Source organism: Coregonus clupeaformis, chromosome 34, assembly GCF_020615455.1.
Source record: "Coregonus clupeaformis isolate EN_2021a chromosome 34, ASM2061545v1, whole genome shotgun sequence".
In the NCBI taxonomy this organism is placed as follows: Eukaryota; Metazoa; Chordata; class Actinopteri; order Salmoniformes; family Salmonidae; genus Coregonus; species Coregonus clupeaformis.
In genome coordinates, this window is record NC_059225.1 from 4,089,326 (window position 1) to 4,233,504 (window position 144,179).

The following is a 144,179-nucleotide window of genomic DNA, read 5'->3' on the forward strand; positions in this document are numbered from 1 at the left end:
GGAATCTGGACTTCACCAAAGAAATCGGAAATACAGACATTGTCATCCTACAAGAAACATGGTATAGAGGAGACGGACCCACTGGTTGCCCTCTAGGTTACAGAGAGCTGGTAGTCCCATCCACCAAACTACCAGGTGTGAAACAGGGAAGGGACTCAGGGGGTATGCTAATTTGGTATAGAGCAGACCTAACTCACTCTATTAAATTAATCAAAACAGGAACATTTTACATTTGGTTAGAAATTCAAAAGGAAATTATCTCAACTGAGAAAAATGTCCTCCTGTGTGCTACCTATATCCCCCCACTAGAATCCCCATACTTTAATGAAGACAGTTTCTCCATCCTGGAGGGGGAAATCAATCATTTCCAGACCCAGGGACATGTACTAGTCTGTGGTGACCTAAATGCCAGAACTGGACAAGAACCTGACACCCTCAGCACACAGGGGGACAAACACCTACCTGGAGGTGACAGCATTCCCTCCCCCATATGCCCCCCTAGGCACAACTACGACAACATAACCAACAAAAACGGGTCACGACTCCTGCAGCTCTGTCGCACACTGGGTATGTACATAGTCAATGGTAGGCTTCGAGGGGACTCCTATGGTAGGTACACCTATATCTCATCTCTTGGCAGTAGTACTGTAGACTACTTCATCACTGACCTCAACCCAGAGTCTCTCAGAGCGTTCACAGTCAGCCCACTGACACCCCTATCAGACCACAGCAAAATCACAGTCTACTTGAACAGAGCAATACTCAATCATGAGGCATCAAAGCCAAAGGAACTGAATAATATTAAGAAATGCTATAGATGGAAGGAAAGTAGTGTTGAAACCTACCAAAAAACAATTAGGAAACAACAAATTCAATCCATTCTAGACAACTTCCTGGACAAAACGTTCCACTGTAATAGTGAAGGTGTAAACTTGGCAGTAGAAAACCTAAACAGTATATTTGACCTTTCAGCTTCCCTATCAAATCTAAAAATCTCTAACAGAAAACCAAAGAAAAGTAGTAACAGTGATAAATGGTTTGATGAAGAATGCAAAAACCTAAGAAAGAAATTGAGAAACCTATCCAACCAAAAACATAGAGACCCAGAAAACCTGAGCCTACGCCTTCACTATGGTGAATCACTAAAACAATACAGAAATACACTACGGAAAAAGAAGGAACAGCATGTCAGAAATCAGCTCAATGTAATTGAAGAATCCATAGACTCTAACCACTTCTGGGAAAATTAGAAAACACTAAACAAACAACAACACGAAGAGCTATCTATCCAAAACGGAGATGTATGGGTAAACCACTTCTCCAATCTTTTTGGCCCTATAACAGAGAACAAACAGCAAAAAAATATACATGATCAAATGCAAATCTTAGAATCAACTATTAAAGACTACCAGAACCCACTGGATTCTCCAATTACATTGAATGAACTACAGGACAAAATACAAAACCTCCAACCCAAAAAGTCCTGTGGTGTTGATGGTATCCTCCGTGAAATGATAAAATATACAGACCACAAATTTCAATTAGCTATACTTAAACTCTTTAACATCATCCTTAGCTCTGGCATCTTCCCCAATATTTGGAACCAAGGACTGATCACCCCAATCCACAAAAGTGGAGACAAATTTGACCCCAATAACTACCGTGGGATATGCGTCAACAGCAACCTTGGGAAAATCCTCTGCATTATCATTAACAGCAGACTAATTCATTTCCTCAGTGAAAACAATGTACTGAGCAAATGTCAAATTGGCTTTTTACCAAATTACCGTACGACAGACCACGTATTCACCCTGCACACCCTAATTGACAAACAAACAAACCAAAACAAAGGCAAAGTCTTCTCATGCTTTGTTGATTTCAAAAAAGCTTTTGACTCAATTTGGCATGAGGGTCTGCTATACAAATTGATGGAAAGTGGGGTTGGGGGAAAAACATACGACATTATAAAATCCATGTACACAAACAACAAGTGTGCGGTTAAAATTGGCAAAAAACACACACATTTCTTTCCACAGAGCCGTGGGGTGAGACAGGGATGCAGTTTAAGCCCCACCCTCTTCAACATATGTATCAACGAATTGGCGAGGGCACTAGAACAGTCTGCAGCACCCGGCCTCACCCTACTAGAATCTAAAGTCAAATGTCTTCTGTTTGCTGATGATCTGGTGCTTCTGTCACCAACCAAGGAGGGCCTACAGCAGCACCTAGATATTCTGCACAGATTCTGTCAGACCTGGGCCCTGACAGTAAATCTCAGTAAGACAAAAATAATGGTGTTCCAAAAAAGGTCCAGTTGCCAGGACCACAAATACAAATTCCATCTAGACACCGTTGCCCTAGAGCACACAAAAAACTATACATACCTCGGCCTAAACATCAGCGCCACAGGTAACTTCCACAAAGCTGTGAACGATCTGAGAGACAAGGCAAGAAGGGCCTTCTATGCCATCAAAAGGAACATAACATTTGACATACCAATTAGGATCTGGCTAAAAATACTTGAATCAGTTATAGAACCCATTGTCCTTTATGGTTCTGAGGTCTGGGGTCTGCTCACCAACCAAGAATTCACAAAATGGGACAAACACCAAATTGAGACTCCGCATGCAGAATTCTGCAAAAACATCCTCTGTGTACAACGTAAAACACCAAATAATGCATGCAGAGCAGAATTAGGCCAATACCCGCTAATTATCAAAATCCAGAAAAGAGCCATTAAATTCTATAACCACTTAAAAGGAAGCGATTCCCAAACCTTCCATAACAAAGCCATCACCTACAGAGAGATGAACTTGGAGAAGAGTCCCCTAAGTAAGCTTGTCCTGGGGTTCTGTTCACAAACACAAACAGACCCCACACAGCCCCAGGACAACAACAACAACAACAATACAATTAGACCCAACCAAATCATGAGAAAACAAAAAGAGAATTACTTGACACATTGGAAAGAACAAACAAAAAAACAGAGCAAACTAGAATGCTATTTGTCCCTAAACAGAGAGTACACAGTGGCAGAATACCTGTCCACTGTGACTGACCCAAACTTAAGGAAAGCTTTGACTATGTACAGACTCAGTGAGCATAGCCTTGCTATTGAGAAAGGCCGCCGTAGGCAGACCTGGCTCTCAAGAGAAGACAGGCTATGTGCACACTGCCCACAAAATGAGGTGGAAACTGAGCTGCACTTCCTAACCTCCTGCCAAATGTATGACCATATTAGAGACACATACAGTGGGGAAAAAAAGTATTTAGTCAGCCACCAATTGTGCAAGTTCTCCCACTTAAAAAGATGAGAGAGGCCTGTAATTTTCATCATAGGTACACGTCAACTATGACAGACAAAATTAGAAAAAAAAATCCAGAAAATCACATTGTAGGATTTTTAATGAATTTATTGGCATATGATGGTGGAAAATAAGTATTTGGTCAATAACAAAAGTTTCTCAATACTTTGTTATATACCCTTTGTTGGCAATGACACAGGTCAAACGTTTTCTGTAAGTCTTCACAAGGTTTTCACACACTGTTGCTGGTATTTTGGCCCATTCCTCCATGCAGATCTCCTCTAGAGCAGTGATGTTTTGGGGCTGTCGCTGGGCAACACAGACTTTCAACTCCCTCCAAAGATTTTCTATGGGGTTGAGATCTGGAGACTGGCTAGGCCACTCCAGGACCTTGAAATGCTTCTTACGAAGCCACTCCTTCGTTGCCCGGGCGGTGTGTTTGGGATCATTGTCATGCTGAAAGACCCAGCCACGTTTCATCTTCAATGCCCTTGCTGATGGAAGGAGGGTTTCACTCAAAATCTCACGATACATGGCCCCATTCATTCTTTCCTTTACACGGATCAGTCGTCCTGGTCCCTTTGCAGAAAAACAGCCCCAAAGCATGATGTTTCCAACCCCATGCTTCACAGTAGGTATGGTGTTCTTTGGATGCAACTCAGCATTCTTTGTCCTCCAAACATGACGAGTTGAGTTTTTACCAAAAAGTAATATTTTGGTTTCATCTGACCATATGACATTCTCCCAATCCTCTTCTGGATCATCCAAATGCACTTCAGACGGGCCTGGACATGTACTGGCTTAAGCAGGGGGACACGTCTCGCACTGCAGGATTTGAGTCCCTGGCGGCGTAGTGTGTTACTGATGGTTGGCTTTGTTACTTTGGTCCCAGCTCTCAGCAGGTCATTCACTAGGTCCCCCCGTGTGGTTCTGGGATTTTTGCTCACCGTTCTTGTGATCATTTTGACCCCACGGGGTGAGATCTTGCATGGAGCCCCAGATCGAGGGAGATTATCAGTGGTCTTGTATGTCTTCCATTTCCTAATAATTGCTCCCACAGTTGATTTCTTCAAACCAAGCTGCTTACCTGTTGCAGATTCAGTCTTCCCAGCCTGGTGCAGGTCTACAATTTTGTTTTTGGTGTCCTTTGACAGCTCTTTGGTCTTGGCCATTGTGAAGTTTGGAGTGTGACTGTTTGAGGTTGTGGACAGGTGTCTTTTATACTGATAACAAGTTCAAACAGGTGCCATTAATATAGGTAACGAGTGGAGGACAGAGGAGCCTCTTAAAGAAGAAGTTACAGGTCTGTGAGAGCCAGAAATCTTGCTTGTTTGTAGGTGACCAAATACTTATTTTCCACCATAATTTGCAAATAAATTCATTAAAATCCTACAATGGGATTTTCTGGATTTTTTTCTCAATTTGTCTGTCATAGTTGACGTGTACCTATGATGAAAATTACAGGCCTCTCTCATCTTTTTAAGTGGGAGAACTTGCACAATTGGTGGCTGACTAAATACTTTTTTGCCCCACTGTATTTCCCTCAGATTACAGCGATCCACAAAGAATTCGAAAACAAACCCAATTTTGATGAACTCCCTTATCTACTGGGTGAAAAACCACAGTGTGCCATCACAGCTGCAAGATTTTTGACCTGTTTCCACAAGAAAAGGTCAACCAGTGAAGAACAAACACCATTGTAAATACAACCCATATTTATGTTTATTTATTTTCCTATTTGTACTTTAACTATTTGCACATTGTTACAACACTGTATATATACATAATATGACATTTTAAATGTCTTTATTCTTTTGAAACTTCTGAGTGTAATGTTTACTGTTAATATTTATTGTTGATTTCACTTTTGTTTACTATCTACTTCACTTGCTTTGGCAATGTTAACACATGTTTCCCATGCCAATAAAGCCCTTAAATTGAATTGAATTGAATTGAATTGAATTGAATTGAGAGAGAGAGAGAGAGAGAGAGAGAGAGAGAGAGAGAGAGAGAGAGAGAGAGAGAGAGAGAGAGAGAGAGAGAGAGAGAGAGAGAGAGAGAGAGAGAGAGAGAGAGAGAGAGAGAGAGAGAGAGAGAGAGAGAGAGAGAGAGAGAGAGAGAGAGAGAGAGAGAGAGAGAGAGAGGATGAGAGAGAGAGAGAGAGAGAGAGAGAGAGAGAGAGAGAGAGAGAGAGAGAGAGAGAGAGAGAGAGAGAGAGAGAGAGAGAGACTATTATCAGCTGGCCTTAACTTCTATTGGAGGCCCAGGATACACAAAGCATAATATTATCTGACCTACTTCACAGCACTTAAAAAAGTTAATTGTTTCTATTTTTGATAGGTCTAGTTTTAAGAATAAGACAAAGGAGGTAAAAGTGGCCTAAAAAAAGGGAGATTCGTATTCCAGTAAGCAGAACAAGTCAGTTGTACAGGGCTAAGCTATAAATATTAATGAACTCATTTCACCACTGTTTAAAGATGCACTATGCAAAAATTGCTCCGCCATTTCCTGGTTGCTAAAATTCTAATAGTTCGCCTAATTTCAGTTTATGTGACTAAACAACAAGCAAGTATATTGTAGAGAACCATTGTATAATCTTAACCGCTGTGAAATATATTTTCCGTAACCAAAAACATTGGATTTTCAGCTGTTTGAAGCTGGTGTACAAAACCAAAAGTAAAAGAATCAAAAGCAAAACTTATGAACAGGAAGCATAGAAATAGCGCACATAGAACATATCTACTGCTTCATAGACTTGCTTTCATTGAGAATAACAGATCTATAACACACATTTCTATGTGAATTTGGTTGGGTCGCCCAAAAAGTTACCTATTGCAGCTTTAAGTCTATGTGGGTAGACACACCTGGGTCATATTCATCAGGCCAAATGTAATAATTCAGACTTTGTCCAATAAGAAACACTCATTTTTGTTTTCCGTTGCAAAACTTTTTGCTACGGTGCGCCCTAATTAATATGACACTGGCATTAGTAAACCAGAAACCAGTTATTCTACTTTGTGGGGTTCTTTAAGCACCTTCAGGTGGATAATATTAAGGAGATCATGTTTGGACCAGAGCAAGGCCAGTGTAATTTACAGGATCGTGAGAAAAGTCTTAATCACAGATCCTTGGACCTCAATCCCCTCAGGAGTCTGGCTCGTTACCCCTCTCTCTCCTTCTCTTCATCTCCGTCCATCTGCCACTCCTGCAGTCTCAGTGTCCACACACTCTCACGCACACACACACACACACACACACACACACACAATTCAAGCCTGACTTCTGTGCTCTAGAGCGAGATCCTAAACCTGCTGGTATTAAACTGCACTGTCATTACCATCAACTCTAAAGACCTGCTGTAATCAGCTCACTAATAATACAGTACTGATTCCATCATGGTCGAACATCCCCACCTGCTGGCTTCTACAGGTAGAACCAAGAGTGTCCTGCTCTCTGCTGAAGGAGATATACCATCGAAGGAATCACCAACAGTTTCCCTCACATCTGTTCTGACCGAGCAGAGATAGAGTTAGTACTCAGTCTCCGTATCCAGTGTTTTCTGAGCAGGAAGGACTGAGATGAGGAGAGGACGTTATATTGAGACTATTGAGAGCCCCAATGGGGTTAGCTATAGCGTTGCCAAGCTTGGACAACCCTGGATTAAAGACAATGGTTAAGTCATTTTACAGCATATTTTTTTGCTTGGTATATGAAGGGGCACCGAGGAAGTGAGAGAGAAGGTTTTTATCACCAAGAAGTTTGTAGGCATACATTGTCCAAGCCAGAACGGAACTCCTACTGTGCAATAAACTAGAGGACAGTTCATACCTTGCGAGGCCAAACTATAGCAGAGCATGGATGGGCTAATTGCTAACATGGCATGTTGTTTGGAGGGGGAATTCACTCCGACACCGTGGCAGACTGGGGCTGCTAATTACAGCCTAGGGTTTGCCAACGCACCTGCTCCACACAGCATCAGCACAGGTTTGCATGGGGAGGAGAAACAATGCAACGTCACACATGCACGCGTGTGCATACACACAGCATAGAAGTGCACAAGGACACAAACTTTCACATGCACGCAGGTATGAAAGACACACACACACACACAGCAGAGACTAGCACATCTCGATTGAAATAAACGCCACTCAGTCACACTGTGTCAAAACCGCCCACGCCGCCACTCGCTCCCACCACTTCCTGCTCTGGGAGATTGGAAATCCTGTGGAGGTCGTGGGCAGCAACTAGTAGTCTCTGTATCAATTTTATGATTGCTCTCAGCATGGAAAGCCACCAGATAAAGTGTCCCTGCGTCAGTAGCACTCAGTTAGCGCCTTTTGATGAGTTTCAGGTGACTCGCTGCACTGTGAAAAGTAGAGAGTTCATTTTATGTTTAATGCACACGTCCCGAAAATTGCTTGATAGAGCACTTCCACTGGGTACAGACATTCATTTTATTTTCATTTTAGTCATTTAGCAGACGCTCTTATCCAGAGCAACTTACAGTTAGTAAGTGCATCCATTTTTTATACATTATTATTAATTTTTTTATACTGGCCCCCAGTGGGAAACGAACACACAACCCTGGCGTTGCAAGCACCATGCTCTACCAATCGAGCTACAGGAGGCCTGTAGCCTGTTAGTTTTGGTTGAGTTGTCTACTAATTGTGAATTCAACTTGAAATCAATAACAAATGTCACCATGTAATTGGATTTAGGTTAAAAAGTGGGTGAAAAAAATACGAAATGCCCTTACGTTGATGACTTTTTGCAAATCCAATCAGTTTTCCACGTTGAAATGGCGTAGAAAAAACATTGATTCAACCAGTTTTTGCCCAGTGGGCTGTGAGCTACAAAATCTGGTCTAATATGAATAAGAATGCCTCCAAACAGGGCAGTGAGATACATTGCACTTTGAGGCAGTGCAAACAGTAGGCCTACACGAATTGAATATACCCTTTTTCATACCTTAGTTCTTGGCACTATGCCGGAAAGGACAATGTGAAATGGAAACAACCGAGCCAGCACAGTACGTTTTGGATCTGCCCTATACTGTGAATCAAGTATTACTCTCAATAGCCTATTTACTATGATAAAACATTCCATTCAAATTCTAAACACCAGTAGCAATACCTTTGAATATTCTTATATTCTCCCAAAAAGCCATGTGAGGGTATGAACTTTCTCATGTAACTGAACAAAAATATAAATGCAACATGCAACAATTTAAAACATTTTACTGAGTTACAGTTCATAAAAGGAAATCAATTTAAATGAATTCATTAGGCCCTAATCTATGGATTTCACATGATTGGGAAAACAGATATGCATCTGTTGGTCACAGATGCCTTAAAGAAAAGGTAGGGGCGTGGATCAGAAAACCAGTGAGTATCTGGTGTGACCACCATTTGCCTCATGCAGCGCATCTCCTTCGAATAGAGTTGATCAGGCAGTTGATTTTGGCCTGTGGAATGTTGTCCTACTCCTCTTCGATGGCTGTGCGAAGTTGCTGGATATTGGACTTTGTCATACACTGGAACACTTTGTCATACACTTCGATCCAGAGCATCTCAAACATGCTCAATGGGTGACATGTCTGGTGAGTATGCAGGCCATGGAAGAACTGGGACATTTTCAGCATCCAGGAATTGTGTACAGATCCTTGTGACATGGGGCCGTGCAGTATCATGCTGAAACATGAGGTGATGGCGGCGGATGAATGGCACGACAATCGGCCTCAGGATCTCGTCACGGTATCTCTGTGCATTGAAATTGCAATTGATAAAATGCAATTGTGGTTGTTGTCCATAGCTTATGCCTGCCCATACCATAACCCCACCGCCACCATGGGGCACTCTGTTCACAACGTTGACATCAGCAAACCGCTCACCCACACGACGCCATACACACTATCTGCCATCTGCCCGGTACAGTCATCAGAGTGCGCAGCTGAACATTGTATGCTGGAAAACACTTGGTTTGTTATTTTTGATTAAAACAAAAACGCTATTCATAAATATGAACACAGAACTTGTATTTGCGTGGATTCAACGATGCGGTTAGCTTTTAACAGCTAGGACCGCTATTTCTTGTCCCGGAATCCCGCTTAAGAGACAGGTTGAAGCCTGCTTGACAGAGACGCTAAGCTGCTAGCCATCAAACTAACGAAGTTGGTACCAGATGAGTTTAGCAATGGAGCCCTCTTTGTCTGGAGAACTAAATGAACGGTTCCAGCGTTGTAGAAGCTGTATCTATTACGCTTTGTTTCGGGACAAACCGGATCACTAAGAGTTCAAATGTGGCAATTGTTTACTTGCCGAGGATTATAGGCTTGAGGTGGCTTCCTTGATCACGCAGGTCGCCAGCCTACGAAAGAAACTGGGGAAAACGCAGAGTGGAATGTTTAAATTTTCTACACCAGTGGCTGGATGGCGTTCGCGCTTGTTGGATGCATCGCCGCCTTGTCGTTTGTCATTATCCGACTGGCTGGTGTTGCCAGGAGATCCCCATCTGATAGCGCCGTTGAAGGAGCACAGCATGAGGAGAAAGGCAATCAACGATGGTCGCATGTCACGAGTCGTGGATGCCGAAGACAGCGACCTCCCGCAAAGCAGTCTACACTCCCAACTTTCATGGCAGAAAGTTCATTTATCTGGTTCATCTCAGTATGAATGTTGTTGTATAAGATACAGGAACACATGGATCTCTGTTTTATTGTATGTATGTATGTATGTATGTATATCTATCTTTACAGTTAAGTTTTGGCGTTCTGGAGCCTGATCTACCTGCACCTTAGTCGCTAGGGGTACCTGTGTCTGCGGCCGCAGTGCCTACTACCACGATTTCGAAGTCGACGTCAGCAACCTACCATCCCTGCTCTGGATCGAGCCGGGCTTCTCCATCTGTCGGAGGCCTGCACTAGGCGCCGGGAACAACAGGCTCAAGTTATCCTGCCTCTCGCCCATCCATAAAAGGTTCTCCGAATCCTGTGAAGCGGAGGAGTGGGCGGACTTCCTCGTCCTTCTAGCCAGCCGTGGTCCTCTGTAGCTCAATTGGTAGAGCATGGCGCTTGTAACGCCAGGGTAGTGGGTTCGTTCCCCGGGACCACCCATAAGTAAAAATGTATGCACACATGACTGTAAGTCGCTTTGGATAAAAGCGTCTGCTAAATGGCATATTATATTATTATTATATTATTATATTATTATTATATATTATATTTTGGGCAGCTCCATTGAAAGAAATGTGAATGTTTCTGGTGCAAAAACAATGTCCTATCCCGGAGCTCGAGTAAATTACATTACTAAGCTGCTCCCGAATGTACTATGTCAGGACATGGAAATCGATTCTATCGTAGTCCATGTAGGTTTTAATAACATTATGAAGGGCAGCTCTGAACAGTTGGAACTGGATTTTAAAGAGCTGATTGACTCTCTGCTAGACACTAACAAAAAACCCATCATATCTGGCCCTGTGCCCTCTCTGAATCGTGGCATTGATAGCTTTAGCAGGATTCTTGTTCTTCACAACTGGCTAAGTGATTATTGCAGCTAAATAGGTGTAACTTCTGTTGACAATTTTGATAGCTTTTGGAAACAAAACGTTTTTTATAAGGAGGATAGGATCCACCCAAATCATTTGGGTTCCTGGATCCTTTCACAGCATTATAAGGCTACGTTGAGACAATGACTTATCAATGACCCAAGCCCGGCTCAGCTAATCCCTACCATTGTGACGCAGAGTTGTCACAATGCTTCAGCAAATGTACATTACACCAGGGGCATCGGTAGACACAATATAAGTAACCTAATTTATGTCCCTCTCACTGCCCTGAATGCTTATGCTGATCCTACAGCTATTGTATGCAGTAATCATGTGCTTAAGAACCATATTTATACTGTTAGCACTAAGCCAGTGTGCCCTAGGAGGAAGTCCACTGTGTGCAGCTCACCCTGCACTAACATAAAGAACATGAGCACATCTACTGCTGCTAAGCTTCCCAGTAAAGCAATAAAAACAAGTAAGCATCCCAGAAGAAAAGTGCTCAAAATAGCCCACGTTAACATATATAGCTTAAGAAACAAGGTTCATGAAATCAATAATTTGCTAGTAACATTTACATTTACATTTTAGTCATTTAGCAGACGCTCTTATCCAGAGCGACTTACAGTTAGCGAGTGCATACATTTTCATACTGGCCCCCCGTGGGTAACGAACCCACAACCCTGGCGTTGCAAACGCAATGCTCTACCAACTGAGCTACACGGGACCGAAGCTACACAGTAACAGATGACATTCATATTCTGACTATCTCTGAAACTCTCTTAGATAATACCTTTGATGATACAGTGGTACCAATACAAGGTTATAACATTTACAGAAAATATAGAAATGCCAATGGTGGTGGTGTTGCTGTTTATATTCAGAACCACATTCCCGTGAAAATTAGAGAGGATCTCATGTTAAATCCTGTTGAAGTAATAGGGCTACAGGTTCATCTGCCTCACCTAAAGCCCATTTTGGTGGGAAGCTGCTATAGACCACCAAGTGCTAAAAGTCAGTATCTGGATAACATGTGTGAAATCCTTGATAATGTATGTGATATCAATAGAGAGGTATGCTTTCTGGGTGATTTAAATATTGACTGGCTTTCATCAGGCTGCCCACTCAAGAGAAAGCTTCCAACTGTAACCAGTGCCTGCAACCTGGTTCAGGCATTCAGTCAACCTACCAAGGTAGTTACAAACAGTACAGGAATTAAATCATCAACATGTATTGATCATATCTTTACTAATGCTGCAGAGATTTGTTTGAAAGCAGTATCCAAATCCATTGGATGTAGTGATCACAATATAGTAGCCATATCTAGGAAAAACAAAGTTCCAAAGGCTGGGCCTAATATTGTGTATAAGAGGTCATACAATAAGTTTTGTAGTGATTCCTATGTTGTTGATGTGAAGAATATATGTTGTTCTGTGGTGTGTAATGAGGAGCAAACAGACACTGCACTTGACACATTTATGAAATTGCTTATTCCAGTTACTAATAAGCATGCACACATTAAGAAAATGACTGTAAAAACTGTTAAATCCCCATGGATCGATGAGGAATAGAAAAATTGTATGGTTGAGATGGATGATGCAATAGGAATGGCAAATAAGTCTGGCTGCACAACCGATTGGCAAACGCATTTCAATTTGAGCAATCATGTGACTAAACTGAATAAAAAGAAGAAACCACACTATGAAACAAAGATAAATGACATAAATAATTATATTAAAAAGGCAAACTCAGCTCCATCACTCATTGAATCAGATGGCTCATTCATCACAAAACCAAATGCAAACTACTTTCATAATTTTTTAATTGGCAAGATTAGCAAATTTAGGCATGACATGCCAGCAAACAATTGCTGACACTATACATCCAAGTACATCTGACAAAATTATGAAAGACAAGCGCTGTAATTTTGAATTCCGTAAAGTGAGTGTGGAAGAGGTGAAACAAGTATTGTTGTCTATCAACAACGACAAGCCACCGGGGTCTGACAACTTGGATGGAAAATTACTGAGGATAATAGTGGACGATATTTCCACTCCTGTTTGCCATATTTTCAATTTAAGCCTACTAGAATGTGTGTGCCCCCAGGTTTGGAGGGAAACAAAAGTAATTCCGCTACCTAAGAATATTAAAGCCCCCTTTACTGGCTCAAACAACCGACCAATTAGCCTGTTACCAACCCTTAGTAAACTATTGGAAAAAATGGTGTTTGACCAGATACAATGCTATTTTACAGTTTAAAAAAAGGACAACATACTTTCAGCATGCTTATAGAGAAGGACATTCAACAAGCACAGCATTAACACAAATGACTGATGATTGGCTGAGAGAAATTGAAGATAAAAAGATTGTGAGGGCTGTTTTGTTAGACTTCAGTGCAGCTTTTGACATTATCGATCATAGTCTGCTGCTGGAAAAACGTATGTGTTATGGCTTTACTACACCTGCTATATTGTGGATAAAGAGTTACCTCTCCAACATAATCCAGGTAGAATCAGGAGTTCCCCAGGGCAGCTGTCTAGGCCCGTTACTTTTTTCAATCTTTAGTAATGACATGCCACTGGCTTTGAGTAAAGCCAGAGTGTCTATGTATGCGGATGACTCAACACTATACATGTCAGCTACTACAGCGACTGAAATGACTGCAACACTTAACAAAGAGTTGCAGATAGTTTCAGAGTGGGTGGCAAGGAATAAGTTAGTCCTAAATATTTCTAAAACTAAAAGCATTGTATTTAGGACAAATCATTCACTAAACCCTAAACCTCAACTAAATCTTGTTGAGGTGACTAAACTGCTTGGATTAACCCTGGATTGTAAACTGTCATGGTCAAAACATATTGATACAACAGTAGCTAAGATGGGGAAAAGTATGTCCATAATAAAGCGCTGCTCTACCTTCTTAACAGCACTATCAACAAAGCAGGTCTTACAGGCCCTAGTTTTGCCACACCTGGACTACTGTTTAGTCATGTTGTCAGGTGCCACAAAAAATTACTTAGGAAAGTTGCAATTGGCTCAGAACAGGGCAGCACGGCTGTCCCTTGGATGTACACAGAGAGCTAATATTAATAATATGCATGTCAATCTCTCCTGGCTCAAAGTGGAGGAGAGATTGACTTCATCACTACTTGTATTTATGAGAAGTATTGACATGTTGAATGCACCGAGCTGTCTGTTTGAACTACTGGTGTACAGCTCGGACACCCATGCATACCCCACAAGACATGCCACCAGAGGTCTCTTCACAGTCCCCAAGTTCAGAACAGACTATGGGAGGCGCACAGTACTACATAGAGCCATGACTACATGGAACTCTATTCCACATCAAGTAACTGATGCAAAATTAGATTTTAAAAAAATATTTAAAAAACACCTTATGGAACAGCGGGGACTGTGAAGCAACACAAACATAGGCACAGACACATGCATACACACACACGATAACATTTGCACTATACACACACGTACACATGGATTTTGTACTGTAGATATGTGGTAGTGGTGGAGTAGGGGCCTGAGGGCACACACACAGTGTTGTGAAATCTGTGAATGTATTGTAATGTTTTAAAAATTGTATGAACTGCCTTAATGTTGCTGGACCCCAGGAAGAGTAGCTGCTGCCTTGGCATCAGCTAATGGGGATCCATAATAAATATAAATACAAATACAGTTGAAGCCGGGATTAATCTGTGAAGAGCACACTTCTCCAGCGTGCCAGTGGCAATCGAAGGTGAGCATTTGCCCACTGAAGTCAGATACGACGCCGAACTGCAGTCAGGTCAAGATCCTGGTGTGTACAACGAGCACGCAGATGAGCTTCCCTGAGATGCCTTCTGACAGTTTGTGCAGAAATTATTTGGTTGTACAAACCCAGTTTCATCAGCTGTCCGGGTGGCTGGTCCCCAGCACAAGGTGCACCTGTGTAATGATCATGCTGTTTAATCAGCTTCTTGATATGCCACACCTGTCAGGTGGATGGATTATCTTGGCAAAGGAGAAATGCTCACTAACAGGGACGTAAGCAAATGTGTATCCATCCCCTGTGAAAAGACTGGAGAGGTTCAAGCAAGTTCCCAGTATCAATGCAGATGAAGGAGAGAACACGAGGAGAGGACACCGCTTTATATTATTGAGATGCAGCTCGTCTGTGTGGTAAACTGGATGATGATGAGTGAGTGATGGGGGCTAGGCTAGTCATTAGCGGTGTGGTACTACTGTGTATCTGATATATCCGCTTGGTCCATTTGGCCGGCGGGCGGCAGTGGATGAGTGGTAATGTCCTGAAGTCAGCTAAGAGATAATAATAATAATATGAACAATACAGCGACCAATAGCGCTTCTCTGTAACCCAATGAGCCATTACACTGCCGATACATGTGCTTTGCTTTTCCTGTGGTCCAATTGAAATGTTCAATGCAATTAGTAATGACTACTATCAGGAAACGCATTATTCAGTCTGGGTCCCTATTTACGATTAGCGTACTTACCCGTAAAAGCCTGATAAACTGATTGAGTTAGAGGGAGAGGCCCCTCGTAGGACATGACAAGATCCCCCGACTCGGATGTCATCGATCTGGGGCTGAAACCTCATCTCTCTGATCCGTCAACCTCAGGGTCGTATTCATTATGGAATGCAGAGGAAATGTTTTGCAACGGAAGACAGATATTAGGGTTTGTTATTGGACAAGCACAAGTTGTCCATCGCTATTTCAGTCGGTTTTGTTCCGTTTCATGCCTAATGAATACGACCCAGCCGTAGTAGGGACTGGTTCTTCATTATGCTAACCGCTAAATCAGGAGATGCTTCGATTTTGTTAACTTGTAAATTATCCTCATATCAGACCAGACCAGAGTGGAAGAAAGCCAGACAACATAATTTTAATAGAACATGTATCATTAGATACAGGATAAATAAGAAATGATGTACTGTATGTTCATGTCAAAATCATTTAATGACTATGCAAATCATTCAGAGAGATGTGTCAATAGGGTATTGATAAATTGACAGTGGAAGTTTAATACTGTTAATACTGACTATTACTCTGCATAGCAACACACATCAATAGAGAAAAAAACACTGAACATTCAATGGAGTTTCAGTAAGAAAACAAATCCTTGATTTAAAACCGATTTTTGGCACAGGAAATACACTTTCCAATTAGTGTATATTTAATTGTTTTATAACTATGTAAAAATATATATATATATAACATATGTAACCCATATTAAAACAGTCCCTCAACCAGTCGCTCCACAGAGCCATAATGGACGTTCCATCCAGGGTTGTGTTCATTAGACACCAACGGATGTAAACTGACTGAAACAGAGAGGCACTATGTGAATTTGTCCAATAACAAACCCTCATTTTCGTTTCCGCTACAAAACATTTTCTGTTGCGTGCTCTAAGCCTAAGGAATATGAAACAGGCTCTTTGTTTTCCAGCTCCTTCTTCTTCTCCTGGAGGTTGAGTAGGTGGTCGTCCGGGGCGATACCCTACTCTTTTAGCTCCGCCATGAACTTCTCTAGCTTCACCGTGGTGCGGGCACTGCCCACCTTCCTGCCCGTGAGGTACAGGGTGAACTCCTTAAAGTCCTTGTTGCACAGGTTGGGAAGGCTCGGAGTTGTCCACTCCACCTTGGGGAAGAAGGTCAGGCCCGACATGTTCTGCATGCTCGGATAGGTTCGCCTGGAAGTCTGTTAGTGTGCGCTTGAAGCCGATTGGCCGGTTGGGTACGATGAATGGTCCGAGGGCCAAGGTTTCTGATGCCGATTGGTTGTTCGCAAAATTGCCCGATGCCGATTGGTCCTTCCTGACGAGGATGACTTTGAAGAAGTGGGTGGGCACGGCCACGTCGTCTTTGCCTATGAACTGCACAAATAACCACACATTGCATTAAATCATGTTAAAACGCGCATTTTTCCATTTAGCATATTTTAGTCTACACGTGCTACAATAAATCGTAGACTAGGCTGTTCCGAGGCATGACAGTGTGTTAGTTTACGGAGGCCTCGTAAAATAACAGATACACTCGATGCCTTCAGTGTCCTGAGAACTCAAGGACAGGTGCACCGTGATTTATCGTCAAAGTTGTTAGCTCTAGATTAAAGTAGTCTCTAATCGCTGCGTGAAATAATCCAAAACCAAAGACCAGGAGCCAGCCAGTTATCGTTCAGTGAAGTAACAATTATTTCTGAAAAAATCGTAGAATTACAGTAGTAGGCATGTTTTCATTTATTATATTTTTTATTAATTCTTTATATGATCGTTTGGGATAGGACACTCTCATAAATCCTTAGGGTTTCTGCACAATTATGTTTCACTTCACTACTCATGTTTGTCTTTTATTGCTCCCTCTGATTTTACATGCAAAATAATTTTAAATAAATGGCTAGACCATAGAGCCTAGACTATAAAACAGGCTGGTATTGAGGAAACACAGTAATGTACACATTGGACGACTTGTTGTGAGATGGTATACGACAGTCTTGATGCCACGGACAGTCACTCTGACAGTCACTCTGACAGTGACAGGTGTGTGTGGGTTCCTTCCTTTGAAGATGGACCTCACCCACTGTGCAATAACAACACAGAGCTCTGTTAGAGGGGCAATAACCATTCAGTCACCACACTAACCCAGTGCCCGGGGCTCCGACTAAGGCCTTGACAACTACAGAGACCTCTCAGTGGGTTACATTACTCTAACTAAGGGGAGTACAGACTGTACACTAAGATTACATTTCCCTTCTTAAGGTCATAAAATGAAACTGGGGTTGTGAAACTGGGGTTGTGAAGGAAAGTACAGAAAAGAAAAGATGTATAGGCTTAGACATAGTATTGTTTGTAAGACATGTCAGCAACACAGTGAACTGGACAGGGACGAGCAATGTTGGAGATTTCTTATTGACAACCAGACTGACAAACCAGGTCTGGTTAAAACAATACAGTCTTCCACTAACTCTCTCCTACAGTAATTCCCCATAAGGTAGGTCTACTACACAGAGCTTTCACTCTTCTGTCTCTCTACGCTCCATCCCTTCCTCTCTCTCTCTCCCTCTTTCTCTCCCTTCTTCCTCTCTAGGTGGGAGTCCTGTTCTTGTTGATGGGAGGACAGTGTGTTGGCCCCTGATAAACAACAGGGAGGCCCCACTCCAGAGGGGATCATCTGGGATGAAGACACTGCACTCCAGGCCTCTCCCATGCTCTCCTGCGGCTGTTAGAGGCTGGCAGTGCCAACCTAAGGTGGGCAGTCCCCTCTAAATCCCAATCCCACACAGGAAACAAGGACCGCCTGGCACTACCCAGAGGACACTGTCATGGCAACTAGAGAGGTAGCAAAAGGGAATCATAAACTGTGTGTGTGTGTGTGTGTGTGTGTGTGTGTGTGTGTGTGTGTGTGTGTGTGTGTGTGTGTGCGTGTGTGTGTGTGTGTAATCCCCACTGCTGCAACTCAGGCCCCAGGTGGGATTGGGGATTCAATGGGTGGAACACGGCCCCTGTCGTGGTTGATCTGTGTGTCAAGGTAACAGCCCCAAGGGCATCCGTCTGTCTGTTTACACTCTGGGACTCACTGGGGGATGCAAAAACAGTCATAGAACTCCTCCTGTGATAGACCAGCCAGAGGGGGGCAAAGCTAGGATGCCAATCCAACGCACATCAAAACACACTGTAACCTGATGGCAGGATGACGCAGCATCATGATGGACTGTTTTTAGTTTTTCTTTCAGATGTTAAAACTACTGAACAACCACTGGCAGAATCTAGCAAGTGTAATATTACGAATGAGCAAGCCTCTTTTATGAGTGACAATAGGGGTGGTGTTCAAGATTGTCCTTGAAAAAATAACAACTTAGTACTTGTGTTTTCTGAGGGTAGGAAGTCATAGCCGCAGGAAGTAGGGGTGCTGAGGGTGCAGCAGCACCCCTATAAAAACCGGGATGAAAATAAAATATAAATACATTTAAAAAATTTAGAAAAAAAAAACATATTTCACAAAAGTAGTGCACTGGGCATTTACTAGTCCTGTATTAGCGGACTGATAGCACCCCCCACCCCAAAAAATCTTCCAACGGCTATGGTTGGAAGCCTTTCAAAAGATATTGGGCAACATCCACGAGGGATTCTTTGTTCAACATTGCCATCTAGTGGCCATGAGGCTGCACTGACATTTCCAGAAAAGAACCATCACACTGCCTCCTCCCTCTTCTCACACATCATACTATATAGATTGTATAGTATAGATTATACCAATTATATAAATACCAGTACAATTATTTTTGGAGCTCTCATACAAACTAGGACCAGTGACATTATATGGACACTACCAGGAAGGCCAAAAAGATAATCAAGGACATCAACCACCCGAGCCACTGCCTGTTCACCCCGCTATCATCCAGAAGGCGAGGTCAGTACAGGTGCATCAAAGCTGGGACCGAGAGAATGAAAAACAGCTTCTATCTCAAGGCCATCTAACTGTTAAATAGCCATCACTAGCACATTAGAGGCTTCTGCTGCCTATTGAAATCACAGGCCACTTTAAGAAATGGAACACTAGTCACTTTAATAATGTTTACATAACTTGCACTACTCATCTCATATGTATATTCTGTATTCTATAATATTCCACTGTATCTTAGTCCATGCCGCTCTGTCATTGCTTGTCCATATATGTATATATTCTTAAATTCCATTCCTTACTAGTTTTGTGTGTATGTTGTGAAATTGTTAGATATTACTTGTTCGATATTACCGCACTGTCGGAGCTAGAAGCACAAGCATTTCGCTACACCCGCAATAACATCTGCTAAACACGTGTATGTGACAAGTACAATTTTATTTTGTTTTGATTTGTAGGTAGAAGTTGCCCCTTCACACTGATCTTGGGTCAGTTTTTACATTTCCCCTACTAATGGTAAACGGGGAAGCTGATCCTAGATCTGTACGTAGGGGAAACGTCACCCTGGACTGTACAGTGTGGTCCGCCTAACAGCTTGAGTTACCTGGTAGAACACTGTCTTTTTCCCATCAGCCCCCTCTTCAGGAAGAACCAGAGGTCCTGATATGAGCCACATGTCGTCAAAGCGCTTGGCCAGCTCCCTGCAGTACATCTCCAGTCTGGAATAGAAAACAGTCTCTATTAATCTGGAGCCACACAGGTTTGAGAGACTTGAAAGTAAAGTAAGCCTTCAGGTAGATTAGATTGAGAGAGTTTCATTTCAGCATATGTCATTCCATTTATATACAGTATTAGGACCAAGTAGTATCACCTAACTTGTGGAATAATAGCTGGCGTTGTTTTCATAGTTGTGGGGCACAATGTTGGACAGCTAGAAGGTCTCGGCCATTGACTGCTGTTGACAGGGACAGAATCATAGACCATTCTGTGAGAGTGATTCATATCACATACCTTCAAAACAAAGGGACTAAAGTCACTGGTGTAAACGCCATCGACTGATGACGAGACAATACAACAAGATCAGCTTACTGTTCTAAACCAAAAGATGACTTTCCTGATCAAACATCATGTGAACTGTAAACAGAATTAATGTAAACCGTAACGAGGACCTAGAATGACACCAACGTGTTGGACATGTGTGTTGGTAGGGTAGGGCAGTGGTTCCCAAACTGTGGGGCGCGCGAGGAAGGAACTCAGTCCGGCTTTAAACTTACTCTTGAAGGTTGTAATAGTAGAATGCACAAGGTGCAATTTCGAAATTGGGTAGTGTATCATCAGTTCCTCTTGTCATGTCAGTCATTGCATACCCTAGAGAGCTATTTATAACTTGTCAGAAAAGTCCAGTTCATTAGCCCATGTCAGCTAAAGTTATTTTTATTTATTTTTTTATCATAGATATTGTTGTAATTTTTTTGTCACTCAAATATCACATGAATACACATTAGACATGGCACAATGTATAGCTTTAAACTGCAGCATTTTCTTTGCATCCCATGACAAAAATGTGTAGAATTGCAGGAAATAAGCTTTAAACCTGCCGAATTCTCTCCACCAACAGGAGGAGGATGAACAGTTTGTGTCATGAACAGTGCTTGTGATCATAGAAATAGACATGGTGCGTGCAGGGGGGGTGCGGGATGTTCCCCAATGCTGGAAGGGGGAACCCCTGGGGTAGGGTACCTCCGAGGACTTGTTGTCTCCTGCGGGGGCCATGTGGCCTCTGGACCAGCCACGGCCCAGGTAGTCTGCATTGTGTGCAGTGAAGGGTTCTGGGATACTGGGGTATAGCTTGAACGTAGTGCTTTCTGTCGGCTTTCCCTGCGGCAGCAAGAAGAAGAGTCACATCTAGGATCTCGCTCTAACTGTATCTCTCATTGTTATTACCAAATTAGTACATTAACATTAGCCTATTACTCAATTATTACCTAATAGTTTCTCGTGTGACAGGTGCTCTGCGACCCATCTCAGTGCTTTTCCTGGCTTGGTCGTAGGACAATGTGTGGTTGGCGTAGCATCGCATCTCAGCTCCTGTCAAGGGGAAGTCATACCACCCTATGTCCTGCTGGACTTGAGGAACTGTAACAAAGCATTGGTGTTATTCAGACAGACAACAATAGGGCAAGATTCTACCAATCTAGTTAGCTATTTGACAGTGAAATGAAAATACAGCCACATTTAGCTGGTGGCTGTATTTGTGGCTACTTTTTCATATGATTAATTGTGTATTTGGGTACCTAGTAACAACACAACACAATGCCACAGTTGTCTCATGTTTTGAGGGAGCGTGCAATTGGAATGTCCACCAGAGATGTTGCCAGATAATATAATGTTCATTTCTCTACCATAAGCCGCCTCCAATGCCGTTTTAGAGAATTTGTCAGCACGTCCAACCGGCATCACAACCGCAGGCCATGTGTATGGCGACGTGTGGAGGAGCTTTTAGCTGATGTCAACGTTGTGAAGAGTGCCCCATGGTGATGGTGGGGTTATGGTTTGGGCAGGCATAAGCTACGGACAACGAACCAATTGCATTTTATCCATGGCAATTTGAATGCACAGAGATACCGTGACGAGATCCCGAGGCCCATCCTCTGTAGCTCAATTGGTAGAGCATGGCGCTTGTAACGCCAGGGTAGTGGGTTCGATCCCCGGGACCACCCATATGTAAAAATGTATGCGCGCATGACTGTAAGTCGCTTTGGATAAAAGCTTCTGCTAAATGGCATATTATTATTATATTGTCGTGCCATTCATCTGCCGCCATCATAATGCACGGTTCCATGTCGCAAGGATCTGTACACAATTCCTGGAAGCGGAAAATGTCCCAGCTCTTCCATGGCCTGCATACTCACCAGACATGTCACCCATTGAGCATGTTTTGGATGCTCTGGATCGACGTGTACAACAGTGTTCCAGTTCCCGCCAATATCCATCAACTTGGCACAGCCTTTGAAGAAGAGTGGGACAACATTCCACAGGCCACAATCAACATCCTGATCAACTCTATGCGAAGGAGACGTATCGCGCTGCATGAGGCAAATGGTGGTCACACCAGGTAGTGACTGGTTTTCTGATCTACATCCCTAACATTTTTTTAAAGGTATCTGTGACCAACAGATGCATATCTGTATTCCCAGTCATATGAAATTCATAGATTAGGGCTGAATTAATTTATTTCAATTGACTGATTTCCTTATATGAACTGTAACGCAGTAAAATCTTGTTGTTGCATGTTGGGTTTATATTTTTGTTCAGTATTTTTTCCTAACAGAAGACTTCACAGAAGCCTGTAAAAATAGCCCATCCGATTACAATGTCTGGCTATGCGAGCCCATGTTCTCACATACTACAGTTAGCACAAATAGATGAACAGGCTACACCTCAAGCATGAACAAAAATGTAAAGAATTACAAATGAATCACTCTAGTTCTGCTGTGCTGTATGTTTCTGTAGGACTGAGGAGCCTTGGTGAGTTCAGATGTGCAGTAATCTTGTGTAAGTATGAGTAGTAGAGGCATTTAGCCCACTGCTGTACGTGTTTGTTCACTGCAGGTGGAGCATTTCACAGTTGAAGCAACATAGCATTCCAGAGAAGCAACATTCAGTCAGCTCCATTCAAGGCCACTGTGCCTACACAGAATACACTCAACATTATCACATAAAAACGTTATATTTTTTATTATGCTGCGGTGATCAACATACTAGCACACTAGAAAACGCATGAACACACATACTGTAAATAAACATACATATAATTCTGATTAACAAGGTCGGTGTAGCTTGGTTGGTCGAGCATGGCGCTTGCAACACCAGGGTTGTGGGTTCCATTCCCACGGGGGACCAGTAAGAAAAAAAGTATGAAAATGTATACACTCACTACAGGAAGTTGCTCTGGATAACTGGGTCTGCCAAACCACAACATATGTAAAATAACAACTGTCGTCATGGACAATGTAGGCACATAAAGAACGTAGACGCGGCAATCAAATGCTTTAACAGTATTTTATTGTTTACTTTCATATACAAAAAGATCAAAATGAAATAATCCTTTCTAGTATTTTTTCTCTAACAGTCAGGGTGTAGTTGTTTCACACTGGACAAATACTACATTCATACTGGTTTATTCTGGCACCAAGTGCAGAGTCGAAACAGCCACACCTCAACAAGGCAAATCTATTTCAAACTCTGGATACTGAGTTCTAAAATTACCACAGTAAAAAGGAACAATGAACCACTGCAAATTAAAAAACTATGTTACAATGATCATTCAAAAAAAGTCCTCGTCGTTACGGCATAACAATGGATGTTGGATTTTTTTCTGGCCATTTCACACACACACACACACACACACACACACACATATATATATATATACACACATATACATATATATATACATATATACACATATACATATATATACACATATACAGTGGGGGAAAAAAGTATTTAGTCAGCCACCAATTGTGCAAGTTCTCCCACTTAAAAAGATGAGAGAGGCCTGTCATTTTCATCATAGGTACACGTCAACTATGACAGACAAATTGAGAATATTTTTTCCAGAAAAACACATTGTAGGATTTTTTATGAATTTATTTGCTAATTATGGTGGAAAATAAGTATTTGGTCACCTACAAACAAGCAAGATTTCTGGCTCTCACAGACCTGTAACTTCTTTAAGAGGCTCCTCTGTCCTCCACTCGTTACCTGTATTAATGGCACCTGTTTGAACTTGTTATCAGTATAAAAGACACCTGTCCACAACCTCAAACAGTCACACTCCAAACTCCACTATGGCCAAGACCAAAGAGCTGTCAAAGGACACCAGAAACAAAATTGTAGACCTGCACCAGGCTGGGAAGACTGAATCTGCAATAGGTAAGCGGCTTGGTTTGAAGAAATCAACTGTGGGAGCAATTATTAGGAAATGGAAGACATACAAGACCACTGATACTCTCCCTCGATCTGGGGCTCCACGCAAGATCTCACCCCGTGGGGTCAAAATGATCACAAGAACGGTGAGCAAAAATCCCAGAACCACACGGGGGACCTAGTGAATGACCTGCAGAGAGCTGGGACCAAAGTAACAAAGCCTACCATCAGTAACACACTATGCCGCCAGGGACTCAAATCCTGCAGTGCTAGACGTGTCCCCCCTGCTTAAGCCAGTACATGTCCAGGCCCGTCTGAAGTTTGCTAGAGTGCATTTGGATGATCCAGAAGAGGATTGGGAGAATGTCATATGGTCAGATGAAACCAAAATAGAACTTTTTGGTAAAAACTCAACTCGTCGTGTTTGGAGGACAAAGAATGCTGAGTTGCATCCAAAGAACACCATACCTACTGTGAAGCATGGGGGTGGAAACATCATGCTTTGGGGCTGTTTTTCTGCAAAGGGACCAGGACGACTGATCCGTGTAAAGGAAAGAATGAATGGGGCCATGTATCGTGAGATTTTGAGTGAAAACCTCCTTCCATCAGCAAGGGCATTGAAGATGAAATGTGGCTGGGTCTTTCAGCATGACAATGATCCCAAACACACCGCCCGGGCAACGAAGGATTGGCTTCGTAAGAAGCATTTCAAGGTCCTGGAGTGGCCTAGCCAGTCTCCAGATCTCAACCCCATAGAAAATCTTTGGAGGGAGTTGAAAGTCCGTGTTGCCCAGCGACAGCCCCAAAACATCACTGCTCTAGAGGAGATCTGCATGGAGGAATGGGCCAAAATACCAGCAACAGTGTGTGAAAGCCTTGTGAAGACTTACAGAAAACGTTTGCCAACAAAGGGTATATAACAAAGTATTGAGAAACTTTTGTTATTGACCAAATACTTATTTTCCACCATAATTTGCAAATAAATTCATTAAAAATCCTACAATGTGATTTTCTGGAGAAAAAAAATCTCATTTTGTCTGTCATAGTTGACGTGTACCTATGATGAAAATTACAGGCCTCTCTCATCTTTTTAAGTGGGAGAACTTGCACAATTGGTGGCTGACTAAATACTTTTTTCCCCCACTGTATGTGTGTGTGTGTGTTTATATATATTTATATATATATATATATATATATATATATATATATATATATATATATATATATATATATATATATATATACATACACACACACACATATATACACACACACACACACACACATACATACATACATACATATATATATATATATATATAAAACTTTTAAACATATTATTCAATCCAAAAGAGGGGTTACAGCAACAAGCTCAACTCTCTGTATACATTTAGTCTTATACAGATAATTTTACTATATTTATGTTAAAATCAGTAGTACAAGCCATCTCTGTTCTACAATTTAGCTACAATAGTGAAACATAACCTACAACATTTACATTTCACGTATCCTGGTATAGAAACAACACTTTTAAATAAGACCCCTTGACAAAACAAGAAAGAACCCCCCCTCCCCCTTGACCCGTTTGCCGAATCCTGCACCCTTGTTTTGGTGGGTCTTGGAAGAAAGACATTGTGAATTAGTCCTTGCAGTGGAATTGTTTTTCGGTTTTGTTTGGTTGAACACTTCCAAACAATGCAAGGAGCCACTGGCAAGCTCTTAGGAGGAAAAAACGAACATTCACCATTGACATTGTCTACCAACAGCAAATCCCACCTCTTTTTAAAGGAGCGAAAGAAACTGGCACTGTATGGAATAATGGCTTTTTAAAGCATAGAGTAGCAAGCTATTCTAACCCAGAGGCTAAAAAGAAGTTGTGGACGTTTTTAGCAATTGGCAGAATCAATAGTTCTCCGCCGCTGGGAAAGGTCTTAATACTTTAAGAGGATAAGTCAATTGGCCGGGCTCACAGCTCGCTGCTGCTGATTGACACAAGACCTGAACACTGATCTCTGGGAAAACATGAGGTAATGTTCACATGGCCTGAGCCACTGTCTGCGCATAGTAAATACACAAAGTAATAACAGTTAGAGATGCTCATAGAGAGTTGGGTAAAGTAAAAATAAGAAGAATCCAAGTGGGATTGATAACCAAATCTTAGGGTACAATGGTAATTAGTGTTGTTATGGGGGCTTTTTTTGCGAGCTAGACAGGGCTAGAATGAAATCTCAGCCAACTGAATGTTTTAACAGTCTGAAAAAATCCTCAGTCAGTAGCAATCACCAGAACCATTTTGTTTCAGTTCTGCCTGATGACAGAGTGAGCTGTTAAACCGCTATACACTAACAATTTCAGTTGGGGAAAGTAGCAGACGAAGCACTTGAAAACGGTTTTCCATACAATACAATTTCTTTGCTGTTGAAAAATAAAAAGAGGTGAGATGCTGAGAAGGGACAAGGGTTTTCACATTGTCAAGGGGTGCATGATACATGTTACACTAGTACAAACGAGGTAACCTGTTGTCATGACGAAAGTGTACACCATTATTCTGTAGTGTCGACGACTATCCAGCTAACAACACTGTTTCACGTGAGGTCTGAGGTAATTGGTTCCTGAACAACCTGGATCTAAGACTGCATCCAGAATTACAGCTGGTCACTTTAAGAGTTTTATATTAGAGTATATATATATATATATATATATATATATATATATATATATATATATATAGCATTTCTTTGTCAGGTACTAATAAGAAATAAACAAACAGGGGCACCGCAGCAGTAGCTTCAGCAACGACCATGAGGAAAATAAAGGCACAACATCAGAACACCTCAGAATTTCCGTCCGACACTCCCGGATAGCAATGTTGCTGATATTTCATGCTGTTTATATTCCAAAACTTCACCTTTGTCATCATGAACCACAATGTGAGTATTGGTAAGAATAGATCACAGATTTGACCCTATGTCCAATGCATAGGAGGCTGGTGGGAGGAGATATAGGAGGACAGGCTCATTGTAATGGCTGGAATGGAATGGCACCAAACACAAACACATTGAAACAACGCGTTTGAGGCTCCGTTCCATTTATTCCATTCCAATGAGCCAATCCTCCTATAGCTCCTCCCACCAGCCTCCTCTGGTCCAATGCACTAAAGCTCAAATATTCTTTTGGAAAGACCTATGTTAAATCCAGCTCCCATTCCATCTCATCCTGGCCCTAAGCTCTCAGATGAAAGACTCAACTAGAGAGACGGTAGAATCCTTAAAATGGCACCAGAGTAAAAATCCAGACAATGATGAAAGACTAGAGTAACACTTGCCTTTCCCATCGTGGCTAAAACTTTAAAACCTCAGATTGGTATTGTAGAACTCATCATAACACTGACCAACAAAATAGAAAGAAGTGCATCGAGACCACTATTTGGAAAGAAACCTTTGAGATTTAAATTTTGAATTCTAACAACTCACTTTTCAGACCTTACCCCCTGCACTGGCTCTCCCTCATCAAAAGCATCCACTTAACTCCTGAAAAAGGTGGTAAAAAGGTCATAGCAGGTGAAATAAAGGCCAAAACGTCAGATTACTTTCTCTAGCTTCTCAAATCATCAAAGTCAAAGGGTCAAACTGGCAGATAAAGGTTTTGTCTCCACTGTTACAAATGTTAACAGCAAAGTGAGACAACCTGGTCTCAGAGCATTTCGTATTATTCGGTACATAAAACCGAGACATCCATTTAGTATGATGTTTGGTATGTAACCATACCAAACGTAACATATCATACTGATTTGAGTGTCCCGGATTTACATTTACTATGTCACATCTAGTCAATGAGACCAGGCTGAGTGAGAGAATTACCCCCCAAAAAATAGAAAAACAGAAAGACTTTGGTTCCCTCTTGCAGACTTAGGTGCAAGGGATTTGGCTACATGTTTAAAGGTCTGACTGAATAAAAGGTGAAGGCCTATCATAACTCAACGAGCACTATGACCAAGACAATGACTTGGGATCGATAAACCAACCTTCGTCTTGACAACAACAAAGCACATTTTCAACAAGACGTTGAGGTTGGTCGCTAGTTCAAGGGCCTATTACAGTACTTATGAGGTCAGAAAGAATATGTAGAACTATTGCTGTAGATATTGCTTGCTACATTTTACATCCAAACTGGCAATTTCTTGATCCCGTTACATTTATAGCAGAAGTACAGTAAAAAATACTTCTACATCAAACACTAACCTGATCATTTGACAAACATAACCTTGATTTGCTAACAAGGCATCGAAGTCAAACCAATAATACCTCTGTCCTGGTTACTGATAAAATGGTGGGAAGTCAATCCAGAGAAACTACAAAGAGCTGAATGAGTGTGCTTCCTTGTCAGAATAAGGACTTGCTGTTTTCTTGCCCTCTAACACAGGGAAAGAGGGGCTCCTTGAAAAGTAGTGTCTTTACAGACCGAAATACTTGTTCAAGTTTCCTAACCACAAAAGCTTAAATAAAGCTAGCTATGGTTTCACTTACTCCAAGCAACCCGATCGCAGCGATCCGCGGGCCCACGTCAAACACTGGGGTTTCATGATGACAAGAGATTGTAGTTATGAGGCTCTCCATGCTCTCGCTTCTCCATGGGTATAACTAAAACCCTCTGAATCCCTCTGCGCACATGGTTCCACTTACACATGTGGAACGCTGCTGACAGATCTAGAACCTTAAAAACGCATGGCAGAGCGAACAATAACTTATAACAATAACTCTCCTCTGTAGGGTGTAGGGTTTTTAAGAAGCTGAGGCCGCTGCAGTGCCTCGTCAGTCAATGTGAAAGGAGAATCCGGGGACAATAACCTATAATCTCTTGGTATTCATTTAGTATTTTCCGTATAAACGCTTTCTTTTTTATCACGGAATGGGATAAGTCATTAAATACATTTTAAAAGCAATGACAAACCCAAGATACACTATAAATACAAAAGTATGTGGACACCCCTTCAAATTAGTGAATTCGGCTATTTCAGCAGCATCCGTTGCTGACAGGTATAGAAAATCGAGCGCACAGCCATGTACTCTCCATAGACAAACACTGGCAGTAGAATAGCCTTACTGAAGAGCTCAGTGACTTTCAACGTGTCACCGTCATAGGATGCCACCTTCCCAACAAGTCAGTTCATCAAATTTCTGCCCTGCTAATGTGAAGTGGAAACATCTCAGAGCAACAACGGCTCAACCGTGAAGTGGTAGGCCACACAAGTTCACAGAACGGGACCGCCGAGTGCTGAAGCGCGTAGCATGTAAAAATCGTCTGTCCATGGTTGCAACACTCACTACCAAGTTCCAAACTGCCTCTGGAAGCAACGTCAGCACAATAACTGTCGTCGGGAGCATCATGAAATGGGTTTCCATGGCCGAGCAGCCGCACACAAGCCTAAGATCACCATGCGAGAAATGCCAAGTGTCGGCTGGAGTGGAGTTAAGCTCGGCGTCATTGGACTCTGGAGCAGTGGAAATGCGTTTTTTGAAGTGATGAATCACGCTTCACCATCTGGCAGTCTGACTGACAAATCTGGGTTTGGCGGATGCCAGGAGAACGCTACCTGCTCCAATGCATAGCGCCAACTATAAAGTTTGGTGAAGGAGGAATAATGGTCTGGGGCTGTTTTTCATGGTTCAGGCCGCTTAGTTCCACTGAAGGGAATTCTTAACGCTACAGCACACATTCTAGACGATTCTGTGCTTCCAACTTTGTGGCAACAGTTTGGGGAAGGTCCTTTCCTGTTTCAGCATGACAATGCCCCCATGCACAACGCGAGGTCCATACAGAAATGGTTTATCGAGATCGGTGTGGAAGAACTTGACTGGCCTGCAAAGAGCCCTGACCTCAACCCCATCGAACACCTTTGGGATGAATTGGAACGCCGAATGCGAGCCAGGTCTAATCGACCAACATCAGTGCCCGACCTCACTAACGCTTGTGGCTGAATGGAAGCAAGTCCCCGCATCAATGTTCCAACATCTAGTGGAAAGCCTTCCCAGAAGAGTGGAGGCTGTTATAGCAGCAAAGGGGGGACCAATCCATATTAATGCCCATGATTTTGGAATGAGATGTTTGACGAGCATGTGTCCACATACTTTTGGCCATGTAGTGTATATCGTAGGGTATGCAAAAATATTACTGGTCAGACACGGTGGTGGATGGATATTTGTTTTTTGGGAGGAAAAACCAAATACAGGTTCAATGTCCTTTTAGGTAACGGAGAGGAAAAGATGAGTTGAGGAAAAAGCCTGCACAAATTATGAATAATGCTCAGGCGTCATACTGTATATAGGTAGAATTCTACAACTGTATACAGCCATTTACAAGATGTTCTTTCATTTATACAACATGACACGGTAGCACTTCTTTAAAAGATTTTGGACATTGTATCTTCCAAAATTCCCTAATCATAAAAGCCAAATAAACTCATACCTACTACAAGTCAACACAACTAACAAAATATAGAACAGAACTCATACACATAGAAAAATCTGAGGTATTTCTGGTTTGAGGTGGTCTGTGGTTCATGAACAATATATATATTTTTTAGTGTTTTCGTTTATGTTCTATATCTACTAGATTTTATTGTTTGTGTTCTTCTCTTTCACATCGGAAGCCTTGTCATCTCTACCAACATACTTTTGCTCTTGTATGCACGTTTAGTTAAATCTACTGAGATTTGTATGTGTGTGTAATGCACTGAAAAAAAAGGAACACACAGAAATATATTCATCTTTGAGCTGAAACAGCAGCATTGTGGACATTCACTGTTACATTACGACATAGGGAAATGTGGTTTCTTGCGTGTGACTTTTAAGACAAAAAAAAGGTTCATTGTTTGTTATTTTTTGTTATTTTGATCTTCTAATGATCGAGAACGTGTAACCAATCTGAATGAAGTGAAGTTTAAATAGGTTGTTACGCTTGGTGCCCTGTCGAAAACCTTTCTACAATGCAGGACCTACCCGGTCAAAACTCAAAGTTTGGTCCCTGTGAGAAAGAGGTAAATAATGACGGGACCAGGCAGTGACGCTTCAACTGTACTCCGCCCTCCCTCCCTCCCGACACTAGTGAAGGATATAGGCTTTTGCTGAGCCCTAAGATGGACCTCTGTGGATAGAGTCTAGGGCCTTAGCTGCCAATGTCCAATACACTCACTGAAATAAAAGATAAGAAATAACAGAACAAAAAGACAATACAAAATAAAAGGGAAACATTTAACTCATCTTCAGCTATTTCCTGCTGAACCTTTTTTTCCATGGTCTTAATCTCCTCCCTCTCCACTATGCACTCATACACTCTCACAGCAAAAATAGTCACACGCAAACACACAACACGCATTCATTCTCACACCCGAAATGCATACATATCTTCACCATGGTCTTGCACCTATTGTGGTTTTCATAGTTTAGTGTTTTTGTAGTTGTTTGGGCACCGTCCATGTTTAGACCGTTTTGATCTCAGCTAAAAAGGTTTGAACCATGTCAGAAAAGCCCCTCCCACCAAAGTTTTCCCCGCCCTACCCATCAAAGGCGGTGGTTGTGGCTCTCGCCCTACTTTACGGGACGCATTGCGATATCACCTTAAATCATAATCTCCTGACCCCTTGAGACTGGTTACCTGAGAAGTAGCTCCGTACCAAACAAAATGCACTATCCAGATGATGTGGGAAGAAAGCCATTTTTTCTTTTGAACTTTTCAACATCCACTCATTAATATGCTTTAGTCAACCCCATTCAGAGTCACCAGTATGAACATAGCAAAAACCAAAAAGAAATAAGTCCAGTTGCCTTCCACTTTTCCCTGTGTTCTAGAGACACCCGTTAGTTCCGAAGGTTTGTATAGCACACTGTCGGAAAGGAGAGGTTTTCTGAAAACATAAATCCCTTGAGGAAGGTTAGTTGTGTGTAAGTCTTAATGTTCCTACAAGGTTTTTGCAGCATTGTTGTATTGTCCAACATGGTAGATGGTTGCTTAGTTGGTTGGTTTTGTCACAGGCAATCCTGACCAGAAGACAGAAAGAGGAACAAACTAAACCCAAAGAAACGGCTGAGAGCTGAAAACGGTTGAGGTACCTGCGCCATGTCAGCATTCATAAGTCGGCACCTGAATGCACTTTTGAATTTCACTTTTTATTTTTTCTTTCTTGTCCTCTCTTGATAAAAACACAGAAGAGAAGAAGTAATATTGATCCGATTGGAAAGAAAATAACAATAATAATAAATGTTTTTTAAAAAATGTCCGGATAAAACAGCAGCTGCATTCATGTGTTTTTTTTTCTTTTCTGAGATCCGCTGAGGCTGAAGAAGAAGAAAAGGCTGTTTTGTTTGCTTGCTTGTTGTCGCTCTGCGTTGGGTGGGTGGGTGTTGGTAGGGTGAGGTTGGGACTCAGATACTGGACTCTTTGGGTGGCAAGTCCACGTTGGTGACAGAGGTCACCATTGAGACCAGGCAGTCTGAGGTAGGGGGGCTGGTCAGCCGGCGGATCTGCGAGATGCGCTCCTCCACGCAGCCGGCCGAAAGGCGCGCCTCCGCGTCATGGTCCCAGCACTCCTCTATAGTCTCACACATTGACTCCAGGCCCTGGGAGACACATCAGTTAGGACATGAACATCTCAGCACTTAACTAAACATGTTTATGCGTTGAAGTCACGCCTGGGTGACATATTGTGGGAAATGTGAATCAAACTGTACTGCTGTAAGGACATCCCAGTATTGACCTACGGCTTTCTTAGTTGGAGACAGAGCTGGCATACTCACAGCGTGTTTGAGCCAGCAGTCCTTGAAGACCGGCCTCATCTTTTTGTGGACCACCACGTCCTGTAAGTCCTCCAGGGACGGGTGCTGGCCGATCTCCTCCTCAAACGGCAGCATGTACTCATCCACTGGGCCTGACCATACAACACAATAGCAACGTCTTAGCATGGAACCCCAATAGGCTATGCTATGTTGTTACCCACAAGCTATCAACATTCTTGTGTTCTCATTTGTCAATTACACTGCATTAAAAGTTCTCAGCCTGATTCCAATGTGGTATGATTGACGATAAATCGGCAAGTATGATCCTGTGTGTGTGTGTGTGTGTGTGTTAGTGTGTGACTCACCATCGGCCGCCTTGCAGCGTGACACCAGCTCCCACAGCACCAGGCCCATGGAGTACATGTCTATCCTGAGGAAGGCATCCCGCTGGAAGTTAATGGCCCCTTCCAGGACCTCCGGCGCCATGTAGCGCCTGGTACCCACCTGGATGGACAAAACGCTGTCAGACAAGGTCCCCTACACACACAAGCGGATGCACATGCACTCACACACTTCATTTTCCTTGTCATGTGAGTACATGAGCTAGCTTTAAAGCAGTGTCTCCATGATGTTCTTTGTTCACAGTTAGTATGATCGATTTACTTGTCTGAAATAGGTCCCTGATTCTTGTTCACTGGTCAAAAGTAGTCAACTCTATGGGGAATGGGGCGCCATTTGGGACGGACTGATGGTGACCCACTCACCTGGCCGTGAGTGTCCCCTGGGGGCTTGCCCGGCTCAAACCGCACCGCCAGCCCAAAGTCTCCGATGATGGCCGTCAGGTCCGTCCGCAGCATCACGTTCTTACTCTTGAAGTCCCTGGAGGGGAGAAGGAAGAGAGGATGGGGGTTCAGTGATGGTGTGTAGCAGGGCTACTGAACTACATGGCAGCAGGGCTACTGAACTACGCGGCAGCAGGGCTACTGAACTACACCAGCAGCAGGGCTAATGAACTACACCAGCAGCAGGGCTAATGAACTACACGGCAGCAGGGCTACTGAACTACACAGCATCAGGGCTACTGAACTACACGGCAGCAGGGCTACTGAACTACACGGCAGCAGGGCTAATGAACTACACGGCAGCAGGGCTATTGAACTACACGGCAGCAGGGCTAATGAACTACACGGCAGCAGGGCTACTGAACTACACGGCAGCAGGGCTAATGAACTACACGGCAGCAGGGCTACTGAACTAATCGGCAGCAGGGCTACTGAACTAATCGGCAGCAGGGCTACTGAACTACACGGCAGCAGGGCTACTGAACTACACGGCAGCAGGGCTACTGAACTACACGGCATCAGGGCTATTGAACTACACGGCATCAGGGCTATTTAACTACACGGCAGCAGGGCTAATGAACTACACGGCAGCAGGGCTATTGAACTACACGGCAGCAGGGCTATTGAACTACACGGCAGCAGGGCTATTGAACTACACGGCAGCAGGGCTACTGAACTACACGGCAGCAGGGCTATTGAACTACACGGCAGCAGGGCTACTGAACTACACGGCAGCAGGGCTATTTAACTACACGGCAGCAGGGCTATTTAACTACACGGCAGCAGGGCTATTGAACTACACGGCAGCAGGGCTATTGAACTACACGGCAGCAGGGCTATTGAACTACACGGCAGCAGGGCTAATGAACTACACGGCAGCAGGGCTAATGAACTACACAGCAGCAGGGCTATTTAACTACACGGCAGCAGGGCTATTTAACTACACGGCAGCAGGGCTATTTAACTACACGGCAGCAGGGCTATTTAACTACACGGCAGCAGGGCTACCGAACTAATCGGCAGCAGGGCTACTGAACTATTCGGCAGCAGGGCTACTGAACTACACGGCAGAAGGGTTATAGAACTACACGGCAGCAGGGTTATAGAACTACACGGCAGCAGGGCTATTTAACTACACGTCAGCATGGCTATTGAACTACACGGCACAACGTAGCAAAAATATTTGCGGCAGAAAACAGAAACGCGTTTTCTTATTGGACAAGTTCAGGTAGTACCTCCCCCATTTCAAAACGTTTTCTGCGTACTGAACCAGACCGTGTTTTTTGTTTGTTTTTTTACCCCTTTTACTCCCCAATTTCATGATATCCAATTAGTAGTTACAGACTTTTCCCATTGCTGCAACTCCCGTACGGACTCGGGAGAGGCAAAGGTCGAGAGCCATGTGTCCTCCGAAACATGACCCCGCCAAGCCGCACTGCTTCTTGACACACTGCTCGCTTAACCCAGGAGCCAGCCGCACCAATGTGTCGGAGGAAACAATACAATCTGGATGACCCTGGGCCAATTGTGCGCCGCCTCATGGGTCTCCCGGTCACGGCCGGCTGTGACACAGCCTGGGATCGAACCCGGGTCTGTAGTGACGCCTCAAGCACTGCGATGCAGACCGCTGCGCCACTCGGGAGGCCGGTTTTCTTTTCTACCAGATCAATTAACATCAGTGATTGGCCTGAGAGTTTCCTTCCCTGTTGTCCCAGGTCTGAAAAGGACCATATATAATTTAGTTGGCCCCACAACTGATTTGGGATCAGTTTGCCCTTTCGTCAAGATAGGTCTTATCCTGAACTACACACGAATAAAGAAGAAAGACCTGCTGCCAACAGAGAAAGGTTATGTCTAGATGTATGACACAGTTTAATCATAACTGAATTGAAGTGTTTTCCCAATGGCATAAACTGTAAACAATTTCATTTCCTGCAATCAAATAAAATTGCAGTCCAGAGGTTTGAGTGCTGTTAAAAGAACAGACTCCCTCAGGGATAGATGCCTCCGGATTGCAGAATGACGACACAGGTGCCCGCAGAGAGAACAAAAATTCAGCATAATCATTGCTAAGGTATAGGATTACCTTATCTTAACTTACCAGATAGGTCATCGAGAAAACAGAAACACTGCTCGAACCAGGTCCCAAATCGAATGCCTCTCTTTGTCTCTCACACACAGCAGTGCTGTCCTCGTGTGCTCTTACCTGTGAGCGATGGCCGGTTTGGGTCCCTCTCCTTTGTAGCGAGGCACGTCCTCATGCAGGTAGGCCAGCCCGCAGGCCATGGTCTCAGCGATGTGACACAGCTCAGTCCAGCTGATCGCGTTCCCTTTCAGATAGTCTGTCAGGGAACCCTGGAGTAGACACACAGGCAGGCACACACATATACAGAACGAGAGAGACAGAGACAGCAAAAGAGCGAAAGAGAGAGAGAGAGAAAAAGCGAGAGAAAGAAAGAAAGAGAGAGAAAGAGAAGTGGAGCTGTTAACAACAAGATAAAGTAAGACATCCTGAGAGCACACTAAAAAGCATTTCAATGATTGAACTGGGAAAAATATAAGTGTATTCGACTGCAGAGACAGGGTCGCTATCATTCATACATAGTTTATTGTCCGAGATCAATGAACGCCAGCCACTGCGGTCTGTCAAATCGAGTGCTATTAAACTGTAGCAAAACAACTTTTGCGGTATTGAAAATTCAACAGCGAGGAAAATGAAAAGGAAATACATCTCGGATAGGGATGGGCCCAGTTATTTGAATATCCAAACAAGTTTATATTTATTCATATATACACATACAGTGGGGGAAAAAAGTATTTAGTCAGCCACCAAAAAAGTATTTAGTCAGCCACCAATTGACCAAAAAATCCAGAAAATAACATTGTAGGATTTTTAATGAATTTATTTGCAAATTATGGTGGAAAATAAGTATTTGGTCAATAACAAAAGTTTCTCAATACTTTGTTATATACCCTTTGTTGGCAATGACACAGGTCAAACGTTTTCTGTAAGTCTTCACAAGGTTTTCACACACTGTTGCTGGTATTTTGGCCCATTCCTCTATGCAGATCTCCTCTAGAGCAGTGATGTTTTGGGGCTGTCGCTGGGCAACACAGACTTTCAACTCCCTCCAAAGATTTTCTATGGGGTTGAGATCTGGAGACTGGCTAGGCCACTCCAGGACATTGAAATGCTTCTTACGAAGCCACTCCTTCGTTGCCCGGGCGGTGTGTTTGGGATCATTGTCATGCTGAAAGACCCAGCCACGTTTCATCTTCAATGCCCTTGCTGATGGAAGGAGGTTTTCACTCAAAATCTCACGATACATGGCCCCATTCATTCTTTCCTTTACACGGATCAGTCGTCCTGGTCCCTTTGCAGAAAAACAGCCCCAAAGCATGATGTTTCCACCCCCATGCTTCACAGTAGGTATGGTGTTCTTTGGATGCAACTCAGCATTCTTTCTATTTTGGTTTCATCTGACCATATGACATTCTCCCAATCCTCTTCTGGATCATCCAAATGCACTCTAGCAAACTTCAGACGGGCCTGGACATGTACTGGCTTAAGCAGGGGGACACGTCTGGCACTGCAGGATTTGAGTCCCTGGCGGCGTAGTGTGTTACTGATGGTAGGCTTTGTTACTTTGGTCCCAGCTCTCTGCAGGTCATTCACTAGGTCCCCCCGTGTGGTTTTGGGATTTTTGCTCACCGTTCTTGTGATCATTTTGACCCCACGGGGTGAGATCTAGCGTGGAGCCCCAGATCGAGGGAGATTATCAGTGGTCTTGTATGTCTTCCATTTCCTAATAATTGCTCCCACAGTTGATTTCTTCAAACCAAGCTGCTTACCTATTGCAGATTCAGTCTTCCCAGCCTGGTGCAGGTCTACAATTTTGTTTCTGGTGTCCTTTGACAGCTCTTTGGTCTTGGCCATAGTGGAGTTTGGAGTGTGACAGTTTGAGGTTGTGGACAGGTGTATTTTATACTGATAACAAGTTCAAACAGGTGCCATTAATACAGGTAATGAGTGGAGGACAGAGGAGCCTCTTAAAGAAGAAGTTACAGGTCTGTGAGAGCCAGAAATCTTGCTTGTTTGTAGGTGACCAAATACTTATTTTCCACCATAATTTGCAAATAAATTCATTAAAAAAATCCTACAATGTGATTTTCTGGAGAAAAAAATTGTCCATTTGTCTGTCATAGTTGACGTGTACTTATGATGAAAATTACAGGCCTCTCTCATCTTTTTAAGTGGGAGAACTTGCACAATTGGTGGCTGACTAAATACTTTTTTTCCCCACTGTATAGACTGATCATGTCTTTGTCAGTGGGAAAACGTACAAAATCAGCAGGGGATCAAATACTTTTTTCCCCATCACTGTATATATATATATAGTTGAAGTCGGAATTTACGTACACATTAGCCAAATACATTTAAAAACTTAGTTTTTCACAATTCCTGACATTTAATCCTAGTAAAAATTCCCTGTCTTAGGTCAGTTATTTTAAGAATGTGAAATGTCAGAATAATAGTAGAGAGAATGATTTCTTTCAGCTTTTATTTATTTCATCACATTCCCAGTGGGACAGAAGTTTACATACACTCAAGTAGTATTTGGTAGCATTGCCTTTAAATTGCTTAACTTGGGTCAAACGTTTCGGGTAGCCTTCCACAAGCTTCCCACAATAAGTTAGGTGAATTTTGGCCCATTCCTCCTGACAGAGCTGGTGTAACTGAGTCAGGTTTGTATGCCTCCTAGCTCGCACATGCTTTTTTCTGCCCACAAATGTTCTATAGGCTTGAGGTCAGGGCTTTGTGATGGCCACTCCAATACCTTGACTTTGTTGTCCTTAAGCCATTTTGCCACAACTTTGGAAGTCTTGGGGTCATTGTCCATTCGAAAGACCCATTTGCGACCAAGCTTTAACTTCCTGACTGATGTCTTGAGATGTTGCTTCAATATATCCACATCATTTTCCTTCCTCATGATGCCATTCATTTTGTGAAGTGCACCAGTCCCTCCTGCACCAAAGCAACCACGCATGATGCTGCCACCCCCGTGCTTCACGGTTGGGATGGTGTTCTTCAGCTTGAAAGCATCCCCCTTTTTCCTCCAAACATAACGATGGTCATTATGGCCAAACAGTTCTATTTTTGTTTCATCAGACCAGAGGACATTTCTCCAAAAAGTAAGATCTTTGTCCCCATGTGCAGTTGCAAACCATAGTCTGGCTTTTTTTATGGCGGTTTTGGAGCAGTGGCTTCTTCCTTGCTGAGCGGCCATTCAGGTTATGTCGATATAGCACTAGTTTTACTGTGGATATAGATACTTTTGTACCCGTTTCCTCCAGCATCTTCACAAAGTACTTTGCTGTTGTTCTGGGATTGCTTTGCACTTTTTCGCACCAAAGTACGTTAATCTCTAGGAGACAGAACGCATCTCCTTTCTGAGCGGTATGATGGCTGCGTGATCCCATGGTGTTTATACTTGCATACTATTGTTTGTACCTTCAGGCGTTTGGAAATTGCTCCCAAGGATGAACCAGACTTGTGGAGGTCTAAAATGTTTTTCTGAGGTTTTGGCTGATTTATTTTGATTTTCCCATGATGTCAAGCAAAGAGGCACTGAGTTTGATGTCAATTAGCCTATCAGAAGCTTCTAAAGTCATGACATCATTTTCTGGAATTTTCCAAGCTGTTTAAAGGCAAAGTCAACTTAGTGTATGTAAACGTCTGACCCACTGGAATTGTGATACAGTTAATTATAAGTGAAATAATCTGTCTGTAAACAATTGTTGTAAAAATTACTTGTGTCATGCACAACGTAGATGTCCTAACCGACTTGCCAAAACTATAGTTTGTTAACAAGAAATTTGTGGAATGGTTGAAAAACGAGTTTTAATGACTCCAACCTAAGTGTATGTAAACTTCCGACTTCAACTGTGTATATGTGTATATATATATATAGGTCTATTTTAATGAAAAGGCTTTGTCTAAAATATGACATTGCTACATACAAGGACTGACCATGACATTCGACATTTTTATAAAACAGTTTTATGACCGTTTTTATGAGTGCGCCACATAAAAAAGACCCGGTAGCCTACACACTTTTCATGCGTTTAGCTTGTTATTGTCGGTCAATCACAGCGGCGCTACAGTCAGAGGTTCCATGCGTAGCAAGTGAAGTGAGAGAATTACAATAACATAATTAAATCGGCTAAATGAGAAGGAGTAGGCTACAATGATCATCCAACAGGTAGGCTGTTGTTTAATATGAATAGAGTTGTTGTAGACAAGGTCGGGGACCCGCTATGCCCTCTGACGAACCATCAAACAGGCAAAGAGTCAATACTGGACTAAGATGTAATCGTACTACACCCGCTTTGACACTTGTCGGATGTGGCAGGGCTTGAAAACTATTACAGACTACAAAAGGAAGCACAGCCGCGAGCAGCCCAGTGACACAAGCCTACCAGACGAGCTAAATCACTTCTATGCTCGCTTCGAGGCAAGCAACACTGAAGCATGCTGAGAGCACCAGCTGTTCCGGATGACTATGTGATCACGCTCTCCGTAGCCGATGTGAATAAGACTTTTAAGCAGGTCAACATTCACAAGGCCGCAGGGCCAGACGGATTACCAGGACGTGTACGCCGAGCATGTGCTGACCAACTGGCAAGTGTCTTCACTGACATTTTCAACATGTCCCTGACTGAGTCTGTAATACCAACATGTTTCAAGCAGACCACCATAGTCCCTGTGCCGAAGGACACTAAGATAACCTGCCTAAGTGACTACCGACCCATAGCACTGACGTCTGTAGCCATGAAGTGCTTTGAAAGGCTGGTCATGTCTCACATCAACACCATTATCCCAGAAACCCTAGACCCACTCCAATGTGCATACCGCCCCAACAGATCCACAGATGATGCAATCTCTATTGCACTCCACACTGCCCTTTCCCACCTGGACAAGAGGAACACCTACGTGAGAATGCTGTTCATAAACTACAGCTCAGCGTTCAACACCATAGTGCCCTCAAAGCTCATCACTAAGCTAAGCATCCTGGGACTAAACACCTCCCTCTGCAACTGGATCCTGGACTTCCTGACGGGCCGCCCCCAGGTTGTAAGGGTAGGTAACAACACATCTGCCACGCTGATCCTCAACACGGGGGCCCCTCAGGGGTGCATGCTCAGTCCCCTCCTGTTCACCCATGACTGCATGGCCAGGCACGACTCCAACACCATCATTAAGTTTGCTGACGACACAACAGTGGTAGGCCTGATCACCGACAACGATGAGACAGCCTATAGGGAGGAGGTCAGAGACCTGGCCGTGTGGTGCCAGGATAACAACCTCTCCCTCAACGTGATCAAGACAAAAGAGATGATTGTGGACTACAGGAAGAAAAAGAGGACTGAGTACGCCCCCATTTTCATCGACGGGGCTGTAGTGGAACAGGTTGAGAGCTTCAAGTTCCTTGGTGTCCACATCACCAACAAACTATTATGGTCCAAACACACCAAAACAGTCGTGAAGAGGGCACGACAAAGCCTATTCCCCCTCAGGAGACTGAAAAGATTTGGCATGGGTCCTCAGATCCTCAAAAAGTTATACAGCTGCACCATCGAGAGCATCCTGACTGGTTGCATCACCACCTGGTAAGGCAACTGCTCGGCCTCCGACCGCAAGGCACTACAGAGGGTAGTGTGTACGGCTCAGTACATCACTGGGGCCAAGCTTCCTGACATCCAGGACCTCTATACCAGGCGGTGTCAGAGGAAGGCCCTCAAAATTGTCAAAAACTCCAGCCACTCTAGTCATAGACTGTTCTCTCTGCTACCGCATGGCAAGCGGTACCGGAGCGCCAAGTCTAGGTCCAAAAGGCTTCTCAACAGATTCTACCCCCAAGCCATAAGACTCCTGAACAGCAAATCATTGCTACCCGGACTATTTGCACTGCCCCCCCCCACCCCCACCCCCCTCTTTTACGCTGCTGCTACTCTGTTTATTATTTATGCATAGTCACTTTAACTCTACCCACATGTACATATTACCTCAATTACCTCGACTAGCCGGTGCCCCCGCACATTGACTCTGCACCGGTACCCCCTTGTATATAGCCTCCCTACTGTTATTTTACTGCTGCTCTTTAGTTATTTGCTTTAATTTTTTTTACTTAACACTTTAAAAAATATATATCTTTAAAAAATGCATTGTTGGTTAAGCGCTTGTAAGTAAGCATTTCACTGTAATGTCTACACCTGTTGTATTCGGCGCATGTGGCAAATACAATTTGATTTGATTTGAGTGCAGCAAAATAGCCTCAACTAGCCTAGCTACTTTAGCTAGCAAGCTGGCCAACTTAGCTGGCTAGTGTAGCTAGCTTCTTGACATCGACATGATGCAATCAAAGACAGACACTACCAGATGAGAAGGTAGATAACCTATCGCAGCGACAAGTTTGTCTAACTTGTGCGAGTAGGTTGGCTACTTTCTCTGTCTCCCACCGTGTCACAACGGCCCCTGCTCCACCCTTCTGTGCTGAAACAACTACCAGAGTGCACCGCCTCTCCTGAGTTGCGCGAGAAAGTTGTCATTGAAGTAAAAAAAATATATATATATATATATATATATATATATATATACACACACACACACATATACATACAGTGGGGAGAACAAGTATTTGATACACTGCCGATTTTGCAGGTTTTCCTACTTACAAAGCATGTAGAGGTCTGTCATTTTTATCATAGGTACACTTCAACTGTGAGAGACGGAATCTAAAATAAAAATCCAGAAAATCACATTGTATGATTTTTAAGTAATTAATTTGCATTTTATTGTATGACATAAGTATTTGATACATCAGAAAAGCAGAACTTAATATTTGGTACAGAAACCGTTGTTTGCAATTACAGAGATCATACGTTTCCTGTAGGTCTTGACCAGTTTTGCACACACTGCAGCAGGGGATTTTGGCCCACTCCTCCATACCGACCTTCTCCTGATCCTTCAGGTTTCGGGGCTGTCGCTGGGCAATACGGACTTTCAGCTCCCTCCAAAGATTTTCTATTGGGTTCAGGTCTGGAGACTGGCTAGGCCACTCCAGGACCTTGAGATGCTTCTTACGGAGCCACTCCTTAGTTGCCCTGGCTGTGTGTTTCGGGTCGTTGTCATGCTGGAAGACCCAGCCACGACCCATCTTCAATGCTCTTACTGAGGGAAGGAGGTTGTTGGCCAAGATCTCGCGATACATGGCCCCATCCATCCTCCCCTCAATACGGTGCAGTCGTCCTGTCCCCTTTGCAGAAAATTATGTTTCCACCTCCATGCTTCACTGTTGGGATGGTGCTCTTGGGGTTGTACTCATCCTTCTTCTTTCTCCAAACACGGCGAGTGGAGTTTAGACCAAAAAGCTCAATTTTTGTCTCATCAGACCACATGACCTTCTCCCATTCCTCCTCTGGATCATCCAGATGGTCATTGGCAAACTTCAGACGGGCCTGGACATGCGCTGGCTTGAGTAGGGGGACCTTGCGTGCGCTGCAGGATTTTAATCCATGAAGGCGTAATGTGTTACTAATGGTTTTCTTTGAGACTGTGGTCCCAGCTCTCTTCAGGTCATTGACCAGGTCCTGCCGTGTAGTTCTGGGCTGATCCCTTACTTTCCTCATGATCATTGATGCCCCACGAGGTGAGATCTTGCATTGAGCCCCAGACCGAGGGTGATTGACCGTCATCTTGAACTTCTTCCATTTTCTAATAATTGCGCCTTCTCACCAAGCTGCTTGCCTATTGTCCTGTAGCCCATCCCAGCCTTGTGCAGGTCTACAATTTTATCCCTGATGTCCTTACACAACTCTCTGGTCTTGGCCATTGTGGAGAGGTTGGAGTCTGTTTGATTGAGTGTGTGGACAGGTGTCTTTTATACAGGTAATGAGTTCAAACAGGTGCAGTTAATACAGGTAATGAGTGGAGAACAGGAGGGCTTCTTAAAGAAAAACGAACAGGTCTGTGAGAGCCGGAATTCTTACTGGTTGGTAAGTGATCAAATACTTATGTCATGCAATAAAATGCAAATTAATTACTTAAAAATCATACAATGTGATTTTCTGGATTTTTGTTTTAGATTCCGTCTCTCACAGTTGAAGTGTACCTATGATAAAAATTACAGACCTCTACATGCTTTGTAAGTAGGAAGACCTGCAAAATCGGCAGTGTATCAAATACTTGTTCTCCCCACTGTACATACATACACACAGTACCAGTCAAGTTTGGACAAACCTACTCATTCCAGGGTTTCTTTATTTTTACTATTTTCTACATTGTAGAATAATAGTGAAGACATCAAAACTATGAAATAACACATATGGAATCATGTAGTAACCAAAAAAGTGTTAAACAAATCCAAATATATTTTATATTTGAGTTTCTTCAAAGTAGCCACCCTTTGCCTTAATGACAGCTTTGCACACTCTTGGCATTCTCTCAACCAGCTTCATGAGGTAGTCACCTGGAATGCATTTCAATTAACAGGTGTTGCTTGTTAAAAGTTAATTTGTGGAATTTCTTTCCTTCTTAATGCGGTTGAGCCAATCAGTTGTGTTGTGAGAAGGTAGGGGTGGTATACAGAAGATAGAGGAGGAGGTGTGATGGTGTGGGGGTGCTTTGCTGGTGAAACTGTCTGTGATTTATTTAGAATTTATACAACGGGTGGGTCTAATCTTGAATGCTGATTGGTTAAAACCGCATTCCAGCCTGTGTCTATTCCACAAGTTATCACCAGCTAAATCTATGACGTTAAAATGCCTATTTACACTGTTCAATCTGACTGCGCAATCCACTGTTTCATCAACCCAGTCAGGCACTTTATAAACTTGATCTCCACTATAAAAGCATCTAGACATTATCTATTATGTGGTCCTCTGTAGCTCAATTGGTAGAGCATGGCGCTTGTAATGCCAGGGTAGTGGGTTCGATCCCCGGGACCACCCATACGTAAAAATGTATGCGCACATGACTGTAAGTCACTTTGGATAAAAGCGTCTGCTAAATGGCATATTATTATTATTATTATCTCACATTTGTTTTAGACTAACATTTAGTTTTCAACAGTGGAGATTTGTATAAACCTTGCTGTCTGTCTCTCCGACATTTGCAACATTGTTTCAATATTCAAAATTCGATCTCCTGCTGTCCCATAGTATTGAACGTGTCGGGAGTCGGGACGAGACAGAATGACAGAAAGCGTTTCTCAGCCGGTCGAAATCATGAATCAGCTGGCATCATTTTTATGTATATACACAAAAAGAATGTCCATTGAAAAAAGGTAAAATGAAACGCAGCTAATTTGCAGTCTTTCCAGCTTCAGTTTGAAGTGACTGTGTTACTGTAGCTGTGTTGTTGGCCAGCTCCTCTGAACAACAGTGTCCTGACAAGTGAGCACATTCTCTATGCCAGGCGAAATCGCGCCTCATTAGCTAATTTCTATGGATGTATCCAAATAAATGTCACTAGGAAACAGCTTAAACAAACGCAAATGCAGCTACTTTGCTGTTATTCTGTTATTCTGGCGGAACTTTTTGATGTGACTGTAAGTTAGCCGTAGTTGGCTAGCTAGCAAGCACGGGATAAGAACGTTGCCAGCCAGTATGGCAATGGAACATTTAGAACGAACGACTGGGTCGCGTCCATAGATACATGACAAAAAGAACGAACGACTGAGTCACGTCTCTAGCAACCCTAGATTTGGGTGGCAGGTAGCTTAGTGGTTAAGAGCGTTGTGCCAGTAACCGAAAGGTCGCTGGTTCTAATCCCCGAGCCGACTTGGTGAAAAATCTGTCGATGTGCCCTTGAGCAAGGCACTTAACCCTAATTGCTCATGTAAGTCACTCTGGATAAGAGCGTCTGCTAAATGACTAAAATGTAAATGTAAAATGTAGATTTGTGTCGGAACTATATCTTGTGGAAGGACTAAATAGTATGAATAAATTAATCAAAATAACGTTAATGAAAATATGTTGGTAACCCGTGGTATAAAAGTGATAATGCCCTCAAAGCCGGTGTTTGTTGGATATATTGGCATTGTTTGTCGGCCCTCGTCTTCGTCTCGGGCCTAACAACACCTGTGTCAATATATCCAACAAACACCGTCTTCTCAGTCATTATCACTTAATCAAGGCACACTTAACCAGCAAGGCTACCTCAGCATTCTGCAGCGATATGCCATCCCATCTGGTTTGCGCTTAGTGGGACTATCATTTGTTTTTCAACAGGACAATGACCCAACACACCTCCAGGCTGTGTAAGGGCTATTTGACCAAGAAGGAGATTGATGGAGTGCTGCATCTGATGACCTGGCCTCCACAATTCCCCGACCTCAACCCAATTGAGATGGTTTGGGATGAGATGGACGGCAGAGTGAAGAAAAAGCAGCCAACAAGTGCTCAGCATATGTGGGAACTCCTTCAAGACTGTTGGAAAAGCATTCCTCATGAAGCTGGTTGAGAGAATGCAAAGCTGTCATCAAGGCAAAGGGTGGCTACTATTTTAATTTGTTTAACACTTTTTTGGTTACTGCATGATTCCATATGTGTTATTTCATAGTTTTGATGTCTTCACTATTATTCTACAATGTAGAAAATAGCAAAAATAAAGAAAAATCATTGAATGAGTAAGTGTGTCCAAACTTTTGACTGGTACTTTATATATATATATATATATATATATATATATATATATATATAAAAATCTTAAATATTTATTTCGACTATCTGGATATTGTAAAAATAATAATAAATACAAATATATTTTTTATAGTGAAATAATTTCAAACTCCAATTCCTACTCTTGGAGCAACAAAACAAAGCCTTCTAAGTGTCAATAAGTAAATAGTGGGTCTCTGTAGCAAGCATGATATAGAAGGCTAGAGAACATTGCTAAAGCTCAATGGAGGGACCTTGTGGAGGCTAATTGATGTAAACTAATGACCCAGACTTGAAACAGCTAGTTGTACACTTATTTGCTGAGAGATACCACAAACTGGATGTAATAATGTCATCAATTTAACTCCTCCCACCCTAACCTCCCTGCACCTTAACACCTCTCCCTCCACCCCAGTCTCCCTCCTCACCCTCTCGTGGAACTCAGAGATGAGCCACAGCTCCATCTCCAGGTTGGTCCCGCGCTTCTCTGCGGCGATGTAGCGCAGCAGGTTCTCGTGCTTCATCCCCGGCGTGAGGAACACGTCCCGCTCATTCATCCACGACTGCTTATCCTGTAGGAGGACACACACAAACAGAGTGAATGTTACATCAACGCTTCAGAGGGTACACACAAACACAGGGATCGTTACATCAACGCTTCAGCCACTTGCCTGAATGGGGAAGACCTTGACAGCCACGTATTCGTTCATCATCTGGGCCTTCCACACGCAACCGAAGCGCCCCCTTGCCTTGATCTCCAGCAACTGCAGGGGTTTGAGCCCCACCAGGGGGGAGGGAGGGGGAACTAGGCCAGGATCCTGGTAGATAAGAGGTCAGAGGTCAGTACAGGGAAACACTGGGTCATTACATTCAACAAGCCTATGAGGATCAATTGCCACTCACAACATACTTACGACTTCTATAATAACTGGAGCTTTGATATCAAATGAAAAACATGAATTCTAAAACTCTGTTGCAAAACAGTTTAACTTCAAGAAAAACAAATAAGCCCTTCTACACAATAGCTAGGGTACTGTAGATCTACACATGCAAAAAACTGACAGTAGTATACTAACAATGGTCCTATAGGAGGGACCTATATCACAGTGCAGTGGCAGCCGACTACCTCTAGATGGAGCTGATCATTAATAGAGGCTTTGCATGGCCTACTTGGCAGCTTAGGGGCTGCTAACAAGATGGCCTCCGAAGAAGAAGGGATGAAAAGGGCAAGAGAGCGAGTTAGAGAATACAGGAGTGAGAGAATAGGGGTGAGAAACCACAAACAGGAAAGAGGTAGCACCACATAAGATATTTCAAAAGCTACATTATCTCTACAAACAAAGAGAGCCAATACCACAGACAGACAGACAGGAGGACCACAATGTACATAAGTGTTGACTTTATTGTGTTTTTAATCATCAATGATTTTTTTCTGTGTGTATCGTTGTACTCGGCTGAGGGAAGTCTGCACGCATTTTAAATGTGTCAAATAAATTCATTCATTCAAAGATGAGTACAGAAGAGTGACGGGAAGCAAAAGTGAAAGAGACAGAGCTAGGGAGATGGGAGGGAGACGGTCAGGGGAAACGGGCCGACCTCGTTGATGTCCACGTGGCCATAGGGCGGCTTGCGGTGGCGGTACATCCAGAAGGCCAGCAGCAGGGCCATGGAGAGCATGGTGATAGGCAGCAGTGAGTAGACCAGCACATTGACTAGGGTGGGCGTGGGGGGAGGCGGCTTGATCACTGGAGGGAGAGAGAGAGAGAACACAGTGTTACCGAGAGAGAGAGAGAGAGAGAGAACACAGTGTTACCGAGAGAGAAAGAAGCAAGGAGCGAGAGAGAGAGAGAGAGAGAGAGAGAGAGAGAGAGAGAGAGAGAGAGAGAGAGAGAGAGAGAGAGAGAGAGAGAGAGAGAGAGAGAGAGAGAGAGAACAGTGTTACCGAGAGAGAGAGAGAAGCAAGGAGAGAGAGAGAGAGAGAGAGAGAGAGAGAGAGAGAGAGAGAGAGAGAGAGAGAGAGAGAGAGAGAACAGTGTTACCGAGAGAGAGAGAGAAGCAAGGAGAGAGAGAGAGAGAGAGAAGCAAGGAGAGAGAGAGAGAGAGAGAGAGAACACAGTGTTACCGAGAGAGTGAGAGAGAAGGGATGGGGGAAAGAAAAAGGGAGGGAGAAGGGGAGGAGAGGTAGAGGAATAGGTAGGTATAGGAATAGGTAGGTATAGGAATATGTATGTACAGGTAGGTATAGGAATAGGTAGGTATAGGAATAGGTAGGTATAGGAATAGGTATGTACAGGTAGGTATAGGAATAGGTAGGTATAGGAATAGGTAGGTATAGGAATAGGTATGTACAGGTAGGTATAGGAATAGGTATGTACAGGTAGGTATAGTAATAGGTAGGTATAGGAATAGGTATGTACAGGTAGGTATAGGAATAGGTAGGTATAGGAATAGGTAGGTATAGGAATATGTATGTACAGGTAGGTATAGGAATAGGTAGGTATAGGAATAGGTAGGTATAGGAATAGGTATGTACAGGTAGGTATAGGAATAGGTAGGTATAGGAATAGGTAGGTATAGGAATAGGTACAGTGAGGGAAAAAAGTATTTGATCCCCTGCTGATGTTGTACGTTTGCCCACTGACAAAGAAATTATCAGTCTATAATTTTAATGGTAGGTTTATTTGAACAGTGAGAGACAGAATAACAACAAAAAAATCCAGAAAAACGCATGTCAAAAATGTTATAAATTGTGTATAAATTAATGAGGGAAATAAGTATTTGACCCCCTCTCAATGAGAACGATTTCTGGCTCCCATGTGTCTTTTATACAGGTAACGAGCTGAGATTAGGAGCACACTCTTAAAGGGTGTGCTCCTAATCTCAGTTTGTACCTGTATAAAAGACACCTGTCCACAGAAGCAATCAATCAATCAGATTCCAAACTCTCCACCATCGCCAAGACCAAAGAGCTCTCCAAGGATGTCAGGGACAAGATTGTAGACCTACACAAGGCTGGAATGGGCTACAAGACCATCGCCAAGCAGCTTGGTGAGAAGGTGACAACAGTTGGTGCGATTATTCACAAATGGAAGAAACACAAAATAACTGTCAATCTCCTTCGGCCTGGGGCTCCATGCAAGATCTCACTTCGTGGAGTTGCAATGATCATGAGAACGGTGAGGAATCAGCCCAGAACTACAAGGGAGGATCTTGTCAATGATCTCAAGGCAGCTGGGACCATAGTCACCAAGAAAACAATTGGTAACACACTATGCCGTAAAGGAATGAAATCCTGCAGCGCCCGCAAAGTTCCCCTGCTCAAGAAAGCACATATACATGCCCGTCTGAAGTTTGCCAATGAACATCTGAATGATTCAGAGGAGAACTGGGTGAAAGTGTTGTGGTCAGATGAGACCAAAATCGAGCTCTTTGGCATCAACTCAACTCGCAGTGTTTGGAGGAGGAGGAATGCTGCCTATTACCCCAAGAACACCATCCCCACCGTCAAACATGGAGGTGGAAACATTATGCTTTGGGGGTGTTTTTCTGCTAAGGGGACAGGACAACTTCACCGCATCAAAGGGACGATGGACAGGGCCATATACCGGGTGAGAACCTCCTTCCCTCAGCCAAGGCATTGAAAATGGGTCGTGGATGGGTATTCCAGCATGACAATGACCCAAAACACACCGCCAACGCAACAAAGGAGTGGCTCAAGAAGAAGCACATTAAGGTCCTGGAGTGGCCTAGCCAGTCTCCAGACCTTAATCCCATAGAAAATCTGTAGAGGGAGCTGAAGGTTCGAGTTGCCAAACATCAGCCTCGAAACCTTAATGACTTGGAGAAGATCTGCAAAGAGGAGTGGGACAAAATCCCTCCTGAGATGTGTGCAAACCTGATGGTCAACTACAAGAAACGTCTGACCTCTGTGATTGCCAACAAGGGTTTTGCCACCAAATACTAAGTCATGTTTTGCAGAGGGGTCAAATAATTATTTCCCTCATTAAAATGCAAATCAATTTATAACATTTTTGACATGCGTTTTTCTGGATTTTTTTGTTGTTATTCTGTCTCTCACTGTTCAAATAAACCTACCATTAAAATTATAGACTGATCATTTCTTTGTCAGTGGGCAAACGTACAAAATCAGCAGGGGATCAAATACTTTTTTCCCTCACTGTATGTACAGGTAGGTATAGGAATAGGTAGGTATAGGAATAGGTATGTATAGGAATAGGTAGGTATAGGAATAGGTAGGTACAGGAATAGGTAGGTACACGAATAGGTAGGTACAGGTAGGTATAGTAATAGGTAGGTATAGGAATAGGTATGTACAGGTAGGTATAGGAATAGGTATGTACAGGTAGGTATAGGAATAGGTAGGTATAGGAATAGGTATGTACAGGTAGGTATAGGAATAGGTAGGTATAGGAATAGGTATGTACAGGTAGGTATAGGTAGGTATAGGAATAGGTAGGTATAGGAATAGGTATGTACAGGTAGGTATAGGTAGGTATAGGAATAGGTAGGTACAGGAATAGGTAGGTACAGGTAGGTATAGGAATAGGTATGTACAGGTAGGTATAGGAATAGGTAGGTATAGGAATAGGTAGGTATAGGAATAGGTAGGTACAGGAATAGGTAGGTACAGGTAGGTATAGGAATAGGTAGGTACAGGAATAGGTAGTAACAGGCATAGGTAGGTATAGGAATAGGTAGGTACAGGAATAGGTAGGTACACGAATAGGTAGGTACAGGAATAGGTAGGTACAGGAATAGGTAGGTACAGGAATAGGTAGGTACAGGAATAGGTAGGTACAGGAATAGGTAGGTACAGGAATAGGTAGGTACAGGAATAGGTAGGTACAGGAATAGGTACAGGAATAGGTAGGTATAGGAATAGGTACAGGAATAGGTAGGTATAGAAATAGGTAGGTACAGGAACAGGTAGGTATAGGAATAGGTAGGTACAGGAATAGGTAGGTACAGGAATAGATAGGTATAGGAATAGGTAGGTACAGGAATAGATAGGTATAGGAATAGGTAGGAATAGGTAGGTATAGTAATAGGTACAGTGAGGGAAAAAAGTATTTGATCCCCTGCTGATTTTGTATGTTTGCCCATTGACAAAGAAATGTGGTCCTCTGTAGCGGTAGAGCACGGCGCTTGTAACACCAGGGTAGTGGGTTCGATCCCCGGGACCACCCATACACAAAAAATGTATGCACGCATTACTGTAAGTCGCTTTGGATAAAAGCGTTTGCTAAATGGCATATTATTATTATTATTTATTATTAAATGATCAGTCTATAATTTTAATGGTAGTTTATTTGAACAGTGAGAGACAGAATAACAACAAAAATCCAGAAGAACGCATTTCAAAAATGTTATAAATTGATTTGCATTTTAATGAGGGAAATAAGTATTTGACCCCCTCTCAATCAGACATAACTGTCAAACTCCCTCGGCCTGGGGCTCCATGCAAGATCTCACTTCGTGGAGTTGCAATGATCATGAGAACGGTGAGGAATCAGCCCAGAACTACAAGGGAGGATCTTGTCAATGATCTCAAGGCAGCTGGGACCATAGTCACCAAGAAAACAATTGGTAACACATTACCCCGTGAAGGACTGAAATCCTGCAGCGTCCGCAAGGTCCCCCTGCTCAAGAAAGCACATACACAGGGCCGTCTGAAGTTTGCCAATGAACATCTGAATGATTCAGAGGAGAACTGGGTGAAAGTGTTGTGGTCAGATGAGACCAAAATGGAGCTCTTTGGCATCAACTCAACTCGCCGTGTTTGGAGGAGGAGGAATGCTGCCTATGACCCCAAGAACACCATCCCCACCGTCAAACATGGAGGTGGAAACATTATGCTTTGGGGGTGTTTTTCTGCTAAGGGGACAGGACAACTTCACCGCATCAAAGGGACGATGGACGGGGCCATGTACCGTCAAATCTTGGGTGAGAACCTCCTTCCCTCAGCCAGGGCATTGAAAATAGGTCGTGGATGGGTATTCCAGCATGACAATGACCCAAAACACACGGCCAAGGCAACAAAGGAGTGGCTCAAAAAGAAGCACATTAAGGTCCTGGAGTGGCCTAGCCAGTCTCCAGACCTTAATCCCATAGAAAATCTGTGGAGGGAGCTGAAGGTTCGAGTTGCCAAACGTCAGCCTCGAAACCTTAATGACTTGGAGAAGATCTGCAAAGAGGAGTGGAACAAAATCCCTCCTGAGATGTGTGCAAACCTGGTGGCCAACTACAAGAGACGTCTGACCTCTGTGATTGCCAACAAGGGTTTTGCCACCAAGTACTAAGTAATGTTTTGCAGAGGGGTCAAATACTTATTTCCCTCATTAAAATGCAAATCAATTCATAAAATTTTTTGACATGCGTTTGTCTGGATTTTTTTGTTGTTATTCTGTCTCTCACTGTTCAAATAAACCTACCATTCTTTGTCAGTGGGCAAACGTACAAAATCAGCAGGGGATCAAATACTTTTTCCCCCTCACTGTAGTTATAGGAATAGGTAGATATAGGAATAGGTAGGTACAGGAATAGGTAGGCAGGGACACAGTATTGTTTTCTCCTTCTAATCCTTTAACACACAAAGAGGTTTGCTGCCTGGATGTCTGTGTGCTCAGTAATACCATTTTTGTGCTATTCTCCTGGGCAGAATTGCCCCTACCTTTTCAAGACTTGCAGTCTGCAAACAAGGGTTGTAATTCAATACTCGTGTGGCCTCTTGCACATTTCAGTCCATCATGTTTAAGATCCTACAATTTCCCACTGGGAAGACCGTTTGGGGAACAAAGTTAATACTTAACCCTGAGCTTCCAACTCAACCTATATAAACTTCCAGCTGGTATAGGTTTTACACAGATGTCAAAAATAATATCAACCTACTGAGTTTCACTTCACACCAGCCAGGGGTTGGAATACCAAGATAACATACCAAGATATCACAATAGTATGATACCATAGCAAAGCATATGATATTTGCTCTGAAACAAAATGGAGCGAGCAGTGATTGGGAAAATACTCCAAAATGATGACAAAAGCCAATTCAGATATAGGTCAATATAAACTCTACATCTGACTAGCCCTTGAAATCTGACGGCAGACAGGAGTATGGGAGTGAACATTGCAATTGAGGTGTAGCCTAGCCATAGAAATATAATTATTAGAACAGACCTTACTATTCAAGTCCATGTTCTGTGTTGGGTGGACCGGCTGCCATATATATTTTATATTTCTATGGATGTAACACAGATTAAAGAGATAGCGTCCTATAGGTCCACTTACTTGGTCCATTGACATCGGGCAGGTGGGTGAACCTCTCATTGCAGAAGTTCCCCTCGCAGCAGCAGAAGAAGACCTGAGGATTCTCCTCTGTCGCCACACACTCTTGCCTGAGAAAAAGACAGACAACATTTTAGCGACCGTCAAAGGGAAATGCTTTAGTCTAGAGTAGTGAAGGGACCGCCTCAGCTTTCTATTGACTTCAGTACTTCAGAGGGCTTGTGGTTATACCCTATGCCGGGTCGTGTTCAGAAGGGAGATTACGTTATGAAAAGCAGTGAAACAGGATGGTTCTACCTGAAACTGTCGAATAAGAAACTCTGTTTTTATATAGTTTTCCGTTGCAAGACGTTTTATAAAGCTTTGCTACTGTGTGCCCTACTGAACACGACCCGGAGACAGAATTAGGGCCTATGACCTGCTCAGACACTTAACTAACTCTTAGCTAACCACCTCCCTCCGTTCCCTTCCCTCGCCATGCAACGCTCACACTATTTACTTATTGACCTATGTGGAGGATAGGAGGGGGAGGAGGGAGAGGACTGGCGGTGTCGCCATGATTCTGTTGATGGGGCACATCGGCAGTGTTGGGCCGTGTCAGCGATGTGTCGGCCTGGCGGGTCATTGGGCAGTGTACTCTCCCCTCAAAGAGCCCGAGCCAATGGCGAGAACAGCCAGTCGCCCCTGACAACACTGGAAGGGGGCCCAGATTAAGGCTGCTTGGCCTTGTGGGGGGCGAAGGAGTCTCCTCAAGCTGTCCCGATATGAACACCAATGTCTAGAGTAGAGGGATCACACTGATAACTGTGGCCTCCAGGATCAACTTAAATCCTTTACTATTTCAAAGCATTTACATCAATGCAGTCAAGGAACCTGGATCTTCATTCCCGCAGGGTAATATGTTGCACAATTCATTCAGAGCAGGTCGGACCACCTCACCGGTGCCGGCAAGATAACATATCTTTACCCAAGTCTAATCTACAACAGTCTTGAGCATTTCAAAAAAGCTTTTCGACTTAAGCTTGTCACTCAACACACTTCGATGTTTGGTATTTCAAACATGCACCAGAGGCTCTGCTCGTCTGCTATTTTAAGAAGTGGTGACCTCTAGTTTAAGCAACCTGGGATTGCTGGCATTGCGTTTCAAGATCAGTCATTGTTGCTGGCCCACTTTCGCACTGGCAGTCTCGATGATGGATCGGGAATCGTTTCATATATAGCCTTTTCATGGTGAGAAGCTAACGCAGCTTTAGAATTGAGCTTGTAGAAAACCTCTGGTTAAATACCCCAAAACAAAAGCCCTTTAGGCATCGTTACCTTGGCTCTTCTCATTGAACACTATAAAACACAACAACGTTCATTCTTTTTGAGTTGTACACATCCACACAACATTTGTCTGACTCTGTAAACAACTATGCAGTGGATTGGTTTTAGCCAAAACCTTTTTCCTCCTCTATAACGTGTTTCCAGGGAGACTATATTCAAGTTTCCCATCCGGATCCATCTATTCAACCATTTATCTGGGTCTCGGGAGCAAGGCCGGAAATAGATCGCAATGGCAACCGGTTGAAAAATCTACCTCACCACTCCGCCTGACTTTTCCGGCGACGGCGAAGCCTTGGTTATCGAGCACCTACAGGGCGCCCCCGGGCGCGGGGTAATTGAATATTCCAGTTCGACAGAGAGACATTTAATATGGAGTCCATGCTTCTACATCTGCATTGCTTGCTGTTTGGGGATTTAGGCTGGGTTTCTGTATTGTGACCTCTGCTGATGTGAAAAGGCCTTTAGAAATACACTTGATTTGATCAATAGCACTTCCAACAGATGAAATGAAAACAACAAATGTCAATACCGCAAGCGAAACGTTGGAGACAAGTTCTTGTCCGGTTACACACACACATACCAGCGGTGAAGTCAATAGGCAGTAATGCTTGAGTGACAAATCCAACTGTGATTATTAAAGTTGTATATATGGTCATATTTGATGATTAGATTAACATAGTCATTATCGATCAGTGACGTATGGGGACCCCATTGTGCTTCATTAAAACATTGAGTAGATATTCAAACCCGCCTATACAATCATAGGGGACACACTGACTCTACCTCTTTGCCACACAAGGGCCCCCATTCATAAAGAGTCTAAGAGTAGGAGTGCTGATATAGGATCCGATTTTTGCCTTCAGACCTGATGTTAGCTCAGCACTCCTACGGAGACTCTTTGTGAATACATCCCAGGAATCCAATCTTTAAGGCAGAGGAAGGCAGAGTTGATCTAATCTACAATTCAACAGTATTATTATATAGGACCTTGCTCAGGGGCACAACGGTAGGAGATTCTACCTGTCATAGCAGTTGAAGTCGTCCAGCCAGCAGCCCTTCTTCACCAGCTGGATGGTACCCGAGTTGTTGCGCCATGACGCGTAGCAGTGCAACCGCTTGTCCTTCTCACCCTCGCAGTGCTCTACCCCACTCTGGTTAGTCTTCTCGATCTCATAGTTGACGTTATAGAACAAGCACTCCCGTGTGTCCACCTCTCCATGGCTTGGTCCTGTCACAGAGAGAAAGACGAGGATCGTTAGAAGAATACCATTAGCCCAGATTAAATACACACTATAACCTATAACTTATGCATTCAAAACCCAGAGCTGTGTTTGGTACAAGCGTCGTCTCAGAAGTATCCACACCTAGACATAAACAATCAAAAAGATGCTCTTCCTTTAAATACAACCAAAAATGCAAGTCAGGATTGAGATATTAATTAAAGATCAGGACCAATCAAGAATCACAGATGATGTATAAAATCCCTCAACCCCTGTGTGTCAATGGGTTTGAGAAAATAACAGTTTGCTAGTGAAGCACAACCGAAAGGAGGGGATTCTCCTGTATCGCGTAGTGTGGTACAGTAGTGGTGATTGCTGTGGTGAGTGGCATCGTGTTTGATGAGGACATGGCACACGGCACCGCACCACAAATAGAAGCACAGAGACACCTCCCTGCGGCGCACAGAAACTCGGCTCGCTTTCCTCTCTTGTCAAAACAGCACTTGAGACGTTACTCATGCCTTATTTTGATGATGAAAGCGGAGTACGTGCCGAAAGAGGGAAAGAGAGAAGTAGAGTATTTAGAGGAGAGAGGGAGTGAGAGAAAACGAGAGAGAGTGAGTGAGAGGGAGTGAGAGAGCGAAATGGAGAGAAGGGAATAGAGAGGGGAAAATAGGAGGATCTTGTAAGGTAAGGATTGAACACAGTAGGCTGCTACAGACTGAAGGCATGTCGACTGCAGCGTTTGCCAGTACACAAAGAAGGGCCAGCACACCTCCGAGCAGAGGTAGGATTTCATCGTCATATAAAGCAAGGACTGTGATCAACAATGAGCATGGAGGGGGAGGGTGATGGGGAATGTGGACATTGTGTCAGGAGAGATAATGGATCCCAGATTTGACCTCTGACCCTTTCTGGGTAGCAGAGAATGAGGTCATTTGGAAACCTAATTGACACAGAAACACAGAGAGACCTTGGAAAAGGAAAACTGAACAGTTATCCATTTATAGAAGAAAGACTTGCAGGAGGAAGAACACATTAAAAACCTGTGGCAAACCAAATTAGCTTAAGGGAAAAAGCTACCTTTCTCAGCACCCAAAAGTCATTTTACCAACCTTTTCAGCTCAAAGGTTTAACAGCTAGTGGGAGTCCATAGCAACAAGACCCAGAGCCATAGAGGCCTTAGGCTATCTCTGCATTTCCTGGAATATTACAATGGCCGCTTGACAAGGGCAGCATATCCTTGCTGTGGCAGAGGAGTGAAAGGTCATCAGGGAGATAACCTCGGTGGTGTGTGTGAATAGAGAGAAAAGAGAGAGAAAACACTGCTCCTTCCAAAAGAAAACAGGCCAAAATAACAGCATGAAGAAGAGCTCCTTTTCCCCCTCCCTGCTGGAGCAACGGAGAGAGAGAGAGAGAGAGAGAGAGAGAGAGAGAGAGAGAGAGAGAGAGAGAGAGAGAGAGAGAGAGAGAGAGAGAGAGAGAGAGAGAGAGAGAGAGAGAGAGAGAGAGAGAGAGAGAGAGAGAGAGAGAGAGAGAGAGAGAGAGAGAGAGAGAGAGAGAGAGAGAGAGAGAGAGAGAGAGAGAGAGAGAGAGAGAGTGAGAGAGAGAGAGAGAGAGAGAGAGACTGAGCGAGTGATGGAGAGAGAGTGGGAGAGAGAGTGAGTGACAGTGAGGGAGGAAGAGTGAGGGAAAGAGTGTGAGGGTGAGCGAGAGCGAGAGACGGGGTGAGTGAGGGACTGAGAGAGAATTAGAGGGTGAGCGAAAGAGCGAGAGAGAAGCTGTGCGAGGAAGTGATAGAGGAGTGTGAAAGAGAAGGAGCATGAGAGAGAATGAGGGTGAGCGAGGGAGTAAGAGGATGAGCGAGTGAGGGAGAGCGAGTGAGGGAGAGTGAGCAAGGGAGAGAGAGAGGGTAAACAAGGGAGTGATATAGGATGAACGAGAGAGAGAGGGTAAGCGAGGGAGTGAGAGATTGGGTGAGCGAAGGTGTGAGAGGGTGCGTGAGGGAGAGAGGGTGAGCAAGAGACAGTGAGGGTGAGCGAGATAGGGGGTGAGTGAAGGAATGAGAGAGTGGGGGTGAGTGAGAGTGAGAGAAAGCGAGAGGGTGAGCGAGGGTGTGAGAGGGTGAGTGAGGGAGTGAGAGAGAGAGAAAGAGGGGGTGAGGAGAGAGGGGCTGAGCGAGAAGGCGGGGGTAGATCGAGAAAGTGAGGGTGAGCGAGTTTGGTTGTGAGTGAGGGAGAGAGGGTGAGCGAGGGAGAGAGAGGGTGAGCAAGGGAGACAGATAGGGTGAGGGAGTGAGATAGTGAGAGGAGGGGTGAAAGAGAGACATTTAGCGAGGGAGTGACAGAGGGCGAGATAGCGAGATGAGAGGGTGAGTGAAATAGGGTGAGTGAGAGAGGGTGAACAAGAGTGAGAGAATGAACGAGAGAGAGAGAGAGAGGGTGCATGAGGGAGTGTGAGGGGTGAGTCAGTGAGTAAGAGAGGGTGAACACAAATTTGACAGCGCCGACCACGGCCAATCTGTGCATTAACCGTCGCTAGGCAACGGAAAATGTGGGAGTATAGGCCTTCGCCCCGCTCTCCCAGACAAAGCCTTGTATAACTAACCTTGTGGGGGGACACAATTCAGTCCCATTCAAAATCCTATTTTCGTTAACCCCTAAACCTAACCCATACCTTAACCCCAAAACCTAACCCTCGCTCCTAACCCTAGCTCCTAACCCGAACACTAATTTTAACCCTAAACTCCCTAGAAATAGCATTTGACCTTGTGGGGACAAACAAAATGTCCCCAGTTGGTAAAATGTTTGTTTGCTTACTATTCTTGTGGGGACTTCTGGTCCCCACAAGTATAGTTAAACACGTCCAGACACACACGGTGTACATAAACACTCCAGCAGGAACACATGCACACACACACACTCCAGCAGCAGTGTGAGACTGGAAAGAGGGAGCTTGATGCCAATGTCCTGTTCGTGTTGCTGCACGACAGGTTGAATACTAAAAAACCCTGCTGCCTCAGCAATGGACGCTTATCAACATCCAGGAGCTGAATTTACAGGGTTCCATGGGGATATTAAGGCTAATGGCGATAGCGGATGTCAGGAACAAACAAAAGGAATTATGCGCGCAAAACGCTGCATGTTACAACCACTGGTCCCCCCCCTTTACATTACTTGGGCAATTTAATTTTACTGTTACCAGAGTTTTAATGGACCACATACAGTAGGGCTGGCAACAGCGACTTGAACGGGCTAATTCACAACGACAGACGTACGACATAACCAACCCCTCTACGTAAAAAAAATGACGGTTAGCGTGCTTATGATCATTGGTGGTTTTAAAAAAAAGCCATAAAAGCCAAGTAAACCAGGTCCAGGCCTCACTAGAGAGATGCCAGAGAGAGGCCTGCTGCTTCCTGGTCGATGGATCATCATAGCCATTCAAACAGCTTTATCCTACTTCAGGCACAAGAGAAAAAAGAGAAACCATCTGTTTCTAGCACTCAGGAGCAAGCAGACCTTCGGCACTTCATACAGCACATCTTGTTCAGTACTGACTGCCTCAAGACTGTGGAATGGCCTAGCAATTTTATTTTATTTTTTTACCTTTCTCAGGAAGAGGATTTTTATCCACAGCTGTTGGCGAGCTCTGGTGCTAAATAGTGGTTAGAGAGCAACTACTCAAATCAGCAACCAATTAACACTCCACGGAGGAAAATTCCCTTCACATTCCACACCTTCATCAAGCCAAAGTCCTTTCTCAGTTACAAGGACTTATTTCCCTCTTTTGTTGTCCACATAACACACTATGAATCAAGACTTGTTGAAACGGTTAACCTCTAAAAGTAAGCCTTTGTCCTTTATCCTAAGCTTACATATGGAATTGTTTTATGATAGTCATACCATGGATCATTAGGCTGTTTGATTTGACTTTTAGGACCCCTGTATGTATAAAAAGGAAAATATTTATAGAAAAAGATATATATATATATATATATATATATATATATATATATACACACACAGTGGGGAAAAAAAGTATTTAGTCAGCCACCAATTGTGCAAGTTCTCCCACTTAAAAAGATGAGAGAGGCCTGTAATTTTCATCATAGGTACACGTCAACTATGACAGACAAAATGAGAAAATCACATTGTAGGATATTTTATGAATTTATTTCCAAATTATGGTGGAAAATAAGTATTTGGTCAATAACAAAAGTTTCTCAATACTTTGTTATATACCCTTTGTTGGCAATGACACAGGTCAAACGTTTTCTGTAAGTCTTCACAAGGTTTTCACACACTGTTGCTGGTATTTTGGCAATTTCCTCCATGCAGATCTCCTCTAGAGCAGTGATGTTTTGGGGCTGTCGCTGGGCAACACGGACTTTCAACTCCCTCCAAAGATTTTCTATGGGGTTGAGATCTGGAGACTGGCTAGGCCACTCCAGGACCTTGAAATGCTTCTTACGAAGCCACTCCTTCGTTGCCCTGGCGGTGTGTCTGGGATCATTGTCATGCTGAAAGACCCAGCCACGTTTCATCTTCAATGCCCTTGCTGATGGAAGGAGGTTTTCACTCAAAATCTCACGATACATGGCCCCATTCATTCTTTCCTTTACACGGATCAGTCGTCCTGGTCCCTTTGCAGAAAAACAGCCCCAAAGCATGATGTTTCCACCCCCATGCTTCACAGTAGGTATGGTGTCTTTGGATGCAACTCAGCATTCTTTGTCCTCCAAACACGACGAGTTGAGTTTTTACCAAAAAGTTCTATTTTGGTTTCATCTGACCATATGACATTCTCCCAATCCTCTTCTTGATCATCCAAATGCACTCTAGCAAACTTCAGACGGGCCTGGACATGTACTGGCTTAAGCAGGGGGACACGTCTGGCACTGCAGGATTTGAGTCCCTGGCGGCGTAGTGTGTTACTGATGGTAGGCTTTGTTACTTTGGTCCCAGCTCTCTGCAGGTCATTCACTAGGTTCCCCCGTGTGGTTCTGGGATTTTTGCTCACCGTTCTTGTGATCATTTTGACCCCACGAGGTGAGATCTTGCGTGGAGCCCCAGATCGAGGGAGATTATCAGTGGTCTTGTATGTCTTCCATTTCCTAATAACTGCTCCCACAGTTGATTTCTTCAAACCAAGCTGCTTACCTATTGCAGATTCACTCTTCCCAGCCTGGTGCAGGTCTACAATTTTGTTTCTGGTGTCCTTTGACAGCTCTTTGGTCTTGGCCATAGTGGAGTTTGGAGTGTGACTGTTTGAGGTTGTGGACAGGTGTCTTTTATACTGATAACAAGTTCAAACAGGTGCCATTAATACAGGTAACGAGTGGAGGACAGAGGAGCCTCTTAAAGAAGAAGTTACAGGTCTGTGAGAGCCAGAAATCTTGCTTGTTTGTAGGTGACCAAATACTTATTTTCCACCATAATTTGCAAATAAATTCATTAAAAATCCTACAATGTGATTTTCTGGATTTTTTTTCTCTCAATTTGTCTGTCATAGTTGACGTGTACCTATGATGAAAATTACAGGCCTCTCTCATCTTTTTAAGTGGGAGAACTTGCACAATTGGTGGCTGACTAAATACTTTTTTCCCCACTGTATGTCATGCAATAAAATGCAAATTAATTACTTAAAAATCATGCAATGTGATTTCGTCTCTCACAGTTGAAGTGTACCTATGATAAAAATTACAGACCTCTACATGTTTTGTAAGTAGGAAAACCTGCAAAATCGGCAGTGCATCAAATACTTGTTCTCCCCAATGTATATATACACATACATACACACCACCAGTAAAAAGTTTGGACACCTACTCATTCAAGGGTTTTTCTTTATTTTTACATTGTAGAATACTAGTGAAGACATCAAAACTATGAAATAACACATATGGAATCATGTAGTAACCAAAAAAGTGTTAAACAATTCAAAATATATTTTATATTTGTGATTCTTCAAATAGCCACCCTTTGCATTGATGACAGCTTTGCACAGCTCCAACTAAGACGTTTTCACAGCTATAGGCCTATTCCCAGGAACCCTAAAACTGAGCTCCAACTAAGACATTTTCACAGCTATAGGCCTATTCCCATGAACCCTGAAACTGACCTCCAACTAAGATGTTTTCACAGCACCATGGCAACGATTCAAAGGAGAGGAAAAAGCAGTGGACTCTGAAGCGGACTCTTCCGTAACGATGGAGAAAAAATAAAAAGTAAAGTCTGGAACTAATTTCATAAACGGCATCCGTCTGCACAACTGCACACACACGGGGCCACAGGAACAGACCGAGGCACAACTGTGAGCGGGTGCTCCCGCATTCGTTCCAAGCACCCCAGTCTGTAATTAAAAGCACAACTTGGCCTACCGCAAGAACACAGCGGCAAGTCGCTTTATCACACAAAACAAATTGAGGTCTTCTCGACTCGCCTCCGAGGCTTGTTTAGTGTATAAACAACAAAGGAATGTGTATATTTTGTTGGGGACATCTGTAACCCTGGAATGACTTGAATGTGGACATTTTTGGGGCCTTTCCGTGGCTGGGTACTCAAATCGTTCACCCTAACAGGATAGGCTACATGAGTATCACAAGACTATACAGTGAGGGAAAAAAGTATTTGAACCCCTGCTGATTTTGTACGTTTGCCCACTGACAAAGAAATGATCAGTCTATAATTTTAATGGTAGGTTTATTTGAACAGTGAGAGACAGAATAACAACAAAAAAATCCAGAAAAAACGCATGTCAAAAATGTTATAAATTGAGTTGCATTTTAAATGAGGGAAATAAGTATTTGACCCCCTCTATATCAGACATATTTCTGGCTCCCAGGTGTCTTTTATATAGGTAACGAGCTGAGATTAGGAGCACACTCTTAAAGGGAGTGCTCCTAATCTCAGCTTGTTACCTGTATAAAAGACACCTGTCCACAGAAGCAATCAATCAATCAGATTCCAAACTCTCCACCATGGTCAAGACCAAAGAGCTCTCCAAGGATGTCAGGGACAAGATTGTAGACCTACACAAGGCTGGAATGGGCTACAAGACCATCGCCAAGCAGCTTGGCGAGAAGGTGACAACAGTTGGTGCGATTATTCGCAAATGGAAGAAACACAAAAGACCTGTCAATCTCCCTCGGCCTGGGGCTCCATGCAAGATCTCACCTCGTGGAGTTGCAATGATCATGAGAACGGTGAGGAATCAGCCCAGAACTACACAGGAGGATCTTGTCAATGATCTCAAGGCAGCTGGGACCATAGTCACCAAGAAAACAATTGGTAACACACTACTCCGTGAAGGACTGATATCCTGCAGCGCCCGCAAGGTCCCCCTGCTCAAGAAAGCACATATACAGGGCCGTCTGAAGTTTGCCAATGAACATCTGAATGATTCAGAGGAGAACTGGGTGAAAGTGTTGTGGTCAGATGAGACCAAAATCAAGCTCTTTGGCATCAACTCAACTCGCCGTGTTTGGAGAAGGAGGAATGCTGCCTATGACCCCAAGAACACCATCCCCACCGTCAAACATGGAGGTGGAAACATTATGCTTTGGGGGTGTTTTTCTGCTAAGGGGACAGAACAACTTCACCGCATCAAAGGGACGATGGACAGGGCCACGTACCGTCAAATCTTGGGTGAGAACCTCCTTCCCTCAGCCAGGGCATTGAAAATGGGAGGTGGATGGGTATTCCAGCATGACAATGACCCAAAACACACGGCCAAGGCAATAAAGGAGTGGCTCAAGAAGAAGCACATTAAGGTCCTGGAGTGGCCTAGCCAGTCTCCAGACCTTAATCCCATAGAAAATCTGTGGAGGGAGCTGAAGGTTCGAGTTTCCAAACGTCAGCCTCGAAACCTTAATGACTTGGAGAAGATCTGCAAAGAGGAGTGGAACAAAATCCCTCCTGAGATGTGTGCAAACCTGGTGGCCAACTACAAGAAACGTCTGACCTCTGTGATTGCCAACAAGGGTTTTGCCACCAAGTACTAAGTCATGTTTTGCAGAGGGGTCAAATACTTATTTCCCTCATTAAAATGTAAATCAATTTATAAGATTTTTGACATGCGTTTTTCTGGATTTTTGGTTGTTATTCTGTCTCTTACTGTTCAAGTAAACATACCATTAAAATTATAGACTGATCATGTCTTTGTCAGTGGGCAAACGTACAAAATCAGCAGGGGATCAAATACTTTTTTCCCCTCACTGTATGTGAGAAAGGGAGCTTAGGCCTACATTTCTGAACAAAACTGTTCATTTTGACAATAGGCCTACAAAACAAATATCACATGGTATGAAAAACATACAACACAACCAATACAAAGAAGACACTGAATCATGCTTCCAGTGGAATGTCTCAAGAATTGTATAAATAAAATCAGAACACACATCATTAGTTGAAGTCGGTAGTATGCTTCGAACTTCATTCTTAATTAAAATGTCAATCTCATTCATCAAGCAAATGTGTGACAGTTGGACAACAAACACAGGGGAAAAGGCAACTGTGCTTTGCATGAAATTATTTTATCAAGACCATAAATTCCTGCAAAGATGAGGTCATTACCTGCCTCTACACCAACTGGTGTGCCAACTCCAGCACGTGGAAGTGTTGACCCAGTGTTCACCCGTCTTGGAATACCTGATGGTCAAATCCCGGCCTTTCTACCTCCCGAGGGAGTTTTCAGATGTTATCTGTGACATTCCACCTCAGAACAAGAAACATAACAAGCTGGCACTTAAACTGTACAAGGCTATAAACAATCAAGAAAAGCAGCCTCTGGGTGTAGGTTTTCTGGTTGCGGGCGATTTTAATTATGCGTAACTAAGACACGTGATGCCCAACTTCCATTAACACGTCTCCAACGCCAGGGCAATAAAAGTCCTAGACCACTGTTATTCTACCCACAAGCAAGAATACAAGGCCCTCCCCTCACCGACCCAGAGGATTGGGTGATCTCACTCTCCGAGGCCGACGTGAGTAAGGTCTTTAAATCAGGTCAACACCCGCAAGGCCGCGGGGCCCAACGGTATTCCAGGGCGCATATCCATGGTAATTTTCAACCTCTCCTTGTTCCAGTCTGTAATACCCACATTTTAAGATGACCACCATCATTCCTGTCCCCAAGAACTCTAAGGCTTCATGCCACAATGACTACTGCCCTGTATCACTCACTTCTGTAATCATGAAGTGCTTTGAGAGGCTGGTTATGGCACACATTAACTCCACCATTCCAGACACCAATAGACTCACTCCAATTTGCATACCGCCCCAACAGATCCATATATGACGCAATCTCAATTGCTCTCCACACTGCCTTCACCCACCTAGATAAGAGGAATACCTATGTGAGAATGCTGTTCATTGACTAGACTACAGCTCAGCGTTCTGCCTGATACGGCAATAGCATCGCACTCGATTGCATGGCACTACTGCGGATGGTGCAGACAGTCCAGTACATCACTGGGGCCGAGCTCCCTGCCATCCAGGACATATTTATCAAGCGGTGTGGAAGGGCATACTTGTACATGTGACATTAAAACCTGATTGTGCTCATTGTCTAGCCTTGGGCCTTGTAAGCAGGTCTAATCTTTACGCCAGAGCGAGAGAGAGCGAGAGAGAGCGAGAGATGATGTTGAATACACAATCTGTCATCACTTCTCTTCCTCTGGCTTGGGGTTTGGCATAGAGGGCGGGACCACATGAAAAGCCTGTGGTTCAGCCACTATGGTTGAGACTCACGTCTGTCTGGGTTCATTTCCAGGCCTTGAGCCCAGGCTCGTGGCAAGAGCATTTTCCTTTCTAACCAGCGGAACGCAAACTTTCCGCAGCTTCACTGACATAACATTACAATACACTTAACACTGTACAAGAGCCAAGGACAATAAATGCATGCAATAGCCTATTCCAAAGCTAGAATAGGAACAGGGTCCTGGGTATTGTGCAGATGAATAATATTTATGCCTAAATGTACCCTAATAGTCCAAAACCTTCCTCTACATTTTTAAATTTTTAGTCATTTAGCAGACGCTCTTATCCAGAGCGACTTACCGTTAGTGAGTGCATACATTTTCATACTGGCCCCCCGTGGGAAAGGAACCCACAACCCTGGCGTTGTAAGCGCCATGCTCTACCAACTGCGCTACAGGGGACTCTACACAATGGGCTTTAAATATACAAATATGAGGCATCTTTATTGATCTTATTTCATTTTGGCAGCAGTGACGAGTACGGAATGTGCTTCCCAGGTCCATAAGATTCCAACTAAAGTTGAGTACAGTGGGACTCCACAGGAATGCCTGGGGCAGGTTTATCACCACTGAGAACGCACATATTTCACAATAATAATGAGACATTAACAAACCAAGGTGCCAAGTGCGGGCACATCCATATATTCTCACACATTCCTAGCTATTCCAACAGGTTGCTTAGAACCGAGCTGTGAAGCCTTAACAAAACCCAGGCAAAAATATATATTCTACAGTATAAAATAATAAATAATAATATGCATCACTCATCTGCTATTTGGTAATGCACAGGTTAGGGTACATCCACAGCCCTTTTCTGAAATATGTACACAATGTAATGTTAACCTGGCCTAAACTTGTAGGCCCTATAAACTGAAGCCCCTACCCAACCATTAACGATAGCGTGGCTGAGGCCTCAATACCTGGGTGACATTCAGTAGGGCACACTGTAGCAAAACATTTTGTAACTGAAAAATAAATTAGGCCGATGTGTTGTTATTGGACAAGCTCAATAGGGCTAGGAATTGCCAGGGACCTCACGATACAATATTATCACGATACTTAGGTGCTGATACGATATGTATTGCGATTCTATATGTATCACGATTTATCATGATTCGATATATTGCGATTCGATACTGCGATTTAATTGCGTTTGCGATGTTCCAGAGATATTGCTCACTGTATGTCTGCTGCAGAGGGACAAGAGAGAACCATGAAAAAACGAGTTTTGATCAGTCATGGAATAAAAGTGCTGAAAACATGTTGGATTACCATTTAAAAAGATTGAGGCCAAGCTATAGAAGGACAAATACTGGAGTTTTGGCACGGGTACAGCAGTCTAGACCTACCCAACGTTAACTACCCAAAGAATGTATCTTCAAGAGTCATCCATTACCTCAAGAGGTCACATTACTACCGAGGTAAAACCGTAGAGTATCGAGTCCAGAGAGTTTTAGCCCAAAAACATCAATGCAAGCCATGCTAATAATTCAGCTGGCTCGCTAACTGGCCATCTAAACATTAACAGCCTGATACTGCCACAACTCCGTGGATCCGGACATAGTGCCGGAAAATGGCGTCAGGTGGCTCAGGATGAGAGATGGGCTGCCATAAGGAAGAGAGGGGGCCCCTACTGTGAGTTCCGCCCACCGCTGCAAACCAGCGCCGTGAAATGGCTGCAGGTCACATATTGACAAGCCTGAGATCAGCATTTATTATTTTCAGGCAAAAGAGGGTATTCCAAGCGTTTGCTTCCTGGGGCCAGACCTTTGAAGAGCTTGACGAAGTGGGTCCATCACGTAAGCGCTAGGGTCAAGTAGGTCAGTGCTCTATCCTTATATAACCAATGTGAAATTGCCTAGATATGTCCAGAATGGTGATAGCTTATAGTGAGGCTATTATAGAAATAAAGCACATATCGTTTGTGCTTTTATAAAGTCATACAATGTGCACTATCTCAGTCCTGTAAATTCTAATTTCCATCACAATGTTATTGTAAAGCAGGGGGTAGGAGGAGCAAAACCACAAATCAGTTTGGTCATGGAATCTGGCGGTGCCGCAGGGTCATATTTTATAGGTCTAGGAGGAGAAGCACAGGGCACCATTACAGATAATGGCTTTTCTCCAGGTGAGTTTGCAGAAGGTGGGTCTTTCTGCTCCAGTTAGTGGGTCCTGCAGGGCGTAAGGGGGAGATCCTCCGCTCTCTCTCTCTTTCTTCCCTCCGGCAGTGTAAATAAAGCACTCCATAAACTCCTGGCCTGCCCTGGCACTCCCACTCAACTCAGCTGCATCACTGGCCCAGGACACAATCGCACGCCCAGGACACACTCCTTTGTTGTGTTAAGCCTTGGCCAACTTATCCTGGCCAAGTTCACACATACACTCCCTCACTCACTCACACACATACACACACCTCCACAGTCCCTCACCCACACAAACACACCCACCTTCCTGGCACGGGGACTCTTGCTCGGCCCTGTCCGATCTACTGGAGAGACCCAGCGTTGTTATTGGCAGATGCAGCTACCTGAGCAGGGAACACTTCCTCCTCTGAGCCCCACACTGAGCCAGTCGCTTCCTGCAGAGGAAACTGGGCCACTAGATGAAGTCAAAGGGCATTCACTTGAGTCACACCAGCGTGTGTTCACTTCTGAACATCTGTGTACCTAGCTAATAAAACAGTTGCCTAAGGCAACCATTGCAAGAACAGAAAACAATGTTGCAAATTGCATCACGCCATGTATGACATCAAAAGACAAATATCATACCGTCTAGTCCAGGGGTATCCACCTCTGACCCTACGAGGTCCGGAGCCCGCTGGTTTTCTATTCTACCTGATAATTAAATTGCACCCATTTGGTGTCCCAGGTCTAAATCTGTCCCTGATTAGGGGGCAACGATGAAACAATTCAATGGAATTGGCTTCAAGGTCCAGAGTTGAGTTTGAGGGGTTTAGACTATATGGAAATCAGTATGGCTTCATTTCATTTTGCCAAAGAAGCAATGCTTTGGTTAATTTCATTTTAGTCAATTTTAGTTGATTTGATCCTTTAACATGCCATGACTATATAATATATATAATATATGTATATGTCTGTCACAATTTATTTCACATCTAGGGGAGGATTGCATTAGGTAACAGTTACTACACAGTTATAGGACAATGTATTGTCAAGTTAACAGCTAAAATAAAATGTAAGTCTACCTGAAAACGAATGAAACAGACATGGAAATCAGATACCATACCATGCTCACTCTAAAATCAACAGGCTTTGAATGAACCACCTCAGAGCAGAAAGCAAATGACAACCTACTTGAATAAGACTTTTGAAAAACATTGACAGTTCCAGCTCCAGTCTTACTACAATGCCTTAACGGCACACAGTGAATCCATTCATCAGCACAGCTGTCCATTCTCCACCAACGAAGAAGAAGTTCATTACAAACATCTGGCCTTTGAGGGCTTCTTAGAGGGACGACACGGAGCAGGGGATGCAGAAAGGTCGGACATACGAGAGGAGTTGGTGTGCACACTGGACTGTATTGTCAGCTCTGCAGAAGAAGGGATGCCACTGTTGCCTGGCCACTGTTGCCTGGCCACTGGGCACACAGTCCAGTTACTGTTGCAGAGAGCTGGTGCTGTTGTGGTGCCTTCCACAAAATATGCTGAGACAATCACTGATTTCAAACTTGATTCTTGAATTTGCTTTCAACACTTGGTTGTGGGCCAAGGTTTCATAGAGTACCCTTGTGCACTATAGGCTATGTATAAGGAACCATATGCATCTGCGGTAGGAACCTTAGGTCCTGTGTATAATCAATCAAGGACTACCACTTGGGAGAACATTGTTCATATACTAAGGAAGATATAAATGACTCCCTAGAAGATGCTATTGTTTATCCAACCTAGAAACTGAATCACTGAAACAATTTCATTCACTTGCAGCATAGATCATGAACACTCAGACCTTTGGCTGAGTGCATGGCAAAAATGTTAGTAAAACTTCATATTTAGTTGCTCTACACCTGTTTTGTATGCCTGTTTACTAGACTGCTATTCAAGCAACACTAAAGTGTTAAACTGTTTTACTTTAAGATAGGAGCCAAAGTGAGACTCATTGCATAGTCAAGCTAGGCCGGTCAGTCATTGTGGATGACTACCAATACGTCACCATTACAGCCAAGGAGCTCCACCGTACCAAAAAAAACAATACTCAAAATTGACTGGTTCTCAGAAGCAAGGAAGGGAGAGTTTAAGGTCTTCAAAAACACAGCACAAAGAAAACGAGGACGCGTTTCATTCAAGTATGTGCTTCAGTCCAAAAGCAACAAGCACACTGTGAATGCAGAGTTACTATAAAAGTATTTGAGGCCACTGCCAGGAAATATCAATTTATATCACTAAAAAGCTTAATATGCTGGGTTTCACAGGTCAATATCATTGAATTCATAAATACTTGCTTTGACTCTAAAGCTGCAGGAAGTTGGGGGTACTTAACAATAAGTAGAGTAGTAGGTCATTCACCAACAGAGAGCTAGAAAACTGTATACAGTATTCATTTAAAATCTTTGAACTGATTCAATATCCAAAGAAATGACACAGGCTACTCTTCTATCCAGGTGTTAACAAGCGCTAGAGTGGATCTTACAAACTCATACAACCCAAACCAAGCTATAGCTGAGGGGGTGACAGTTTTACAAAGCATTTCAAAATGGTATTAAAGACCATAATAAATAATAATAATAATAATAATAATAATAATAATAATATGCCATTTAGCAGACGCTTTTATCCAAAGCGACTTACAGTCATGTGTGCATACATTTTTGTGTATGGGTGGTCCCGGGGATCGAACCCACTACCCTGGCGTTACAAGCGCCGTGCTCTACCAGCTGAGCTACAGAGGACTACATAACCTGGAGAGAAGTAACAAGAAACTATCTCAAAAAGCTACTGAGAAGTAAGACTGGTCATTTGAGCAAGTTACCAGACACTGCAGAGCTAACTAGTTAATTTAAATGACCAGCATTTATAATGTTCCAGAATCTTTTGACACTCCTGTGAAGTTACAAAAGTAGGGTAAAGAAAACACAAGATTGATGGAAGAGCAGCAACGTTCTGTCCGAAGCACCCTCTGTAGAATAAGAGACTGTACACAGAATGTATGTCAATATTTCCATGTAATGCAAGGTATAAGAGTTTTTAATGACGCAGGTTGGCATTTGTGTCATTAGAAATGAAAAGCTTGAAGTAGGCCTAGTCTATGACGTAGGCCCAGCAACTGTGCATTAATGTCAAGGCTAGAGCGCAACCTTTCCATGAGCTCCATACAAATAGTGTAGAGTGAATAAGCAAGAAACTACTTTCTAGTGGTTTCTATACATCGATGTCAGCAAAGGAAAAAGGCCAAGGAAAAAGAAAAGGGAATAGGACTTTTTGAACCGTCTGTTTGCGGTGCTTAGAGAGTGCAGGTTTATACTGACAAAGTACAAATGGAACTTTGGAATACTGACACAGGGCTTTTTCGGACCCATTCTAGTCAGGGAAAGCAGGTGACCAAAACAACACAGGGGCAATTCCACGGTCACAGAGTGATGCTGAGATTCAGATTTTTCACTTTAAAATGCATGCCAAACAAAAACCAATGTTTGCAAAGTTAAACAAACCATACAACTCTACGAACAAGGACTACTTTTAACAATTTCCACTGAACATTTTACAAAAACACATTTACTTGAAGAACAGTGCAGATGCAAAGTTTGGTAACAGAAAGACAGTGTTTTAACTTCATCCGTTGTAACATTTCTTCTGAACATTAGCAAGAGCTCCAAACACCCATGTTCAACCAAACCATATCCTTACCTTAACATTATATTTTCAGAAAGATATTATGCACGTTTTGTATAGGTGAAATAAAGGGTTGTTCTGCTGGGAAAAACGGAATCAATCCGATTGTGAGGTTGGAAAATAGCAACATTGTGGTTCATTTATGAAATGGCTGATTTAAGCTCCACTCACAAAAGCCCTTTTCTGTTTTTCAATATCTTCTAAGACAGAAGGCCTCTCTAATCACTATGGAGACAGGCTTACATTCTTTAAAATACTCCATGTCCCTGAATGGAGGCTTGACTATACCCCAGGATGGAAGCCTATAGCTGGTGAGGGGGGGCAAGGTCATCTTTCTCACACAGTGAATAAGCAGTGGTGACCAGTGGCGGCTCCTGAAAAAATTCTCAGGGGGGGCAATTTTTCTGATGATTTAGGTGACCTACACACATTTTAAAAAAGATATGTCCAGCAACAACATGAAGACAGGGGCAGCATATAAGTCAATACCAGAAGCATTTATTGACTGATCTCAAAAGTGTTGGCTTACCAGGGTTGGTGGAGCCCTCAGTTTCATCTTTGCCTCGCAAAGCTAACTCAAACACTCCGCAAAACTTCACACACTGGATTAGCCGGCTGAGGATGTGGCGGTTCTTGCTAATGTCGTAGTAAATATATTTGTTATAGTGAATATGGAATATGATATGTTGAGTAAAATGTTGTGCTAAGATCTATTTAGGTCAGGAGCTGGTTATAAGTTCTGTTCCTATCCAATAACAATGGACAAAAGGGTCCTATCTTGTCAGCCTTGTCAGCAGGTGGCCAAGGACAACACCCACGCCATAGGCCTCTCAGTTCTTCCAACTCACGAGTTCTTGCTCTGAGGACACACACACACACACACACACAAACACACACACACACACATCATCACTGTTAAACACACACACACACACACACACACACACATCATCACTGTTAAACACACACACACACACACACACACACACAAAAATCCCTCTCTTAGGCTGAACATTTGAAGACAGAGAACCCGACTCAGAGCCAATGCAACAGTGACACTAGCCTGGAGGGGACCTCGCCCAACTCATCAGGACCAATCAGAAGATCAGAACTACTAGATTCAACCTACTTCATTTATTGCATAAAATGTCTGCACACAATGTTTCGGGGCTCTCTTCAGATAATAATAATAATAATAATAATAATAATAATAATAATGCCATTTAGCAGACGCTTTTATCCAAAGCGACTTACAGTCATGCGTGCATACATTTTTGTGTATGGGTGGTCCCGGGGATCGAACCCACTACCTTGGCGTTACAAGCGCAGTGCTCTACCAGCTGAGCTACAGAAAGTGGATACTCATGGATGCGCATCGCAATTGTAAAATGTCAACACAATTGGAGACACCACGTCATTTTTGGAGACATGTTATTGACAGTAAACTATTGTAGATGCGACTGCTAACTAAATAAAACATTTTAGCTGGCTAGCTAATCATCTTAGCTAAATGTGGGGCAAACAATTCAGTTATTTACCGTTAATTTGAGGGATTAGGGTGAAAGAAATCGAGTTACATAGTGATACTTTACGATATACTGTATTGACAATATCGCAATATTTTAGCGCTAGTTGGCTGTACCTGCACCAAAACACCATTATTGTTCCTTCATAGCTTGTTCTCAATCTTTTCACATTGGGAGCCAATTTGTTTTCAGCACTTTTATTTCCATGACTGATCAAAACTCGTTCTCATGGCTTTCTGATCCCTCTGCAACAGACATATGGTGCGCAATAAAATCACAGTATCGAATCGCAATACGTATAGAATCATGAGACTCGCAATGCATATATCTTATCGTGAGGTTCCTGGCAATTCCCAGCCCAAGTTCATTTGCCACAACAAATCTCTTCGCTAGCAAACGCGATGTCTTCTCCAAAACGGCAATGTGTCTCCAGCAATGTTTACTTTTTTGACGTTCTATGGCATCTCCACTTTCCAAGCATATATGACCACATGTAATATTTTGGTAAGTGATGCAAATAGTGAACTATGTAGGGCCAGGATGTAAAATATATGTAGCTGCAGCAATTTCTCTTATCTGATATGGTAAGTAATGGTGCTTAATGTATAGCTCCCTAAGAGTTTGACGAACGGGTCCGTGCACGCGATTCCAGATATCTTTACCTCTGAATAAACTGCCTTTATTATACCATATCCACCCTGTCCAAAGTCTCTACTTGGTCTCAGTTCTCCAGTAAACGTGTGATTATCAACACTAACCTCATCGTTGTGGCGGCGGACAGCTAGCCTGTATCCCTCATCCAGTTGAGTGGCAATGTCTTTTTTCGTTCGTACCAATTTTTGGAAAATCCTCGGGTGTAGGACTTTCCGCCTTTAGTAGAAACCTGTTGAATTATTAAATTTGGTCTGGGAGGTCCTAATTGTTTCGTTGCCAATTTATCTTCATTTGTTCGCCGACAAAAAGGAACTTCTTTCAAAGACACAATCGAGTTGCACTGAACGCTATAGCCATCTTGATAGTAGTACGTGAATTGATTGATGAGGCTACCCGCTCTTTTCTTAGTTACGTTCATGGTTACGTTACGTATGACGAAAGCGCGTAAGTGCAAGCCCTCAGACACCCATAGAGATTGTATTGAAAGCTCTGAAATTTGAAAAAAATAGATTTTACATGGGAGTCTATGACAGACTTCTGGGCGATTTTCAACCTGACTGAAATCGCCCCAAAAGGGGGGGGAGCCATTTGAAGCACGACTTTAGCCTGATTGGACATTTAGTGGCAGTGTGGCACTGTGGCAGATCAGACGTCTAGATTACAACACTGATAACTACTGTTGCCGTGATATAATTGATTAGAAAAAAAATCCCTTCCTTTTCCCGTTTGGCAGTGCGTCGCCCATATCGCCCTATTGAACACACCGCCCCTGGTGGTGACAATGACGAGATGCCGCTCCGGTGTGGACTTTAACTACATGCATGTTTTCCACAAATGACCCCCCCCAAAAAAAATTGTTTTTATCCTAACTATGCTATACACAACCCATCAATGTGTCAGATTCATGTTTGCCAGATGCATTCAATTAAACAGGCTTAGAGCTTGCATTCCTTACGTCAAAAAGACAGGTGCTCTGTTGTGACTCAAAAACCAAGGTCAATAACAAGGTTTGGGCCATAATGAGGTTTCATTGAGGAGTTCGTTTTCAAATCCATATGATCACATTGGGTCATTTGCATGTGTGTGACCATGTGTCTGATGATGACCAAGAGTGTTAATGACATGATACAGTCATTTTGCTTGATCATATACATCTCAGAGACACACATCTGGGAAAACTACCATATGTTTGGTGGTTATGTCTCGACATTACAATCATTCCAAAGGTTTATCTAAGAAGATTAGTCATGCTTCATATCGTAGACAAAAGTGTCAAGAGATTCAATATTTGATAAGACATATACATGGTCTTTAATTCTGAATAAATTGCATTTATTTTCTGACATATTTAGATAAGCTATTTTATCAGAGATAGTTTTCTATTCTTAATAGCACTAGTCAAATGTCCTCCGGATGAAGGTTCTGAGTTAACATTGTTGCTTATCGTTTTGAAGATACCAAAGACTTCTGTTGTAGCATTAAAGCCCACCCTAATTCAACTCACATAACCTCGGCCTACTCGAAAAAACCCAAACGATAATCAATCAGCAACCCTGGCGTTACTCAATTGAGCTCCGACGGCGACTACGCAGGCTAAGGAGATACAAAAACAAGACAGTGCTTCTTCCCATTCACAACGCCGCCTTTATTATCGAAAAAGGAAAACTCACCAGACAGAGAGAAGATAATAAATTCAAAAAAAAACAAACAGCTCTTCAGTCCATTTTACTACACCACCTCCAAAAGCACTCTCCGCCGCCACGCTACACTCGGCCAGGCCTTGGCAGGCTGCCAGCTGGATGCCAAAAAGGGCTTTTTCTTCTGCGCTGTGCTGCTCCCACTCATTCAGATACTAACTCCAACACTCTGCTATTTATAGCCGCTGGAAAGACACCAACCACAACTCGACCGCAACAAACTACGGACCAAAACAAAAATAATAATTAAAATCGGGGGACAAGAATATTCATATAAAGAGAGGGGGAAAGGGGAAAGGGAGCGAGGTGAGGCCTGCCAACGGATCGAGGTGAGGCCTGCCAACGGATCGACATGAGCCCTGCCAACAGATCGAGGTGAGGCCTGCCAACGGATCGAGGTGAGTCCTGCCAACGGAGCGAGGTGAGTCCTTCCAACGGAGCGAGGTGAGTCCTGCCAACGGATCGAGGTGAGTCCTGCCAACAGATCGAGGTGAGGCCTGCCAACGGAGCAAGGTGAGGCAGTGTGTGAGGGAGATTGTAGGGGAGGGATTCTGAGTCGAGCCTGAAGGGGAGGGTACGGGCAGGCTGCGGCCATCGGACCAGACGGTTCTCTCATTCCCATCCCAAACCAACAGGCATCAGGGTCTACAGAGGGCACCTTCCGACTGGAACGCTGGAATCTCACATCTGTGTGAATAGTGGGGGGCTCCGAAACTAGGTCACGACAAGGCCTGAACCGCATACCTTATGCAGAGGTGGCATAACATAGGCCTGAATGTACTGCACAGCACATTCAGTATTGTCTACAAGGTCCAACCTTCTGAAGGCCCTCTCCGTCACAATATAAAACTATCGATATCAATGAATCCAGCTGGCATTGTGTGCACTCACCCCATGTTCACCAACCACAACAAAAAGCAACAGAAGAGCAAGATGGTAATACAGAACATAGAACTCTGGCCACACAGCGCAAGGCAACTCAGCTGCACAGTTTTCAAAATGAGGATATGATTTACTTCGTTCCAGGACTCTGAAATGTTTCAGCCTCATTTCAGTCTGCGTGGCTCGGAATACACCGCCGTCCATCTGACAGTGACAGCATAATATTAGCATATTGCTTAATGTCTGGCGATCAATCAGTGTTTGCCCTCAGTGACACTACAAAAGGACCCTAGACAATGGACCCACAATGCACCAACTGAGCCTCAGCAGCACCATGGAGAGAGGGGCATAACTCCCGAGGTTCCCTTTCAAAGCATCTCACAACTGCCAGAGAGAAATGTTAGGGGCCAAATCCTTACTGACGATAAAGTTTGAGTTGTGTAAATATTTGGTTATAGGATTTGGCCTTGGGGGAAGTTTGCTGCACCTGAAAGTGACCCTAACAAATACACAATATGTTGAGCCTCATATTAGCCAGCTTGTGTTAGTTTAGCCTAAGTTTAGGGAGCATGACCTCCGCTCACTATTTTCTCAAATTAAGGTCAGAGAAAAATGTTAGCTCTGTAAATGTAGGCTACTCGATTCTGAAAATTAGCCTGTGATAAAGTTTTCAGAGTCAGTCTACGTCCATTTCCCATGCAGCTGTAGACAGCCATTGTTGGAGCCTTATTCACAGCAGGTGGTCAAGTCACTGGGTTTACCATGACAAAGACGCACCCCCTGTGACCCTCTCCCTCTGTCGCTGTCCCCCCCATCCCTCCCCACAACCACTCCGGAGAGGAACTTGCCCATCACCATGTCTATGGTTCGGCCTGCTACCCCTCTCAGGACTAGGGGGAATATGTGACCCTCTCCCACACTCCTTCAAATCTCCATTGTCCATCAATAGTGAATGTCAGTTCTCTAGATGGTCACGGTAACATTAAATTAAACAGAACAGAACAGAAGGATTCCAGCAACGTTTTGGCTGTGGCCTTGGCTTACAATATGATACAAATGTATGATGAAGGTGAGTCACAGGCAATATCATAAGAGGAATAATTTTTAAAGGCACAGAAAAATGGTTTCAAGGTCTGAAATACTCATTTTCTGTGCTGTACAACCAACATTCTCCGCACAACAAATGCCGCAGACATCAGAGAAATGGTCAAACAGAAGTCTGTTTGTAAGTTTAAGTGTGTGTGTTGACGGTCTGCGACAGCTGGGCCCGAGACGGGAGGGTCACCAGAGGAGCCTGGGAGTCTACGTGAACCAGTGTACGCCTCCATCTGGAGACAGCGGACGAGGAAGAAACCAGACAAGCAGCTGCCGCCGTCATCTCCATATAAAATACAATAATAAAATAATTTAAAAAACTCAAGAATGGGAGGGAGAGCATGAGATAATAGGGAGATATCTCCACAGTCCACACAGGGGATGAGGAAGTAGGGGGAGGACAGTGTTGAATCAAACAAGTCTGCAGCCTGATCAAAGGTCCTACCCATCCATCTGAGAGAAAACAACCCGCTGCATCTAGATCCAGAGAGCTAAAGGGGATAGTTCACCACAAAAAAAGTTTGTTACATGTTTTCAGAAGTGGTCCAAAAAGTGAAGTTGTGCTCACATTCCATGCAATCTGGTTTAGAGTACCTATGTACTTGCCAAATCTGCAGCCCTACATACATTTTACATTTTAGTCAGTAAGCAGATGCTCTTATCCAGAGCCACTTACAGTAGTGAGTGCACATATTTTCGTAATCTTTCATGCTGGTCCCCTTTGGGAATCGAACCCACAACCCTAGCGTTGCAAGCGCCACGCTCCACCAATTGAGCCACACGGGACATACCAATTGAATGGAAAGGTTTGGCCCCATCTAGACGATAGGCACCTTCTTTAATACCAAAACTTTGATTTGGGGTGAACTAGCCTGATGACAGCCAAACTGCTTGGATATTTGAAAAATGTAGGCCACATCTGGGACAAATGTAACACGGCCTTCAGTCAGAGTATGTTGCATCACTTCCTGTTCCCTGACAGTGAATGTGTCAAAAGAGGTGTTGTTGGAAAGCATTTACAGCAAAAGAGAATTGAGGCATGTGGTGTTATGATTCTGGACGCTAAGATAGCTAGCAACAATGGCAAGAAGCTGCCATGTGGGGAATCGTAGGTGGCTCGTTTCAGCTCGTTGTATCTTGTTATTTATCCCATGTCTTAATTTGAGATGTTTTGACTCATGTCACGTTTATGCTAATATGGCAAATATTCGCTAGCTAACCAACAACCGTAACAATGTATTGAGAGACAACTATGGGAGCCAATCCTATAAAATGTTTTTGATATACTATACTTATAGGAAATGTTTCTTCATTTGTAACATTGTGTGGTGATTTCAGAGGTGGCACCACAGGTCCAAGATGTGGGTGGTGGGGGGGGGGGTATTTCAATAGACAGTCATGGATACATTTCATAGTTCCCTGCAATATGTGTTGTACAGATGGGAGAGTTTTTCCTGATCTGGTAGACTAACCCAGTGATTCTCAAACCTCTCCTTGGGGACCCACAGCCGGTTCATGTATTTGATCTATTCCAGAAGTAGCACACCTGACTCAACTATTCAACTAATCCTTGATTAGGTGATTCAGGTTAACTTTATTAGGGCTAAAACAAAATTGTGAAAAGTCTGGGGGTCCCCGAGGAGAGGTTGGAGAACCACTGGGCTAAACTAACCAGGTAAAACTCCAGACCCTAGTTGGAGGTTATGACATAGTAATAAATCAGCTGTAAAACTGTTTCATATGGGCTATGATGGGACCAGATTTGTTCTAATCAGGTCACATGATTTTTGATTAAATTGACAACTGCGATTGGACAATAGAAATTTTGGATTCTCAAATGACTGCCTCGCCTGGTTCACCAACTACTTCAGATATAGTTCAATGTGTCAACTCGGAGGGCCTGTTGTCAGGACCTCTGGCAATCTCTATGGGGGTGCCACAGGGTTCAATTCTCGGGCCGATTCTATTCTCAGTGTACATCAATGATGTCGCTCTTGCTGCTGGTGACTCTCAGATCCACCTCTACGCAGACGACACCATTTTGTATACATCTGGCCCTTCATTGGACACTGTGTTAACAAACCTCCAAACAAGCTTCAATGTCATACAGCACTCCTTCCGTAGCCTCCAACTGCTCTTAAACGCTAGTAAAACTAAATGCATGCTCTTCAATCGAATGCTGCTTGCACCTGCCCGACTAGAATCACTACTCTCGGCAGGTCTGACTTAAAATATGTGGACAACTACAAATACCTAGGTGTCTGGTTAGACCGTAAACTCTCCTTCCAGACTCACATTAAGCATCTCCAATCCAAAGTTAAATCTAGAATCTGCTTCCTATATCGCAACAAAGCCTCCTTCACTCATGCTGCCAAACATGCCCTCGTAAAACTGACTATCCTACCGATCCTTGACTTTGGCGATGTCATTTACAAAATAGCCTCCAACACTCTACTCAGCAAATTTGATGTAGTCTATCACAGTGCCATCCGTTTTGTCACCAAAGCCCCATATACTACCCAACATTGTGACCTGTACGCTCTCGTTGGCTGGCCCTCACTAAATATTAGTCACCAAACCCACTGGCTCCAGGTCATCTATAAATAACTGATAGGCAAATCCCCGCCTTATCTTAGATCATTGGTCACCATAGCAACACCCACCCGTAGTATGCGCTCCAGCAGGTATATCTCACTAGTCATACCCAAAGCCAACACCTACTTTGGCAGCCATTCCTTCCAGTTCTCTGCTGCCAATGACTGGAACAAACTGCAAAAATCTCTGAAGCTGGAGACTCTTATCTCCCTCACTAACTTTTAGCATCAGTTGTCAGAGCACCTTACCGATCACTACACCTGTACACAGCCCATCTGTAATTAGCCCACCCAACTACCTCATCCCCACATTGTTATTTATTTTGCTCATTTGCACCCCAGTATCTCTATTTGCACATCATCTTCTGCACATCTATCATTCCAGTGTTAATACTATATTGTAATTATTTTGCACTATGGCCTATTTACTGCCTTACCTCCATAACTTACTACATTTGCACACACTGTGTATTTAGATTTTCTATTGCGTGATTGACTGTACGTTTTGTTTATCCCATATGTAACTCTTTATCTTGGCCAGGTCGCAGTTGTAAATGTGAACTTGTTCTCAACTGGCCTACCTGGTTAAATAAAGGTTAAATAAAAAAATACCGGTACATAAAAAATCCAGGGACTACCTCATGAAACTGGTTGAGAGAATGCCAAGAGTGTGCAAAGCTGTCAAGGCAAAGGGTGGCTATTTGAAAAATCTCAAATATAAAATATATTTTGATTTGTTTAACACTTTTTTGGTTACTATATGATTCCATGTGTTATTTTATAGTTTTGATGTCTTCACTATTATTCCACAATGTAAAAATAAAATTTTAAAAAGTAAAGAAAAATCCTTGAATGTGTATCCAAACTTTTGACTAGTAGTGTATATACAGTTGAAGTCGGAAGTTTACATACACCTTAGCCAAATACATTTAAACTCTGTTTTTCACAATTCCTGACATTTAATCCTAGTAAAAATTCCCTGTTTTAGGTGAGTTAGGATCACCACTTTATTTTATGAATGTGAAATGTCAGAATAGTAGAGAGAATTATTTCTTTCAGCTTTTTTTCTTTCATCACATTCCCAGTGGGTCAGAAGTTTACATACACTCAATTAGTATTTGGTAGCATTGCCTTTAAATTGTTTAACTTGGGTCAAACGTTTCGGGTACCCTTCCACAAGCTTCCCACAATAAGTTGGGTGAATTTTGGCCCATTCCTCCTGACAGAGCTGGTGTAACTGAGTCAGGTTTGTAGGCCTCCTTGCTCGCACACGCTGTTTCAGTTCTGCCCACAAATGTTCTATAGGATTGCGGTCAGGGCTTTGTGATGGCCACTCCAATACCTTGACTTTGTTGTCCTTAAGACATTTTGCCACAACTTTGAAAGTATGCTTGGGGTCATTGTCCATTTGGAAGACCCATTTGCGACCAAGCTTTAACTTCCTGACTGATGTCTTGAGATGTTGCTTCAATATATCCACATAATTTTCCTTCCTCATGATGCCATCTATTTTGTGAAGTGCACCAGTCCCTCCTGCAGCAAAGCACCCCCACAGCATGATGCTGCCACCCCCGTGCTTCACGGTTGGGATGGTGTTCTTCGGCTTGCAAGTACCCCCTTTTCCCTCCAAACATAACGATGGTCATTATGGCCAAACAGTTCTATTTTTGTTTCATCAGACCAGAGGACATTTCTCCAAAAAGTACGATCTTTGTCCCCATGTGCAGTTGCAAACCGTAGTCTGGCTTTTTTATGGCGGTTTTGGAGCAGTGGCTTCTTCCTTGCTGAGCGGCCTTTCAGGTTATGTCGATATAGGACTCGTTTAACTGTGGATATAGATACTTTTGTACCCGTTTCCTCCAGCATCTTCACAAGGTCCTTTGCTGTTGTTCTGGGATTGATTTGCACTTTTCGCACCAAAGTACGTTCATCTCTAGGAGACAGAACACGTCTCCTTCCAGAGCGGTATGATGGCTGCATGGTCCCATGGTGTTTATACTTGCGTACTATTGTTTGTACAGATGAACATGGTACCTTCAGGCGTTTGGAAATTGCTCCCAAGGATTAACCAGACTTGTGGAGGTCTACAATTCATTTTTCTGAGGTCAAGCAAAGAGGCACTGAGTTTGAAGGTAGGCCTTGAAATACATCCACAGGTACACCTCCAGTTGACTCAAATTATGTCAATTAGCCTATCAGAAGCTTCTAAAGCCATGACATCATTTTCTGGAATTTTCCAAGCTGTTTAAAGGCACAGTCAACTTCATTTCATTTTTTTCATTTTAGTCATTTAGCAGACGCTCTTATCCAGAGCGACTTACAGGAGCAATTAGGGTTAAGTGCCTTGCTCAAGGGCAAAGACTGATTTTTCACCTAGTCGGCTCTGGGATTAGAACCAGCGACCTTTCGGTTACTGGCACAACGCTCTTAACCACTAAGCTACCTGCCGCCCCACTGGAATTGTGATACAGTGAATTATAAGTGAAATAATCTGTCTGTAAACAATTGTTGGAAAAATTACTTGTGTCATGCACAAAGTAGATGTCCTAACCGACTTGCTAAAACTATAGTTTGTTAAGAAGAAATTTGTGGAGTGGTTGAAAAACGAGTTTTTCGACTTCAACTGTATGTATGTATGTATGTATATATAATATAAACATTTTAAAAATAATTTGATTCTAAGCCAACCCATGTCTGTTTTTTCCCAAGGGTACACGCATGCATAAGGATTTGTTGCTAAACAACACACCCTTCTAGGCCCTATTGTTTAAACCTTCACGCAGTTAAAATTAACATCCCTAATCCACACATTGCAGAACGGTCCTTCACACGTCCGCGTCCTCTAGAGTCCAACCCAGATGTAAGAGGGAATCTTTGTTCTCACCTTCCCCGTGGATCTGAGGGAGGTGGTGTCAATATCCTACTAAACTCAAAAGGGGAGTGGGTGACTGACCACCATGCCCCATCCCCCCTCCCTCCTCTCCCAGGCCCATCCCCAGCATGGGGCCCAGGGGCTCCACAAACAGGCCTCAGCAACAGCCTGCCTGACATCTCAGCACAGAAGGAGGGGTGGGTCAGTGCGTGGGACACAAAAGCAGATGGGGGCCCTAGATAAGGGCTGGGTCTACCCCACCAGAAAGGGGCCCCAGCTTCTTAGACAAATGGCCTCTAGAGAGGAGAGACCCAGGGAGGTGGAGTCATCCTGCAGGTCCTCTGGGGGAAGAGGAGGCTTCTTTCAGACACGGGAGCATGAGGGCCATCAATCCCAGTGAAAGGAGCTCCAAAACCAGCGCCCCTTCCCTTCCCATCTAGCACTCACAGTAGTTGCAACCACTTACATTTCACATTTTAGTAATTTAGCAGACGCTCTTATCCAGAGCGACTTACAGTTAGTGAGTGCATACATTTTTTATACTGGCCCCCCGTGGGAATCGAACCCACAACCCTGGCGTTGCAAGCGCCATGCTCTACCAACTGAGCTACAGGAGGCCTGTAGTATATTAATACTTCTCTCTGAAATGGGGAGAATGGGTGGAGCAGGAAATCAGAGGACAGAGGGAAAGATATTCATGCCCCAGTGCAAAGCCATACACTAGCCAAATCCTCTAGACATTTCCCGTGGCTCTGGATGGACTTGGTTGATGGAAGTAGTACAGGAAAATAGTTCCACCTACCCCATCTGTCTTTCAGCTCAGGTTGAGTTGAGTTTCCACCATATTGTTTAGACCCATTTGATTCTTGCAGATCAAAGTGTCTAGCTAGAGGGTTGACATCATGATATCAGTCTGGTGATCACAAACGTAAGAGAAGATAGCTTTATATAGGGATGACACGGTACTCAGGCTACAGAAGAGTTCCAAGGCAGAGAACACAGCATCAGTTCTTACCATACAGTACTTCAATAACTAGAGGCTTCTGCCGTAGCTCCTAATGGTCAAGCATATCCCATCGTTTTTAAAATGATTTGTGTACCATATAATCTGCAGTTAGGCAACAGAGGAAAAGAGCCAAATTGGAATCTCATTCATTTTCTGAAGAGAACAACCATGAAAGTGGATATGGGCAGAATCTAGATTGTTGGATGTTGTCCAGCCATTTCCCAAGAGGGATATGAAATTAACTCTAAAAGCTTGATCTCCGCGTTTTGTGCTAAACAGTAAACATTGGTAATACATTATCATGCTATGAAACGTGGCACGTATCCTCTGGAACAGCAAACGCTTGGCTAATCCCATCCCACTGCATGTTCAGGAGGACTTTGAGTGCTGCGTATGATGTACGACGCGGCCTACGGCAAGATAAGGCCTTACCAAATATCATTGTTTATGTACCGCATTCCACCCATGCAGCTTTGCCCAGATACGCGTTATCGGCATAGGTAAACAAACGCTGGGGCCAGAACACTGTGGCTTCTCAGCAGCACACGACCGAGCTGGGACGCTCACAATCTTTCTGCCTTCCAACTTCAAACGCTGCACTCACACTTCAGAAATAATAGAATTGGGGACATAATGATCAAACTAACCTGAGACATTATCTAAGGTTTGGCAAGCAATGCCTGTTGGTCAGCACTCAGCATGTTTCCCATGCAGAGGCCTGTGAGGCCGGTGATAATCTGTGCATTTGAACCACCTTTCTCTTAAAAGTAAACCAATCTCAACCATCTCTATAGGAGTATAGGCTTAAGGGTTGCCCATCCCCAAGCATTAAGCATGAGCATAGTCAATGACCGTTTTCAGCAGGTAAACAACTAAGCATGAGGCCTCATCATGGCAGTTAGCTAAAGGGGTCAACAGTGCCCCACCAGGAATGGTAAGGATGAAGATATAGGATAAGGTTTAACCTAGAAACCCTGGACCAGCCAGTGCACTAAAAGATGACAACTGCAATCTGCTCTGTCTTATGAATTTCTGTCTCCTGTAACAGCCTATATAAATAGCTGTTAGGATAGATTATATTAATACTTCAGCTTAGCAAATAGCTCAAACATCTGGCAAAATAAGTCTGTAGTCACTAACTGTACTTGCATTAGGCTATCAAGAGCAATCCGTTTTTGTGTGCTTTTTCAAATAGCCAGCACATCATCAATTTACCCCTACGCAATCATCAATTCTGCCGCTGTGTCAATACAAAGTCAATGAAATCGTGTTCCATTTCCTGTCGCACAGCGTCTTTGTTGTGGGCGAGAAAATGTAATCGCTCACTGGGCCGCTGTACTCTATTGATTCAACTTTGGTTCAAACCTGCCGTGAGTCGCGATTTGCGCCAAGCCGCAGCAGTAGAGTCAAACATGGATGGCTCATGTTTCCCATACACTGGGAGACGGGCGCCACAAGGACATCCATATTGCAACCGGCTTTTTTGATCTGCGCTTATCAAATTAGCCCGATTCATACTGTGGGGTTTTGGAGATCTGCAGTTAATTAGGAAAGAAGCCAGAGTAAACCGACAGATTAATGGAAGCAATGTTTCTTCACTTACGGGGACTGAAGCCAATCACATAAGGAAGGCATGCAAGTCGTGCATTGTATACATTTCTTCCCATGTTTGCGCAAAACACGTTATGAAGGAGCGCGCTAAGCCTCTCACAGCGTGAGGCGGACGACACAAGAAGGAAATTCCAGAGCCAGCGCTGATCTCACTCACTGCTCGACCCAAATTTCTTCTTTCTCTCTCTCTCCCTCTCTCGGCTGGCTGATGTGTCAGATTCTGTTGATGAAGAGGAAAGGTCTCCCTTGGCGTTGCTTCAGTTACCCACAGTCACATTGAACTGATGCTGATGTGTATTCATTCGATCATGGTCACAGCCTATTTCTTTACAATAGGCCTACATGTACTTGCTACTTGTATGACAACAAATCAAATCAGTCACATGCGCTGAATACAACAGGTGTAGACCTTACCGTGAAATGCTTACTTACAAGCCCTTAACCAACAATGCAGTTGAAGAAATAAGAGTTAAGAAAATATTGACTAAATAAACTAAAGTAAAAAATAAAATAAAAAGTAACACAAAAAAATTACAATACTATAACCAGGCTATATACAGGTGGTACCAGTACCAAGTACCAATAACTTTGAGGATTTGGGGACCCATGCCAAATCTTTTCAGTCTCCTGAGGGGGAAAAGGTGTTGTCGTGCCCTCTTCACAACTGTCTTGGTGTGTTTGGACTATGACTGTTTGTTGGTGATGTGGAAACCAAGGAACTTGAAACTTTAGACAAGCTACACTTCAGCCCTGTCGATGTTAAATGGGGGCCTGTTCGGCCCTCCTTTTCCTGTAGTCCACGATCATCTCCTTTGTCTTGCTCACATTGAGGGAGAGGTTGTTGTCCTGGCACCACACTGCCAGGTCTCTGACCTCCTCCTTATAGGCTGTCTCATCGTTGTCGGTGATCAGGCCTACCACTGTTGTGTCGTCAGCAAACGTAATGGTGGTGTTGGAGTCGTGCTTGGCCACGCAGTCGTGGGTGAACAGGGAGTACAGGAGGGGATTAAGCACGCATCCCTGAGGGGCCCCGGTGTTGAGGATCAGTGTGGCAGATGTGTTGTTGCCTATCCTTACCACCTGGGGGCGGCCCGTCAGAAAGTCCAGGATCCAGTTGCAGAGGGAGGTATTTAGTCCCAGGGTCCTTAGCTTAGTGATGAGCATTGTGGGCACTATGGTCTTGAACAACATTGGTCTTGATGATTCCTCTACAGTGATCGAGTTCCAAGAACTGGACAATCACTGCTTTTTCTATGTGAGATTTGCTTTCACAACAAGCATCGAGAATGATTTTGCTGCGGGGGCCAGATTTCTATGCAATGAGATGAATTTCTGCTTGTTTTGTTCCATTCTAGGAAATGACTGAGCAAACACGATAACGAATACAAGTGTTGATGAATGAACAGCATGGAGTCAAGCAGCGGTTGGGATCTTCAGGGCAGAATCCAGCCTGTCTCCCTTGTTAAGTGCTCATTGCTCTCTACAACAAGTTATGAGGTGGGGGGAAAATGTTGCAAAACTACAAAGATTGATTTATGGCTTTCATTGAGGAAAAAGCTAAAAACAAAATAAAATCATTTTCTGTGGGCTCACACATTCATTATGTTTGGAAAATAAACATATCTGGCCTATTCTCTTCCAAACAACTATGCCATGAATCTCCTACAGCTCAACATCTTTGTTTCATGGCAGGGGGGAAAATACACACTGTCACTTTAAATCCCTACTCCTGCTTGAGGCTACCCATCCCCCCCATCTCCCACAGTGTTTGTCCCCCTCTTACACGCCCCCTCCCTATTTCTCTGTCCATGCGCTATAGAATGTATCCATATGAAAATGATAACAAATGCATTCAACTGCAAATTCTTGGGACAATATGCAGAAGTGGGCTAGATGTTGTGTGTCTCTCAGACAGAGAATAGAAGAGAGGGTTAAGCAGTGGCCATTATAACCCAGAGGAGTAATACATACTCCCGGAGCCAACCCTCCCCCACTACACCATGGCCAAACCTTTGAAAATCCAGCACAGCACACACACAACAATGTTACTGATTCAGTGATGTTGCGATGAGAGAGCACTAACAGCATTCCAAACCCCATGTCCTGCTCTCACATACAGCACATGCACACACACGCTCACAGATCGGAGGGCAAGGTCAATCGACACCGGGGCATGCAGCCCTTGCCTCGGCTGACGCCGTGCTGTCATAGATGATACAGGACAATCGCAGTCTCTCCTCCACTCAGCAAAAGCCAATGAATCGACAGGAGTGAGTGAGGAGCGAGATGCTATGACTCGTGTCAGCATCTCCTGCTAGTAGAGGTAGAGAGAGAGGTAGAGAGGGAGAGACTGAGAGAGAGAGAGAGGTAGCGAGAGAAAGAGAGCGAGACGGAGAGAGCAGGGCAGGGATCCGTCTTCCTTTGTCTCAACAGAGAGGATAATCAGCTGAAAAGAGCAGAGCACCGCGAAGCTGTATTTTACTACCTCTGCTGCTATCCAGGGAGCCACGGAATGCACTCAGTGAGACCATTACACAACACATCCAGCAGCCAAAACAGCTCGTTTTATGGGACCCCTCTTACAGCATTGCAAAACCATTTACAATTCTGGCTGCTAATGATCTGAGTAGCAGCGATGATTTGGCATGTTTCATTACAATGACTTGTCTCTTCCCATGGACTTGCTCAGAACAGGGAGAATACATGTGATTTTCATAGTAGCCCAAATGTTTTGGCTGTGTATTGGTGTGACCAGACGGCATAGGACTTATCTTTCTGTTGCTTGCAAGAAACCAAGGGTATTGCCACTGACCTATCAAATCCCTAGTGATCTTTAGGACTTGATGGTTGAAGGGAATACGTTTTATTTTTATTGAGGTAGATATGTACATATAGGTAGGGATAAAGTGACTAGGCAACAGGATAGATAATAAACAGTAGCAGCAGCGTATGTGATGAGTCAAAAAAAGTGAGTGCAAAAAGGGTCAACGCATATAGTTAAAGTTAACCAAATAGCTACCCGGGCAGTCTTATGGCTTGGGGGTAGAAGCTGTTCAGCCCTCCTGTTTGTTCCAGACTTGTTGCATCTGTACAACTTGCCGTGCAGAAGCAGAGAGAACAGTCTATGACTTGGGTGGCTGGAGTCTGACAATTTTTAAGGCCTTCCACCGACACACCTGGCATAAAGGTCCTGGATGGCAGGGAGCTCAGCCCCAGTGATGTACTGGGCCGTACGCACTACCCTCTTTCAGCCTCCTGAGGGGGAAGAGGCGTTGTCGTGCCCTTTTCACGACTGTGTTGGTGTGTGTGGACCATGATAGATCCTTGGTGATGTGACCATGAAGCTCTCAACCAGCTCTACTACAGCCCCGTGTTGAGGGTCGGAGTGGCGGATTTGTTGTTGCCTACCCCCACCACCTGGGGGCGGCGCATCAGGAAGTCCAGGATCCAGTTGCAAATGGAGCTGTTCAGTCCCAGGGTCCTGAGTTTATGAGCTTGGAGGGCTCTATGGTGCTGAACGTTGAGCTGTAGTCAATGAACAGCATTCTCATGTAGGTGGTCCTCTTGTCCAGGTGGGAGAGGGCAGTCTGGAGTGCAATAGAGATTGTTGTCATCTGTGGATCTGTTGGTGTGGCATGCGAATTACAGTGGGTCCAGGGTGTCTGGGATGATGGTGTTGATGTTAGCCATGACCAGCCTTTCCAAGCATTTCATGGCTACAGATGTGAGTGCTATGGGGCGATAGTCATTTAGACAGGTTACCTTGGTGTTTTAGGCACAGGGACTATGTAGGTATTACAGATTGGGTCAGGGAGATGTTGAAAATGTTAGTGAAGACACTTGCCAGCTGGTCAGCGCATGCTCTGAGTACGTGTCCTGGTAATCCGTCTGGCTCCGCAGCCTTGTGAACTTATATGTAGGCTAAACAAGTTACTGTTGAATGCATTGTACCTATACTGCATTTAGCCTGACGACTCACACTAGAGTCTTCCGCTGCTCATTGTACTTTATACTTCATTGTGGAGAAGAAACTAATGTCCGTGGCGTGGCGTGGCGTGGCGTTTGGCTGGAGCAAGGAGTCTGGGTAGCCAGGCAACACTTTATTGGCTAAGTATCCAGAATTGCCACTTTGTAACCAATTACCAAAATATCAGGATGTTAGGACAGTGTTTGACAACAAGCATGCAGCCAAATCACAAATCATTTGTGTCTGTGATTTGTAATCAATGGTAACCATAACCATACACAAAGTGATTCATAAACCATTTTATTTCAACAAAAGCAAAAATAAAACACAAAAAGAGCAATTTTACACTCCTAAGTCGACTAATTAAGGAGGGAACTACACAACAGCAGTGATGAACACATTTTCAAAATGATATCTGTACCTACAGGTATAGGCCAAAATGCATTGAACTAGTAGATAATGTGATCAAGAACAATCACATAACGCATTTCATTAATTCCATTTCGCGTGGGAATCCAGAGTAGAATGCTTATAAAAACCTATTTAGAAAACCCAAAAGCCAAAGCATACATTATTTTTTTGCTACAACAACAAAAACTATTAGGCTAGGCTACGTGATATTGGGCTGTGCGAAATAAGTGTGGAATTCTACAACTTGTGGTGATCTGAAATAAGCATAATTCATTCCAGTATCAACACCTCTCTGTCAGCGCGCTTCGATAGGGAGAGAGATCTTCACTCGTGCTTTAAATTTTGTCTACACAGGACAAACTACACTGATAAACGTGTCTCATGAACGTGTAAACACTTCAAAACAGCTTGTGGATCTCTTTCATATCTCTGTATTGTCCAATAGAGCACCACACTTCTATAGTTAATGATCTTTGAAACATTATGAGGCCACATGACTTAATTCATATTTCTGCCAAATACGATAAGCTGCCATGTGTAAATATAATATATAGTCTAATAAATGCCATACGTCTATTGTCATCACTGAGTCCTGACAATTGATATGACAAAATAATCGAAATAATTCGGAAATTATCTGGTTGCGATCTACTTATTGATCTATCTATATAGACAATACATCACTGCATCGAGAAGCCTAAATAACCTCTAGCATCGTTACTTAAAATAACATAAACAACATGTTAACTGTTGAATTATTGCACTAGCTATTTCTATGCCATTTGATAACTATCATTTTTATACATACACACACACATACATACACACATACATATTAACCCAATATTAATAACCAAGCGACTACCTACAACATGTTATCCCTCGATTGTCTCTACATTATTAGAAACATCAGAATTGGTGTTTTGCGATTCTCTTACAATTTGAAATCACTGGAAACATTCTATAACTGATTGACAATTCACTAACCTCAATAAGCGATATTATATAATAGGGTGCTTACCTGCACAAAAAGTTCCCAGAAAAAGTGCAAAAGTCAGCCAGGAAGCAAACATATTCCTTTAATTAAAAAGAAACACACCAGATGTTCTCCTTTTTAACCTCTTTTCCTTTGCGAACATTTAAAGAGATGATCGGCATAACACAACGAGCCAAATGACCCAAGGCCTTCGATGTCCACAGCACCAAGAGTTCGGGTTGCTTTTGTGTGTACAGTTCCCCAATACAACAAAATTGCACGGGCTAGAAGTAAGTTTTAAATAGAAACAAATCCATCGGGAAAGGATCAGTGGATTCCAGGGTGTAAAATCGGCAAGGTAAAAGAAACTCAATGATTAAAATAAACAATTTTCTCGCTCCGTGGTGCGCGTTAACCTTTTCTACTCTGTTGTCGTGAATCGCTGAGGACAGGGTCCGACATTCACATGCAAGAAACTGAACTGAGTCCAAAATGGCTTCTGAGAGGGGAGTAAGCCAGAGTAAGCACAGTCAGTCAGTGGGAAAACCCGGATGTTTAAATAAAATACAGGAATGCAATCAAAGAAGCATTGGGGGGTGCAGTTCAGCAATGCTGGAGCAAAATACAAGGCAGGTAGTAGGACACAAAGGGAATTAAATCATAGGCTACATGTTGATAATAAAGGTCAACAGGCAAAAATATATAATATGTGGAAGGAATTGCTGATGCCTACATCTAAACAGCAGCCTATTTTTGGCTTAACAACAACAGTGGTTGGAAAGAAAACCTGGTTTGTTTTCTGGAAAAGGCTGCACACTTTAAGTTCTGCTTTTTTATAAAGGTAAATCTGCTTTCATTACAACATGTTTATTTCTCTTAGATATCCTGGAGATCAAGTCAATTAAACCATATGAAAAAAAGGTGAAATGGCCAATGCCAGGTAATTTGTTTTTATATATATATTTTATTTTACCTTTATTTAACTAGGCAAGTCAGTTAAGAACAAATTCATATTTACAATGACGGCCTACACCGGCCAAACCCGGACGATGCTGGGCCAATTGTGCGCCGCCTATGGGACTCCCAATCACGGCCGGTTGTGATACAGCCTGGAATTGAACCAGGGGGTCTGTAGTGACGCCTCAAACACTGAGATGCAGTGCCTTAGACCGCTGCGCCTATGTACGCCTCTGAATTCGGTGCTTATAAGCCTATCCACATATCTCTAATGAGCCTTTATGAATACCTGCTGTAGGAGGCCGATCAAAAAATAACTCTCACAATTTCCTTCGTAGGCTCAACAATTCCCAGTATGGTAGGGCTTCGTGTAAGTAGAAAGTTCAATTGGTTATTGTAGATCTAACAGCATGTTACAATGACATGTTGTATGTACAGTGGGGGAAAAAAGTATTTAGTCAGCCACCAATTGTGCAAGTTCTCCCACTTAAAAAGATGAGAGAGGCCTGTAATTTTCATCATAGGTACACGTCAACTATGACAGACAAAATGAGAAGAAAAAAATCCCGAAAAATCACATTGTAGGTGGAAAATAAGTATTTGGTCAATAACAAAAGTTTCTCAATACTTTGTTATATACCCTTTGTTGGCAATGACACAGGTCAAACGTTTTCTGTAAGTCTTCACAAGGTTTTCACACACTGTTGCTGGTATTTTGGCCCATTCCTCCATGCAGATCTCCTCTAGAGCAGTGATGTTTTGGGGCTGTCGCTGGGCAACACGGACTTTCAACTCCCTCCAAAGATTTTCTATGGGGTTGAGATCTGGAGACTGGCTAGGCCACTCCAGGACCTTGAAATGCTTCTTACAGGCCACTCCTTCGTTGCCCGGGCGGTGTGTTTGGGATCATTGTCATGCTGAAAGACCCAGCCACGTTTAATCTTCAATGCCCTTGCTGATGGAAGGAGGTTTTCACTCAAAATCTCACGATACATGGCCCCATTCATTCTTTCCTTTACACGGATCAGTCGTCCTGGTCCCTTTGCAGAAAAACAACCCCAAAGCATGATGTTTCCACCCCCATGCTTCACAGTAGGTATGGTGTTCTTTGGATGCAACTCAGCATTCTTTGTCCTCCAAACATGACGAGTTGAGTTTTTACCAAAAAGTTATATTTTGGTTTCATCTGACCATATGACATTCTCCCAATCCTCTTCTGGATCATCCAAATGCACTCTAGCAAACTTCAGACAGGCCTGGACATGTACTGGCTTAAGCAGGGGGACACGTCTGGCACTGCAGGATTTGAGTCCCTGGCAGCGTAGTGTGTTACTGATGGTAGGCTTTGTTACTTTGGTCCCAGCTCTCTGCAGGTCATTCACTAGGTCCCCCCGTGTGGTTCTGGGATTTTTGCTCACCGTTCTTGTGATCATTTTGACCCCACGGGGTGAGATCTAGCGTGGAGCCCCAGATCGAGAGATTATCAATGGTCTTGTATGTCTTCCATTTCCTAATAATTGCTCCCACAGTTGATTTCTTCAAACCAAGCTGCTTACCTATTGCAGATTCAGTCTTCCCAGCCTGGTGCAGGTCTACAATTTTGTTTCTGGTGTCCTTTGACAGCTCTTTGGTCTTGGCCATAGTGGAGTTTGGAGTGTGACTGTTTGAGGTTGTGGACAGGTGTATTTTATACTGATAACAAGTTCAAACAGGTGCCATTAATACAGGTAACGAGTGGAGGACAGAGGAGCCTCTTAAAGAAGAAGTTACAGGTCTGTGAGAGCCAGAAATCTTGCTTGTTTGTAGGTGACCAAATACTTATTGTCCACCATAATTTGCAAATAAATTCATAAAAAATCCTACAATGTGATTTTCTGGATTTTTTTTCCTCAATTTGTCTGTCATAGTTGACGTGTACCTATGATGAAAATGACAGGCCTCTCTCATCTTTTTAAGTGGGAGAACTTGCACAATTGGTGGTTGACTAAATACTTTTTCCCCCCACTGTAAGTAGAGCCATATATAAAGCCATATAGCCTTATATAGAGCCAGACATACACTACATTACCAAATGTATGTGGACACATGCTCGTCGAAACTCTCATTCCACAATCATGGGCATTAATATGGAGTTGGTCCCCCCTTTGCTGCTATAACAGCCTCCCCTCTTCTGGGAAGGTTTTCCACTCAGCCACAAGAGCACTAGTGAGGTCGGGCACTGATGTTGGGCGATTAGGCCTGGCTCGCAGTCGGCGTTCCAATTCATCCCAAAGGGGTTAGATGGGGTTGCAGTCAGGGCTCTGTGCAGGCCAGTCAAGTTCTTCCACACTGATCTCAACAAACCATTTCTGTATGGACTTCGCTTTGTGCACAGGGGCAATGTCATGCTGAAACAGGAAAGGGCCTTTCCCAATCTGTTGCCTCAAAGTTGGAAGCACAGAATTTTCTAGAATATCATTGTATGCTGTAGCGTTAAGATTTCCCTTCACTGGAACCATGAAAAACAGCCCGAGACCGTGTAAAGTGGTTATCCCACTGGCTATAGGGTGAATGCACCTATTTGTAAGTCGCTCTGGATAAGAGCGTCTGCTAAAATTATTCCTCCTCCACCAAACTTTACAGTTGGCACTATGCATTGGGGCAGGTAGTGTTCTCCTGGCATCCACCAAACCCAGATTCATTCGTCGCACTGCCAGATGGTGAAGCGTGATTCATCACTCGTTTCCACTGCTACAGAGTCCAATGGGGGCGAGCTTTACACCACTCCAGCCGACACTTGGCATTGTGCATGGTGATCTTAGGCTTGTGTGTAGCTACTCGGCCATGGAAACCCATTTCATGAAGTTCCCGATGAACAGTTCTTGTGCTGACATTGTTTCCAGAGGCAGTTTGGAACTCGGTAGTGAGTGTTGCAACCGAGGACAGACGATTTTTGCACGCTACGCGCTTCAGCACTCGGCTGACCCGTTCTGTGAGTTTGTTTGGCCTACCAATTTGTGGCTGAGCCGTTGTTGCTCCTAGATGTTTCCACTTCACAATAACAGCACTTAAAGTTGACCGGGGCAGCTCTAGCAGGGCAGAAATTTGACAAACTGACTTGTTGGAAAGGTGGCATCCTATGACGGTGCCAAGTTGAAATTCACTGAGCTCTTCAGTAAGGTCATTCTACTGCCAATGTTTGTGTATGGAGATTAAATGGCTGTGTGTTCGATTTTATACACCTGTCAGCAACAGGTGTGGCTGAAATAGCCGAATCCACAAACTTGAAGGTGCGTTCATATACTTTTGTATATATAGTGTATCTCTATATGTGTCTGTGGTTGTAAGAAAGTAGTTAAGATATATCGAAATCTGGCAAAGGGTTACATGTCGCAACTTGGAAACACGTCTTTTTTTTTTTACACATTGTACACACTGGACATCGTCCAAAGAAAAATGGCATACATTATAGAATTGGTCAAAAAAAAGCTTTACAGAACTACGCAGAATATGTTAGGCCAATCACCAACTGTGGATCTGCTTGGGAGCCTTGTCTTATACACTGAGTGAGACATTATATTTTAGTGAAGTTATGTCATGAAATGTTATAAACATTTATTACTTCAGCAACATATTTTTAACAACACAATGGATGGTTCGCAAACTTAGCTTTAGAGGAATGCAATATGTAACCTCTTCTTCGCACTTCCCTCTGGTTATTTATTTCCAGGCTTGGATTGGACAGGGGGGATGTTTTTTACACACTGGCTAGATATTTCTCATAGTGGCAGGAGAAATATTACAGTAGCAGATAGCAGCCGGCCTCCAACTCACACACACACACACACACATGCACGCACACACACACACACACACACACACACACACACACACACACACACCTTCTCTTAGCCGAAGAAGGAAGAGATGAGTATTTCTGTGCCTCATCCACAGATCTGTTGAGTAGGTCTGCCAAGGACCACTCAGCCAAATGAAGAATATGAAAAGCTGTGTACTGTCATTAGATCATCATCGTAATCATTCAAGCAAAGCTAACTGCACCCACCGAAATATGTGACAGTTATTCATTTCATGGTGCATCTACACTCTCACACACACTCTCTCTCTCCTTTGTTCTTGGTTCTTGGTTCTTATTCTCACTCTCTCTCTCTCTCTCTCTCTCTCTCTCTCTCTCTCTCTCTCTCTCTCTCTCTCCTGTGAAAAGTGAAAGTATTGATTCAGATCCTCTCTTGCCAGGAGCTGAAGATCTGGAGAACATTGAAGCCTAAAAATGAAAAATCTCCTCATGTCTGGCGCTTAAGCCTGTAGCACATTGTATGACTGGATTCCATGCGCTACGGCTTAACTGTGAAAGCGTGATCACTGACATGTTTTAGCCTCAAAAACAGTACATTCTCATACAGTCTCATTGTTTTAGTATGAGTCTGAAGTATTTGTGTTAGTAAATTACTGGGATGTTGGCCAAGTGGACAGGATTATGACAATTAAAAAGTATTCAGGCTTCAGATAGGACTGTGCCCCTGTTTCAATGGTGAGCTCAAAACTTCATCCTAAATTTCCTCCGTCCCTCAACAAATGGGCCTCGATGGATATGCTGTTCGGTGGAAATTGCAGGGGTGATGTCAGTAGGGAGAGGTATTCACATGCACTGATTGACTGGCGGTAATGTGTAAAACGCTCCTTATTTACATTCATTTTGTTCGTACACTACCGGTCAAAAGTTTTAGAACACCTACTCATTCAAGGGTTTTCTTTATTTTGACTATTTTCTACATTGTATAATAATAGTGAAGACCTCAAAACTATGAAATAACACATATGGAATCATTTAGTAACCAAAAAAGTGTTAAACAAATCAAAATATATTTTATATTTGAGATTCTTCAAATAGCCACCCTTTGCCTTGATGACAGCTTTGCACACTCTTGGCATTCTCTCAACCAGCTATTGGTGTCCTTTAGTAGTGGTTTCTTTGCAGCAATTCGACCATGAAGGCCTGATTCACACAGTCTCCTCTGAACAGTTGATGTTGAGATGTGTCTGTTACTTGAACTCTGTTAAGCATTTATTTGGGCTGCAATTTCTGAGGCTGGTAACTCTAATGAACTTATCTTCTGCAGCAGAGGTAACTCTGGGTCTTCCATTCCTGTGGCGGTCCTCATGAGAGCCAGGTTCATCATAGTGCTTGATGGTTTCTGCGACTGCACTTGAAGAAACTTTCAAAGTTCTTGAAATTTTCCGCATTGACTGACCTTCATGTCTTAAAGTAATGATGGACTGTCATTTCTCTTTGCTTATTTGAGCTGTTCTTGCCATAATATGGACTTGGTATTTTACCAAATAGGGCTATCTTCTGTATACCCCCCCCCTACATTGTCACAACACAACCGATTGGCTCAAACGCATTAAGAAGGAAAGAAATTCCACAAATTAACTTTTAAGAAGGCACACCTGTTAATTGTAATGCATTCGAGGTTACTACCTCATGAAGCTGGTTGAGAGAATGCCAAGAGCGTGCAAAGCTGTCATCAAGGCAAAGGGTGGCTATTTGAAGAATCTCAAATATTAATATTATTCTACAGTGTAGAAATTAGTAAAAAATTAAGAAAAACCCTTGAATGAGTAGGTGTTCTAAAACTTTTGACCGGTAGTGTATATGATGTCTCTCCACTCTTAATGGTTGCCATGGGAACAGGAGAAAAGGTTATGATTCCTTAACATTTCCTTAAGACAGTGGTTGATCCTTGCAGCCCCTTTTGTTGAACCTGCCAGCAGACGCTTTAATAGCCAACACATCCTTTGTGGTTAAACACGCTCAGTTTACTCTGTCATGTTTCTATGGAACATTCATCTCACTTAATCAAAGGGCATGGTTCACGACAGCTTAGTTTGTAAAAGCTATGTAGGATTTAGAAAAAGACTAAACGGTGTGAAAATATCATTAGTCAACACACAGCCCTGATGACCTCCCTCAGACAACCCAAAAGAATCCACTCCAACTGTGGTGTAATTACTTGGTTTGCTGTATCACAGGAGATGATGATGGACAACAAGTGAAGCTGAATAACAAAAGGCCATATGTCAGACACAACTTAAAGGCAGCACAAATTAAAACACACACTAATCAACATGAAGGTTGGATTGTAGGCCTGTTTCGTTTAGGGACAGATTTCATACTACAGTACTAATACAGTGCTTATCAGTTGGGAGTATGGCAGGTTTATGGTGACAGTGGGCTCCCTGTCTACGACAGTGATTCCCAAACTCGGTCCTATGGCAGTTAGCCATGAGATTAGTGGACAGCTAGTTTTCAGACGTGTAAACGGATACACTTATGAAAGGCCAACCCGGCAGTGCTCTTTGAACGGCATGTGGTGTGTGATAGTGTTCTGTTGAAGGAGAGACAATATGATAGAAGTGATGTGAATCTCTGTGTCAACATATATTGTTTGTTTTCTCTTGGGGTTGCTTGTATCACACACACACACACACATGGTTTCCATGCGTTTGATGCCATTCCATTCGCTCCAATCCAGCCATTATTATGAGCCGTCCTCCCCTCAGCAGCCTCCACTGGTGCAGGTAGGCACCAGCACTATGTCTTTGTGAGACTGGAGGATTTGATGCAAGGCCAGCGAGCATCACACGACGGCCTGGCATCAGTGCCCCGTCATCAGCAGAGCCTCAAATGCCTCTGGTCATAGGTAAAGAACATAATGTAAGTCCTCTATATATGGTCACAATGTGTTCCTAATGTCCATCAATGATTAATGCTCCCCATTATGTTTCATAATGAGAGGTGATCATCATATAGAAGATGGCACTCTCGGGCCACAGATCTATATGTAGCCTTTACCCACATAAAATATATGATACGTTGCTGGATAAATCTAGCATTTGATAAGATCTAAGCAGAGGCAAATCTGTCCTCTATGTTTTGCAGTGATCGCTACTGTATGCTTCAAGGAAGCATCTCGTATGACTCACAGAGCTGGAACTGTGTCAATATTTGATGGAGTGGAGGAAATCGTTTTCCAGCAAAACAATATCTCTGGCAAACATGAAATCAATCAGGAGCAATCCAGTGGCGGCGAAACCTATTCAGCTACTTAATGTCTAAAACCTATCTGTATGCATCATCAATGACACAAATCCATTTTCTTCAAATCCATTTTCCTCAAATCCATTTTCTTCTGCAAATCTGTGGGTGAACTGAAGTTATCTAATCACTCTACTCATATTTTTATTTTATTCAGGACAAATTATTTTATTATTATTTTTGTAATGCAAATGAGCCTAGATCTGTGAGAAAAAGTGTTATAAATTGTTACAGTGTTATAAATTGTTACGGTGTTCTAAATTGTTACAGTATTATAAATTGTTACAGTGTTATAAATTGTTACAAAGTGTTATAAATTGTTACAAAGTGTTATAAATTGTTACAGTGTTATAAATTGTTACGGTGTTATAAATTGTTACTGTGTAATAAATTGTTACGTGTTATTAATTGTTATGGTGTTAGAAATTGTTACAGTGTTATAAATTGTTACAAAGTGTTAAAAATCTAAATCTAAATCAAATCAAATCAAATTGTTTTTGTCACATACACGTGTTGAGCAGATGTTATAGCGGGTGTAGCGAAATGCTTGTGCTTCTAGCTCCGACAGTGCAGTAATTGTTACAGTGTAATAAATTGTTACGGTGTTATGAAATTGTTACGGTGTTATAAATTGTTATAAATTGTTACAGTGTTATAAATTGTTACAGTGTTATAAATTGTTATAAATTGTTACAGTGTTATAAATTGTTACAGTGTTATAAATTGTTATAAATTGTTACAGTGTTTTAAATTGTTATAAATTGTTACAGTGTTATAAATTGTTACAGTGTTATAAATTGTTATAAATTGTTACAGTGTTTTAAATTGTTATAAATTGTTACGGTGTTATAAATTGTTACAGTGTTATAAATTGTTACAGTGTTATAAATTGTTACATTGTTATAGTGTTATAAATTGTTACAAAGTGTTATAAATTGTTACTGTGTTATAAATTGTTACAGTATTATAAATTGTTAGTGTTATAAATTGTTACAAAGTGTTATACATTTTTACAAAGTGTTATAAATTGGTACAGTGTTATAAATTGTTACAGTGTAATAAATAGTTACACTGTGTTATAAATTGTTACAAAGTGTCATAAATTGTTACACTGTGTTATAAATTGTTACAGTGTTCTAAATTGCTACACTGTGTTATAAGTTGTTACAAAGTGGTCCTCTGTAGCTCAATTGGTAGAGCATGGCGCTTGTAACGCCAGGGTAGTGGGTTCGATCCCCGGGACCACCCATATGTAAAAATGTATGCACACATGACTGTAAGTCGCTTTGGATAAAAGCGTCTGCTAAATGGCATATTATTATTTATTATTAAGTGTTATAAATTGTTACATGTTATAAATTGTTACGGTGTTATAAATTGTTACGGTGTCATACATTCCTACACTATGTTATAAATTGTTAGTGTTATAAATTGTTACAAAGTGTTATACATTTTTACAAAGTGTTATAAATTGTTACAGTGTTATAAATTGTTACACTGTTATAAATTGTTACACTGTTATAAATTGTTACACTGTGTTATAAATTGTTACAGTGTTATAAATTGTTACAAAGTGTTATACATTGTTACAAAGTGTTATAAATTGTTACAGTGTTATAAATTGATACACTGTGTTATAAATTGTTACAAAGTGTTATAAATTGTTACAAAGTGTTATAAATTGTTACAGTGTTATAAATTGTTACAAAGTGTTATAAATTGTTACACTGTGTTATAAATTGTTACAGTGTTATAAATGGTTACAAAGTGTTATAAATTGTTACAAAGCGTTATAAATTGTTACAAAGTGTTATAAAAATAATTGTTATAAATTGCACATTGTTGAAGAAAAGTTTTGATATCCCACTGCCAGATTATAATGAAGTTTACAGTATTTTTTTGCACAGATCTCTGCTCTTTTGCACCACGAAAATGTTGCCCAGAGTATCGTGTTTATGGAAAATGAGAAGCCTTTAGTTTAGTAGGTCTGGGTTGGTGGTGCTTATAGTTTAGCTGAGGTAACCTGAAGACAACCTAGCAAAATTGTCTAAATGGTCAAGATGCACAGACAAAAACATGGGCCATTTAATTCCATTCTGACATGGTGATATGGATACATTTTTGTGCCATTAAAATGCATATATCCACATCAATCATAATTAAATGGATTGCTGGTCTGATACAATCCACTAGGCTACACCTGATTTACGTAAATAAAGGTAATGATTTCTTTCACTATTTGCCAGCAGGTATGGGACAATATGGAGATGAAGATAGAACATCAATTATACGCAATAAATCTATAAATGTAAGTATCCTGTCTGCAATAACCATATGCGTCAAACACTCCAGTGCAGAAATATACAGCGCACTGGAAACAACAAGGCACATGGGTGAATATCCCGGCGATACAAAATATAAGAGCTCTACCGAGCTAAACTAACCTCCACAATAAACAATCACACACAAAGACAAGGGGGCAGAGGAAACACTTATTGAAACCAGGTGTGTGTAATAAACAAGACATAACAAATGGAATGATGAGATGAGGAGTGGCAGTGGCTAGAAGACCGGTAACGATGAACGCCGAAGCCTGCCCGAACAAGGAGAGGACAATATGAATGTTGGTCTCATATGAAAGCACAATTCTGGTCACATCATTTTGTTTGCAAATGTTTTTCAATCTCATCGTGAGATTATGGCAGATTAAATTATGATCAAACAAAAAACACAGTTGTTGATACCTCAGAGGATTGTCGTAAATCATCAGTATACATTTGTTTAATAAAAATAAAAAACTATTTCCATATTTGACAATGTATCATGTAAAGCCCAGAACAGACATGAGATGAGTAAAGATGACAGTTGACAGAGAGCTGTGTTACTGGTCCTTGAAAACTTAGACCCATTTCTTTCTGGCTGAGGAGCCAAGCAATGGAGAGTGAAAGGCACTGCGGGGTCATCTTCCTCATGAAGAAGACAAAATGCTGCCCTGTGGCCACAATTACAAATGTCAGGATTCCTCCACCGTGTGTGTGTCTTGCCCAGAATTTCCGCTCCCCGTTCAGCCCTCCCTGCTTGACACTCCCTGGCCGAGGTGACGGTCTTCCAGGTCACCATCTGCATAATGGGCCTGGATGGGCCCCGAGGAGGGGTGGAGAGGACAGGGAGGGGAAGGTGACTCCGGCCCTCTCCCCTCTTCCTTCCTGCAGAGCAGATCACCAGTCTGCGCAGGCAGCGCCGCGACTGATTTATAACCCCACTCTTCTCCCCATCACATCCTCTGGGGCCCACAGGCAGCGCCCCAGCCATTGCCTCTAATAGCCAAACCTGATGCTCCCAATCTCCTGCTGCCTCCACCACGAGATAATCAACAGCTTACCAATTTATAGAACCCCCCCTGGAAAAAGTAAAACGGGTTACTCCGGGGTTTAATAAATTATCATCAGTGCTTTGGTGTATAACACCCCATTAACCATGGGACAGAGAGAGAGAGAGAGAGAGAGAGAGAGAGAGAGAGGACGGGGTTTGAATGCTGCATTCATTGTACACAGCTATCATGCTCTTTTGATGTAGGACGAAGATGTGATAAGCAAATAGCCTATACCCAGTGGGCAAAACGGACATATTTTCTGACGTTACGTGACGTCTTTTGCGATGTATTTCCCAGATATCTTTCATTACCTGGTTAATGTCCTTTTTTTTCTGACTTTAACTAAACAACCAGTTTACAACCAGAAAATGATGTCAGTATGACGTCTAATGCCAAATATGCCTTAAGGATACATACATGTTATCTTTCCTTATATTAGTGACAGTAGTAGGTGACAGCCAACAGGCATAAATCAGCAGCCGGTGTGTTTGTAGTCTATGTTCATGATAGGGAACACCTAGTACGTCAGAGGTACGCTAAATTGAGGCGAGGGTTTAATGAAGTGCTAACTGCTGCTCTGGCATTTCAGAATGTCGCAGACAGTGTCATAAAATGGAATTAACGGATATTACAAGTATTAGCGCTTCACCAAATGAATGTGCAACTTAGTCCTGGAGGAAATATGTTATGGCCCCCTCCTCACACCAAAGACTCAAATGCATATATGTAGCTGGTGTTTCAACTTTTGTCCCACTGTCTGGCCTTCTTCCTAAATGACAAGCTTGTTAATGTTAATGTCATCTAATTCATCCGGTTATCAGTTGAGGAGAGCGATTTCAGCAGACAGGGAAAGTCGATAGTGACAATGCATTTTCAGTGTATCGTGTTTGTATGGGGAGAGTGAGAGAGAGAAAGCTAGAGAGAGAGAAAGGGGGAACAGAGAGAGAGGGGTCGAATCCGCACCAGAGAGAGAGAGCGAGAGAGAGAGCGAATGGGCAAGAAAGAGAGAGACCAAGAGGGAGAGAGAAGACGAGAGAGAGAAAGAGAGAAAGGGAGAGTGAAGGAGAGTGAGAGGGAAAGAGCAAGCGAATGACAGAGAGAAAGAGAGCAAAAGAGAGAGAGAGCGAGAGAGGGAGCGAGAGAGAGAGAGAGGAGAAGGAGGGAGGGAACACCACATGTGGCTACTTTAAATACTGCAAGGCTCCTCTGGTGAGAGAAACAAAGAGGAGCCAGAGCACAGAGGAGAAAGATCTATATGCAGCTCAGGGATGGCCTTCCTATGGAGAGAAAATTTCATAGCCTCTTTAGAAAAGACAGCACAGGTTACGTCACTGTGACAGCAAACAAAGGTTACATGGGAGCCATTGTGTGAAGCTCTTTCTGGAAATAATGGAGAAATGTTTGACCTTTCAATTGTTTACCAGTCACACAAATGTTTTCTCAGTAACATGTTTTAGCTTTTGAGCTAAAAGCTATATGACTCAGGTGAGCACAGTTTTTATGTAGCAAAATTAAACTGATGGAAACAAAACAATGCAATGAATTGCCTATATAGCCAGTAAGTAATCCTTTCTTTACCTGGACATGCAGTCAAAGACTGCACAGAGATGCAGACTGTACAGCTCACACAGCATTTATATTGTATTTTTTGGTTGGGGAGTTGTGAGCGAGGGAGCACAAACCTGCCAAAGAGGATAACTGTGTGTGTCCCAGCTAGCACATAATGTTCTGAGAACCATCCAAGCTAGCACATAATGTTCTGAGAACCATCCAAGCTAGCACATAATGTTCTGAGAACCATCCAAGCTAGCACATAACGTTCTGAGAACCATCCAAGCTAGCGTAAAGTTCTGAGAACCATCCCAGCTAGCACATAACGTTCTGAGAACCATATGTTTCTTAGAGCTGGGTGAGAGCGTGGTTGTCTTGTGGTTATTTTGCATACAACCTTCCCACAACTTTCTGGGAATGGTGTAGGATAGTTGCTTGGCTTTGGAACATTCTCAGCACATTTAAGAAACTTGACACAAAAAGCAATTTTCTTTGTATGTCATTACTTTAACAGAATGTTTCCTTAAAGTTCAAAAATGGTTACATTTCATTCCAATTTTGGTAATGTTCTAGAAACGTTCTCGAACTGGTTTGACATTGAGAATGTTAACAAATAGTTCAGAGAACTTTAAAGAAGAATTCCCCAAAAATTCTACTTCATGTTCATCATCTCTAGGCCAACACCACCCCAACTTTAACATATGTGAAAATGGCGTGTTTCTATGTTTTGTTGTAAAAAAAAAAAGATAGCTGAAGATAAGTGTTACAATGACATCATAAACCAATTAGTAGACAATGAATAGGAAACTAGTAGGCAATACCTGCTCATTTTTTAAATGTATTTTAAAATGTCACCTTTATTTAACCAGGTAAGCCAGTTGAGAACAAGTTCTCATTTACAACTGCGACCTGGCCAAGATAAAGCAAAGCAGTGCGATAAAAACAACAACACAGAGTTACATATGGGGTAAACAAAACATAAAGTCAAAAATACAACAGAAAAAATATATACAGTGTGTGTGAATGTAATAAATTATGGAGGTAAGGCAATAATACTGAGTAGAGTGTTGGAGGCTATTTTGTAAATGACATCGCCGAAGTCAAGAATCGGTAGGATAGTCAGTTTTACGAGGGCATATTTGGCAGCATGAGTGAAGGAGGCTTGTTGCGAAATAGGAAGCCGATTCTAGATCTAACTTTTGATTGGAGATGCTTAATGTGAGTCTGGAAGGAGAGTTTACAGTCTAACCAGACACCAAGGTATTTGTAGTTGTCCACATACTCTAGGTCAGACCCGTCGAGAGTAGTGATTCTAGTCGGGTGGGCGGGTGCATGCAGCGTTCGGTTGAAGAGCATGCATTTAGTTTTACTAGTGTTTAAGAGCAGTTGGAGGCTATGGAAGGAGTGTTGTATGGCGTTGAAGCTCATTTGGAGGTTTGTTAACACAGTGTCCAATGAAGGGCCAGATGTATACAAAATGGTGTTGTCTGCGTAGAGGTGGATCCGAGCGTCACCAGCAGCAAGAGCAACATCATTGATATACACAGAGAATAGAGTCGGCCCGAGAATTGAACCCTGTGGCACCCCCATAGAGACTGCCAGAGGTTCAGACAACAGGCCCTCCGATTTGACACATTGAACTCTATCTGAGAAGTAGTTGGTGAACCAGGCGAGGCAGTCATTTGAGAAACCAAGGCTATTTAGTCTGCCAATAAGAATGCGGTGGTTGACAGAGTCGAAAGCCTTGGCCAGGTCGATGAAGACAGCTGCGCAGTACTGTCTTTTAACGGTCGCGGTTATAATATCGTTTAGGACCTTGAGCGTGGCTGAGGTGCACCCATGACCAGCTCGGAAACCGGATTGCATAGCGGAGAAGGTACGGTGGGATTCGAAATGGTCGGTGATCTGTTTGTTAACTTGGCTTTCAAAAACTTTCAAAAGGCAGGGCAGGATGGATATAGGTCTGTAACAGTTTGGATCTAGAGTGTCACCCCCTTTGAAGAGGGGGATGACCGCGGCAGCTTTCTAATCTCTGGGGATCTCAGACGTTACGAAAGAGAGGTTGAACAGGCTAGAAATATGGGTTGCGACAATTTCGGCGGCTAATTTTAGAAAGAAAGGGTCCAGATTGTCTAGCCCAGCTGATTTGTAGGGGTCCAGATTTTTCAGCTCTTTCAGAACATCAGCTGTCTGAATTTGTGTAAAGGAGAAGCGGGGGGGATATGGGCAAGTTGCAGCAGAGGGTGCAGAGCTGGTGGCTGGGGTAGTGGTAGCCAGGTGGAAAGCATGGCCAGCCGTAGCAAAATGCTTATTGAAATTCTCGATTATTGTAGATTTATCGGTGGTGACAGTGTTTCTTAGCCTCAGTGCAGTGGGCAGTTGGGAGGAGGTGCTCTTATTCTCCATGGACTTTACAGTGTCCCAAAACTTTTTGGAGTTAGTGCTACAGGATGCAAATTTCTGTTTGAAAAAGCTAGCCTTTGCTTTCCTAACTGATTGTGTATATTGGTTCCTGACTTCCCTGAAAAGTTGCATATCGTGGGGGCTGTTCGATGCTAATGCAGTACGCCACAGGATGTTTTTGTGCTGGTCAAGGGCAGTCAAGTCTGTTCTTAGTTCTGAATTTTTTGAATGGGGCATGCTTATTTAAGAGTGAGAGGAAAGCACTTTTAAAGAACAACCAGGCATCCTCTGTTGACGAAATGAGGTCAATATCCATCCAGGATACCCGGGCCAGTTCAATTAGAAAGGCCTGCTCGCTAAAGTGTTTTATGGAGCGTTTGACAGTGATGAGGGGTGGTCATTTGACCGCGGACCCATTACGGATGCAGGCAATAAGGCAGTGATCGCTGAGATCCTGGTTGAAGACAGCGGAGGTGTATTTAGAGGGTAAATTTGTCAGGATGATATCTATGAGGGTGCCCATGTTTACAGATTTTGGGTTGTACCTGGTAGGTTCGTTGATCATTTGTGTGAGATTGAGGGCATCTAGTTTAGATTGTAGGTTGGCCGGTGTGTTAAGCATATCCCAGTTTAGGTCACCAAGCAGTACGAACTCTGAGGATAGATGGGGGGCAATTAGTTCACATATGGTGTCCAGGGCACAGCTCGGGGCTGAGGGGGGTCTGTAGCAAGCGGCAACAGTGTGAGACTTATTTCTGGAAAGGTGGATTTTTAGAAGTAGAAGCTCAAACTCTTTGGGCACATACCTGGATCGTATGATAGAGCTCTGCAGGCTATCTCTACAGTAGATTGCAACCCCACCCCCCTTGGCAGTTCTATCGAGACGGAAAATGTTGTAGTTGGGGATGGACATTTCTGAATTTTTGGCGGCCTTCCTAAGCCAGGATACAGACACTGCTAGAACATCAGGGTTGGCAGAGTGTGCTAACGCAGTGAATAACTCAAACTTAGGGAGGAGGCTTCGGATGTTAACGTGCAAAAAACCAAGGCTTTTACGGTTACAGAAGTCAACAAATGATAACGCCTGGGAAGTAGGAGTGATACTGGGGGCTACAGGGCCTGGGTTAACCTCTACATCACCAGAGGAACAGAGGAGGAGTAGAATAAGGATACGGCTAAAGGCTTTAAGAACTGGTCTTCTAGTAAATTGGGTACAGAGAAAAAAAGGGGCAGATTTCCGGGCGTTGTAGAATAGATTCAGGGCATTATGTACAGACAAGGATATGGAAGGATATGAGTACAGTGGAGTTAAACCTAAGCGTTAAACACTTATCTTCCTCTATCATGTTTACTACAAAACATAAAAACGCGCCATTTTAACATATGTTGATGTTGGGGCGGGGGCTGGAGATTTTGACATTTCGCTTTAAGAAACAATATTCTTCTGTGGAAGTTTCAGTACTTTGGCATAATGTTTCTTACAGGTTTCCTCATGGTTCTATTTAAAGTAATGTTCTCAAATTGTTCCAAGAACGTTAAGAAACTTTGTATAAAAACCACAATAAAACTTTTGTAAAACATGTACATTCCATTCAAAGCATCAACAAAACTGTCTCTATCCTCTATCTTGTTAAGTGTGTTCCTGTGTATTGGCCCCGCCCACTAATTGGTCACACCAGATCCTTTGAAATTGGGTCTTTTTGAATAGACTAAAATGAACAGCTGTGTATGAGTTTAAAAAAAACATGGCATGCTAGCTCCATCCTGGTTGCGCAGTGGAGTAATTCCATGGATAGAGAACAGAAGAGCATAGGTTTGAATCTCACTGATGCCGTGCCACAATAAATAAATAAAAATGTTTGCATGATTAATGTCCAAGCAAATTAATTTCTTGAATGCTTGGAGTTCAAAACAGTTAAACTAAGCTAGCTGTCTTATTGAAACATTACCTTCAAATAACCTATAATTTCCATTCTCAGAACATTAATAAAACCTCCCAGGAAAACATTCATGGAACCATTGTAAAACATTCTCAGAACCTCCATGCAACCTAAAAATGTACGTTCCCAGAACAGGCCGACATTTTCACTTCCGTTCTCAGAACATTTAAAAAACTGGTCAGGAAACGTATGGCTTCGTTCCCAGAACTAATGGGAAACCAAAGACATACATTCCCACAACTTCCAAGGAACCAAATGTGCCTACTGGGGTGTGTGTGTGTGTGTGCACATGAGTGTGTACAAGCGTGCATGCGCACTTGCATGCGTGTGTGTATTCCCCGGGTCTATCTGTCAACCCTGTGGCAGCTAATTAGCTGGCAAGTAGAGGCAGAGGGTTCCTCCAGCACTGCATGTTTGTGTGCCTCCACCGCCATGCCTCCATTCAAGTAAACATCTACACATAAGCAATGCATCCGCTTTTGATGGAGATAGAGCCTCACTAACTCATTAGATGCATATCTCCTACAAGAAGCCTCACTCCTGCAGTAGGAACAGGTATTGTGGCGGCCATTGTTCTAGAAAAGCCTGGGTTGTTTTATTTAGCATCCGGAGCAGATTTCTATCTGGGTTCATTTGAGTTGGCTTTATTAACCTTTAGAGTCTCGTAAGTCAGGGGGAAGATAATGAAAACCAATAAACAACTTAATTAAACTTGAATTATTTGATAGGGAGACATTTCAAACAACAAGATAGGGGAAGAAACTGACAGTTGGTTTCTCTCTGAGTCCGTTTAGCAGAAATACTGTAGTACAGTGAGGGAAAAAAGTATTTGATCCCCTGCTGATTTTGTATGTTTGCCCACTGACAAAGAAATTATCAGTCTATAATTTTAATGGTACGTTTATTTGAACAGTGAGAGACAGAATAACAAAAAATAATCCAGAAAAACGCATGTCAAAATGTTAGAAATTGATTTGCATTTTAATGAGGGAAATAAGTATTTGGCCCCCTCTCAATCAGAAAGATTTCTGGCTCCCAGGTGTCTTTTATACAGGTAACGAGCTGAGATTAGGAGCACACTCTTAAAGGGAGTGCTCCTAATCTCAGTTTGTTACCTGTATAAAAGACACCTGTCCATAGAAGCAATCAATCAATCAAATTCCAAACTCTCCACCATGACCAAGACCAAAGAGCTCTCCAAGGATGTCAGGGACAAGATTGTAGACCTACACAAGGCTGGAATGGGCTACAAGACCATCGCCAAGCAGCTTGGTGAGAAGGTGACAACAATTGGTGCGATTATTCGCAAATGGAAGAAACACAAAATAACTGTTAATCTCCCTCGGCCTGGGGATCCATGCAAGATCTCACCTCGTGGAGTTGAGAACAGTGAGGAATCAGCCCAGAACTACACGTGAGGATCTTGTCAATGATCTCAAGGCAGTTGAGACCATAGTCACCAAGAAAACAATTGGTAACACACTAAGCCGTGAAGGACTGAAATCCTGCAGCGCCCGCAAGGTCCCCCTGCTCAAGAAAGCACATATACAGGCCCGTCTGAAGTTTGCCAATGAACATCTGAACGATTCAGAGGAGTACTGGGTGAAAGTGTTGTGGTCAGATGAGACCAAAATCGAGCTCTTTGGCATCCACCCAACTCACCGTGTTTGGAGGAGGAGGAATGCTGCCTATGACCCCAAGAACACCATCCCCACCGTCAAACATGGAGGTGGAAACAGAGGGGTCTCTCTCTCTCTCTCTCTCTCTCTCTCTCTCTCTCTCTCTCTCTCTCTCTCTCTCTCTCTCTCTCTCTCTCTCTCTCTCTCTCTCTCTCTCTCTCTCTCTCTCTCTCTCTCTCTCTCTCAGTGTGGTGCCAGGACAACAACCTCTCCCTCAACGTGATCAAGACAAAGGAGATGATCGTGGACCACAGGAAAAGGAGGGCTGAGCACGCCCCCATTCTCATCGACGGGGCTGTAGTGGAGCACGCTGAGAGTTTCAAGTTCCTTGGTGTCCACATCACCAACAAACTATCATGCTCCAAACACACCAAGACAGTCGTGAAGAGGGCACTACAATGCCTATTCCCCCTCAGGAGACTGAAAAGATTTGGCATACGTCCTCAGATCTTCAAAAAGTTATACAGCTGCACCATCGAGAGCATCCTGACTGGTTGCATCACTGCTTGGTAAGGCAACTGCTCGACCTCCGACCGCAAGACGCTACAGAGGATAATGCGTACAGCCCAGTACATCACTGGGGCCAAGCTTCCTGCCATCCAGGACCTCTATACCAGGCGGTGTCTGAGGAAGGCTCTAAAAATTATATTGATGTGATATATTGTTTTATTTTATTCATGTGATATATTGTTTTATTATATTTATGTGATGTGTTGCAGTTTCTGTTACAATAACAAGTAAATAGTGAAGCAGGTTATAACTTGGAGCAGTGCCAAGAGAGTCCTTGAAAATGATAGATTTGTCAGCCAGTTTTTTAATTTGTTTTCTGCTTTATCTTAGTTGAAAAAAAGGTAAAAAAGGAGAAAATAAATATTGAATAAAGTATAATAGAGAAGATATGATGCTGTACAGTTTAGATGTCATCAGCATATCCTTTAGATTTAGACAGTAATCTTCTTTAAGGTGATGTTTCTGACGACCAGACAGATATGCCATGGCTGCAGCAGAAAGAAAAGCCAGTCATTTTTCTCAATGTTCTTCTTCAGCTTGTCAATAAGTATCCATCCCTTCTCTAGCCGGAGCCGACGTTTCCTTTGTCAGGATGAATGAGAAGACTGTGTTATAGTTTACTAAAGGCCTCCTATGCAGCCTGTCCTTCATATTCATCTGCTATGGAGAACAAAAGGAGAAAAGGTTGCCAGTCAATGATCCGTTGCTATGATAAATGCAATTACTTCTGTGGCATGACATTCTCTGAAGATGCAGTACGCTCCTCTTTCTCCTTTGGACACAATATCAGCCTGGTTGACAGAAAGACTGAGAGTTAGTTCTCAGAATCAGAGTATTGTGATATTCTGATCACTGATGCTGGATATTGGCGTTTAGTTCTACAGTTAGCTGTTTTTAACAATGTTTGGCTATATGTATGAATACTTAGAAGATAACTAAGAGATGCTTCTTTGAATGTATTTTCTTTGGATGGCAGTGAATGGCTGAGGATGATTGGCAGAGGACAGGAATGGAGAGCATCTAATGTGTCTGTGTCTCCATACTGCAGTCTGCATGTTTTCCACAACGGAGAAGGACTGAGATACATAGCGTCTCTGTGGTAAACACACACACACACACACACCCCACACAAACACACACTCACCCCACACACACACACATACACACACCACACACAAACACACACTCACCCCCCCACACACACACACACACCCCACACAAACACACACTCACCCCACACACACACACACACACCCCACACAAACACACACTCACCCCACACACAAACACACACACACCCCACACAAACACACACACACCACACACCACACAAACAGACACACACACACACCCCACACACACACACACACACACCACACACCCCACACAAACACACACACACACCCCACACAAACACACACTCACCCCACACACACACACACACCCCACACAAACACACACTCACCCCACACACACACACACCCCCCACACAAACACACACTCACCCCACACACACACACACACACACACACACACACACACACACACACACACACCACACACACACACCACACACCACACACACACACACCACACACCACACAAACAGACACACACACACACACCCCACACACACACACACGACACACCACACACACACACCACACACCACACACACACACCACACACCACACAAACACACACACACCCCACACCACACACACCTGGCTCCTGCCCACCAGGCTGTCCAATCCATCTCTCCTCAGCAGAAGGTGGAATCAGCCGAGACCGCTGCCAATACATCATCCATTTGGAGGCTGAGCGGGATAGAGAGAGAGAAAGAGAGAGAACGAGAGAGAGAGAGAGAGAGAGACAGAACGAGAGAGAGAGAGAGAGAGAGAGAAAAAGAGAGAGAGAAAGAGAGTGAGGGATCTCCAGCAACCCTCACAACAGTCATCATTTCATTAATTGTCCGTGTGTCCTCCATGACATCTTATCTGGTAGGAGCGAGACTGTTAGCTGGAACAAATGGTCTGTCCTAAACAGCAGTTCACCTCCCAGGTAACACCATCACCATCCTCATTAGACTGGAGATAGACACACTATTATCCCTCCCTTGTTAACCCTTCAACAGGGGGACATGGCGTCCGATATATTGCTCCTTCGACAATGTCAACAAGGAACGACACAAGGTACATGAGGACAGAATCACCTTCCATGAATTACTGTATGTGACAGCAGTCGTCAAGGAGACTTGTCACATGATTTACTTTCCGTAGGGTGGTGGCAGGAATGTGGGAGTGAAGGGTAGTACCGGAGGGGTACACGTACTCTACTGTGTATATCCAAGGTATTTCTACCAACATCACACACTCCACCCGTGCACACACACACGCACACACACACACAAACTACCCCCCACACTACCCCCTCCAACACACACACACACACTTCTGACAGCCCCCAGGCTACAGGCATGTAACCTGCTGTCATGGTAGACAGCGGCAGGACCCGATGTGTCAGGACTAGGAAAGGTCAGGCAATGAATCCCATATGGATATGGGTGGAGAGGTGTTCACCGACACTGGCCCAGACATGGCTTGATGGGCTTCCCTTCATTAATGTTCTAATTAACTGCTAATGCTGCTTACGCATGGCCATTGCCATGTGCACTGTTAGAGGAGGCTAAGTGATTTAGCCATTAAAGACTGCCGTGTGACTTAGTATGGGGAAAAAACTTGGGGAACTTAGTACTTACTTCAAGCCTTCAGGTATAACACATTGTGATGCAGTTGTGATGCATTGTGATGACTTGTCATGAGCATGTATCACCCCTTATGTCTTATAATCAATCATCTTATAATGATCCTGACTAAATAACACCTGTTTTAACATCCATTACATAGAAAGACATATCACCAATCATTATAAATACATATTCATGCTTATAACAAGTTATAAAGCATTATGCCTGCAGGCTTGATGTACTAGGGGGTTTGATGGTACAGATGATGTATTCTGTTGAGTCTGGTAGAAAACAAGCCATAACATAGAAGGCAGTCTTGTATTATATTAATATATTCTGCTTTATGTCCTGCCGTGTAAAAAAGGTACCTAAGGGTATAGCTATCCTACAAATGCGTCTCATATTATTTGGGCAATAAAAGTTTATGTCCCGACTATATTGTTCACTTTAATCCCCTTTATCCCAATTGGAACATACATACTGAATACAAAGAGGCTTGTTTTGAAACAAAAAGTATATAGGAGACACTATAGTATCTCACATGAACACAGAGTTGAAACTGGGGCCAGTTCAGGAGGATGTAACGTTACAGAATGTTCAGATGGAAATGTCTGGGGTAGAACAGATACAATTGTCTGTCAGATACAGTAGGGATTCATGTCAGCTTTATTCATTATATTTCTATCTGCAACTTTCAGGATGTTTCACATCACTGAACACACCCCATAACTCTCCCATTCAAAGGGAACAACAGTATCAAACTAATTTGTGTTCCATGTAGTGATACCTACTGGATATAAAACAAATGTGTTCCTTTTCTTGCATCTCGTGGGTTGCTAATTTTTCAGATAATGCGACCTGTAAAATGGCCTTCTCAAAGGTTAAACATTCACAGAGAGTCAAGTGTCACGATCGTCTTGACGAGAAGGAGTAGACCAAGGCGCAGCGTGTGAAATAAACATGACTTTATTTAATTAAAGCACGAAAACCAAAACAAAACACGATCGAGAAGTCCACAGTAACACTGACTGAACACGGAACAAAAACCCACAACCACAAGGTGAACACAGACAGTTTAAATATGGCTCCCAATCAGAGATAACGAGCCGACAGCTGACACTCGTTACCTCCGATTGGGAGTCACTCAATACAAACATAGACATCGACAACCAAGAACACCCAACATAGAAAATGAACACATAGAATGCACACACCCTGGCTCACCATAATGAGTCCCAGAGCCAGGGTGTGACAGTACCCCCCCCTAAAGGCGCGGACTGCGACCGCGCCTCAAAAACCCCAAACAGGGGAGGGCATACCTCCTCGGTGGCGGTTCTGGCTCCGGCCTTGACCACCACCCTACAATACACCCCCCAATGCGCCCCTGGTCCAGTCTGTCGACTCGCACCCCTGGCCTGGTGCGTGGAGGAGGAACGGGCCTTACCAGGCTGACGACGCGCACCCTTGGCCTGGTGCGTGGAGGAGGAATGGGCCTTACCAGGCTGACGACTCGCACCCCTGGCTTGGTGCGTGGAAGAGAGACGGGCCGGACCGGAGCTGGCGACGCGCGCACCGTAGGTTTGGTGCGAGTGGCAGGAACAGGCCGGGTCGGGCTGGCGACGCGCACCGTAGACTTGGTGCGGGTGGCAGGAACAGGCCGGACCGGGCTGGCGACGCGCACCGTAGGTTTGGTGCAAGTGGCAGGAACAGGCCGGGTCGGGCTGGCGACGCGCACCGTAGACTTGGTGCGGGTGGCAGGAACAGGCCGGACCGGGCTGGCGACGCGCACCGTAGGTTTGGTGCGAGTGGCAGGAACAGGCCGGACCGGGCTGGCGACGCGCACCGTAGGTTTGGTGCGGGTGGCGGAACAGGCCGGACCGGGCTGGCGTACGCGCACCGTAGGTTTGGTGCGCAGTGGCAGGAACAGGCCGGGTCGGGCTGGCGACGCGCACCGTAGACTTGGTGCGGGTGGCAGGAACAGGCCGGACCGGGCTGGCGACGCGCACCGTAGGTTTGGTGCGAGGAGCAGGGACAGGCCGAACCGGGCTGTGGAGACGGATAGGAGGCCTGGAGTGAAGAGCGGCCACCACCCGTCCTGGCTGAATGCCTGCCCTCACACACTCTGTGTGAGGCATCTGCACAGGACGTACAGGGCGGTGTACCCCTGGCCTGGTGGCCTCCTGGATTCGCCCCATCTTTGCCTCCGTCAGCCCCGTCGTCCATGCCGTGTGCCCCCCCCTAAAAATTTCTTGGGGTTGCCTCTCGACCCTCCGACGCTGCTCCCACGTCCAGGTTGCCTGTTCCTGGACACGCTGCTTGGTCCTGCTATGGTGGGTTTTTCTGTCACGATCGTCTTGACGAGAAGGAGTAGACCAAGGCGCAGCGTGTGAAATAAACATGACTTTATTTAATTAAAGCACGAAAACCAAAACAAAACACGATCGAGAAGTCCACAGTAACACTTACTGAACACGGAACAAAAACCCACAACCACAAGGTGAACACAGACAGTTTAAATATGGCTCCCAATCAGAGATAACGAGCCGACAGCTGACACTCGTTACCTCCGATTGGGAGTCACTCAATACAAACATAGACATCGACAACCAAGAACACCCAACATAGAAAATGAACACATAGAATGCACACACCCTGGCTCACCATAATGAGTCCCAGAGCCAGGGTGTGACATCAAGTAAGAGTGGATAGGGCACGTTTTAAACTTTCATAAGAGGGGACATACAGTGAGGGAAAAAAGTATTTGATCCCCTGCTGATTTTGTATGTTTGCCCACTGACAAAGAAATGATCAGTCTATAATTTTAATGGTAGGTTTATTTGAACAGTGAGAGACAGAATAACAACAAAAAAATCCAGAAAAACGCATGTCAAAAATGTTATAAATTGATTTGCATTTAATTAGGGAAATAAGTATTTGACCCACTCTCAATCAGAAAGATTTCTGGCTCCCAGGTGTCTTTTATACAGGTAACGAGCTGAGATTAGGAGCACACTCTTAAAGGGAGTGCTCCTAAACTCAGCTTGTTACCTGTATAAAAGACACCTGTCCACAGAAGCAATCAATCAATCAGATTCCAAACTCTCCACCTTGGCCAAGACCAAAGAGCTCTCCAAGGATGTCAGGGACAAGATTGTAGACCTACACAAGGCTGGAATGGGCTACAAGACCATCGCCAAGCAGCTTGGTGAGAAGGTGACAACAGTTGGTGCGATTATTCGCAAATGGAAGAAACACAAAATTACTGTCTGCCTCGGCCTGGGGCTCCATATAAGATCTCACCTCGTGGAGTTGCAATGATCATGAGAACGGTGAGGAATCAGCCCAGAACTACACGGGAGGATCTTGTCAATGATCTCAAGGCAGCTGGGACCATAGTCACCAAGAAAACAATTGGTAACACACTACGCCGTGAAGGACTGAAATCCTGCAGCGCCCGCAAGGTCCCCCTGCTCAAGAAAACACATATACAGGCCCGTCTGAAGTTTGCCAATGAACATCTGAACGATTCAGAGGAGGACTGGGTGAAAGTGTTGTGGTCAGATGAGAAATCGAGCTCTTTGGCATCAACTCAACTCGCCGTGTTTGGAGGAGGAGGAATGCTGCCTATGACCCTAAGAACACCATCCCCACCATCAAACATGGAGGTGGAAACATTATGCTTTGGGGGTGTTTTTCTGCTAAGGGGACAGGACAACTTCACCGCATCAAAGGGACAATGGACGGGGCCATGTACCATCAAATCTTGGGTGAGAACCTCCTTCCCTCAGCCAGAGCATTGAAAATGGGTCGTGGATGGGTATTCCAGCATGACAATAACCCAAAACACACGGCCAAGGCAACAAAGGAGTGGCTCAAGAAGAAGTACTTTAAGGTCCTGGAGTGGCCTAGCCAGTCTCCAGACCTTAATCCCATAGAAAATCTGTGGAGGGAGCTGAAGGTTCGAGTTGCCAAACGTCAGCCTCGAAACCATAATGACTTGGAGAAGATCTGCAAAGAGGAGTGGAACAAAATCCCTCCTGAGATGTGTGCAAACCTGGTGGCCAACTACAAGAAACCTCTGTGATTGCCAACAAGGGTTTTGCCACAAAGTGTTAAGTCATGTTTTGCAGAGGGGTCAAATACTTATTTCCCTCATTAAAATGCTAATCAATTTATAACATTTTTGACATGCGTTTTTCTGGATTTTTTTGTTGTTATTCTGTCCTCACTGTTCAAATAAACCTACCATTAAAATTATAGACTGATCATTTCTTTGTCAGTGGGCAAACGTACAACATCAGCAGGGGATCAAATACTTGTTTCCCTCAATGTATGTGTTTTTGGACCACGCCTGCACAAGGGTAAAAAATGAGAGATTTATGAGGAGGAATTGCATTAGAATGAAGGTGAGATGCACTCAATGGCTCCACACAGCAGCATGTACTCCTCATTTTACAACCGCACTATGAATCTTGTTTCATAATGGAAGGTGTCGTCAAAAATTTTAAATATCCGTTCTCCATCATTCTTAGAGACAGTAGGTCTTGTCTGTGCACGCATAGATGTTTTATTGTAACATACACCGGATAGGTGCAGGGAAATGTGTTGTTTTAGTAGTACAGCACCCCTGGAACAAATTAGACTTAAGTACCTTGTTCAAGGTCACATCGCCAGATTTGTCACCTTGTCGGCTTGGGTATTCGAACCAGCTTCCTTTTGGTTACTGGCCCAACGCTCTAACCGCTAGGCTACCTGCGTGTGTGTGTTTGCGTGTGTGTGTATGTATACAGTATGTGTGTTTGGTTGTGTGCGTGCGTGTGTGTCTGTGTACTCTTGAGGAAAGAATCTTCATTTCTTCCATATTTGATGAGACAGCTTCTTCATCCTTGTGAGGAGCTATAAAGATAATCTGGATAACTCCCCCCCACCCCACCCACCCCACCCAAAATGCACTTTTAATATAATGGGGCCTGAAACTCATATGTGAGAGTGTTTATTTGACCCGCCCTGCCTTGTGAAATAATGGCTTCTCCAGTTCTCCTTGTCCTCCTCCTAATCTTGTTCAATTGGTAGGACATACTTTCTGCCCGACTGCCTGATTGATTGAATATTTAATACTGGGGAGGTTTAAGGAATCGGAGCCGCTTTGCGTCCTCCAGGCACCTTTTTAGTAGGCCTATGAAATGAGAAGAGGAATTAAAAATAGACAATGCCCTATTCAATCAATCGGCGGAGCTGGGCTTCAGGGAAAAAGTTAATGAGATATTTTTTAATGCGCTGCAGGGGAGCCTTTGTTTGTGCTTGGCACAATGGATTTCTGCTTTCTGCAAAACAATGTTTACCAATAGAAGTATAGAACAACTCACCCTCATATCACAAGGTAAATATTATTGTTGACTTAACCTCTACGGGATTGGTGTCCCGTATACGGACAGTTGAGCTAACGTGCGCTAATGTGATTAGCATTACTGTTGTAAGTAACAGCAAACTTTCCAGGACATAGACATGTCTTATATGGTCAGAAAGCGTAAATTCTTGTTAATCTAACTGCACTGTCCAATTTACAGTAGCTATTACAGTGAAAAAATACCATGCTATTGTTTGAGGAGAGTGCACAACAACAAAAAACGTATCACGCAACTGGTTTGATATATTCACCTCTGAAGGTAAATAACGTACATACATTCAGTAATCTTGCTCTGATTTATCATCCTAAGGGTCCCAGAGATTAAATGTGTGAAGGAAAAGCAGCCATCAAGTGCTCAGCATATGTGGGATCTCCTTCAAGACTGTTGGAAAAGCATTCCTTTTGAAGCTGGTTGAGAGAATGCCAAGAGTGTGCAAAGCTGTCATCAAGGCAAAGGGTGGCTACTTTGAAGAATCTAACATCTAAAATATGTTTTTGGGTTACTACCTGATTCCATATGTGTTATTTCATAGTTTTGATGTCTTCACTATTATTCTACAATGTAGAAAATAGTAAAAATAAAGAAAAACCCTTGAATGAGTAGGTGTCCAAACCTTTGACTGGTACTGTATATATATATATATATATATATGTTTTATTGTCACATACACCGGATAGGTGCAGTGAAATTTGTTGTTTTACAGGTTTAGCCATAGTAGTACAGAGCCCCTGGAGTAAATTAGGGTTAAGTGCCTTGCTCAAGGGCACATCTACAGATTTATTTCACCTTGTTGGCTCGGGTATTCGAACCGCTAGGCTACCTGCCGCCCTGGTGTCCATATGTCCTTATATAGGCCTATAAATACACGGTTTGTCCATATGGATTTACATGTGTTTACACCGCAGGGCTTGATGCTGAAATTGTCATCCTTCCTTTCTCCATCCCGAGGTATCAGAGATTCCCGGTAAGACCCAGATTGCCAGTGCATCACAGTAGGCTCTTAGATGGGCTGCACCTGGTAACCCCTGTGTTCCCAGAATTGTTACATAACCGCAATATTGCGTAACATGTTTAAGATTTATGCTAGGATGTAAGCAATGGAGAGTGGCCTACTTACTGGGACTATAAATACAATGTTAGCCGTGCAGGGTCTGCCTTTTGCGACATCACGATGCTGGAGAGAACATTGGTTGGCTTTTTCTGAGGCGTTTTAGTGTGTGTGGGTCCAGCTAGAGGTATATTTTCAAGGAGCTGGCTCCTATTCAAGGATGTGGTGTGACTTGACAGCAAGGGATTGAATAAGAGTGCGTTATTCAATAGGGACTTCTAGCACTGACGATGGGAATATTTAACAGTATATACTTACCATTTCACTGCATTCATGTGACATAGAGCATGTTCTCACATTACAATATGGGATTCCAATGTGCAGACTGATTTGACACAAATAACTAGGGTTCAGTTAGGATGCCAAGAATATAAATATATTCCTATATTACTAGATTTCTTGCCAGGTCTGTATATATATATATATATATACTGAGTGGACAAAACATTAAGAACACCTGCTCTATCCATGACATAGACTGACCAGGTGAATCCAGATGAAAGTTATAATCCATTATTGATGCCACTTGTGAAATCCACTTCAATCAGTGTAGATGAAGGGGAGGAGACAGGTTAAAGAAGGATTTTTAAGCCTTGAGACAAATGAGACATGGATTGTGTGTGTGTCATTCAGAGGGTGAATGGGCAAGACAAAATATTTAAGTGCCTTTGAATGGGGTATGATAGTAGGTGCCAGGCGCAACGGTTTGTGTCAAGAACTGCAACGCTGCTGGGTTTTTCACGCTCAACAGTTTCCCGTCTGTATCAAGAATGGTCCACCACCCAAAGGACATCCAGCCAACTTGACACAACTATGGGAAGCATTGGAGTCAACATGGGCCAGCATCACTGTGGAACGCCTTCGACACCATGTAGAGTCCATGCCCCGACGAATTGAGGCTGTTCTGAGGGAAAAAGGGGGTGCAACTCAATATTAGGAAGGTGTTCCTAATGTTTTGTACACTCAGTGTATATCCATTCCTCAAGAGACACGCCTGGTTAAATTCAAGATAAATACTGGCTAGAATAACATAAATTGAAATGACATCTGACTCATTCCTTTTTCTGTTGCCTCTATTAGCTGTAATTGTTCAGAACAGGTTCTTGACAGGTTTATAAGGACACAAATAAGACCTGTCCATTAATCCATGAAACTAGCTGGGGCCCCTCTACCTTTTACAAAGTGCTGCCTCCTCCCTCAATACACCTGCCTTTCAGATTACAACTTGAATAAAGGCATTAAGACATCAAGTAAACAAGTATTTGTGTGTGCGTGTGCGTGTGTGTGCGTGTGCGTGTATGTGTGTGTGCAGTGCATTTCATTAAGGGGCAGTCCTCCCTCGGAGCAGATAAGGGTTTCATTGGATCTCTTATCTTCCCATAGAGAGATAGCAACACTCCACTGAAATGAGGAGTCTACGTGATAGCATTTCAGACGTGTAATGAAAGGGGGGAAAAACTCCTTCAATATAGATAATGGAGTGGTACTAGTGATCAGAGAACTCATTTATGTTCATATCATGCTGGTTACATTTGTGACAGAAAAAAAAAAATTAACGATTCCAAAAGGGAAATATGAAATATCGGTACATATCATTCTCCCGGCTTCTAGTAAGCCGTCAAGTAGCAATAACAGCATGCCTATCACAGATCGGTCGCAGTCAATCATGGCCACATTGTAATTATGCTTTTGAAATGTCATCCATTTTTATCGCTGTCCCCATTCGCTCAAAAATAACAATCAAGTTTTATGGGGGAGATATCCATTTCTCCTCCTCCTTTAGATGATAGGCCTAGAACAGCCCCCGAGGGAAATCTCCCATAATTCCCTTGAACCAAGGAGGAAACTACTGGCTTTGTACTTTGTCCTGCAAACCACCTCTATTGTGACTACATAATGACTAGGGCGGTAGGGTTGGCCTCTGTGTGTTCTCCCTCTCCTTGGTTTTACATGTGAAGGATCCCACAGTAGCTATAAAACCTCAAACAGAGAAACGGAGACTGGCTCAATGAAGAAAAGGGAGTGATGCACTGTTGCTCCTGGCTGTCTCTAAGCTGCCGGCCGTGTGCACTAACGTGTTAGCCAGGAGAACATAGACTGTTACCTAATGGAGCTGATGGATATGATCTGGCTGCTTTGGTGTGACGTCACCGATGGCTGCGTGATGAAGAAATCATGAAAAAAGGATTCCCGACACCGAGTTTCTCGGAACAAAAGCCTAGCATGTCGAATTGCTGTGTAACCTCCCACATTTGAATTCCAAACATGCAATCATTATCATAAATCCTATATAAATGCATATAGACCTACATGGCATTCATTCTATTATAGTGGTTGACAAAACAGCAATACACTGGCATACTGCTCTTGAGTGTAATGTGTAATACACTATAATCTTCATTATTATTCATGGGGGGGTCTCAGAATACGACTGGCATCCTACAACTGTGGAATATATTGGATGGATGTGTGTATTTAATCTTGAAGCACCTTTTGAACATTTACAGAATAAGGTCTCGGACCTGTGTTAGACAGATAAATGGGGAAGGGTGTCATAGTGGAGGATTGAATTGTGTGTGTACGTGTGTTGGGGGGTAACATAAACATTCTCCACTTTCACTTCCATGTTCCCAGGAAACCTCACCATGCCAACGAGAGAACACACGCACCACCATGGTGAGACACATCCTGCTAACATGTCACGGTAACGTGTCACCACACTCTTCCCCTCCGACCCACCCTTTCATCCCTCTCTAGCTCCTACCAATCAATAACAACACTGCATGTGTTAAAGAACATGGGTGCCAAAACCATGGTTGTGTTCATTAGGGCATGCAGCAGACAACATTTTAAAACATTTAAAAGTAAAAATGAGTGTTTCTTATTGGACAAATTCAGGTAGTCCATTTGTGTTTCAGTGCATTTCCGTCCCATTTGGTGCCGACTGAATAGCCCCCAGATGTGCTGCTGGGGTCCAGGGACATGGACAATGCGTACGGTACAGTGTGCAGAAGCAAGAGGAGGAGGCACAGACAGAGCCATGTTGTTAACAGCTCAGCTCAACACATACTGTATGTAAGTATTGAGGGTCGGGTACACATTCCCCGTAGTCACATTCCCAGTAGTCACATTCCCCGTAGTCACATTCCCCGTAGTCACATTCCCCGTAGTCACATTCCTCTCCAGCGCATGATTGAAAATGCATTATTTATCACACCTCGAAGGGGAAAGGAAGACTTGTTAGTGCGTACAAGGTTTGCTGACGCAGAAAACCTAAATGGGGAGAATGTACAGACAGGTACATCGGGGCTGTTTCATAAGCATGGAGGAGCTCCTAATGGGGTTGCTCACCTCCCACTCTTCACACAAAGTGTGTTGCAATAAATAAAAGAACAAAAAAAAACATTGAAATCACAGGACAAGACAGACATGACCACCCAGAAGGACAGAGCCAGATGACAAACACAAAGTCAATACAGAACAATGAGAACACAAGGAGAACAACCATCACAACACAGCGGGAGACACATGGCAACAACACAATATTTAGTCAAAATAGTCAGCATAGATACTAGATGGTCAGCAATACATTTAATAGAATATCAGGTATAGTATCTATCAGAAACATGTAAATAAGGGGAGTTTTTACCATATTGCTTACACATATGAAACCCTGTCAGATCTGGTTCTACGTGGGGGGGTAGGAGCTGTAGGGATTGCATTGGGATTTGTCAGTAGAGTGAGTCTCTAAATGGGTTTTGTTCTATATGGTCCTTAGATCTCTTTATAGATACAACGGTGTCTACTTGATATGAATGGTGCTCTTGTCCATTCTACGCTTTTAATACAGCAGTCAAATATAGATTGACTTACACCAGGTAGCCCTGAGGGATCGCTTTACTTCGGGGTAAGTGTGCGATGGAAACCGGATCACAGATTAATACTACTGATGTCATGTAATGAAGGGCAATTCACTGGTGTTTCAGCTCCATTTTATGACGGGGCTGTCATGCCTGTACTGTACACATCAGCAAGGTGGCTGGGCCGTGCGACGTGAGTGACAGACATGCGCTGTTAATGGGTGCAAACGATGAGGAATGAGCCACAGCTTCACTGAGCCTGGGTCATCATTCATGGAGATGTCATTTGTCATTATGGTGGGGGGTCTGTCCCCACACATGAGAAGACCCCATAACGTCATGTGATAGCACATAGCAGAAGCACATGTCTACTGGTCCATGGTCCAAGACTCCACATCAGACAAAGCTCTCAGGAGAGATGCGCAGGAGCTTGGGCAGGAGGCTGCTGAGGGGAGAACGGCTCATAATAATGGCTGGATTGGAGCAAATGGAATGGCATCAAACACATGGAAACCATTTGTTTAATGTATTTGATGCCATTCCACCTATTCCGCTCCAGCCATTACCACGAGCCCATCCTCCCCAATTAAGGTGCCACCAACCTCCTGTGGTGTCCACCATTGCAATGATCTGCTCTGGGATTTTTCCACATATACAGTACTTTAACAATACCACTGTGTCTTTTTATGAGGTGGCTTCATATGTCTGTTAATAAAGATGATGTAGGTCTACGAGACAGAGAGATGATATCACTGCTCTTAACCTGATGGTATAATATGATAATTTATACAGATCAATTAGATATGCATTCAAACAGAACTTATTAAATAATTCCACTAAAAATATGTGATTAGCGTTATTGTGTTATTTCTATCTTATGTAAAAACACATTTGTCAATATGTCTTTCTCTTGCTTAACCAATAAGGATTGCAGCAGACAACAAACGTTAACGTGACTTCCTATTACTAGTCCTTTATATGTCATCAACAGTGTTGTCTCAGTATTCACTAAGCATTCCAAAATACCAAATGATGAGTGATTGTAAACAACCATTGTGAAATGGCTGAATGCACCATCAACCCCCAACCTCTATTGCAATGTAAAAGAGCTACAGCTGAAGGGTTAGCACGCCATAAACACAAGACAAGACATGAATAAAGAGTAATATTTGAGTTAACAAAACAAAATTAGCAACCTGGGTATACTGTAGCTGGGTATAGCTGCTCTCACAGACATTATCACGTCACGTAAAAGAGTTGGGCAGTGTTCAGTAGGGAGAAAACATTTGGAAATGGCCTTCCCTTCTACCAAAACATCCTTTTCCGTTGCAAAACATTTCACTATAACATGCTATACTGAACACGGCTCTGTTTCGGTGTGTTGTTGGAACCTACGGGGCATACTTCTCCCAAGCCCTCCCTCCTCAACTCCTGGCTAGTCTGACAGTCCTTTTGTCCTCCGGCATTTACAACCTTTTAAATGGCTCCTGTTGCCATGCCTCTTAATGAGCTCCTTCAAACGAACCATTACAAACGCAGTCCACCTAAAGATCACCAAATTCAGAATCACATGCTAATAACATCTCATGCTAATTGCATCTCATGCTAATAACATATCATGCTATTTGCATCTCATGCTAATAACATCTCATGCTAATTGCATCTCTTTGTCATGGCTAGTTGTTAAGCGATGATCCCGAAGCTGTGATACAGTGGATTGGCCCACCTGCTCTGATCCTGGCTGTAATATTTAGTTGTTGAGGTGAAGAGTTTTCAATGACACACATCTTGTTGGCCTATATGATTAAATTGGAATGTTTAATATACTGGAACACCTCATGTCTTGACAACGGACAATGGCACAAACTTTACTGCCCCTCAATTCAAACCTTTCTATGAACTGTGTGTGAATCGTGTCCTAACCTCACGGTAATGGACACATAAATCAGAGAGGAAAACATGCCAACAACAAATGATAACAGAATTATGCGACGTATTAGAACAGTGACTACGCTGTCCACATTGTCCTAGCATGATTTACTCCTGCTGGCTCTCCCACTCGCTGCTGGAAAGTGGCCTTGCCCCATCTACACTCTTAAATCTGGCTTGACATTCCAGGAGATAATATTAAACTGCAATCTGCACTGAGAGTACAGGAACACCTGCTCTTTCCATTACATAATGACCAGGTGAATCCAGGTGAAAGCTATGATCCCTTATTGACGTTAAATCCACTTCAATCAGTGTAGATGAAGGGAAGGAGACAGGTTAAAGAAGGATTTTCAAGCCTTCAGACAATTGAGACGGATTGTGTATGTGTGACATTCAGAGGGTGAATGGGCAAGACAAAAGATTTAAGCACATTCGAACGGGTTATGGTAGTAGGTGCCAGGCGCACCGGTTTGAGTGTGTCAAGAACTGCAACTGGTTTTTCACGCTCAACAGTTTCCCGGGTGTATCAAGAATGGTCCACCACCCAAAGGACATCCAGCCAACTTGACAGTGGGAAGCATTGGAGTCAACATGGGCCAACATCCCTGTGGAACGCTTTCGACACTTTGTAGAATCCATGTCCCAACGAATTGAGGCTGTTCTGAGTGGGCAAAAGGGGGTGCAACTCAATATTAGGAAGGTGTTCTAAACCTCTAAGGGATCGGTGTCCCGTATATGGGACGGTTGAGCTAATGTGCGCTAATGTGATTAGCATGACTGTTGTAAGTAACAGCAAACTTTCCAGGACATAGACATGTCTTATATGGGCAGAAAGCTTACATTCTTGTTAATCTAACTGCACTTTCCAGTTTACAGTAGCTATTACAGTGAAACAATACCATGCTTTTGTTTGAGGAGAGTGCACAACTACAAAAAACGTATCACGGCAACTGGTTTGATACATTCACCTCTAAAGGTAAATAATGTACTTACATTCAGTAATCTTGCTCTGATTTGTCATCCTAAGGGTCCCAGAGATACAATATAGCATAGTTTTCTTTGATAAAATCAATTTTTATATTCAAATGTAGGAACTGGGCTCTACAGTTTGAACCCCTGCTGTCTCTGTCTCCACACCCACCCCGCCCGGCCATCTAGATGTTCCATCATGTATGACGAACAGTCAAAACTGTTCGCTGCTCTGGCACCCCAATGGTGGAACAAGCTCCCTCACGACGCCAGGACAGCGGAGTCACTCACCACCTTCCGGAGACATTTGAAACCCCACCTCTTTAAGGAATACCTGGGATAGGATAAAGTAATCCTTCTAACCCCCCCAATTGTAAAGTGGTTATCCCACTGGCTATAGGGTGAACGCACCAATTTGTGAGTCGCTCTGGCTAAGAGCGTCTGCTAAATGACGTTAATGTGCCCTTGAGCAAGGCACTTAACCCTAATTGCTCCTGTAAGTCGCTCTGGATAAGAGCGTCTGCTAAATGACTAAAATGTAAATGTAAATGTAATTCCTGGGAGTGTCTAAACTTACATTTTGTATTGACATATCATTTTTGCATGTTCTCTATAGTTATGTACTTGAAAATGTATCAATTGACCAATTTGGCACATTTGGGCAGACTTGATACAAAATAGTCCAGTATTGCAACGCTTCACTGGATCAATCTGAAACTTTGCACACACACTGCTGCCATCTAGTGGCCAAAATCTAAATTGCGCCTACACTGCAATATTATATTGTGGCTTTTCTCTTGCATTTCAAAGATGATTTTTTGTTGTTTTATAAACACATGTTTTTTTGTTTGTATTATCTTTTACCAAATTGAAAAAAGGGTCCGATCCTTAAGAGGTTAATATGTTGTACACTCAGTGTATAGACACTAATGGGGGGTGATAAGCATATATCGATCCAGTACACACACCAACAGATACCTAGGAGTCAGCCTCAAGACTGTTGCTCGATTGGGTGGATTTTTCTCTCTCTCTTAGTTTTTTTTCTACCAATATCATATAACCCAAGAACAAATTTCCTAGCTGTTTGTTAGCTGCATAAAAGTGTAATGCCGCACACTTCGAAGCACAAATGGAGTGGAGGAGAATGATACAGAAGACGCAGAGTCTTGTAACATTTTAATGCTTCCTTCTTCGAAGTGGCAGAAGAGACAGAATATCAGTTTGGTGCCTTTTCGAGTGTCTGTCTCTCTCTCTCTCCCCCCTCTACATAGATCTTAGAAACTGTGTAAGTTAATTTGTATCGAAAGCATCTAATGATTACAAGCGTTCACTAAAGCTATGCGCTTTATCCAGATATATCGACGAGCAGAATGTGGAGATGAGCTGGCCTCAGAGATTAATCGTTCTTAGACGGAAAAGACCTCAGATTGATTAACTTATCCCAAATTGCCTAGCTTCTGATCTTTCATTCCACCAAAGTGTTGAGGGGATAGCGGGTGAAGGCTATTCGCTCTCCAGGTTTTACACCCTTGATAGAAACTCTCGGTTCCTCCTGCGTCATAAATCTTCAGACTTCTCACAATCATCCGATTGACCAAAACAAATGGAAGGAAAAGCAAAAGGTGCATCATAAATCCCCCCCACTCCTCGGCTAGGTTAGGAAAGTAATGTTCTGTTTAAGTGGGGTCCAATACATACACCATCGTTTGCCTGGCGCTCGGGAACGATTCATTTCCGCTTGGCGAGGCCATCGAAGGCCATTGTTAAAACATGCCGTGGCACGTATTGCTAGACCTGAGCCAACAACGCATCAACCTTCACTCGACCTGCTTGTATTTGTTTATGGGTGTCTCTGCCGTAGGTTTATGTGGGAAGCGTAGACGTAGTAAATTATCCAATGTCACAGGATCAGAAATAATGCCAGTATCCTGGCCCGTGTAGCAATTCCAACTGATTTGTCAGAGGTAAAAAGGGCACCGGTGTAAGCAGCCCCAATAAAACAGATTAATCTGGATGGTGTTGTGAGACAGAAACACACTGATATGAATGGCACTCTGTCTTCCTCTGTGGCTTACACTCAGTCTTCCCTGACCATTCTATTCTCAGTCATATTTCACCTCCCCCTTCACAGGTTCTATGAAGAATTAAAAAGTAAATTCATTGTAATCAATTATGTACAAAACAGCAACTTATCAAATAATCATATCACTCACATATAACTTATGTATATACAGCAGTATGTGGACAGCCCTTCAAATTAGTGGATTCAGCTATTTCAGCCACAGCCGTTGCTGACAGGTGTATAAAATCGAGCACACCGCCATGCAATCTCCATAGACAAACATTGGCAGTAAAATGGCCTTACTGAAGAGCTCAGTGACTTTTAACGTGGCACCGTCATAAGATGGCAACTTTCCAACAAGTCAGTTCGTCAAAGTTCTGCCCTGCTATTGTTGCCCCTGTAAGTGTTATTATTGTGATGTGGAAATGTCTAGGAGCAACAACGGCTCAGCCGCGAAGTGGCAGGCCACATAAGCTCACAAAACTGGACCTGCTCTTCGAACCTCTCATTCGAAATTCGTGGGCATTAATATGGAGTTGGTCCCCCCTTTGTTTTGTTTTTTTTGTTTTTTTTCTGGGGATAGATCAGCTTAATATTGCAGATAGATTGTAACTTCCATCAATGTAATTGTCTGCATCACTTCCAATCCCCCATGTTTTTTATATATATACTCCCCTTTATTACTTTTCAACCCTGCCATCCTTTCTCTACTTGGGGTAAATTAGTGAACAACAATGCCCAGGCCTCTACTTCCAGCCTATACTTACTATCTACACCTTATGGACAGTCAATTTTACAATAATTCTATTTTATTTGTTTTTGCTCCTGAACTTCTTCTACTCTCAACCTCTCCGATCATTTTCATGATGTCCATCCGGTTTGCTTTTATATGCCATATCTTTCTAACTGTGCTCTTTCCCAAAAGCTCCCAATATACAACCTATATACTTATGATGGACACAGTATGCTTAAATTATTAGTTATCTTGTTATCATTTGTTGTTATTTGTTATTAGTCCCATCCTTCAACTCCATTCAATACCTCCCATCTATCTCTTAACACCATCCATATAGGATTTCTATTTGCCATATATATTTCAACCGTACTGTGATGTTTTACAAAAGTTCTGAACATTTCTATTCTCATTGCTTCTACAGATTGTGAATTAAAAATAAACATTTTTGCTAAAAGTATTATTATATTATTGATCGATTGACTATGACTTTTCAGATCACCCAGTAATGCTATCTGCAAGGTTAGCTCCAGGTAAATATTGCAATCCTTTAGCCATTCCTGGACCTGTGTCCAAAAACAAGCTACAAATGAACAGAACCAAAACAAATGATCTAATGATTCTGTCTCTTCACAGCAAAATCTGCAGAGCTGGGAAGATTGTATCCCCCATATAAATAACATTCTATTGGTAGCAAGAATTTTATATAATAATTTAAATTGAAAGATTTTAATTTTTGAATCCGGTGTCGTTTTGCGTGTCAGTTCATAAACACTATGCCATGGGATCGGTACGTCAAAAATCTCTTCCCAACTATTTTGCAATCTATATGGGACGGCTGTCAATCCTTTGGTCCTTAAGTGAAACTGATATACTTTTTTATTTATCACAGTTTTCCTTAACCAATTATTTTCATTAATGCAAAGCCGACAGACAAGTTCCTTACTTTCTCCCCCTTCCACTTTCCTCTTCCACTTTTGCGGTAAGGCTGCAATTATTTGGTTGTAATTTTGGGTAGAGCAGACATTTCCATATGTTTTTGTTAGCTGCATGTGCGACATAACTCCACCAGTCCTACCGATGTCACGCCCTGGCCTATATAACTCTAGCTAGTTTGGTCAGGGTGTGAATAATCTATGTTTGGCCGGGTGTGGTTCCCAATCAGAGGCAGCTGTCGCTCGTTGTCTCTGATTGGGGATCATACTTAGGCAGCCAGTTTTCCTGCCTGTGTTGTGGGTTTTTGTTTGTGTTCGGTTAGTGTGGCTTGTTAGTGTTAGCCTTCCGACGTTATGTTTCGTTGTTTTTGTATGTTTATTCAGTTCAATAAACATGGATGCATTTCAGGCTGCGCCTTGGTCTGACCCGTTCATCAACGAGCGTGACAACCGATGATATCATTTACGAAGATTATGCCTTTTTTAAACATTCTGTCAAAAAATAAAAGTATTTTGTCAATTAGTATATTTGAATTTAACCACAATATTTGTTGCATTATTTGTTCTGTCGTTTCTGGAGGATTAAATTGAAATTGCAACCAACCTTCTATGGCTTGTTTTAGAAATAGTGATATTTGGGAGATGATTTCCTTTTCAAATAACTGAAAATGAGTTGTTGTAATCTGAATAAAGGGGAAAAGGCCATGCTTGAACATTGGGTGAGACAATTTTACTAATTTGCTTGAGAACCAGTTCGGATTTAAGTATAACTTTTGTATGACTGAAGCTTTTAGTGATAGGTCTAATGCTTTAATATTTAATAATTTCTGTCCTCCGAATTCATATTCATTATATAAATAGGCCCGTTTAATTTTGTCTGGCTTGCCGTTCCAAATAAAATTGAATATTTTTTTCTCATATAATTTAAAAAACTGTTCGCTAGGCGTAGGCAAGACCATAAGCAAATAGGTAAACTGGGATAATACTAAATAGTTAATCAGGGTGATTTTTCCACAAATTGACAGGTATTTACATTTCCATGGTAGTAAGATCTTATCAATTTTTGCTAACTTTCTATTAAAATTTATTGAAGTGAGATCATTTATTTCCTTTGGGATATGTATTCCGAGTATATCCACATCACCATCAGACCATTTTATTGGTAAACTACATGGTAATGTAAAATATGTATTTTTTAGTGATCCAATACGTAATAGTTGTCATAATTTGGTTGTAATCCAGAGCGGTTAGAAAATGTATCTAGAACCTCTATGAGGCTGTGGAGGGATTCTAGTTGTGGATTTAAAAGAAAACATGAATCATCAGCGTACAATGACACCTTTGTTTTTAAGCCCTGGATTTCTAATCCTCTGATATTATTATTGGATCTGATTTTAATAGCTAACATCTCGATGGCCACAATAAACAGATATGCCGATAGTGGACAACCTTGTTTCACTCCTCTTGACAGTTTAAAACTTTCTGAGAAATAGCCATTATTTACTATTTTACACCTAGGGTTACTATACATGATTTTGACCCATTTTATAAGAGATTGAAATGCTCCAGGCATTTATTTATAAACCCCAGTCGTACATTATCAAATGCCTTTTCGAAGTCTGCTATGAATAGCAGGCCTGGTTTCCCATATTTTCCATAGTGTTCTATTGTTTCCAATACTTGCCTTATATTATCTCCAATGTATCTTCCATGTAAAAAATCTGTCTGATTAGAATTAATAATATCCAACAATACCTTTTTAATTCTATGCGCTATACATTTTGCTAGAATTTTTTCATCACAACACTGAAGTGTAAGGGGCTTCCAATTTTTTTTAATGTTTTTATATTTTCCACTTGTATCCTGTTTCAGTAATAATGAGATGGTCCCCCCTTTGTTGCTATAACAGCCACCACTCTTCTGGGAAGGCTTTCCACTAGATGTTGGAACATTGCTGTGGGGACTTCCTTCCATTCAGCCACAAGAGCATTAGTGAGGTCGGGCACTGATGTTGGGCGATTAGGCCTGGCTCGCAGTCAGCGTTCCAATTCATCCCAAAGGTGTTTGATGGGGTTGAGGTCAGGGCTCTGTGCAGGCCAGTCAAGTTCTTCCACACCAATCTCAACAAAACGTTTCTGTATGGACCTCGCTTTGTGCACGGGGGCATTGTCATGCTGAAACAGGAAAAGGCTTTCCCCAAACTGTTGCCACAAAGTTGGAAGCACAAAATCGTCTAGAATGTCATTGTATGCTGCAGCATTTAGATTTCCCTTCACTGGAACTAAGGGGCCTAGCCTCAACCATGAAAAACAGCCCCAGACCATTATTCCTCATCCACCAAACTTTACAGTTGGCACTATGCATTGGGGCAGGTAGCGTTCTCCTGGCTCAGATTCGTCCATCGGACTGACAGATGGTGAAGAGTGATTCATCACTCCAGAGAAAGCGTTTCCACTGCTCCAGAGTCCAATGGCTGATGCTTGGCATTGTGCATGGTGATCTTAGGCTTGTGTGTGCCTACTCGGCCATGGAAACCCAATTCATGAAGCTCCCGACGAACAGTTCTTGTGCTGATGTTGCTTCCAGAGGCAGTTTGGAACTTGGTAGTGAGTGTTGCAACCGAGGACAGACGATTTTTACGCGCTACGTGGTTCAGCACTCGGCGGTCCCGTTCTGTGAGCTTGTTTGGCCTACCACTTTGCAGCTGAGCTGTTGTTGCTCCTAGATGTTTCCACTTCACAATAACAGCACTCACAGTTGATCGGGGCAGCTCTAGCAGGGCTGTAATTTGATGAACTGACTTGTTGGAAAGGTGGCATCCTATGACGGTGCCACGTTGAAAGTCACTACGCTCTTCAGTAAGGCCATTCTACTTCCAATGTTTGTGTATGGAGATTGCATGGCTGTATGCTGGATTTTATACACCTGTCAGCAACGGCTGTGGCTGAAATATCCTAATTTATCACGTTTCAGGAGAGACCCAGATGCAGACAGTGTCGAAGTAACAAAAGTTTAAACCTGTCCACAACTGTCAGGATGGCGGTGTTGCCATCAGACGGGGGAAGAAAGTGACAAAGTCCAGGAATATGTGAGACCAGGGACGGTGAGGAACAGGCAGAGGTTGGAGGAGACCAGCCGGAGCTTGCCGAGGAGTCTTGTTCTGGGCACAGATCGTGCAGGCTGCGTCGAATGCGGAGACGTCAGGAACCATGGTAGGCCACCAAAAGCATTGTCACACAAAGGCCAGGGTCCAACGGGAGCCCGGGTGGCAGGCAAGCCTGGAGGAGTGGGCCCACTCCTGGACTGAGGAGCGGACAGCGTCAGGAACAAACATCTGGTTATCTGCCCCCCCCAGGGTTTGGCTGGGAAACCTGCGCCTCCCGGACCTGCTTCCCTATTCCCCAACTGTGTGCCGTCACCAAGCACGAGGTGGGAAGGATGGTCTCGGATTCTGTTGGTGTAGCCGCGGGGCTATAGCGGTGTGAAAGCGCATCTGGCTTGATATTCTTGGATCCCGGTCGGTATGAGAGGGAGAAGTTGAACCGGGTGAAAAGCAGGGCCCACCTAGCTTGCTTGGAATTGAGATGCTTGGCGGTGCAGAGATATTTCAAGTTCTTGTGGTCTGTCCACACAATGAATGGATGTTCCGCCCCCTCCAGCCAGTGCCTCCACTCCTCCAACGCCATCTTCACTACGAGAAGTTCACGATTCCCCACATCGTATTTCCTCTCCGTGGTGTTGAGGCGATGGGAGAAGAAGGCACAGGGATGTAACTTGAGGTCCTGGGCCGAACGCTGGGACAGGACTGCCCCCACTCCGACATACGAAGCATCGGCCTCCACCACAAACTGGCGGGACGGGTCAGGATGAACCAAGATGGGAGCAGTGGTGAAACAGTGTTTGAGGTCTCGGAACGCCCGGTCAGCGTTCCGGTCACCATGTGAACAGAACCTTGGGAGAGGTGAGTGCAGACAGGGGGGGAGCCAGGGTGCTGTAACCCCGGATAAAGTGGCGATAAAAGTTGGCGAATCCCAGGAAATGTTGCAGCTGCACTCTGGATGTAGGCTGGGGCCAATCCACCACCACTCTCACCTTCCCGGGACCCATCTGTACACTCCCTGCAGCGATGACGTAGCCCAGGAAGGGGATGGTGGAACGATGGAATTCGCATTTCTCCGCTTTCACAAAAAGCTGGTTCTCCAGGAGGCGTTGGAGGACCAGTCGGACGTGGAGCACGTATTGGGTGGAGCGGGAGAAGACGAGGATGTCGTTAAGGTAGACAAAGATGAACCGGTTCAACATGTCCTGGAGAACATCATTAACACGGGCCTGGAACACAGCTGGAGCATTGCTAAGGCCAAATGGCATGACCAGATACTCGTAGTGACCGCTGGCCGTGTTGAAGGCAGACTTCCACTTGTCCCCCTCATGTATCTGCACCAGGTGATAGGCGTTCCGTAGGTCCAGCTTGGAGAACACATTGGCCCCCTGGAGCGGCTCGAAGGCCGAGAAGATGGGTGGTAGCGGGTAGCGGTTCTTCACCGTGATGTCGTTGAGGCCCCGGTAGTCGATGCACGGGCGCATGGTTTTGTCCTTCTTCTCCACAAAGAAGAACCCTTGGCCGGCGGGGAAGGCAGAAAGATGGATGAACCCGGCACCTAGAGAGTCCTCAATGTAGGTCTCCATAGCCTTGGTCTCCATACCCGACAGCGAGTACAGTCGTCCCCGGGGCGGAGTGGTGCCTGGGAGAAGGTTGATTCCGCAGTGGTAGGGTCAGTGCAGCGGAAGCGAAGTGGCCCGGGCCTTACTGAACACCTACCAGAGGTCCTGGTACTCCGCGGAAATGGCGGAGAGGTACGAGGCAACTTCTGAGCCCCCAGGAAGACGTCCCGTGGCAGGCTGCGCTGACTTCAGGCAATGAGCGTGGCAGAATGGTCTCCAGCCCATGATGGCACCAGTAGACCAGTCAATAAAGGGGTTGCGTCGCTGGAGCCAAGAAAAACCCAATACCGCGGGAACCTGAGGAGACTTAATTAGCAGGAATTGGATCGTCTCGCTGTGGTTCCCTGATACTCGTAGGTTGTTTGGGGTGATATTGTTCGTGACATGGCCTATAGAGCGCCCGTCCAATGCTCTAACATCCATGGGAATGGAAAGGGTCTGAGTGGGGATGCCCAGCTCGGATGCCAGGGTAGCGTCAATAAAGCTCTCATTGGCCCCAGAGTCGATGAGTACCCGGAGAGATTTCGACTGGTTCCCCCACAGCACGATGGCATGAAAGGGAGTAAGGGGAGAGGAAAAGTTATCCGTATGGCCCACCAGAGTACTCGTTCCTACCTGTGAGCCTGGTCTTTTAGTGGACAGGTGGACACAAAATGACCAGTCGTCCCGCAATACAGGCAACTCTTTGTGTGAAGTCTGTATTGGCGTTCGGCTGGAGACAGCCTAGCTCTGCCTAGTTGCATCAGCTCGGGAAGAGGTGAATCGGCAGACTTCGGAGACTCTCGGGGGGTACTCGGGTAGCCTCAGGTTCTCTCGGCAACAGAGCCGTCGGAGACTTCCAGGATGCCTCAGAGGCGAGGTGGAATCCTTACTCTCCTTCCGTCGTTCCCGTAGTCACCCATCAATCCAAATGGTCTAGGCAATGAGTGAGTCGAGATCCGTCAGTAGTTCCCGGGCTGCAAGCTCGTCCTTCCTCTGATACTCAGTGCAGGAACGTGTCGAACAGCGCTTCCGGATTCCAGGCACACTCAGCTGCCAGCGTGTGGAAATCCACTGCATAGTCTGCCACACTGCAGGATTCTTGCCGAAGCTGGAGTAACTTCCGTTCAGCCTCTCTCCCGGACATCGGAGCATCGAAAACCTTTTTTACCTCCTGCATGAACTCCTCCAGACTGAAGCATACGGCCGACTGTTGTTCCCAGACTGCCGTAGCCCAGGCGAGAGCCCTCACAGACATCAGTGTGATGAGGTACGCTATCTTAGAGCGGTTCGAGGGGAAGGAGGAGGGCTGCAGCTCGATGATGAGTGAACACTGAGCGAGAAATGCCCGACAGGTTCCCGACTCTCCAGCGAAGCGTTCCGGGGGAAGTAAGTGGGGTTCTCGGGAAACCGGGGTGGCCGGGGAGGCCGCGCTGCACACTGAGGGGCTGGAAGGTTACCGTCGTGGTAGGCTGCCTAACAGACAACCCGCGGAATTGCTCCAGCAATGTGTTAAACGCTCGGTCATGACGTTCGGCCAAGGTCTGGAACCCTTCCATGTTACCACGAAGCAACTCCTCGTGCCTTCCAATGGTGGCTCCTTGGGAGGAGATGGCATTGCGGAGCTGGTCTGAGTCTGCTGGGTCAGTCAGGGCCAGTTCGTACTATCACGTTTCAGGAGAAGACCCAGATGCAGACTGTGTCGAAGTAACAAAAGTTTATTACAAAAATAGGGGGCAGGCAAACGACAGGTCAAGGCAGGCAGAGGTCAGTAATCCAGATCAGAGTCCAAAAGGTACAGAACAGCAGGCAGTCTCAGGGTCAGGGCAGCAGCTACATCGGCAGGACAGAACGGCCGACTCCGGTAAGACAAGGGGTGGCGGTCTGTGTATATTTGTAAACAACAGCTGGTGCACACAATCAAATACTAAGGAAGTCTCGAGGTTTTGCTCGCCTGAGGTAGAGTATCTTATGATAAGCTGTAGACCACACTATTTACCAAGAGAGTTTTCATCTATATTTTTCATAGCTGTCTATTTACCACCACAAACCAATGCTGGCATTAAGGCCATTAATCAACAGGAAAACGCTCATCCAGATGCAGCGCTCCTAGTGGCCGGGGACTTTAATGCAGGGAAACTTAAATCCGTTCTACCTAATTTCTACCAGCATGTTAAATGTGCAACCAGAGGGAAAAAAACTCTAGACCACCTTTACTCCACACACAGAGACGCATACAAAGCTCTCCCTCGCCCTCCATTTGGCAAATCTGACCATAACTCTATCCTCCTGATTCCTGCTTATAAGCAAAAACTAAAGCAGGAAGCACCAGTGACTCGGTTAATAAAAAAGTGGTCAGATGACGCAGATGCTAAGCTACAGGACTGTTTTGCTAGCACAGACTGGAACATGTTCCGGGATTCTTCAGACAGCATTGAGGAGTACACCACATCAGTCACTGGCTTCATCAATAAGTGCATCGATGATGTCGTCCCCACAGTGACCGTACGTACATACCCCAACCAGAAGCCATGGATTACAGGAAACATCCGCACTGAGCTAAAGGGTAGAGCTAACGCTTTCAAGGAACGGGACTCTAACCCGGACGCTTATAAGAAATCCCACTATGACCTCCGACGAACCATCAAACAGGCAAAGAGTCAATACAGGTCTAAGATTGAATCATACTACACTGGCTCTGACGCTCGTCGGATGTGGCAGGGCTTGAAAACTATTACAGACTACAAAGGGAAGCACAGCCGCGAGCTGCCCAGTGACACAAGCCTACCAGACGAGCTAAACCACTTCTATGCTCGCTTCGAGGCAAGCAACACTGAAGCATGCATGAGAGCACCAGCTGTTCCGGATGACTATGTGATCACGCTCTCCGTAGCCGATGTGAGTAAGACTTTTAAGCAGGTCAACATTCACAAGGCCGCGGGGCCAGACGGATTACCAGGACGTGTACTCCGAGCATGTGCTGACCAACTGGCAAGTGTCTTCACTGACATTTTCAACATGTCCCTGACTGAGTCTGTAATACCAACATGTTTCAAGCAGACCACCATAGTCCCCGTGCCCAAGGACTCTAAGATAACCTGCCTAAATGACTACCGACCCGTAGCACTGACGTCTGTAGCCATGAAGTGCTTTGAAAGGCTGGTCATGGCTCACATCAACAGCATTATCCCAGAAACCCTAGACCCACTCCAATTTGCATACCGCCCCAACAGATCCACAGATGATGCAATCTCTATCGCACTCCACACTGCCCTTTCCCACCTGGACAAGAGGAACACCTACGTGATAATGCTATTCATTGACTACAGCTCAGCATTCAACACCATAGTGCCCTCTAAGCTCATCACTAAGCTAAGGATCCTGGGACTAAACACCTCCCTCTGCAACTGGATCCTGGACTTCCTGACGGGCCGCCCCCAGGTGGTAAGGGTAGGTAACAACACATCTGCCACACTGATCCTCAACACGGGGGCCCCTCAGGGGTGCGTGCTCAGTCCCCTCCTGTACTCTCTGTTCACCCATGACTGCATGGCCAGGCACGACTCCAACACCATCATTAAGTTTGCCGACGACACAACAGTGGTAGGCCTGATCACCGACAACGATGAGACAGCCTATAGGGAGGAGGTCAGAGATCTGGCCGTGTGGTGCCAGGACAACAACCTCTCCCTCAACGTGACCAAGACAAAGGAGATGATTGTGGACTACAGGAAAAAAATAGGACTGAGCACGCCCCCCATTCTCATCGACGGGGCTGTAGTGGAACAGGTTGAGAGCTTCAAGTTCCTTGGTGTCCACATCACCAACGAACTATCATGGTCCAAACACACCAAGACAGTCGTGAAGAGGGCACGACAAAGCCTATTCCCCCTCAGGAGACTAAAAAGATTTGGCATGGGTCCTCAGATCCTCAAAAAATTCTACAGCTGCACCATCGAGAGCATCCTGACTGGTTGCATCACCGCCTGGTATGGCAACTGCTTGGCCTCCGACCGCAAGGCACTACAGAGGGTAGTGCGTACGGCCCAGTACATCACTGGGGCAAAGCTTCCTGCCATCCAGGACCTCTATACCAGGCGGTGTCAGAGGAAGGCCCTCAAATTTGTCAAAGACTCCAGCCACCCTAGTCATAGACTGTTCTCTCTGCTACCGCACGGCAAGCGGTACCGGAGTGCCAAGTCTAGGTCCAAAAGACTTCTCAACAGCTTCTACCCCCAAGCCATAAGACTCCTGAACAGCTAATCATGGCTACCCGGACTATTTGCACTGCCCCACCACCCCATCCTTTTTACGCTGCTGCTACTCTGTTAAGTATTTATGCATAGTCACTTTAACTCTACCCACATGTACATATTACCTCAACTACCTCAACTAGCCGGTGCCCCCGCACATTGACTCTGCAACGGTACCCCCCTGTATATATAGCCTCCCTACTGTCACTTTATTTTACTTCTGCTCTTTTTTTTCTCAACACTTTTTTTTTGTTGTTGTTTTATTCTTACTTTTTTGTTTAAAATAAATGCACTGTTGTTTAAGGGCTGTAAGTAAGCATTTCACTGTAATGTCTGCACCTGTTGTATTCGGCGCATGTGACCAATAAAATTTGATTTGATTTGATTTGAGAGGTCAATAATCCAGGGTGTTGTGACAAGGTACAGAACGGCAGGCAGGCTCAGGGCAGGCAAAATGGTCAAAACCAGGAAAACTAGAAAACAGGAACTTGAGAAAGACAGGAGCAAGGGGAAAAACACTGGTAGGCTTTGACGAAACAAAACGAACTGGCAACAGACAAACAGAGAACACAGGTATAAATACACTGGGGATAATGGGGAAGATGGGCGACACCTAGAGGGGGGTGGAGACAATCACAAAGACAGATGAAACAGATCAGGGTGTGACAGAATCCACTAATTTGAAGGGGTGTCCACATACTTTTTTATATATAGTTTATGTATACACCGTATCATAGTCGAGGCTCATCCTAAATAACTACTGCTGTACACACCTTTCCTATTTATATAATGTCCATAATGTCTATACACACCATCATATACATATTTAGTTATATTCCGGACTCTGACATATTTCTTAATTCCTTTCTTTATATTTTTGGGATTTGTGTTTATTGTTTTGTATTGTTAGGTATTACTGCACTGTTGGAGCTAGAAACACAAGCATTTCTCAGCACCTGCGATAACATCTGCAAGATATGTGTACGCAACCAATTTATTTTATTTTCCTTGATTTAAGATGCGGCCGCTGTTGGGGGGATTCTGCTAAGCATGAGACTTGTAGTGTTCGTTTCCCGAGCGTGTGTGTCCTCAGAGCGGGTGAAAACAAACTTGCTTACCTCACACTCACCTGATTGCTGAGTCTTTCAATGATGTGACTGCCATTGATTTTCTTGGTTATGTCAGCCTGTCCTCATAGCTATATGAAACATACTATACGTATTTCTGAGCACCTCCCAGACGTATTATATGTACTAATGGTCTAGTTACTTTAGACAGTAACTAAAGTAGGGAGGTTGATCGGGGAGGATGGGGTGGGCGTATCTGCGACCTTCTAGAGCAGGGGTGCCCAGACTTTAGCTACATAGGATCTACTTTTTCCACCCTCTTCCTAACGCGGTCTATGAAAAAAAAATAATTATGCACTCACTAAACCTTAAAGTCTCTCTGGATAAGAGCGTCTGCTAAATGACTAAAATGTAAATGTAAATGTCTACCCCCCCCTCCCCTCCCCCGCCAATATTAAATAAAATGTCACCTTATTGATTGGATGATTTGCACTGCATGCTGTTAGCAAGCTTTGCATAGTCTGGGTTGTAGCTACCGATTGCTAGCCTCAAGCAGGTGTCCAGGTGATCATCTGTTAGAGTGGACCGGTATTTTGACTTGATGATCTTCATGTCTGAAAATGTTGACTCGCAAAGGTAGGTAGATCCATAATCTTCCTCCCACTCACTGTGAAAGTGGTAGATTTTCGGTTTCTTGCTGCTTGGTCCAGCACTGATATTAAAAACGCAACTTCATAGAAAAAAAACAGTAAAAAAACAACTATCACTGGAACAACAAAGAATATTCTGTTACAGGTCTGTTACATGTCTCTCAAGCGTGGAAATGTAAACGTACTAACCGCAGACGGTTGCTATGGTAGTGACAGTTTGGAAAACAAATGTAGGAACTACAGTGCTATGAAAAAGTATTTGCCCCCTTTCTAATTTTCTCTACTTTTGCATATTTGTGATACTGAATGTTATCAGATCTTCAACCAAAACCTAATATTAGATAAAGGGAACATAAGTGAACAAATAACACAACAATGACATATTTATTTCATAAACAAAGTCATGCAACACTCAATTCCCCTGTGTGAAAAAGTAATTGCCCCCCTTACACTCAATAACTGGTTGTGCCACCTTTAGCTGCAATGACTCCAACCAAATGCTTCCTGTAGTTGTTGATCAGTCTCTCACATCGCTGTGGAGGAATTTTGGCCCACTCTTCCATGCAGAACTGGTTTAACTCAGTGACGTGTGGGTTTTCAAGCATGAACTGCTCGTTTCAAGTCCTGCCACAACATCTCAATTGGGATTAGGTCTGGACTTTGACTAGGCCATTCCAAAACTTCCAATTTGTTGCTTTTTAGCAATTTTCATGTAGACTTGATTGTGTGTTTTGGATCATTGTCTTGCTGCATGACCCAGCTGCGCTTCAGCTTCAGCTCACAGACGGATGGTCTGACATTCTCCTGTAGAATTCTCTGATACAGAGCAGAATTCATGGTTCCTTCTATTAAGGCAAGTTGTCCAGGTCCTGAGGCAGCAAAGCATCCCCAAACCATCACACCACCACCACCATGCTTGACCTTTGGTATGATGTTTTTACTGTGGAATGCAGAGTTAGATTTTCAGTGTCACAAATATGCAAAAGTAGAGAAAATTAGAAAGGGGGCAAATACTTTTTCATAGCACTGTATAGTGCCGCGGGTTGGTCCAATTTTATGTCAATCAAGCAGTTTTTTAAATATTTTGGCTGTGCAGTAATATTCGACAAAGAAGCTAACCTGTAAGCAAAGCATACGGTGCTTCAGAACTGTGGACCTCATTATTTTTAAGCAGACTCGATGGTAACGCTGTGAATTGCTAAAATATATATTTTTAGTGCATACATTTTGAAAACTTTTATGCGGTCTACTAGAAAAAAGTTTGTAATCGACCGGTCCACCGCAATTGATGTCCTGGGCACCAATGGTCTAGAGCAATCAAAAGGTTCCATGTTTGAGTCGCGTCGGGACAGCTGTAGCATTTTAGCTAACCCTTCCCCTAACCCATATTTTAAACTTAGCTAATTTCACCTAACCTACTATGTAAATTCTCCTAAATGGCAGTGTCATATTGGCGGGTCTTGCCATGTGCCATGCAACCGCTAATTGCATCAGCCCTGTACTCTCAATGACCTCCTATGGGAGAAACATTCTACATTTCATACATGGGTGATCGATAGTCAACAACATCGACTTTTCTGCATATCACTGCTAAACATGAAGCAAAAAAAGCTTTAAAGAACGATTCGTAACAGGGTCTTGAACCTATAACTTGAGTGGTGTGTTATCAGAAGCTGTGGACTCAGAAAGAGGCAAGCTGCTTCTCTCATGGGCACAAAAGGTGGAGCAGCCGCCACTTGTCAGAGCTCACTACTGAGTAGCCAACAGCTGATTCCCACTCCACTAGACCTCGCCTCTCTCCTACACTCTTAGAAAAAAAGGTGATATCTAGAACCTTAAAGGGTTCTTGGCTGTCCCCATAGGAGAACCTTTAGAATAATCATTTTTGGTTGCGGGTAGAACCCTTTTGGTTCCAGTTAGAACTATTTTGGGTTTCCATGTAGAACCTTACATGCAGGTGTCCAGGTGGAACCAAAAAGGGTTCTCCTAAGGGGACAGCCGAAGAATCCTTTTGGAACCCTTTTTTCTAAGAGTGTATAGAAACGATTTAAAAAATATATTGCATCCATTGCCTTTGTTCCAAGGTTTTCTATGGTATAACTAGTCACATAATATAAATGTTCCATTTTCCACAACACCCTTGGTGTGATTTCTAAAGAGATGAAACAGTGACATTGAATTGCGGTTAGAATGTTGTTAATGGTTGTAGCTACATCCACGTTAAGGGATTACACTTGAGAAGTGGTTGAATCGGAAAGGTCAAAAGTCACAAGACTGCTCTTCAATAGCCAGAAGCAGATTAACAACTGATCTGTCACATCTGCTCCTGCAACGCCCTCTACTGCTCATCCTGTGTCTCCTTGACCTGCCGCCACTCCCCCAGTATTCTCTCCCTCTCCCTCTCCCTCTCCCTCTCCCTCTCCCTCTCCCTCTCCCTCTCTCTCTGTGTGTGTGATTGTGTGGGTGGAGACAGGTGTGCTGGAGTCAGAGCAGATCCCCACCAGCTGCAATCTGTTCCATAATCAAGACCTCTACATATACTCAGTCCTGCCACTTCCACACTAACCAGATCGTAATCTCTGCTCATTCTGCCCGCGCCGACTCTGGTCCCTGTCTCCAGTCCCACGTCTCGTCATCCTGCTACTCTGTCTTGGATTCCCCACTCTACTACTCCCTTGGATTCCCCTCCGGACCTGCTCACCCTGACTCAACCCCCCTCGCTCCAGCCTCAGCCTCCGCACCTGGTTTCCAGCAGTTTCCCCTGACCTGCACTCCATCTTCCCCCTGTGTTTCAATAAATACCTTGGTTACTTCATCCCAGTCTCCTCGTCTGAGTCTGCTCTTGGGTTCCTCTGTTCCACTCCACGTGACATGATCAAGGCTACATGATTAAGTCTGAATCCTATAGAACATATTTTCAATTTCTTTAGATTGTTTTTCTTTCTCTGAATACACCTACATTTCTCTTTC

At 43.5% G+C, this 144,179-nt stretch overlaps 1 protein-coding gene and 1 pseudogene across 1 annotated transcript; both read right to left on the reverse strand.

The window, feature by feature from the left end:
- Nucleotides 1–16,244: 16,244 nt before the first annotated feature.
- Nucleotides 16,245–21,734, reverse strand: LOC121549420 (annotated as a pseudogene).
- An 8,535-nt stretch (nt 21,735–30,269) lies between these two features.
- On the reverse strand, nt 30,270–91,744 carry LOC121549654 (activin receptor type-2B). The gene is made up of 11 exons (XM_041861443.2): nt 91,319–91,744; nt 56,178–56,385; nt 53,835–53,941; nt 48,123–48,271; nt 47,198–47,344; nt 46,955–47,098; nt 36,013–36,161; nt 33,729–33,843; nt 33,330–33,468; nt 32,986–33,116; nt 30,270–32,808 (listed from the first exon to the last, which is right to left on the reverse strand). The coding sequence occupies exons 1-11, from the start codon at nt 91,368–91,370 to the stop codon at nt 32,614–32,616; spliced, it is 1,536 nt and encodes a 511-aa protein (XP_041717377.1). The 5' UTR covers nt 91,371–91,744; the 3' UTR covers nt 30,270–32,613.
- Nucleotides 91,745–144,179: the final 52,435 nt, after the last annotated feature.

Excerpts from the sequence above, each read along its gene's own strand:
- LOC121549654 (XM_041861443.2), bottom strand. The coding sequence starts at position 91,370 with ATGTTTGCTTCCTGGCTGACTTTTGCACTTTTTCTGGGAACTTTTTGT. Across the intron at positions 56,386-91,318 it reads TCTGGGAACTTTTTGTGCAG|GACCAAGCCATGGAGAGGTG; the intron begins GTAAGCACCCTA and ends TCTCTGTGACAG. Across the intron at positions 48,272-53,834 it reads GCCCGATGTCAATGGACCAA|TGATCAAGCCGCCTCCCCCC; the intron begins GTAAGTGGACCT and ends CTCTCCCTCCAG.